This window comes from Silene latifolia, chromosome 4, assembly GCF_048544455.1.
Source record: "Silene latifolia isolate original U9 population chromosome 4, ASM4854445v1, whole genome shotgun sequence".
Lineage (NCBI taxonomy): Eukaryota > Viridiplantae > Streptophyta > Magnoliopsida > Caryophyllales > Caryophyllaceae > Silene > Silene latifolia.
Genome location: NC_133529.1, coordinates 101,081,839 through 101,226,017, shown reverse-complemented (window position 1 = coordinate 101,226,017; position 144,179 = coordinate 101,081,839). Strand labels below are relative to the sequence as shown.

Below are 144,179 nucleotides of genomic sequence, written 5' to 3'. Positions count from 1 at the left end.
CTACACACTCGAAGGTTTCACCTAAGGTATCATGTCGTATCCCATTCTAGCATGTAAGGTACTGTTAAATCTCGTGTCTAGGGTTGGTACAAAAAGGCTTGGATCTTTTGGGATGTAGAGCTTGGTAAAAATAGGTTTGAAAGGTAAACCATCATTCTGAAGGTTCGTTTTGTGGTGCTAAGGTCAAGTGCTATGGCTGCTGATGTGGTTGGAATGGGTGTCTCGGGTTTGATGAACCACGAGTGCAAATGGGTTGAAAAATGATGTGGGTTCAAATTTCCATGTCTGGACCATAAAGGCTGGTTGTAACAACACAAGCGGAATAATTCTCAAAATTCCCGACTATCCCTTTGTAACCTTCTCAGGAAGGACTTAGAGGGTAAAGAGGTTACTACTTACGCTTTTGGGCTTCGCCCATTGAACCTCAACTATGGGTACTTGACTTAAATTCTGGCTTCCGTAACTTCGACATTCAACCAAAAAGCATTCTGCAATAACTTCAACATCTTTTTTCTTTTTTCTTTTTCTTTCGTCTTTTTTTCTTTTTTCTTTTTTTTCTTTTTTTTTCATTTTTTTTCATTTTTCTTTTTTCATTTTTTTCATTTTTTCAACTTTTCTCTTTTTCTCATTTTCTCATTCTTTTTCATCTTTTTTTTTTTGAAAATGATCTTCTATTCATTCTCTTAGTCATAAATGGATACACCTTGAAAACTGGGCTTCGCCAACTAATTTGGGTAAGAACTAACAATTCCTTGTTGGAACGGGTTGATATCTTCTCTCTTCGAGATGGGATGATTTTGTTGGGGAAAAGGCTTGCCTTCCATCATCGATAGGGGAAACAAGGAGCTAGTCCGGGTTTGTCATAGAATCATCTAAAAGCTTGTCACAAACATTGGTTCAGATGGAGGTTTTCTACCGCCAGACATGGAATAGGTAAAGAAATCAAACACGGGATCCTAGTGTACCTTCCATTTTGAAACGGGTCATATTTCTACCCCAGGGATGCCTTTGAGTGTGTTGTGCATTTTATCATGTTTCGGAATGATTGAGGATTGGAAACAAGACATATTTGGAAACGAACTGCAACTTTTATTGGAATGACACATGCTTCACAGACTCGAAGGAACGATTCCTAGGACACACCCTAGGTCATCGTGGAATAAACGACTCAACTTCAAGAAAAGAAAGTCCTAGACTCGACTCGACTAAGATAAGAAAACAGATCCCGACTCATAATTTTCAAATCTGGTCTTGAGCTTTCTCTTGTTCAGCTGTCAGCTTAGATGCTCGGCTCTTGTCCTTGATCCCTTTAATGGTAGGCCTTCATCCCGAGGTAGTCGTCTTAGGATCTACGCCAGTGATGAAAGTTGGTGAATCGAATTGTCTTTTATTAAATTCGTTAACGAGAGGAGTACATTCTGGAGCAAGACTTCCGACTTGAATTTCATTCTTCGGGTTTGGCAAGAATTCAAAGCAATCCACAAATATTTTCCCGATAAACACCCCTTTCAAGTGACATGTGCGGATAAGATGGGAATAATCGACATTGTCTTCGACAGAAACAAAGTTAGTGTGATCGCCAAATGGATTGGTGATGTTATTGGGTTTAACAGTTGGGATCGGGAGTGTTCCATTCTCAATCATGTCTTGAATTTCGTGCTTCAGTCGATAGCACCTTTCAGTATTGTTTTAGCAGGATTTTCCTGGAAGGATCCGGCTTGATTATATAGTAATCAGGGTATCTAGTTCTATATGACTGGAATGATACGAGTAAATAACAAAGGAAGATTTAAGTATAAGGAATAACGTTTTTATTATCTTGATAAACCGAGTACAATATTGTATGTATATCTGAATATTCAAGAATAAAAAGAGATAAAGTGTAAATTAATTGACTAAGATTGAATGCCTTTACAATTGTTAGATTCTGCTATTTATAGTTCTACAAATGCTACCGTTGCCTTTTTCTTCAACGTCTTTCTCCATTATAGAGTCATTCTGGGATTAATAGGGCATGCTCCCTATTTACTCGCTTGACCCGTTCCAATCTCAACCAATTTATAGCCTTTCCTCTTCTTTCCGTTCACATTCATAGATTATATAGTTTTAAGTTTGGACTTGGTCTTCCTTGAGAATAGGGCACGGTTATTTGACTTATACAATTATATTTCTTGTTTTATCTTCTTAATCCAGCCTACTTCAATACTCTGCCAAGCTATTCCATACCGATCATCAGGCTCTTCTTCCAGGATTTAGTGGCCTGCTTGTTATAAGATTTCTCAACAGCTAGATAACAGTTAGATTTGTCCGGTCCTCGTCTTAATCAATCAGCCTTGTTAAGTCGGGCCAGGTTATGGTCGACAGCTAACCGGGCCTAACAATTGCCCCTTGACATTTTACCCGTGCTGGATCCGGCCAGGGGTGAGATGTCAACTTTACCGGGTTAAACAATAAGAAGAGTCATATTTATTCAGTGACTCTTAGACTCCTACTTACCGTTGAACACTGCAACGGCTAAGTGACATCATGCTGACAGTTTTGCAATTCCTAGGTTTTTCATGCCGTTATTCATCTCCTATAAATACGGTATTTAGGGCAAGGTTATTTTTCACCAAATTTCCTCCACTTTCTTTGCTGAATATTCTTCTGAAATTCTTCTGAAATTCTTCTGAAATTCTTCTGAAATTCTTCCCTTCTTCTCAGTAATCCTGTTCTGCTATTTTGTATTTTCTCGACAATTTCAATCATAATAAATCAAACACTTAGAAATATGGGAGCCAAAAAACGTCCTGCATCCCAGAGAGCTGCTGCTGCTGTTGAGCCTGAACCCACAGACATCCAAGAGGAGGAGGTAAGGGAAATTGACCCTCCCCGCTCGTCTTTGTGGCTTTCAAGTATCAGGATTCTGTTTTTACTGCTCTTCAATCTTTGGATCCTTACTTTCCTGAAGAGAACTTATTGAAAACAAATTATGACAAGATACTAAGGGAGAAGAAAATAATTCCTGAGTCGACTGAGGTATGGATTCCTGAGTCTTGTCCAGTTAGGGCTAACTGGGTGTCACCTGGTTGGTTCTGTATTTTCGAATGGGCATTCAAAGCAGGTTGTAAGTTACGTTTTACTCCCTTAATGATTGACACCATTCGTGCTATGGAGGTGTCACCTTTTCAGATTATGCCGATGGTTTGGAAACTTGTTCATTCCATAGAAAATTTATGTGCTAAACACAATCTTGTGATTACTCTTAATGATATCAAGGCAGTATATCATTTTAAAAATCCTGTTGTTGGTCGTTTTAATTTGAGAATTAAGTCAAAGATGTCTCCATTAATTACTAACCTGGACTCTGGAGATGACAAGAGTTGGGCAAAGACTTTCCTGTTTATCCGGACTGAGACTCTGGGATCAGGCTTTGATTATCTGAGATATCCTCCTTTGGAGAGTGGTAGGTTTCCTGTACTCTTAATTTGTAGTTATATTGAATGAGAGTGAGGCATATAAGTCTTACCTGTATATTTTGTTCTTGTAATGTTTGTAGCTCCTGATTGGAATCATGATCCTCTTGACGAGGAGGCTATTGCAAGGATAGATGCTTTCCTCTCTATTCCTGAGGAAGAGAGGACTTGGCCAGCTTGTTTGGGCAGGGAATTGTTGCCCCGGTATATGAAGACCAAGCTGACTGGGGTCAGAGTACCCAAAGGCAAGCCTAGTTCTACTGCTCTTTCCTGTACGTCTTCTGTATGCTTTTATGTTGGCCGTTATCTTCCTGTCGTTCTTTGCTTGATATTCACGTATATTTTTTATATATTCAGTATTTAGGTCTTCTGCTAGGCTGGCCAGCTTTTCTGCAAAGGATTTGAAGGTCTGGGGTTGCTAGGATTGCTGAACAGTCCAAGAGCCAGGAAGCTAGTGGGAGCGACAAAACGCTTGATATCCTGGTTTCGAGATTCGACCTCTTCAAGATCCTCCCGGGTAATTTCACCGGAGATTGTCCGGGCTCGAAAAGAAAGAGGGAAGATGATATCTTGGCAGAGGAGGAAGGAGAGAAACAACCTATCCCGGCTCAGCCACTCAGGAGTATAAGGCAAGTGCCTACTAGGATTGATGACATGGATGATGCCCGGCTCGGATAGATGAGTTTTACGCAAAGATGAGCGACCGCTATTGTCTGCTAGTACCCTTGAGTCGTCTACCGGGGTGGTTTCTATTTTGACTTCTCTTGTAACAAGGGTGCACGAACTTGCTTCCCAGGCTAGGGAGGTTAGTTGTAAAGGGATATTTTTAATTGTTTATGTGCTTTTTGTTTTACCTTGTATTTGGCTAATTGATTTTGTATGTATGTAGGGGTTGGATGCTGGGTCACTCGCTTGTCGGCTTAGGGACGCCTTGAGGCCAAGGTTACTAATTTGGAGGAAAAGTCGGATAGGCTAAACCGTGACTGCACACATCCGGGGGTAATGAAGTGGTACTTCAATCTCGGTTGGGGACAGCTAAGGAGGCGGTCGTGTGCTTGTAGTTTGTGAGGTAGGCTGCAAAGAATGCTTTGAGAAGGTCGTCGGGCAAGAGTTGGAAGGCGAGAAGCGTGCAATGCAGGATCAATTAAGGAAAAACGAGGAGCTTGCTTGAAAAGGAGTTGGTGGAGGCGCGGTTGGTGATGTCTTTTCGGTACTTCTTCGGGAAAGGCCGGGTTGATGCTATGAGAGATCCGAGAATCGACCGGGCTAACTGGAATCCGGACCGGGATGAGATGGCTTTGGACGCTCGGTATCCCGATTTGGCCGTATGGGTCAAGAAGAAGAAGTGGATTCTCCTCCTTCCAAGGCAAAGTCCGTGATCGAAATGGTGGATGGTTGTGAGTCGGTTCTTCGCTCAAAAATAACTTAGTTTTTCTTTTGGGTTTTGGTCTATCCAGGGGGAATGTCCCTGGAATGAATATTTAGAGTATATCAAAAAAATTTTTGGCTCATCCAGGGGGGATGTCCCTGGAATGGACCAATTATTTTGGGTGAATAAATATTTGGTCTTTGTTTTGTTTCTTTTTGTGTTTTGACAAGGTACTTTTGTGATGTTGGACATGTCTTGGATCGCCGATTATTCGACGATCGAGCGATTTTCAGCCGATCGAGCCAGGCCAGTCTTTGATCTGCGCCAGTTTAATGTGTTATGGGTGGGGTTGTTGCACATGCGGAGGGCTTATGTCCCTTGCCTGCCTGGAGGGCTTATGACCCATTTATGTCATACTGATCTAGGAATAGATTTTCCAGGTTTGTATGTTATGTTGAGCTCAATATTTAAAGGCACATTTTGCAACTGAATTTTGGATATCAGTTGAATATTTGGTGGGGGTGGCCCCCAATCTTTAAGATTTGTTTTAAATAAGATGCAATATGTAAAACAAGTGTTGAAGATTTCACTAAGTAAATATGAGAACATAGATAAGTACTTGGGCACATAATTTGAAGAAATCATATACGGCATTTATTCATATAACTGCAAGTATCATACATGTAGTTTTCAGGCAAGAAGTGTTTAAAGTAAAAAGTTATACCTGGATTGTGCGATATATTCTATATGTGAAATAATTTTAAATGTGTAATATTCCAGGCTCTTGGGATCATTTCGCCGTCCAGGGTCTGTAATCTATAAGCTCCCTGGCCGACTATTGAATCAATCAGATAGGGGCCTTCCCAGGTTGGGGCCAATTTGCCAAAGATTCTTTTCTTTTGTGTTTTGGAATACTTTCCTGAGAACAAGATCTCCTACCCTGAATACCCTGGCTTTGACAGTCTTGTTGTAGCTTCTCGCAACTCTTTGCTGGTATGCTGCTAATCTGATGCTCGCTGCATCTCTTAGCTCTTCTGTTAAGTCCAGGCTATCCTCCATTAGAGGTATATTGTTTGTTGTTGTGTTCAGGCTACATCCGGGCGATGGAATGTCTACTTCACTGGGATTATCGCTTCACATCCATAGACCAAGGAGTAGGGGTTTGGCTGTGGATGTTTTTGGCGTGGTTCACACCCAAAGGACCAGGGGGAGTTCTTCAACCCATCTGCCTTTCCTTTTTTCCAGCTTTTTCTTTATGCGGTGATTACCACCTTATTACTTTGGATTCTCTTGACCGTTGGCTTTTGGATATCCTGGTGTGGATGTTACCAGATTGATGTTCCATTGAGCACGAAAGTCAGTTCTTTTTCCCACAAATTGCGTGCCATTATCACATACTATTTCAGAGGGGATGCCATATCTACATATGATGTTGTGTTTAATGAATGCTATGACGTCCTTCTCCTTAACTTGCCTGTATGATTCAGCTTCTATCCATTTGGAGAAGTAATCAGTCATTGCTAACATGAAAACCTTTTGTCCGGGCGCTTGAGGTAGTTTTCCTACTATATCCATGCCCCACTTCATAAATGGCCATGGTGCGGATATGGAATGTAGTTCCTCAGATGGCTGATGGATATATGGTCCGTGAATCTGACAAGCTTTGCATTTAGAGCTAAAATCCAGGCAATCGGCTCTCAAGGTAGGCCAATAATAACCTGTTCTGAGTACTTTGTTTGCCAGGCTTCTTCCACCTTTGTGATTTCCACAAGTATCCTTCATGGATTTACGATAATATCTGCTCGACTTCCCGTGGTTCCAGGCATCTGAGGTAGGGCCCAGCCTGCGATTTCTTAAAAAGCACGTTGTCAATAATAGTATATGAAGCAGCTTTTATTTTTAGTGCTCTGGCATCTTGCTTATTTAAGGGAAGGATTCCCTGTTGTAGCCAGTCATAGTAGGGTTTTGTCCAAGAATTAGCAATGTAGATTGGGAAACTCTCATCTTGTTTATTTATTGCAGGTTCTAATAAATGCACGATGGGTATTTTGTCGAAGTCAAGGGGACTAAAGTTGGATCCTAGGCCGGCTAAGGCATCGGCCTGGGTATTTAAATCCCTGGGAATTTGGTCAATATTAAAATTTTTAAACTTTGATTTTAGCATTTGAACAACATCTAGATAAAGCATCATTTTGGGGTCTTTTGCAGTATATATCCCATTTACTTGGTTGGAGATGAGGAGGGAATCGATGCGTACCTTTAAGTTTTGCACACCAAGATCAATACATACCTTTAATCCGGCTATCATGGCTTCATATTCTGCCTCATTGTTGGTGGCCTCAAATGCACAGCTTATAGCCTGTACTATCTTATCCCCCTATGGCGATTTTAGTACTACTCCTAGGCATGTGCCCCTCGTGTTGGCTGCTCCATCGACAAATAGGGTCCATTCTAGGTCTGTTTGGTCGCTGGTCAGTTTATTCACTTCTTTTATTAGGTCAGGTTCTAGGGTCGGACTAAAATCAGCCACAAAGTCTGCTAGTGCTTGTGACTTAATTGTTTGTCCTTGGTTCGAATGTTATATTGTATGTGCTTAGCGGATGACCATTTGCACATTCGTCCGGACAATTCTGGTTTCCTAAGTACAGATTTGATAGGAAGATTGGTTCTGACTATTATAGGGTGACTTTCAAAATATGGTCTTAATTTTGTGCAACTCATAATTAAAGCTAAAACATATTTTTCTAGTAGGCCATACCTGATCTCTGCATCCAGTAGACTTTTACTTACATAATAGACAGTCTTTGTTGTCCGTCCGCTTCTTTGACCAGGACTGCACCGACAGAAGCTGTTGATCGATGGTATATCTTGTCGGGGTTCATCTTTGACTTGGTTTTGCCAAGAAGGGGGAGAGGATAGATATATTTTCGTGTCTTCAAAGGCGCCTGATGATCGGGGTCCATTGAAAGTCCTTGTTCTTCCTTAGCAGGTTATAAAACGATTTGCATCTTTCGATGATCTTGAAATGAATCTGTTCAGGGCTATTCTTCCAATCGGCTTTTGTATGTCTTTGACTGTTCTTGGTGGTTCTTGCTCCAGGATAGCTTTGATCTGTTCAGGGCTGGCTTCTATTCCTCTTTTTGTCACCATGTAGCCCAGGAATTTGCCTGCTGAGACTCCGAAGTGGCATTTTTGTGGGTTGAGCTTCATATTGAATTTTTCCAATATTTGAAAGGCTACTTCCAGGTCTTTGACGTGGTCTTCTGCCTTTTTTGATTTGACTACCATGTCATCTATGTAGACTTCCATGGTGTCTCCTATCTGATCTTTGAACATCATGTTGACTAGCCTTTGGTAGGTTGCACCTGCATTTTTTAATCCAAAGGGCATAGCAAAGATAACAATATATACCTCTTTCGATGAAAGTGTGCTTTCCTGGTCTGCTGGGTGCATTTTTATCTGATTGAATCCGCTGGAGGCATCCATAAATGTTAACATTTCGTGGCCTGCAGTGGCATCTACCATTGCGTCGATGTGTGGCAGGGGAAATGGATCTTTTGGGCAGGCTTTATTCAAGTCGGTGTAGTCTACACACTCTCCATTTGCCATTTTTTTTCGACGACTACTACGTTTGCAAGCCGGTCGGGGTACATTACTTCCCTGATCATTCCCATGTCTAGTAGCTTGTCAACTTCTTGGTTGATGATTTCATGCCTCTCTGCGGCCGAATTTTCTTCTCTTTTTCTGTACAGGCTTAAAGGATTTGTCAATATTTAACTTATGAGTAATAACATCGAAGATCTATACCGTCATATCAAAATGTGACCAAGCAAAACAAGACATTTTAGTTTTGAGAAAGCCGACCAGGTTTGGTCCGATTGAGTCCGGTGCATCCGACCCTACAAGTACTTTCCCCGTCGGGAATTCTGGATCTAATATGACTTCTCCTGTTTCCATTTGTGATTGTGCTACATATTCTTCCCTGACAGGTGACTTTAATTGCTATGCAAGGGACTTACCTGACTTTGAGGGTTTCAAAGCCTGAGTGTAACATTCCTGAGCCGTCCTTTGTTCTCCTCTGATGGTGGTTATCCCCCATTCTGTTGGAATTTTCACGCATTGATGGTACGTTGATGGGATTGCTTTGACATTGTGGATCCATGGTCTGCCCAGGATTACATTATATGAGGATAGGCAATCCATTACTCCAAATCTCTCATATGAAGCCACGCCTTCCACATAGGTAGGCAGGCTGATTTCTCCCAAGGTGTTCTTTGTTTCTCCACTGAATCCAACCAGGACGCTGGATTTCTTGATGATCTTCCCTTCGTCTATCTTCATAGCTTTAAGGACGTCAAGCATCACCAGGTTGATTGAACGCCTCCGTCTATCGGGATTCTTGATACCTTTCTTTGTGCCGATTCGCATGGTGATTACCAGTGTCATGATGTAGATCGATATTCCTTGCAGTCCGAGTCATCAAAGGTAATAGCGGGCAATGACTTGGGCCCGGAAGGAGGTTGAAGTCCGCTTCCCGGATATTCTTTTGGCAAATGAGCCGGTCGGACCACGATTTCGATCCTCCATTTATGAATTTGACTTCATAGATGGGGGGAGGAGGAGGAGGGTCTCTGCTGTTTCCTGGATCTCTCTTGTTTTGTTCTTCATTTTTGTTCTTTGGCTGCTGGATTAAGTCTTTCAAGTAGCCTTTCTTTAGAAGATATGCCACCTGTTTCCTGAGCTGGATGCATTCTTCTGTGGTGTGTCCGATGTCCTGATGGAAGTCACACCATCTTGTTGGATCTTTCCTGGGGTTGTCGAATTTCTTTGGCCATCTAACTTGTATCTCCCGGTTTTCCGGGCGTTTGATTAATCCTGCAGTATTAATAGAGAAGTTATATTCAGGAATAGTTGGGAGGTTAGAAAGGTTACCTTTATGTTCTTGTGCCATATTGACTTCGGATCGTTCGGGCCTGGAATAGGGTGAAGATCCGGGATTGCTTCCTTTCTCGGTAGGAACTTTTCTGTTAGTGTGTCCATAGCCTTGCTTTCCTCCCATGAGTTCGTTCTAAAGTTGAGGTCTTCTTCCAATCTGACATGCTCTAAAGCGATGGATTGAACAGTGGCAAAGGTTGGACATGCTTTCTTGGTCGATCTGCATAGATGTCACCATCAAGCGGACTCCTTGCAATGCTTCTCTGCATTTGTTTCTTCATCGCATCCGGGAATGGCCACCTTTTCTTTGACAAATCGGCCGGGAATTCTTTGAGAGATTCTTCGGGAAGTTGCTTTACCCTGAATAGGTTCTTTGGGTCTCTTGGCCATATCTCTGCTACTTGCGAATTGTTGATTGAAGGCATTGATCAATTCCGCAAAATTCTTGATACCTCCATTTGGGAGATTGATGAACCATTGTAATGCTTTGCTCCGGTCGGGGTTGTACCAAAGCCTTTGCACATGCGGACTTGCCGAGTTCACTGGGTATTGAGGCAGACCAACATTTTTGTTTGAATATGGCAACATGATTTTGTGAATCGGAGGTTCCATCATAAGTTCTCATGGATGGAACAAGAAATTTCTTGGGAAGATCAATCTTTGCAATTTCATCTCGCAAAGGGTGAATCTGCAAAGTCAACTTCTACTTGATCCACGTGGTCCGGCACTCCGGGTATATTTTCTATTTTGTTGTGGAGTTTTTGGATTTCTGAAGCATAGCCATCATTATTCTTTGCTTGATTTTGTTTGTCTCATCATTGGGAATGGTCGGAGTGCTTGATAATGTATCCTTCTCCGGGGTTCCAAAATTAGAGAAGTCTATATTTTTGATAATGGATGAGAATGGGGTTCCCGTTCAAATCGGTCCTGGAACCCGAAGCCTGATTTTCCAATTTCTTTTTCAGGCTAGACTCGATTCCTTCCTTCACTATTGATTTACTGCTGACTGAGCCTTCTCTTGGATTGTTTCCAATTCTTTGATCTTGGCCAGGGCAGCCGCTAATTGTTGTTCCGCGGTGAGTTCTACCATTTTTGTGTGTGAATATTAAATGAAAGATGATAAGGAGAATTTTATTGGTTGAAGAACTAGATGCCCCACGGTGGGCGCCAATTGTTTTAGCAGGATTTTCCTGGAAGGATCCGGCTTGATTATATAGTAATCAGGGTATCTAGTTCTATATGACTGGAATGATACGAGTAAATAACAAAGGAAGATTTAAGTATAAGGAATAACGTTTTTATTATCTTGATAAACCGAGTACAATATTGTATGTATATCTGAATATTCAAGAATAAAAAGAGATAAAGTGTAAATTAATTGACTAAGATTGAATGCCTTTACAATTGTTAGATTCTGCTATTTATAGTTCTACAAATGCTACCGTTGCCTTTTTCTTCAACGTCTTTCTCCATTATAGGAGCTGTTGCCGGATTAATAGGGCATGCTCCCTATTTACTCGCTTGACCCGTTCCAATCTCAACCAATTTATAGCCTTTTCTCTTCTTTCCGTTCACATTCATAGATTATATAGTTTTAAGTTTGGACTTGGTCTTCCTTGAGAATAGGGCACGGTTATTTGACTTATACAATTATATTTCTTGTTTTATCTTCTTAATCCACCTACTTCAATACTACGCCAAGCTATTCCATACCGACCATCGGGCTCTTCTTCCAGGATTTAGTGGCCTGCTTGTTATAATATTTCTCAACAGCTAGATAACAGTTAGATTTGTCCGGTCCTCGTCTTAATCAATCAGCCTTGTTAAGTCAGGCCAGGTTATGGTCAGACCAGGCTAAACTGGGCCTAACAAGTATCATGGCCTTTCCCTTGATGGAAGGCATAGTAGGCATTTGGTTTATACCATTTACCTTGTTGATCAGCAGGAGGGTCCGGAGTTGGACCAATAGGCTTCAGCTTTCCTTGGGCTATGAGCCTTTGGAGAGCATATGTATAAGTACATCCGATATCGGTGAATGTCCTAGGTGTTTGGCGCTGCGACTTCTTCGATTGCCCTTCTAAGAGATTGATGGCTTCATCAATATGGGTCGTTGCTGGGGCCTTGGCCTTAGACGACGAGGCCCCTTGGTATCCTTTCGGCTTTTCAGCCTCTGCCCTTATGACATCATCTTCTACCTTTATCCCGATTCTTATCAATTCTTTGAAAGAGCCAAAATTCTGGTATTTCAGAGCATTGCGGTAAATAGGTCGTAGATTCTTTACGAACTTATCTACCATTTCAACTTCATCAGGTTTCTTGGCTAGTTTCACGCTTTCAGCGCGCCATCTTGCAAGGAATTCAGTAAAGCCTTCTTTTTCTTTCTGTGTCATAACCTCCAATATTCTTATGTTGGTTTGAATCTCGACATTGTCAACATAGTGCTTACAGAACTCCACCGTAATATCTTCGAAAGTGGGGAAGTTCTTAAGGTCAAGATTATAGAACCACGCCTTCGGGTGTTCATCCAAAGATTGGGCAAAAATTTCAGAGAGCATGTCAGCAGGTACTCCCTTTAGTGCTAAGTACCCCTTATAGGCCTTAACATGGTGGACTGGATCTTCTGTGCCCTTAAACTTTGGGATGTCAGTGAGTACCATGTTCGTGGGCAACTTATCCTGCACCGGGGCATAGGCCCTAGCATTCTCATAGTGAATGTTCTTCCCCTGGGAGAGTTTCAAACGGTCTTCAATGAACTTGAACCGTTTCTCCAGATCAGTCAGAGGTGGGGTAGATGGAGGGGAATCTTCACCCAGCTTAGATTCGATTGCATCCATTCGGGTCATCATGAGGTTCACGGCCTCAGTGAGCTTGTTAACAGCATCTTCCATTGCTTGACGTCGGGTTTTTGGCGGCCTTTCTACAAGAAAACCCCGTACTGAGTCAATATTTAAAGTAAGAGCCCCTGCACACTTAAGGACACGACCCCTACTTGACTCAAACAAAGACTCGACTTGAGATTGACTAAACAAAGGTTCGACTCACGGTTGGATCTAGACCTTGGTTCATTTTAGACTCGACAAAACGACATGACTCAAACTGTCATAAATCGGTTATAAACCGGACTCGGTGTGGCCAAACCCGTGATTGGACTAACATAGCCCATAGGTTTGGGTGAAACGCCCTAAATGGCCTAGCTTGGGCGTTTTTGTGGACTATCCTAGACCAAAAGGTCGACCCACATGACTCAAGGCCCAAGAGGTGAGCTTGGGTGACCGAACAAGGTCGTGTTCTAGACTCTTAGAACGAAACACACCCGGCCTAACACGACCATGACCTGGACACGACTTGACGCATTTCATGCTTGGTTGAGGTTCGAGAGGCATTTTGGATTGGTTTTGAAAAAAAACGAAAGATTGATTCGAAAATGAGATTTGAAATGGGCAGCATGCCGGCTATAAAAGCTTGTTTTGGCCGAAATTTCTAGTCCTATTTGGGCAGCATTCCGCGTTTTGAAAATCATGCTAAGTTTGAAAGTAAGTTGTTCAAAAGTTCGGTTTTGAAAAGGACATGGGAAATTTCGAAAAGACTCGGGAAAACAATTTGCACATTGTCATTCTCATGTTATAAGGATGTATGCTCCTAGACATCTCTAAGTCTCGGCAAGTCTTCTACACGAAGGTCTATGCCCTCCATCCTTTTGCGGTCTTATAGAGCAAGGTGTCTTAAGGTAGAGTACCTAGAAGATCGTCCCCACCATCAAGAACCACGCGAGGTGAAGTGGAAGCGAGCAATGTGCAGCTTCCTAGCATAGTGGGACGTCGCCCCCCACGCATCACGAAGAAACGCTGGGACGGCCCGGGCAAGTCCTTAAGGGTTTATGCATGAATCGTAGCACTATGAGTAATGTTTTACTTTCCAACACTTTCTTTTCAAGTTTCACCTCGGAGGAAAAGACCCTAGAAACAAAGTGTAACTAGTCCTCTTTTCCCCAGCGGAGTCGCCAAAATGTGGACAAGGCCCTCGGGAACTTCGTCCGCGGGATCCACACTAGGCATAATCGACTCGAGGTTCCTTCGAATCGAATTAAGACAAATTAGAGTCGCCACCAAGTTTTTTGGGAACTTGGAACCGTTCAAGTCAACTTTACACCTTTCATCGAAAAGCATAAAGCCAATCGACTACGAGTGATTAAAGATAAAGACTTGTACCCTATATCACTCGATTTGAATGACTCTCGTAATCCAATGGTATTTAGACGGATCCACAAACCATAGATCTTGAGTAAGGGGTGAGGGTACGTGTTGGGAAGCCCATAAGGACACCCAACCCCGCCCGTCAATAACGGCCTCTACTAAGTCAAGTGTCGGAGTTCAAACAAGGTCATAGCTACTACGATATATGAAATGCAAACATTGTTTTCAAAACCCTAACATGTGAAGTTTCTATGTCGATTTAGATGCAACTAAACTAACTTTGTCAAAGTTGTAATTTAGCATGTGGGTTGATTTATCTAAGCAACATATAAACGAAAGCAAACAAGGCTTAGGGGGAATGGGGGAGCCGTTGGGATCTACCTATTACAAACCAGGCATTTCATGCCGACACAACAATAAATTAAAGATACAACTCGATCTAAATACAATTGCTATATACAAAACCACACATGACGCATCACACGGCCATTCGGCCTAGAAAAACGTGCACAAAGGGGTGGCCCACGGCTTACATGACTCACGGCCTTGGGTCACTCCTCGTGATGCGTGCTTTCACTTAATCTCATCGAATTAGACATAAGGCCACGCATCAAAGCATGCATTAGCATAAATCGGGCCATGTTGCTTTAAACAACATGCGATTTACTACGCTCTTACATGCATTGGGGCACAACCATCTAACCAAACAAGACTAAGGTTTTGAAAGAGGTTTTGACTCGATAAAAGAAAGCTAACTCGAAAATTACAACTCGATAACAAACGATAAATTACAAGCGACAAAACAAATAAAGAACGAACGATGCAAAAACAAACGAAACAAGAAAGGCCAAAGGCCACGACCAAGGCTCACGGCCTAAAGCCACGTCCAAACCTAGGTCCTAGGTCAGGTTCATTAGGTTAGATAGATGATTGCGAAATGGGATAGGAAACAAGTTAGAAAACGAATTAGAAACAACGTTGATCGATTGGAAGGATGTCGCGCAAAGGTGTATTCTACACGGCCTAAAAGGGGTTCAATTAGGTCAAGTTTGCTAATTAATTTAACTCATCGAGTGTTAATAAGAAGGTGCTAATCACGCACTCTTATACTAGCGAGAAATTAGGTGAAAGAGAGAGAGAGAGATGCATTCAATTAAGTTACAGAATTGTTAATCGGTTTTTAAAGCTATGTCGATGTACCCTAATGTGTCTAATTAGGTTATCTAAATGATCGAATGTCGTCTAAATAAGTCATATATTAACAATCAGAGGTCATACTAACATGTAAATGGTCCTAGGGTGTGTCGAATTGGTCGAAACAAACGAAGGGTCGCAAGCGAAGAACGAAGTCAAAAATTGTTTTATTAATGCCCTACCTAGAACACGAGGATATGTAAATGAGATGGGGGTGTACGACCGACTGATGTAGCGGTTTCTTTCCCATCTCAAGTCAACGCGGGTGTTCATGGTGGTACTTTAACTCATACTCGGACTAAACTAGTTTCATAGTTAATTTAAACGATAAACAAAAACGACAAACAAACAAAAACGAAACAATAAAAAAACAAACATAAAAAAACGAAATAAAAGGGAGAAAGAGGAGGATTTGATGCACCCTCAACCTACATGTATCGTTGACACCGTCTTGGGTCGTAATCGATGGTAGATTTTATCTCGAGAGGCCGTCGTCGACGAAGAAACAAAGCAAATAACACGTTTTTATTGAATCTGGACAGCAACTTTCAAACAGCGATTTCTCTCTCGTTTCACGATGAAAATTCGATTTAAAAGATGTTTTGAAAACTAGAAAGAGAGGAGAACAGAGATCTTAAAGCAACCCCTGCTAGTTTTGAGTTATTGGGCACGAAAAACGAGCACAAACAGAACTGGTCAGACAAGAAAAGCCGCGAAAACAGAGTATATAACACTCTGTTTTTCGAGGGAATTCGTGTACTCTCAAGGGCAATTTGGCTCGTAAATCTTTGTCTAATGTGTAGATGGATGTTATATGGTTAATTAGGAATAAGAAACTCGAGTTTTGATGGAGGTTTGAAGGAGGAACGAATTGTTTTTCGAAGAGGACACACAAACTGTTTCAGTTTGGATGTCGGTTTTGTGGAGGGTTTTTGAGAGGCAATTAGGGTTTTTTTCTGAGGTTTAAAGCTTGTGAGTGAAGGTAGGATGTATGGAGAACTTAGAGGAATGAATGTATGGTTAAGGGTGGGTATTTATAAGGAGTTAAAGTAGGGTAAAAGGGAGGAGAGGCAGACGGGCTCGGCTGAGCATAGCTGCTCTCCAGCAGCTTTTGGGGGGTTTTCTAGGGTTCGTATGGGGGGTTTTCTTGGTGATTAAGGTAAGGTAATATGGGTAAGATATTAGGGTATGGGTTAGGGTTAATGGGCACGGGTTTTGGTGGTATTTGGAGCGGGTTTTGGGCTCGGGATTGAGCTGCAAAACAGGGGGGCTGTTTCGTGTTTTGCGGGCTGGTTGGGGGTGATTTGGGGCATGGTTTGGGCCGTGGTTAAGGGGTTCGAACTGGGGTTGGATGGGTAGAGGCTTAGGTTGGTTAGTGTACTCGAGATTCGTGCCAATTCGTAAAGAAAACGGGCTCAAAAACCGAGCTATAATCGAGCTCTAAAACACGTGTTTAAAACGAGTTCTTTTCGATTTTTAAATCGATTTTTCAAAACAATTAACACATTAAAATAAATGATTTTTCAAATCAAATACACTCATAAAATGATTTTTCAAATCAATTATCTATTTTATTTTTAATAAAATAAACTTGAGAAAATAAATTCAAAATAAAGTAAAATGAATTCACCTTAAAAAAGCTTTAATTTAAATATCATTTAAATTAATAAAATACTCCGTCGACAACGCTCATTCTACATCGTAAAACGAACCCAAATAATGACAATGACAACTAAAGAATACATGTGTCCTATCATCATCGGGTGTTTGTCGGGTTCTCTATAAATTCCAATATCGACGGATACGGGTATCTACATTAATACAAACTTTTCCCTGTCCACATGGTTCACATTCCGAACTAGTAGTTGCAGAACTACTATCTGTATAAAAAGAATCATCTTTAAGAATTTTTAAATTATTACTGGAATTACTAGAATTGTCAGACAAAGTTTCAGTTTCACTTTGTAGATCTTGTTCATTAAGAAATAATTTTGAAATCTTATCTTTAAGATCATCAGCTATATCCAAATTATTAATTTGTTTTTGGGTCCAACAATTGTTTGCCATATGACCTTTTTTATTACATTTGAAACATCTTATTTCCTTTGGAGGTACATAACCTCTTTTTCTGTAATGTTTTTTATGAAATTTTCTCTGATTTTTCCGATGAGTTTTTTCTTCTAATTTTTCTTTAGAATATCTTTTCTTCTTATATCTAGGATAATAAGGTTTATCATTACCTTTATGTCGTTTTCTACGAGAAGTAGAAGGCATATCCATACCAAACTGTTCACAAAATTCACCTAATTGATTTCTTTCAATAATATTTTGGTGCTTGAGTTGTTGGTTTAATTTAATCTCATTACAAAGGTTTATTCCTTCTGCCGTACAGGCTTTAATAAGGTGACCATAATTATAATGTTCATAATAAATAGAAGGATTATCTCCTCGAAAAATCTTTCTGATTCTTTCTGCAAATAAATGTGGTAAACCATCAATAAATTTGGCTTTCCAATGAGAGCTATTGCATTCAGGTAAAAGCATAACTCTGCTAAGGAAGGTGTCTTTATACCACATAAAATCAGTTAAAGTTTTACATCTAAAATTTTGTAAAAGAGTTCTTGTTGAATCATAATTATTCCCATATTGACCAGTAAAATGTTCAAGTATATTAACAAGTAAAGTGTAAACCACAGTTTCTGTGATCACTTCATCTTTAATTTCTGTAGTTGTAAGAATAGCTACTTTTTGATCGTTAGTGAGATAATTATCCCACCATCCTTTAAGTTGACCTGTAAATCCTGATATTATCATTTTAGCAACATTAGAATCACTATTATTTGCATTTTTACAACATTGAGAATACATAAGCATTCTATGACAATGGTTATGAATTTGTTTTGGTGTAGGTCTTTTATTATAATACAAAGTATTAATAGGTTTTTGACCCCATTTATGTCTTGTGACAACATTTAAATCGTCTTTGAATTCTGGATATAATTCTTCATTTAAAGTATTTAAACTTAATTTTGAAATCTTTTCAGCTAACTTACTTATTAGCTGTTCATTTTTAATATCCGATAAAAAATTAAAATTTTTTATTTCAGGAGGACTTTTAATAATAGGAACCAACTCTTGTGAAGAAGAAGTATGTTCTTCCGCTTTAGTATTTTGGATGACTTGATTAAGAAGATTAATGACTTTATTAGTTTTATGATGTAAATCTGTAATATGTTCACCAAGAATTTTTAAAGATATATTAGCATAATTATTCTGCTCAATTAGAAAATTTAAATGATTAGTAGTTGTTGTAATAGTTCCATTTTCATAAATTTTTGAAAGGGGCATGAAAGAACACCCGTCTAATTTAAACTTTTTAAGGGGAGGATAAACACCTTTAACTTCATTTCCATTGAGAAGTTCAAAATTTATTTCAAGGATAGTCAAATGATTATATAAATAAGTTGAACAATACCAAGGAACAAAATAAATAATTTCATTAACGGACTTGCAGTATTCATAAAATTCATCTTGCAAAATATCTTGCTGTTCTTCATCAAAATTATGAAAAAACCAATTTCTAAATTTTTTCCAACTCGGAGATTGAAATTCATTACTAATTAATTTTCTGGTTGTTGAACCAGGAGAAAAATCTAGTAAGGCCTTATTAATCATCAGTATAACTCATTTGGGACAATGTGTCCGCTTCCTTTTTAGAATGCCGCCTTAAAATTTTATCAGAATGCATTCTTAAAACATCTTCATTTGTTTCAATAAAATCTTCATCTCTTAATTGAGAAGTTGAACACCTAGATGTACTAGGTATGTCTAAATCTTGATCAAGGGCTGAAATAAAAGTCCTATTAGAAAAAGATCTAGTCATTTTTGAAGTACTACTTCTTGGTCGAAAATGATTATTACCAAAATTTAAAGTAACAGCTCCTTCAGGAGTTTGCTGTACATCAAGTAAATTAGTCTCCATAATGGGTTGAGGAGGCATAGCCTGAGTAATTGTCCAATTTTCAGGAAAAGATATTTCTTCCCATTTAATAGCCTTTCTAGTAGTGATATTAGATCTGTTACAATTGGTTTCAATAATAATAGTCTCATTTATAGCTTTATCAGCTAATCTACAATGAGGATTTAAAGTATATAAAGGTTTATAATAGATCCTGTAGCAAATGCAAATTAATTCAGATCCTTTAGTATAATTGTAACCATGAGTTTTAACATTCAAAGTTAAAGCATCTAATATATTAGTATCTGTTAAAGATAATTATAAATTTGGATAAACGTCAAATAGACTGGGCCATGAGCCAAACTGGATTTAACAACTCCAATAATTGACTTTTGCCAATTCAAATTTCTGCCATCCCTTAAGGCTGCAATAAAACTTTCTGGTAATCCTTCCAGAGTTAAAGGTTTAAAAGCCACTTGAACTAAACCAATATGAATAAATTGATGTTTAGATTTTCTAAATGTTTCCAAGTCATTGTTATTTAAAAGTTGAAGATACATTTCTTCATTATTTAGAGAAATAGATTGCTCTGTGGTTTTAACTCTGTGTTTTAACCCAATATATTCAAAAAAATCCATAATTATAAATAGTTCTTTTGCTAACTTCTGGAATTGTCCATTTGTTTAGCAAATCCGAATTCTGAGGATATTCAACCTCTTCCGTCATACTGTTTTTTACAGTAGACTTACCCGTATTAAGAACGTGTAAACTCATAAGATGAGAAAGTTGAATTATGACTTAACTATCATAAATTATATATACTTCCATGGCTCTGATACCAAGTTAAGCGGATCTTTTTACTGTACCAACATAGTATAAGAACGAGGTCGCACACCCAAGTGCTCATTACTAGTGATTTGGATATTACCACGAAAGTGTTTAATCTGAACTGGTAACAAATCGGAGATGACAAAAAAAACGCCAAGCGCCTATCCACGGCATAACGGCAAAACGGTGCCTCTCCTTCCATGTTATCAATTCAGATTGAACAAAATGCGTACCCTCACTAAACCTTCTTATTTTATGTTGATAGGTAATAAAACCATCTTAAGATAATAACATATATATCCATGGTTTCATATATAACTTAATCAAGTGTTGTCATAATTCAACAAAGGATTTAGCCTATTTGGCTCATCCTTAGAGTCTAAAAATAAAAAACAAATATATATATATATATATATATATATATATATATATATATATATATATATATATATATATATAAATGAGATCTAATGAGTCCACCAAAATCCATTGAGTCCATAAGTCTTCTTTAGGACCCTTAAAAAGATAGGATGGATGGCTGAGATTGAAAGAGAAAAAGGAAGGATTAGTGCAAAAATTAGGGGATTAATGCTAATAAAATACTTTCCCTCACTACCTTCACTAATCAACCACTAATTTTACTATATATCATTTATTTTTCACTCACTTCTCTCTCATCTTTCACAATTATCATTCCTCTAATCTCTCTAAAAATCAAAACAACTCAATTCCTCTCAAAAATCCAACAAAAATCAAAAACCAAATAATTCAAAAAAATCAAAAAAAATTTCCCCCTCATTCTCTCTTTATCCTCATCAGTCATCACCATACACCACCCGCCACCACCACGACGCACCACCCACCACTCACACACCCGTCACCACCCACCACTCACACACCCGCCACCGACACCGCCACCCACATCCACGCCCACCACCCTCGCCACCTCCCTCCACCAAACCGACATTCTCGCCACCTCCCACAACGACCTCCACGCACACCATCACACCACACATCCGCCACCACCACGCACACCTTCACATTACCACACACGCCATCAGCCGCCACTTCCATGTGGGAAATAATCTGTATATTTCCCTTAATTTAGAAGGATTATAACGATTTAACAAAGATGATCTAAGGTCATAAAATAAAATACATAAACAAAAGTAAAAGATTCAGTAATAACCTTCGGTCCTAGCAAATATGGCCTAAGAACAATATCAAAATTGATATTCGCCTATTAGTTGCACCCAAGACGATCTGAGATATTGTAGATACCTCATTTCTGCACCTCTCGCAAACCACCCGGTGATGATTGGGCCGCATGTTTGGTACGCGGAACGATTTGTGACAGTTCGTAAGATTATCGTCAAGTGATTGCTCAAAATATTAATATCTACCTCTTAGTTGTCATCTACGTGCCGATACGGTCGTTTTGACAGTAATTAGAGTACATTTGGAGTCCCGGCCTAAAACCGTCTTCATTTTCTGATAACCGTTAAATCCCGAGTCAGAATGTTCTGGAATGTTCCGGATATTTCTATTCCATATTTCACAATCTTTATCTTTTGGCAAACAATTTCCCGTAATATTCACGTAAGATATTAAGGAAAACCGAATTATTTCCGTCCTACCATAACTCAAACACGGAAATCTTTCTTCCGCAGAAGGAAACCACTTGGGAACAGACGCAGCAGGTGCTGCGCCTCTTCCAAGAGACGCAGTGGCTGCTGCGCCTCTTCCCAGGTCCTTTTCTGCGTATTTCTCGTATCTTTTTCATATCTTTCCGAGATTCACTTCCAAAGAGTCTCTGAAACCCTAATTCCTCCACGTGATTAGTATAAATAGGAGCCTTCGCTCCTCATATTTCTCACGCGAGTGTCCGCCCTTCTCTTCTCCCTTTGCATTCTAGACTTTGTTCTTACTTTTTGGCGTCTACGTGCTTGAACATTCGACCACGTAAGCTCGGATCCTTCTGAGTACCAGCCTCGTTTGCATGACCGACCAATTTGACCAACTACACATCAATCAACTTAATTAACTTAATCGTTTTCCTCTTACCAGGGCACTTTCTTTGCATCCGCGTCGAGCATCACTAATCGATATCTTAGTCCTTCTCGTTTCGGCAACATGTAAGTCTGAGGGTGTAATCTCTCTTTTATTTATTGTATTTATTTTTTGTAATCGTCAATGTAAGGTTTATGTCGAAAATATCATTAAAACCGATTTCTAAAACCATGCTTTAAAACCTCTTTTTACGGATTTCCAGTAGATAACCGTCGAGGAAGGACGCAAAGAATCGCGCGCTCTTCGAAGGAGCGCAGTTCCTGCTGCACCTCTTCGTGAGGCTGCCGCAGTTCCTGCTTCCTTTCTTCTTCGTTCGTCCTCTGTAATTCGTCATGTCTATTTGTTTCGTTTGTTTGTTAATTCTTCATCGCAATAGCACATTAGTTTCACATGTATATTATAATCATCATCATTAATATGTTTTAATCATCACAAATCCGACTTAAATCCCTTATAATCCAATATTTGCGGGTTTTCGTCATTAAATTCAATTCCGGGTTATAGAGATTCAATTCATCAATATTGGGTTTCTAGAATTCGTCTTTGATATAGTTTTCATCTGTCCTTTGTCGTATTTATCACATATTCGTCATTAATCCATCATGTTTAACTTAATTAATTGGTTTAATTTGTTTAGTTTGTTAATATCTTTCACTCCTGTAATTAATCCATCTTATATTAATTCGTTTGCATTCGTCTCATCCATGTTTTATTGCTTTTATGACCCATCAATCATATGTAAATAACCTACTAATCACTTCCATCCGCGTGAATAATTTAATCCATCTTTAAATTTACCAACGAGTATTAACAACGCGCAATTCCGGCTTCACAGCCAGAATTCAGGTCAGGAACAGACGCAGCATCTGCTGCGCCTATTCCAAAAGACGCAGCTCTGCTGCGCCTGTTCCGGGTTGAATTCTGTCCCTGAACTCCGCTTTTGCCTTGACTTAGTTATTTAGCTTACGTATTAATTGACTATTATTCGTATTATCGCCTTCTGTTCCGTTCGTTAATTCATGCTTTTAGTCGTTTTCTCAAATTATCCGTTTTAAAGGTATTTTCGACATAAATCGCCTAATCCGTTGTAATTATTGTAATTTTCATTATTGCAATTTTCATTATTGTATTTATCATTATTTCTTGTATCATTTGTATGTTTTCACATGTAATTGAGCATTAAATCCTATTTCGACCCAATTGTTTGCTAATTACGTGTCAACCGACTTAGTATTAATTCTCACATGCTAGGATTAAAACTTGGATGTTGCATTGCATGCATACAATCGACGATATATCAAGTACGAATAACTTCCCTAATCATTAGTAGAGGCCGCTATCGAGGCGGGCGGGATTAGGTGTTCGATCAAAAGAGCTTCCTAATACGTACCCTCACCCCTTACTCCAGATATCTGTGAACACCCGTGTTCATTGGCATCCACGAGAGTCATTCTAGACATAGAATGCTAAGGGTAACGATTGCTTAGTGTTCATGTCCCTACTTTGTGTCTTGACATGACACGAGGTATTCGAACGGTTCCAATTTCCCATAAAAATTGGTGGCGACTCCATACAAAAATGCAAACGCTTGTTTCTCTTTTTCTCCCAAGTGCCCCCGTGGGCCCCCGCTGTCCACAGTTTGGCGACTCCGCTGGGGATAATACACTTACGTGTAGCAAGGTTGAAACTTGAACAAGGTTAGGGAATAGTTTGTACAAGACAATTGTCGGTTTTCATAACTTGGTCTTCCTAGACCGTTTTATTCGGCCTTCCTAGGCCCAACCCAACCCATTCGACCAATCGTCCCGTCTAAACGGTCCTAATTCTTATTTAGGCCTAAGGATGGATAGTGATTGACGTCATCCATACCATGATGCTTACTCTTGTTTGTATCAAGGGCCTTCACTACTTGAGGAAATGGACTAGAAATCGGCCTTACTCTTGTTTGGTACGAGCCTCTCCACAGACTTCGGGTTTGATGGTTCGGTATGGCAGCCCACCCTTTAAACCAAAACCCTTTTAAATGCACTCAGCATCCCGTTATAATGCTTGTATAAATGTTTGTACCTTACGTGATCACCACTTCTAAACAAAACCATGACGATTTTTCAAAAATCAAAACCCATTTTCAAACAAAATTTCGAAATAGGCTTTCAATTAGCGCAAAATCCGGTCAAAACTCTGTCCGTTTGTCGTGTCAAAATTCGGGCCACAAGCCCATTTCAAAACCTCACTTCGAGTCCACTCCTACAACTACACTATAGTTGACTAGGACACACATTTTCAAAAACCTTGTCTTTCTTCAAAGCTCACTCAACACAAGTGGCACACACCCACTTCACGAGTCAAAACATTTCTTTCTTTTAGCGAGTGTGTTAGAATGGTCGATCGTGTTTTGATTCGTCGCCGATCTCTTATCCAGTTTTCAAGATGCCTGGATCCAGCGAAACAAATCTCCACCAACTTCAGGATGGTAATGATCGAATCTTAGCCGCGCTAGCCCAAATGCAAGTCACCCAAGACCAAGTCTATGACCGCCTTGAACTCATTGAGGGCCGTATCTATGCCGTAGAGGGAAGGTTGCCTCCTCATGAAAGTGAAGTACTAGGTGACTCTGATAATGAATCCAAGGATGAAAATCCTCTCATGGGGATGATCAGTAGTGAGAAAAGACTCCAATACTTAGAGGAGCAATTGATGTACCTTAAGGGGGATGACATTTATAGGGAGAACAATCGCAAGTATGAGGCCGTCAATTCCAAATTGCCAACCAACTTCAATATGGCGGATATCCCTAAGTTCAAGGGGCATGAGAACCCTTTGAACCACATCCGTGCCTTCAAGGATTACATGCCTATCAAAGGCATCAAACCCGAGATGTTCTTAAGGATCTTTCCTTCATCTCTTGACACTATCCCAAAGCAATGGTTCTACTCCTTAGATCACAAGAAGGTCGCTACTTGGGAAGATGCCGCAATCGAGTTCTCTAAACAATATGCGGATAATGCCGAGATCCAAGTAAACATGCGTACTCTAGAGGTTCTTACCCAAAATGACAAAGAAGGATTCACCGACTTCCTAAGTAGGTGGAGGAAAACTAGCACCCAACTAGTTGAACGGCCGGATGAAGCTACCCTTGTGGAGAAGTTTGTGGATAATCTCAAACCCATCTATGCCAATCATTTGAGATACCAAAACATCAAAACTTTCAAGGACTTAACCGTACTAGGGACAAGGATTGAAGATGACATCCGTAAAGGACTTTTGTCCAAAACGGTAGGTCGAGGATATCAAGGGTCCACAAGTCGTTCATACGGCTCTACTAGCAAGACCGATGAAGTTAACCTTCTCGAGCCATCCAAGAAAAGTACCCCACCAAGGAAATTCACAAATCTTGGGGACACTTACTCCAACGCTCTAAAAAGGTTAATGAAGCAAGGTAAACTCCAACCCATCGGACCTACTCCCGAACCAGAAAGGAAGTCCAAATTCTGGGACGAGAATTCGTACTGTGAATACCATAGGGGCAAGGGGCGCGACACAGAAAAATGCTACAAGTTGAAAAACGTGCTTCAAGACATGATTGAAGATGGTCGACTACTAATACCACCGGGAGGTAAGCCCAACAACACTGAGAATCCTCTTGGAGTTCTAGTGATCACAAGTGATGAATCTACCTTAGATTGCTCACACCTCATTTCTCCATGCGAAAATGAAATTTATGCAATCGAGAATGAAGGGCTCTACTCTACTATCTCCCCTACCATTTCCGACTTCATCACATGGGCAAGGAGTGTGGATAGACAAGTTTGGGAATTAGAAAACATGGTGACAACTCTACATGATCCCAACGCAACACCCGAAGAACATGTGCCACTAATCTTCTCTCAAAATGCTACTATGCAATAAGTAATCACCGTGGTTGATAAACTAGTTGACCAAATCATACGACTAGAAGGTGATATCATGAGAATGAGAAAGCTAACTGCAATCAATGGAGTTTGGGCCGACGATGACGAGGACGAGTATCTCACTGAAAACTCCCTAGTCAAAGAAATAGTCCAAAATGGTGAAGACCAAGATGTGGACCACCTAACTCGTTCGGGTCGTCCATATCAAAGCACTACTCAAAATGGTCCAACCAATGTCATCACACCAAGTGACAACGAAGATGACTCCACTGATCATTTGCTCAAGCAATTACAGAAGACAAAGGCTGATCTTTCAGTCTGGCAATTAGTAGCAAGCTCATTCCCACATCGCCAAGCTTTACTGCAAGCTTTGGCCAAACTAAATGTAGCACATAACTCCACTCCTGAAGATGTAGTCAACTTGGTCTTCCAAGACTCACCGAAGCTAAGTAATCCTATTACTTTCTCGGACGAAGATTTACCACCTTTTGGCGCTAGTCACAACCTTGCTCTATACATCACTGTCATTTGTCTAAAGAAGAATGTGCCAATGACCTTGGTGGACGATGGCTCTGCAGTCAACGTCATACCCCTCAAAACGGCATACAAGCTAGGCATGAAAGAGTCGGATTGGACCCCTACCAATCAAGGTGTGCGTGCGTATGACGGTACACGACGAAAGGTGGTAGGACTTGTTAACCTAACCATAGCCACAGGGCCAATCGAACGAAAGGTTAACTTCCAAATAGTGGACATCGAAGCTTCCTTCAACATACTTCTGGGAAGGCCGTGGATTCACGCTTCCAAAGCGGTAACATCCACCCTTCATCAAAAGATCAAGATCCCACTAAATGGCAAAGTAGTGACGATCACTTCGTCACCCATCAAGGCAATAATCGAAAAACAGTCGAACAATCAAGTCCTTGCGGATCCCGTATACGAACTTGGGGGCTTCCAAAGTGTAAGTGTCATAGAAAGTGAGTTGGCACCCTTATACTATGATCCCTACTCCAACTTGGTGGTCAACCACATACTCAAAACCCAGGGATACTTCCCAGGAATGCCTTTAAACCCTACTCGAAGAAACACCTTCGCACCATACAAGGAAGGCAACTCAAAGAGGATACCACTTGGACTAGGGTACAAACCCACAAAAGAGGAGGTTCTCGAAATGCTTGCCCAAGTCCAAAACCGTAAGCACGTAGGAGTCCAAATGCGACCCTATCTCCCTACTTTAAATGGGTACTTTGTTCAAGAAGGAAGTCTAGAACTCTTTCACGGATTTCCCGAACCTTGGCATTATCTCGAGAGGAAGCTAGCCGGAATCGAGATCTTTCACGATTGCTACTTTATCCCTCCAGAAACGGTTCCTACCGTCAAAACCCGTCAAGCACCTTGCTTAGACGAACAAGCTGTTAGCCTATTGTTTGGAGAAGATCGATTCGTTAGGGTCGCGCAGGATGAGATCATTACCATGATACTTCAAGACGATCACTTCAACCCCACCGCGTTAATCACAGAAACCAACGCAAGACAGCAGAAAGGATGGAGAAAATCAATCAGATGAACCAACAATCAAGGAAGACTCTTCAAGCTCACCACTGGAGAAGGAGAGATGTTCAAAGGAGAACCAGAAGACGATGAGTTCGAGTCGGAGTCGGAGTCAGAGTCGGAGTCTAGAGAAGTCATTAGAGAGTCTACTCCTGTCGTCATCCCCACTCCCTTTGTTTCTCCTAGCTTAGCCTCGAGTAGTCACAGTAGTTCGGGAAATGCCCCAACCACTGTCCCTTTGCCGCCACTGACCATGGATCAGTTGGCTTCTTTGTTTCAACTTTACTCAAATTTTAATATGAATAAATCAGATTCTGCTTACTCTTTGTGTTATCTTGAGTGCAATTCTGTTTACGATGATACTGAGGATGACCAAGACCCGGACTCGATCGAAATACCTCCCTACGTAGCCAAAGAAATACTACATGAAGGGAAGGGGGACCAGTAATAGAGGACACCGAACCCATCAATGTAGGAACCGAACTAGAACCCCAAGAACTTAGGATAGGGACTACCTTGAGCTCTACCGAAAGGGCCGATTTCATAGACCTCCTAAATGAATTCAAAGACGTTTTCGCTTGGTCCTACAAAGACATGCCAGGGATCGACAGGGATATCGCCGAACATAGGATTCCGATTAAGCCAGGTTTCAAACCTGTAAAACAGAAGCTTCGACGAATGAGAACAGAATGGGCTCTAAAGATTAAGGAAGAAGTTGACAAACAATTCAAAGCCGGGTTCATCAAAGTTTCCGAGTATTCTGACTGGGTAGCTAACATAGTACCCGTACCCAAAAAGGATGGGAGAATCCGTGTTTGTGTTGACTTTAGGGACTTAAACAAAGCAAGTCCAAAAGATGACTTCCCTTTACCTCACATCGACATATTGGTGGACAATACTGCAGACCACGCGTTACTATCCTTCATGGATGGGTATGCGGGTTATAACCAAATCAAAATGGCCATGGAAGATATGCATAAGACCGCCTTTGTCACCCAATGGGGAACCTATTGCTATACGGTAATGCCGTTTGGATTAATCAACGCCGGAGCTACATATCAACGCACCGCAACTACACTCCTACATGACATGATGTACAAAGAAGTTGAGGTATACGTAGATGACATGATTGTCAAGTCCAAGGAAAGAGAGGGACATATTGCGAACCTTCGCAAGTTCTTCGCAAGTCTACGAAAATACAACATGAGGCTCAATCCTCAGAAATGCACATTCGGGGTAACATCTGGCAAACTCCTGGGATACGTTGTTAGCCAACGAGGTATAGAAATAGATCCTTCCAAAATCAAAGCTCTAATCGAAATGCCACAACCTCAAACAGAAAAAGAAGTCAGAGGATTCCTGGGAAAAGTACAGTATATAAGTCGATTCATATCGAAACTTACGATGATTTGTGAGCCTATCTTCAAGAAGCTCAAGAAAACGGACCACACCATGTGGGATGCTGATTGTCAAAAGGCATTTGACCGGATCAAGGAGATATTGGCTAAACCACCAGTGCTCATGCCATCACAACGAGATCAACCTCTTGGTTTATATCTCACAGTAACCGAAACGGCCATGGGTGCCATGCTGGCTCAAACTGTAGGAAGTGAAGAAAGAGCTATCTACTATCTTAGTAAGAAGTTCTTGGAGTACGAGTGCAAATACTCACAACTCGAAAAGACATGCCTCGCTCTTGTGTGGGCAACGAAGAAGCTACGCCATTACATGCTTAGCTACTCCGTCAAAATATACTCCAAAATGGATCCAGTCAAATACCTCTTCGAGAAACCCGTCCTCAACGGACGTCTAGCAAGATGGACCCTGATGCTCTCAGAATTCGACCTCAAATACGTGCCACTGAAAGTTATAAAAGGTCGCGCCGTCGCCGAATTTTTCGCAGAAAATCCTATCAATGACGCACAAACAATAGATACTTGGTCATTTCCAGACGAGGATATACTCCAAACTGATGTAGACTCCTGGGACCTGTACTTTGATGGAGCATCGAACTTAAGAGGATTCGGAATAGGAGTGTTGCTCATTTCTCCTGAAGGCGAGCATACACCAATTGATGTCAAACTCGACTTCGAGGTGACAAACAATGTTGCAGAATACGAAGCTTGTCTCATTGGACTACAAGCGGCAGTGAGCTTAGGCATTAAAAACCTTCGAGTACATGGGGATTCATCACTGATCATCAACCAAGTTACAGGATCTTGGAAAATCCAAAGCGAAAGCCTCGCACCTTATCAGGCTAGAATAGACCAAGTCGCTCAATTCTTTGATCACGTAACCTACCTACACCTACCTCGGGAAGAAAATCAATTTGCAGACGCTCTTGCGAAACTTGCATCTCTGATTAATATGTCGGATCACATGATGGAAATGCCTTTGTGCATCGAACGACGGTCGGAGCCGGCTTATGTCCACCAAATCACCGATGAAGAAGAGATCGCGCAGGAACCCTGGTTCCAAGCAATCATGAATTTTAAGCTTAATGGTACCTATCCACCGGATATGGACAAGAGGGGACAACGTGCTATACGCCTGCTCGCTTTCCAATACGTTCTCATGCAAGGGGAATTATACAAAAGAACACCTCTTGGTGTAGTCCTACGTTGCCTTGATCATTCACGAGCCCGAAAGGTGATGGAAGAAGTCCACGACGGAGAATGTGGTCCTCACATGAGTGGGCCCATGATGGCAAAGAAAATCACACGTCTGGGGTATTATTGGACCACAATGGAATCCGATTGCATCAAATACGTAAGACATTGCCAAATCTTCGGGAATGTACAACATGTCCCTCCTTCATTACTCTATACAATGACATCCCCTTGGCCATTTTCTACATGGGGAATTGACAGGAGGTCACTGTTTCATCCTAGTAGCAATTGACTATTTCACCAAATGGGTAGAAGCGGCTTCCTACACTAGTCTTACAGCTAAAAATGTGGCAAAGTTCATACAAAACAACATCATCTGTCGATATGGTTGCCCACATGAAATCATTAGTGATAATGGATCACACTTCCAAGCTGAGACTGAGCAATTGCTAGCCAAATACAAGATTAAGCATCACCACTCTTCGCCATATAGGCCACAGACTAACGGCGCGGTAGAGGCGGCAAACAAGAATGTTGTCACGATTCTCAAGAAAATGATTGACAACTATAGAGATTGGCCAAGCAAGATACCCTTTGCTTTGTGGGGGTATCGTACATCTGTTAGGACGCCCACTGGGGCTACTCCTTTCTATTTGACATACGGCATGGAAGCTGTACAACCAGTCGAGCTAGAAATACCATCCTTGCGTATTTTACTAGAAAGTCAAATCCCGGAAACCGATTGGAAGAGGGATAGATATGAAGAACTCATCCTCCTGGATGAACGTAGGCTACGCGCCTTGCATAATGTCCAAACATATCAAGCACGTATCAAACGAGCTTTCAACAAAAGGGTTAGGCCAAGAAACATCAAAGAAGGAGACTTAGTACTTAAATCGGTTAGAGCTCTTTACTGTTGACCCACGGGAAAATTCAAACCTAATTGGGCCGGACCATTTCTAGTCAAATCCATACTCCCAGGGGGTGCGGTTAGAATAACAGACCTAGATGGGAATGAGTTTTCAAACCCAACAAACCTTGACCAACTAAAACGGTACTATGCCTAGAATAGGAACAAAAACGCGCCTCGCGTAACCCCACGTGTCGCTCTTGTGGCACTAAATAAACGGCCCCTGGCCAAGCTGAAATAAGCTAATGTCACTGTGCTCATGCATTTTGACAAATTTGTCATCCTCGTATCTTCAAATAAACTAAATTCGCACCTTCAGAGTAAGCAAAAGCTCATCTTTATTTTCTCAGTTCATTACAAGCTCTTGCTTAGAACAATTATTCTTTTACATTTACTCGAACTACGCGCAAGGGTTTGATTTCATTTTTTAAGTGAATACGTAGGCAATCCTTCACAGGATTCAACCCATTATATCTAAAATGTAAATAGAAGGACATTTGCATTGCATTTGAAATTCGACAAGAATAATAAATAGAAAATCACAACGGTTTCATAACCATTTAACCTTTTTTTTATTTTATTCATTTTCTAATAATAATAGTAAGCTACATAATAAAAATAGAATAGGCTAGGATTCTAAAAACCCCACCTTTTTATTACAACGATAAATAATAATAATAATAATAATAATCAAATAATAAATAAAGACTCGGGCTATTCCTCCATCTTCCCCTTGCCTTTGTCGTTCTTGTCATATTTCTTGTCACGACCTCGAGCCGGACGCTCTTGCGCCACTTCAGACCTAATCACCAACGGTCTTTCTCGAGGCCTAGACTTTCCATTCTTGCCAATCACCATTTCCGCGACAGGAGTAGTCTTTGGTTTCTTCGAAGGATGAACAACTTGAAACCCGGCTTCTTCTTCTCCCTCTGTCAGGTGCTTCTCTTTCTCTTTCTCTATCTCGCGCACCTTGTAATCAACGGGCTCGCGCTTCCTCAGTCTCTCGCGCTCTTCCGGAGTAGTAGTCTTTCTCCATCTCAGATAAGAATCCGACACCCACAAGGCATTGGCAGAGAAATTCAAGAACCACATGTTTCTTTGGGCCCATTTAATGGCCCACTCTCTTCGGCTCTCTGTAGTAAGCGCCATAGCAGTCTGCGGGACGGTGTCAAGCCTCGGGATCGTCTGTTTCAGCCCAATTTGTCTCATCAGCCTTTCCGGGAAGATGCACACCATAAACTCCAATCCAGGAATTCGCACGGACCTAGTGGGATCCAAAGAAGACACTCCAGTGACGGATTTGAGGTGCCACCACGGTACGACCCACCTAATCAACGGGCCATCGTCACTCTTCGACTTGTTCTTCCAAAGTAATCACGGCACCCGAGTGAAGTCCACCATGTACAACCTCGTCCTCATCGCAATCGAGCGGGCATGATAGGAAAGCACATGAACTGGGGGCTCGATCAATCGGAGCCGTTCCATAAGCCAAACCTACCAAAAGCGGGTATTAGACATCATAAAAAAAAAAAAAAAAAAAAAAAAAAAAAAAAAAAGAGTCTTTTACCGGAATGACGGGACTCCCCAAATACGGTAGATCGCGGTTGGATTTCCTACTATCCAAGCCCAAAATAATCTCTCCTAAGCAAAAGCAAGCTCAAGGGCTCTGCGCACTCCATATGCTCAACAAGGCCCCGAGGAAGACGGGGATCACCTCTCAAGTCTTCATCAACATGCCCTTGGAAGACATACACATGCAACAAGCAAAAGCCAAATGCCCTCCGCCTAGCAACATGAGAAACGGTGGGGTCGGCTCTGTTGATGAATCGATCTATGAGGTCCAGCATCCTCACACCTTTCGAGGTAACTAGACGGTCCACCTCAAGTCTAGTCAATCCAAGCAAGTCTCTAAATTTGCTCTTGTACCCTTGCGAAGTAGAAGGAATGGCAGGCAAGTGTTCGGGATCCCACCCACCAATAGCAGCAATTTCTTCAGGAAATGGGCAAATATCACCTCCAGGGAACGCAAAAACATGCTAATTCGGGTCCCAATAGTCAAGGCAAGCATCCAAGAACGGTTTAACAACCTTGATGAGTTTTAAACTCAACAAAGACCCAAAATTATAAGCACCCATATCATGCTTCTCCATATTCGAAAATTCGTTGGTCCATTCCTTCAAGCGGATCTCCAAAGTATTCATGATGAAAATTTATTTTGAGAATTTTATGTAAGTAGACGAAGAAGAGACGGAAGAATTGTATGAATAAAAGCTCCATCGACGTCTCTATTTATACTAATTTCTGTTTCCAAAAATCCGTCAGAGCAGAACACGTTGGGAACAGGCGCAGCACCTGCTGCGCCTCTTCAAAGGGACGCAGCTCATGCTGCGCCTCTTCCTCAGCTTCACTTCTGTGATTTTCCGCGTTGGATCTTTCCTAATTCCATGACGAATAATTTCCTATTCCTACGGGTTATTATTTTGGTAAATACGAGAAGATTACCATGTTTCAGGTTTCCTAATTCCGCGGGCACACATTTCGAGGCGACATCGACATTTTGCCATTTTATCACACTTGTATATTTTCATTTTAGGAAGTAATTTTCATTTTAATTCATCATTTTAGAGAATAATTTTCATTTTAATTTTAGTTTTATATTTCTCATTTAATTCATTTATTTTACCGAATCTAAACATTTATATATTAATTTTAATTTCTTAATTTCATTTCTAACTTATAGATTTCTATTTTTTTTCTTTTTTTAGGGGGTAACCCTCCCAACCGTCCGGTCATTTCCGCCAAATTTTTTGCATTTTTTGCATTCTTTTGAGTCACTTGTTTTGCGCTAATTAAGGCCATATGTATATATAAATGTATGCTTTGCGTGTTTTCTATGTAAATTTCGGCAGCATGACGGCGTAAACCGTCATCTACCAAACCTGTTCGTAGCTAACTGCAGATACAAGCAACACAACCCAAAGCAAAGAAAGGCACTCAGGCCGTCGTATATACACCAAACAAAGGAAATGTACAACAAACTGGGGGCTCGAGCCCCAAACAAAGTCCAAAAAATGTTCAAAATCAATGTCCAAATGTACAAATGTATAAAATACGGCAAAAAGCTACGCAAAACTACTGCTGGGCACCCTCCAACTCTACAACTCTTGCTGCAAGAACGGCGATCTCGGCGTCCCGAACCTCGAGCTCCCTCAACAAGCGAGCTGTCTCCTCCCGAGACTGGGTCAACTCTCGCTCCAGCTCGCGGTCACCCTGTGAACAACAATAAATTGGCTCATGTCAATCGTCTCAAGCAAAATCGGAAAATCAAAAATCAAAAATGAAATAGGCGCCAGGTTCATACCTAACGACCTCGACCGCCGACAAGTGCCTCGACGGCAGTAGCTCGCAGCCGGTTGGCCACCCTCCACAACGCCACAAACCGAGACGGCGCAACCTACATTTCCAAAAATAAATTCTCAACAATTGAACAAACTCAATCAAATGTATTCTTACACGGAAGTTATACAAGTTAGAGGCTCACCCTCCGAATTAGATGCTGCCAGTCGTCCAGGCCAGCATCCGTCACAGCAACGTCAAAGTCACGCAACTCGGAGATCGTCGTCCTCCCGATCGCGTCAGTGTACTCGAGGGTCTTGGGGTACTCTGGGGGCTCGATGCCCGCCGCCTCAACCTCCTGCAAAGTCAAATGGTTCTCATTAATCGATGATCTTTCATCATAATTCTCAAAATCAAATCAAGAGGAAAAATAAAAGATGCTCACCACTACCGGCCAGTACGCCAACCTCCCGTAGAGGAACGCCGAGTAGTCCTCGCCAGGCAGAAGGAGGGCGTCACCACTAGCACCAGCCAAGTCCGCCTCCCTCTCAGCCTCAGAAGGCTCCCTAAACATCGTCCTGGGAGGATCGACGGGAACCGTCAACACGTCCCGAGAGCACTGACGAGCCAAGCGCGCCGCCAAGTACCACACGACCCATCGACGTCCTCAACAGCAGTCGGCTCGAGCTCCTGGGTCGAAGGACCTCAGCCACGAAAGGAGGCGCTCCAGCGTACTCCACCCAAGGTCTGGGCAGCCACTGTGATAAGACAAACAAGGATCATTCCTATGATCAATTAAAAGCAAATATAAGAAGCACAAGTGAATATAAGTAAGATGCTTATGCTGCCCAGCTGAAGAGCGTTCACGTCCCGCCGGTAGACACTGTGAGAAGAACGCTTGCTCTTCGTCCTGTACATCACCCGATCCCTCACCACGGGATAGGCCTTCTCCAGCGGCTCCGTCCTCTTGGGCGCGAGGCTCGGGAAGTAGGAGTACACCCACGCCTGTAAAGCAGAATAATCAATGACGATCTTTCGTGATTTGATAAAGAAAGGGAATTTACTTTGGTCTAAAGGAAGGTTCATACCTCCAGCAGTAGTCCAGGCCCGACAGCACCAGGAGAAGTCCCCTTCTCCATCAACTCCGGACGAACCTTGGCCCTCATGAAGCGGATGAGGACCGCAAAACCAGCAGTGACCCAGTCCCAACGCCCTAGGGAACTCAGGTTAGAAAGGAAGGGAAGAAGCTTCGTCGACAGCCTCTCGCCCTTGTCTCCGAGGTAAATCGAAGACAGAAACCACCAGAGCCACAAACGAGCCCTCTGCTCGGCTGTACAGGGAGGAGGAGCCGTCTCCCTCCCGTCAATCGTCACCAGCGTCGGGATCTTTCCCGCAAAATAGTCTCGAACGTAGGAACTGGGTATCAAACCCGGCACTGTAACAGCCTTCGGCGATAAGTTCCAGCCGATCAATCTCCTCGCCTCGGCCGGGTCCACCCTCATGGCAGTCTCCGGCCACTCCACCTCCTCGGTCCCACACGGCAGGCCAGAAATCATGCCGTAGTCCTCCAGAGTGACTCCCACCTCACCAAAAGGCATGTGGAACGTGGAAGTCATATCCCAGAATCGGTCCAAGAAAGCGCGGACCAGGCTAAGTTTAGCCCGCAGCTTCCTCTTCGCAATGTCCCTCCAGACCTGCACCAAAGGACCGAATGCTCCACGCTCGATCATGGCCCGCTCCTCCGCCGACAGCCGCTCGTAGTGCTCCATCGTTGTCGTGTAACCCGAGAACGACCTGATGTTCCCGGCCTCCTATTGTGATTTGAAACAAAAGCTATCTTTAGTTTTGAATAAAATTTGAAAGGAATTTGAACAAATGAATGAAAGAGGATGAGTAATGAGTAGTGAATTCCTATTTACCAAGCTCTTCACCGTCCCCGTAGGACAACCGACCCTCTGCCCCCACGGCGGTGCTCGCTCTCCCAAGTCTCAGCCCACGCAGGAGCTCCTCTTAGCTGACGACCTCCTCGTCTGACGTTGGCCCGTCTCGGGGCCTCCTCCTCCTCGACAGCCTCCTCCTCATGGACCTCGTCCCCAGCAGCCATCACCACGGCGGTGAAGGCCTTCTCTAAAGCCTCCTCGACAGTAGCAACATCTATCTCCACGGGAGCTCTCCCAGAAGTAGAAGCCTCATCACCTGCAACATTAAAGCAAATTTAGGCCGCGTCACGTGACGACAAGCCTTGGTTAAGGGATTTTCGAGCCTTCAAAGCCCTGAAATCGCTCTTTTCTTGCCATCCTTAGCCATATTACCACCTACCCGATCACTCATGTGGTAATTTGGGTCAAGTCAAGCCTAATCTGAAGCCTAATTCCGGGTTCGAGCCGAAATTTCGGCAGCATTTCGTTATGACAACGGTTATGCCTTAGAAAAGTGTCCTGAAAAAGCCGTCACAAACCAAAATTCCGAGATGGTAGAAAGTTTACCCATCATTCAAGGATCCCAAATATCAAGTTTCATCGCAAATGGGCAATCCTAAGGCTATTTTCGAAGCAATTTACGGTTTAGCTGTGAAACTGTCTCAAATTTCACTCAAAGGCTCAAAACTCAACGAAAATTCGAGACAAATACATGGTTATGTTCCTAATATTACCTATTATCCATTTCTAATGTCAATTTGACAAGGCAGATGCGTTTGGGGGAAAAGCCCCAAAATTTCGATCAAATGGGTCATAAACCCTAATTTTTTCGGCTCAAAATTGAGTAAATGTAGACGATTAATGCAAGAATGAGACACATACCTCGATTAATCATGATTAATGCAAGCTTTTGGATCAAACCTTGGCGGAAATGGTGAAGATTTGAGAGAGAAATTGCGTGATTTGTGTTTTGAAATGATGAACATAAACCTCTGATTATCGCGTTTTTACGCAGAAATAACACTTTGGGGAATAGACGCAGCAGGCGCCGCGCCTCTTCCAAGAGACGCAGTTCTTGCTGCGCCTCTTCCTTGTGTTCCCTCCATACGGATTTTCAAAAATTTGTTATGAATTCGTTATTTGTGGGCCCATCTTTGGTGCGCCTCTTCCCCCATGCTATTTTATTCTTTTGGTCCGTTTGACGATTTTCTTTCGTTCCGGCCCGCATTCCTCAGCCAGCAGCAGACTGTCGCACGTTATTTATTCCTTCCAAGACCATTTGCCTGTCGCAACGGGCATTTATTCCTTCACAGAATTCGACACACCTTCATTATGTCTCTAGCGAGAGTAAGCGGATACACTTTCCCTCTCATGACAAGAAGAATAATTCCCAATCATGTCTCCAGCGAGAGTAAGCGGACGTACTGTCCCTCTCAAGACATGAGGATTGACATCTACTTAAGCAGATTTCCCCTCGCCAGCTTCCCGCTTTGTGTCCAAATACTCGCAATTGTTTCTCGAAGACTACCCAAGCAGTTTTCTCTCAGCAGCTCCCGCCTATGTCCTGCTACTCATAATATTTCGTGTTTCCCCGCGGAGTTCGACAAAGGTGTCGTTCTCCAGAAGTTCCCAAACCAATAGAGTTCCTATACCCAAGCTTTAGTTACCCTTAAGTTGAACTTATATTTGGCCTCCTTCCCGTCGATGCTTTCCTTTAGGGCCCCATACCCTAGCACAATCCTTATATATCTTTTAGGTCTTAACCTTAGCTCCCATGCTTAACCTTAGCTCCTTGATGCGTGTCTTTTATATAAGGTTTTCACCTCATTTTTACACGCATTTCTGTGCTTTTTATGTAGCATCTGGCTACAAATACCCCCGAATATTCTACTTTGGTCCGTTTATTGTAATTTGCAGGAATTGACCGAGGATGAGCTAAATCGAGCCTTAATTGTCCCAATTGTACGCATTCATGGGAGATAAGGAGCCGGAGCTTAGGAATCTTACACTTGGAGGACGCATGAGCTGAGTAAAGGAAGACACTCAAGTCCTGACGTGCCTATGTAGCTCGATCGAGTGGCTTTACTGCTCGATCGAATGCTTTATACACTCAAGGCTGGTCGATCGACCAGTTTAAGGAGTCGATCGAGGAGGTTCAGTAAGCAGTGCTCGATCGATAGGTTGCCCTAGCTCGATCGAGTGATTTGGCGTTCGATCGAGTGATCTTTCTCCTCGATCGAGGGGTTTTCGTATGCTTTTGGTTTATTTCCGCCTAATCTTTTATGGGCTTTTGTAATCAGTCCATAGATTAGGTTTAAGACAATTTCTCAGTATAAGACTGAGGAGAACATCACGTTACTGACATCTCTTCACTACGTACATTTCGACCGCTACTCTTGTTACTGTTCTTTGGATTTCTATTCTCTACATTTGTCACTCGGATTCGGTATTATCAATCTAATCTATTTCTTAATCATATTTACTGCTTTTAATTCCTTTTCTCTCTTTGTTTTATAATTGTTCAATCAGTCTCTTAATAGTTTGTCATCATGCTTAGTTTTTATTATTTGGTTATTGCAATTGTCAATCCGACGATTATGAGTAGCTAATTTCCTATGCTAAGACTATAGGGGATCCATGACTTGAAGGGAGAGTAATCGATTCACTAGGTTAATACCAGTACCGTCTTTGTTGTTTAAGTGCTGCATATAATTGTAATTGCCTAATTGAGTCGACGCAATTAGACCCTTATTCTTAGTGGACCTTAACCTGGACCGAAAGGTTGGAAGAGGCAGACTAGTAGCGAACAATAGAGTATTGCAGCGAGGGCGAAAGTTAAACTGTTTACACTTTAGGGTGAATTAAGGACCGAAAGGTGACATTCGCTACCCCTTAGACCGTGCTGCATTGACCTGGGACCTAAATTACTTGACCGGATGATTATGGTGAACCGTTTGTCTTAGCTATTCTCTTTTATCTGTTAACCTCCTTGTTTTCATTTCTCTTCCCTTATTCTTTTAGTTTAGAAATCACATTTTATAAACCCCCAATTGGTTACTTAGACGAACTTGAATTTAGCCGACAGATTCCTACCTCTCTGTGGATTCGACCCGACTTCCCTAGCTTTGTATTAGTTAGAGCCGCTGGTTATTTTTTTGACAGTACGCGACAGACGTGTCAAATTTTGGCGCCGTTGCCGGGGAGGTGGCGCATATTTGTTGCTTTAATTAAGTTTGTCTCTCGTCTCAAGGAATTCATTCCTTGAGGCTGATCTCATTTTCTTTGCGAAGCTTTGATTAGTTTTGCAGGTTAGTAGCCTATTTGCCAAGATGCGTACGATTACAGATCATACAGAGCCATGTGGTAGATGCGGCGAGGAAGGGCATGACCTTTACGAATGCACGGCAGGTGTAGAGCGTGCCCTTGCATATAGGAAGTTCAAGCAGGGAGTTCCTTTCTCCCAGCTATATGACGAGATAAAGAGCGTTTCTACCCCTTCTACGCCCGTACCACGACCGGTCTCTCCCTCTGCAAGAGAAGAAATTGCCGAGTTGAAGTCCATTATGATGAGTATGTCACAAAAATCGATACGGTTATATCGGAGTTGAAAGAGCAAGTCGCGCGGCTTGACACACGCGACGGATCAAGCCAAGTTTCTCCCAATTTGCGATCCAGCCAAAGGTAATGAACTTTCAAAGTGACCCTCCTCATGAAGAAGACGAGGTTTTGGCAGCTAATGATGACTCGCACGATGATCTAGATGAGTTTTTGCGAAATACTTGTCACTTGCTGCGTGTGCGGTAACCACTCGATCGAGCAACTCATCTACTCGATCGAGCGGTTCTAATCATCCAATCACTCGATCGAGTGACAATGGCGGTCGATCGAGAAGTACGAACTCCAAGTTGGTCGATCGAGTAAATATCTTTGAAGAAAACACTCGATCGAGTGTCAAGACAGTCGATCGAATGAAATTGAAGAAGAAACTGGTCGATCGACCAGTAAAAGTATTCGACCCAGTGCTGTAAGTGGCGGGAATCCTAATTTATTATCTAATACCGCCACCGTGTCATCTTCCCCTGCTGTGGAGACGTCACGAATTGATAAGGGTAAAGGAAAGGTTGCGGGACCACTCATCGCTACCGGGTACCCTTCCCGAGTCGTCCCCAAGGACGCAAGGATCGAGCAACAAGTATGGTAAGTTTGTGGACATCGTGAAGAACCTTCAATAACTGTCCCTTTTTCCGAACTTGTTACTCAGGTACCCACTTACGCCAAGTTTATGAAAGATATCGTGACGCGTAAGAGAAATTTGAGCGAATTTGAGACGATTTCATTTATGGAAGAGTCTAGTAACCTGCTGTTAAATAAGGCCCCTCCAAAAATGAAAGACCCGGGCAGCTTTTCTATTACCTGTGTCATAGGCAACATAGTTATTGATAAGGCCCTCTCGTGATTTAGGTGCCGTGTCGGTGTCATGCCCCTTCCTGTCTGCAAGAAATTGAAGATGAGTCACTTCAAGGTGACTAACATTACCCTACGTATGGGTGATAGATCTGTTAAGAGACCTTTAGGTGTCTTGGAGGATGTGCCTGTGAAAATAGGCAAGCTTTACATCCCAGGAGATTTCATTGTTTTGGATATAGCTGAGGACACCCGGACCCAAATTATTTTAGGAAGACTGTTCCTTTGTACAGTGGGGCCGTTATTGATGTTAGACAAGGGCGTCCGACTCTTGCGTAGGGGATGACGCTATCACATTCGGTTTGCCCGGTGCTTTAGCCCACCCAATGATAGAGGACACTTGTTATTCGGTCGACATCATTGATGAGTCTATTTATGACTTCGGTCGGGTTCTTTTATGAAGGACCCACTTTGAAGCTCTCATGCTTTTTGATGAGTGTGCAGATAGCCCAGAGGACGATGACGCTGCATTGGATTTGCTTGTTGATGATTTAGATGAGCATGAGGGAGAGCAGGTGGAACAAATGATCAGCACTCTTTGCTCCATTGAGGTAAAAGTACCGGAACGTAAGCCTCTCCCACCTCATCTTAAATATGCCTTTCTAGACGATACAGAGCGATTCCGGTCATTGTTAGTGCCAAGCTTAGTGATGATCAAATGACTTCTTTGTTAGTTGTACTTAAGAAAAAAACAGAAAGCAATGGGCTATTCACTGGATGATATCACGGGATTAGTCCCGATATTTGTATGCACAGATAGAGTCGGAGGAGGATCACAAACCTTGCGGGGTCGGCGTCGGCTGAACCAGAACCGAAGATGCAGGATGTTGTGATGGCTGAGGTAATGAAGCTGCTGGATGCAGGTATTATTTATTCTGTAGGTAATTCTAGATGGGTAAGCCCAGTACAGGTAGTCCCGAAGAAAGGAGGGACAACTGTAGTTAAGAATGAGAAGAATGAATTAATACCTACCCGAGTAGTAACTGGTTGGCGGATGTGCATAGACTACAGACAGCTGAATGCCGCCACTAAGAAAGATCACTTTCCCCTTCCTTTTATTGATCAAATGGTAGAAAGGTTAGCTTCTCATAAATTTTTCTGCTATTTAGATGGGTATTCAGGGTTCTTTCAGATCCCTATCCACCCGCATTTATCGGCCAAGACTACATTTACCTGTCCTAAGGGCGTTTTTGCGTATCGCAGAATGCCTTTTGGTTTGTGCAATGCCCCTGCCACCTTCCAAAGGTGTATGATGGGGATATTTTCAGAGTATATTGAGTCTATCATGGAAGTTTTTATGGATGACTTTAGTGTATATGGAAGTGATTTTTCTAACTGTCTGTCTAACCTTGAGAAAGTGTTGCAGCGCTGTATTGAGGTTAATCTTGTGCTGAACTGGGAGAAGTGCCACTTTATGGTCAACGAGGGAGTTGTCTTAGGGCACTTAGTTTCTGATAGGGGAATAGAAGTTGACAAAGCAAAGGTGGAAGTGATTCAGCAATTACCACCTCCTGTTAATGTTAAGGGGGTGAGGAGCTTCCTTGGTCACGCCGGCTTTTATCGCCGGTTTATCAAGGATTTCTCCAAAATTGCTAAACCACTTACACAGCTGTTGCTTAAAGATGCCCCTTTTGTGTTTACTGACGCTTGTCTTTCTGCTTTTAACAGGTTAAAGCAGGCCTTAATCTCCGCGCCGATCATACAGCCCCCCAACTGGGACTTGCCGTTTGAGATCATGTGTGACGCGAGTGACTATGCACTAGGAGCGGTGCTAGGCCAGAGGAAAGACAAAGCCTTGAATGCTATTTACTATGCGAGCCGAACTCGGATGAGGCTCAAGTGAAGTACACCACCACGAGAAGGAGCCGTTAGGCGTAGTTTATGCCTTAGAGAAGTTTCGTACTTATTTAGTTGGGTCAGAAGTCACTGTTTTTACTGACCATGCAGCTTTGAGGCATCTCCTTGCTAAGAAGGAGGCTAAACCACGGCTACTGAGATGGATACTCCTTCTTCAGGAGTTTGACCTGCAGATTAAGGATAAGAAAGGAGCTGAGAACGTTGTAGCTGATCACTTGTCGCGACTGATGCGACAAGAAGGGGAAGATTCTCTACCTATTGATGATTCTTTTCCTGACGATACTTTAATTGCTGTTATATCGTCTATTGTTGACCAAGAACCTTGGTATGCAGATATAGCTAACTTCGTTGTCGGTGGCAAGTCGCCGCCCCGACCTTTCTCATCAAAGAAAAGAAGCGTTTTACGTATAACGCTAAGCGATTTCGGATGATCCTTACTTGTTTAAGGAGTGTGCGACGGTCTCTACGACGGTGTATTCCGCAGTGGGAGACTAAAATAGTCCTGGAAGGGTGTCACTCCTCTTCATATGGTGGTCACCACGGTCCATCGCGCACCGTGGCTAAGGTACTTCACTGGTTTTTACCGGCCCTCTTTTTCTTTGCCGACGCCAAGTCTTTTGTTTCAACTTGTGATGCATGCCAACGATCAGGGAATATTTCGAAGAGACATGAGATGCCACAAAACGGCATCCTAGAGGTTGAGGTTTCGATGTCCGGGGCATTGATTTCCAAGGACCGTTCCGTCCGATAAAGGTAACAGGTACATTTTAGTAGTCAGTAGACTATGTGTCAAAATGGGTTGAAGCAATTGCTTCACCTCATTGTGACGGTAAGACCGTGATAAAAATGTTCAAAAAGATCATATTCCCCCGTTTTGGTGTCCCTAGGGTCGTCATTAGTGATGGGGGATGCATTTTAAGGAAAAGAAACTCACTTCCATACTGTCTAGAGTTGGTGTCCAACACCGGCTGTGGTTTGGGGTATCATCCCCGGACTAGTGGTCGCAGAGGTCTCTAATCGTGAGTTGAAAGAGATCTTGTCTAAAGTAGTTTCTAAATCACGGAAGGACCGGAGTCTTAAGCTAGATGACACATTATGGGCTTATAGAACCGCCTTTAAGACACCAATTGGTGCATCACCTTATAGGTTAGTTTATGGGAAATCGTGTCACTTACCCGTTGAGTGAATGTAAGGCCTGGTGGGCAATTCGTGAGCTTAATTATGATCCTAAATTGTGTGGTCTGAATCGTCTTTTGCAGCTAGATGAATTAGAGGAGTTTAGGCTTAATGCCTATGACAGCTCGCGCATTTACAAGGAAAAGACGAAGAGATGGCATGACAAGAGAATCTTACCTCGGGAGTTTCATGTGGGGCAGAAGGTGTTGCTGTTCAATGCCCGTTTGAGATTATTTCCTGGCAAGCTGAAGTCCAGATGGAGTGGTCCATACACAGTGACAGCTGTTACCAAATTTGGATCCGTGGAGCTTGAAGATTCCGAGGGGCATAGATTCAAGGTGAATGGCCAATATGTGAAGCATTACCATGAGGCGAGTGAAGCGGACAACCGTGTTGAAGTCTTGCGCTTCGACGAGCTCGACGCGCCAGTTACTTGATACCAGAAAGGTCGTGCAGGACTTCTTAAACCAGCGCTCTCCGGGAGGCAGCCCGGACAGTTTTATTTGTACTTTTGTTGAACTATTTGTTTTTCTTTAGCTTTACGTTAAACATTAGACGCTGCTTTATGAACAATTTTTGTGCTTTCCTTGCTTTTATGCGTTTTTTGCAGGTTAAAGTACTCGATCGAGTGCTTTTGTGTTCGATCGAGCACTTTCTGATGCGGCTGCTCCTCGATCGAGGGAAGATGTCCTCGATCGACCAGATCCCTACCCGTGCTTACTCGAACGAGAGGGTTGTCAGTCGATCGAGCCCTTCCAATACACTGGTTCACTCGATCGAGCTGTTCCAGGCGCTCGATCGAGTAGTTATAACCTCCAGCTGCTGTTTTACGTCTACAAAGCCACTGTTTGACTTTCTTTGACCTCCCATGTTCATGGTCGGTTTGGGGAGGTCCCGCTATATGACGTTTTGTAAGTTTTCCGACTCCACTTCTCCTTTTCTTTTCAGTTTGCATTTCTTTCCCTATTTTTGGTACAATGAGGGCATTGTACGGTTTGGTTTGGGGAGGTATGCATCCATATCTGTGTCTGCATGTTTCTTGCATTTTTGCTTGCACGTTTATTTATTTCCGCACGCATTGTTGTTTTAATTAATTCCAAAAATCATATAAAAATCATAAAATTCAAAAATTTTCAAAATTTTCATGTTTAAATTGAGTCGGAACATTTGAACATTGACGCTACTTTAAATCTTTATTTGAGCCTGGCATATTCTTGACATTTACCTGGCATGATTATGTGCATAATCTACGAGTTTTGTTTCTCTCTTATTTGAACGAATAGACTTGATTCTTTATGTCGGCAAGCTACAATACATTCTGAGGTTAGAGCTTATTAAACTGGTGACATTCATGACCGGTTTCATTTAGGATGTGAGTAGTACTCTCTTTAAGACATGTAACATCAATTTGCATAAGCATGAGTCCAGTCTTCTTAATACCTGTATGCATTCGGTCTGTGGATGGTGACACGTGTTAGGAGAGGCGGTCCCCCTTATTTCATTCTACCCATGAGCCTCACATAGCCAAATTGCCTTTTTGTCCTATCAACTACTTTCTATAATACTTCCTACCCTAGCTGAGCTAGTAACGAGTAGCTCTTGGAATGTTTTATTGCAAAATGGTTATTTCATCTGATTTCAGAAGATGGTGGAAAGATTGAAGGGAAAGAAAGAAAGAAAAAATGTTGAGTTGAAAAAAATGGAACGAAAAAAAAAATGAAAAAAAAAGTGCGGAAAAGAAAAGAAAGAAAGCGAAAAAAGAGACAGAAAAATTCAAAAAGAAGAAAAAAAAAGAATGAGAATTGCACAATGTTTCACACTCCCATGCCTTATTTATATCTTATGGGGAGTTGACGGCTTTTGGTTTTGCGAGTTTAGTGCATAATTTTGCACCGTTTCATCTTGCTGTTATGAGTACGAAGTTGGGATGCAGTCTATATTTGGATCCGTTGTTGCTAGCCTAGCTATTAACCCCACATATCCAAATTCATTTTAGCCCCTTCTTACCCATTACCTCACTAACCCAAATGTAAGTCCTCTGCACGTGTCTTGGTCATTAGTATGGTTGGAATGCATATGTACGGTTGTAGAGACTTTATTCATGTTAACTGCATGCATGTTCTTATAGGTCGAGTTAGGTGAGTGTCTTTCTTCTTCCTATCTTTCACATATATACTCACCTTGTACCTGATTTTGAGTGACGAGCGACCCGTGAGAGTCCGACATCTTTGAGTCTTGCAAGGTCGACGGTTCAGTAAGCTTGAAACATTAATTTAACTCGTTTGCACTTTTCAGTTGCCACCTTGTCATTTTGTTACATTAAATTGGTTCTAGTGGATGATTTGTAGCTGATGCGTTGGTCCCGTTCTATTGTTCACCCTTAGTTGCATTCATATTTGCTTGGGGACAAGCAAAGGTTTGGTTTGGGGAGATTTTATGCGTGTCTTTTATATAAGGTTTTCACCTCATTTTTACACGCATTTCTGTGCTTTTTATGTAGCATCTGGCTACAAATACCCCCGAATATTCTACTTTGGTCCGTTTATTGTAATTTGCAGGAATTGACCGAGGAGGAGCTAAATCGAGCCTTAATTGTCCCAATTGTACGCATTCATGGGAGATAAGGAGCCGGAGCTTAGGAATCTTACACTTGGAGGACGCATGAGCTGAGTAAAGGAAGACACTCAAGTCCTGACGTGCCTATGTAGCTCGATCGAGTGGCTTTACTGCTCGATCGAATGCTTTATACACTCAAGGCTGGTCGATCGACCAGTTTAAGGAGTCGATCGAGGAGGTTCAGCAAGCAGTGCTCGATCGATAGGTTGCCCTAGCTCGATCGAGTGATTTGGCGTTCGATCGAGTGATCTTTCTCCTCGATCGAGGGGTTTTCGTATGCTTTTGGTTTATTTCCGCCTAATCTTTTATGGGCTTTTGTAATCAGTCCATAGATTAGGTTTAAGACAATTTCTCAGTATAAGACTGAGGAGAACATCACGTTACTGACATCTCTTCACTACGTACATTTCGACCGCTACTCTTGTTACTGTTCTTTGGATTTCTATTCTCTACATTTGTCACTCGGATTCGGTATTATCAATCTAATCTATTTCTTAATCATATTTACTTCTTTTAATTCCTTTTCTCTCTTTGTTTTATAATTGTTCAATCAGTCTCTTAATAGTTTGTCATCATGCTTAGTTTTTATTATTTGGTTATTGCAATTGTCAATCCGACGATTATGAGTAGCTAATTTCCTATGCTAAGACTATAGGGGATCCATGACTTGAAGGGAGAGTAATCGATTCACTAGGTTAATACCAGTACCGTCTTTGTTGTTTAAGTGCTGCATATAATTGTAATTGCCTAATTGAGTCGACGCAATTAGACCCTTATTCTTAGTGGACCTTAACCTGGACCGAAAGGTTGGAAGAGGCAGACTAGTACCGAACAATAGAGTATTGCAGCGAGGACGAAAGTTAAACTGTTTACACTTTAGGGTGAATTAAGGACCGAAAGGTGACATTCGCTACCCCTTAGACCGTGCTGCATTGACCTGGGACCTAGATTACTTGACCGGATGATTATGGTGAACCGTTTGTCTTAGCTATTCTCTTTTATCTGTTAACCTCCTTCTTTTCATTTCTCTTCCCTTATTCTTTTAGTTTAGAAATCACATTTTATAAACCCCCAATTGGTTACTTAGACGAACTTGAATTTAGCCGACAGATTCCTACCTCTCTGTGGATTCGACCCGACTTCCCTAGCTATATTAGTTAGAGCCAGTTGGTTATTTTTGACAGGTACGCGACAGACGTGTCACTCCTATGCAACCCCGGAAACATCTCGAGAAGAAGTCTCAGGTATGATCTCTTCTTATGGCTGGCGAGCTTCCTTACGTAGTCTAATGGACTTTAAACGACCCTCCCCGATAGTCGACAGACTCTAAAATGTTCCCGACGACAGGTCCTTGGCTCAGACCCCTTGAGCCGCCTCGCGTCGCCATAGTCGTCAGGTTGTAATCTTCGATTGACCTGATGGCTATACTTTGACTTTCGCCTTGTCCAAGCCTCAGTCAAAGTGGGGGCTCTGTAGATACCTCATTTCTGCACCTCTCGGAAACCACCCGGTGATGATTGGGCCGCATGTTTGGTACACGGAACGATTTGTGACAGTTCGTAAGATTATCGTCAAGTGATTGCTCAAAATATAAATATCTACCTCTTAGTTGTCATCTACGTGCCGATACGGTCATTTTGACAGTAATTAGAGTACATTTGGAGTCCGGGCCTAAAACCGTCTTCATTTTCTCGATAACCGTTAAATCCCGAGTCGAATGTTCGGAATGTTCCGGATATTTCTATTCCATATTTCACAATCTTTATCTTTTGGTAAACAATTTTCCGTAATATTCACGTAAGATATTAAGGAAAACCGAATTATTTCCGTCCTACCATAACTCAAACACGGAAATCTTTCTTCCGCAGAGGAAACCACTTGGGAACAGACGCAGCAGTGTGCTGCGCCTCTTCCAAGAGACGCAGCGATGGTCGCCGCGCCTCTTCCCAGGTCCTTTTCTGCGTATTTCTCGTATATTTTTCATATCTTTCCGAGATTCACTTCCAAAGAGTCTCCGAAACCCTAATTCCTCCACGTGATTAGTATAAATAGGAGCCTTCGCTCCTCATATTTCTCACGCGAGTGTCCGCCCTTCTCTTCTCCCTTTGCATTCTAGACTTTGTTCTTACTTTTTGGCGTCTACGTGCTTGAACATTCGACCACGTAAGCTCGGATCCTTCTGAGTACCAGCCTCGTTTGCATGACCGACCAATTTGACCAACTACACATCAATCAACTTAATTAACTTAATCGTTTTCCTCTTACGAGGGCACTTTCTTTGCATCCGCGTCGAGCATCACTAATCGATATCTTAGTCCTTCTCGTTTCGTCAACATGTAAGTCTGAGGGTGTAATCTCTCTTTTATTTATTGTATTTATTTCTTGTAATCGTCAATGTAAGGTTTATGTCGAAAATATCATTAAAACCGATTTCTAAAACCATGCTTTAAAACCTCTTTTACGGATTTCCGGTAGATAACCGTCGAGGAAGGACGCAAAGAATCGCTGCGCCTCTTGAAGGAGCGCATTCTGCTGCGCCTCTTCATCAGGCCGCCAGTTCAGCTCGCTTCCTTTCTTCTTCGTTCGTCCTCTCGTAATTCGTGTCTATTTGTTTCGTTTGTTTGTTAATTCTTCATCGCAATAGCACATTAGTTTCACATGTATATTATAATCATCATCATTAATATGTTTTAATCATCACAAATCCGACTTAAATCCCTTATAATCCAATATTTGCGGGTTTTCGTCATTAAATTCAATTCCGGGTTATAGAGATTCAATTCATCAATATTGGGTTTCTGGAATTCGTCTTTGATATAGTTTTCATCTGTCCTTTGTCGTATTTATCAAATATTCGTCATTAATCCATCATGTTTAACTTAATTAATTGGTTTAATTTGTTTAGTTTGTTAATATCTTTCACTCCTGTAATTAATCCATCTTATATTAATTCGTTTGCATTCGTCTCATCCATGTTTTATTGCTTTTATGACCCATCAATCATATGTAAATAACCTACTAATCACTTCCATCCGCGTGAATAATTTAATCCATCTTTAAATTTACCAACGAGTATTAACAACGCGCAATTCCGGCTTCACAACCAGAATTCAGGTCAGGAACAGACGCAGCATCTGCTGCGCCTATTCCAAAAGACGCAGCTTTGCTGCGCCTGTTCCGGGTTGAATTCTGTCCCTGAACTCCGCTTTTGCCTTGACTTAGTTATTTAGCTTACGTATTAATTGACTATTATTCGTATTATCGCCTTCTGTTCCGTTCGTTAATTCATGCTTTTAGTCGTTTTCTCAAATTATCCGTTTTAAAGGTATTTTCGACATAAATCGCCTAATCCGTTGTAATTATTGTAATTTTCATTATTGCAATTTTCTTTATTGTATTTATCATTATTTCTTGTATCATTTGTATGTTTTCACATGTAATTGAGCATTAAATCCTACTTCGACCCAATTGTTTGCTAATTACGTGTCAACCGACTTAGTATTAATTCTCACATGCTAGGATTAAAACTTGGATGTTGCATTGCATGCATACAATCGACGATATATCAAGTACGAATAACTTCCCTAATCATTAGTAGAGGCCGCTATCGAGGCGGGCGGGATTAGGTGTTCGATCAAAAGAGCTTCCTAATACGTACCCTCACCCCTTACTCCAGATATCTGTGAACACCCGTGTTCATTGGCATCCACGAGAGTCATTCTAGACATAGAATGCTAAGGGTAACGATTGCTTAGTGTTCATGTCTCTACTTTGTGTCTTGACATGACACGAGGTATTCGAACGGTTCCAATTTCCCATAAAAATTGGTGGCGACTCCATACAAAAATGCAAACGTTTGTTTCTCTTTTCCTCTCAAGCGCCCCCGTGGGCCCCCGCTGTCCACAGATATGCCCTTCGATTATGCTAGAATCGATCTAAAATTTTCTGTAAAATTTAGTTGTTTTTTTTTTTGTGTTCTTGTGATGAGAGAGAGGAGGCAAGGTCAAGAAAAAGCATTAGGGTAGAAATAATTCTCTACCTTTCTTTTTATACAGACCGAAACTTGGAGTCAATTAGGAAAGATAAAAATCTCCTAATATTCGGCCAAGCTGACCGAAATAAGGACTAAAATTCTCCTTATTTTGGTCTTTCCAAAAATATATAATATGAGTTGAATTGTCATCTAGTGAGGATCGAACCCATGACCTCTTGGTATGTGTACCCTCACTATTACCACTATGACACATTCAGCTTGTTGATATTAAATACAACTGATTATATTTAATTACGAATTAACAGATTAATTCGTCCAAGCTAACATTATATATATTTAATTAAATATAACTTATTATATTTAATTTACGAATTGACAGTTAATTCGTCTCAACTTAATATTATTTAATTTTCATTAAATAATTATCTCATCAACACATTGACTAACTTTTTAGTCATTTTGGGCATCAATGTAATTATATTTCTATAACCACATTTCTCAAACACGTCCTATAGGTGTGACCTTTAGGGACCAGTTGATCACCGCCATCTGTATGATAATAACGTCAAACTTTCTAGCAAGCCAACCGTTATTAGGTAAACGTTAATCAACTGATTAAATATATGAAGTATACCCTTGTGAACCTGTAAGAGATTTACAAATGTTATCACACTAATTTGTGGAGGACACAAGCTCCAACAAACTCCCACCCTCGCCACCTCCCACCGCCAACACCGACATCCTCGCCACCTCCCACAACAACCCTTTATAATTTTTTTTTCTTTAGATCTGAAAACACGACCTCGCCACCTCCCACAACTACACAACCTGCCACCACCACGACAACCTCCCACCGCACCCGACACCATCCAACACACCACCACTTATCCGTCACCCAGATCTGCAACAACAACACCACCACACATCCGCCACCACCACGCACACCTTCACACCACCACCACCCTTCTCGCCTCCTCCAACACCGTCGTCAACAACAACCAACAACAACATCCACGACCACAACCACAAGATCTGAAAATAAACCAATAAAAAATCGAGACTTGATGGCGTTTGGTGATGGCGTTTGGTGAGAAAGAGGACGGTGTTGGTGATGGCGTTTGGTTTTTTGGTTGTTTTTTGGTTTATCGTTTTCAGATTAATGGTTTTGTTAACATGATTTTGTTTTCAGATTTAACGTTTTCAATGGTTTTGTTAACATGGTTTTGTTTTCATTTTTTCGTTTTCTATGGTTTTGTTTGGTCAGTTTTTGTTTTCATATTTACGTTTTCAATGATTTATCGTTTTTGTCAGTTTTATCGTTTTCAGATTTCGTTTTCAGTTTTAAAATACGAAAAGTTTTTTAAAAATTTTTAAATCTACTTTTATTCTTAGATCTATAAAATAGATACTCGTATTTTTTTTAATGTTACACCCATATTTCTTTACATTTACACTCATATTTCTTTACATTTACACACGTATCACTTTACATTTACACTCGTATTTACTTACATTTACACTTGTATTTCCTTACATTTACACTTACATATATTTTACATTTACACTCATATTTCCTTACATTTACACTTACATATTTCTTCACATTTACACTCGTATTTCTTTACATTTACACGCATTTTTCAGATTTACACTCATATTTTTTTACAATTACACTCTTATTTCTTTACATTTACACACATATTTCTTTACATTTACACTCGTATATTTGTACATTTACACTCGTTAAATTTATATAGATTTGCACTCATATATTTTTGTGGATGAGTTGGTGGTGGAGGACGACGGTGGTGGTGTTTGTTGGTAGTCGGACTAAAGTTTTACTCGTAAAGGACCAAAGTCACACTTATAAAGGACCAAAGTCACACTCTAAAACCTTCAAATTTACACTTAAAATACTACATTTACACTCATAAAATGTTAAAATTATATAAATTCAAAATTTCCGTCACAAAAAATCAAAAAAAATCAAATTTACACTCTTAAAATGTTACATTTACACTCGTAAAACATCAAATTTACACTTGTAAAATGTTAAAATTATAAAAATTCAAAATTTCCGTCACAAAAAATCAAATTTACACTCTTAAAATGTTACATTTACACTCGTAAAACATCAAATTTACACTTGTAAAATGTTAAAATTATAAAAATTCAAAATTTCCGTCACAAAAAATCAAATTTACACTCTTAAAATGTTACATTTACACTCGTAAAACATCAAATTTACACTTGTAAAATGTTTAAATTATAAAAATTCAAAATTTCCGTCAAAAAAAATCAAATTTACACTCATAAAATGTTACATTTACACTCGTAAAACATCACATTTACACTTGTAAAATGTTAAAATTATATAAATTCTAAATTTCCGTCACAAAAAATCAAATTTAAACTCTTAAAATGTTACATTTACACTCGTAAAACATCACATTTACACTTGTAAAATGTTAAAATTATATAAATTCAAAATTTCCGTCACAAAAAATCAAATTTACACTTTTAAAATGTTACATTTACACTCGTAAAACATCACATTTACACTTGTAAAATGTTAAAATTATATAAATTCAAAATTTCCGTCACAAAAAATCAAATTTACACTCTTAAAATGTTACATTTACACTCGTAAAACATCACATTTACACTTGTAAAATGTTAAAATTATATAAATTCAAAATTTCTCACAAAAAAATCAAATTTACACTCTTAAAATGTTACATTTACACTCGTAAAACATCACATTTACACTTGTAAAACTCATACAACATTACATTTACACTTCTGAAATCTGAAACTCAAAACTGATTAATTAGGGGCTAGAGAGAGAAAGAAAAATTAATTAGTATATAGAAATTTGATTAGTGGTATTTTTTTTTGGTAATTTTCAATCTCAACCACTCATCTCAATCCAACCATCCGCATTGTTTTCCTTTTCTTTTTAATAGCCCTTAATCAAATGCATCTCAACCATTCATTGAGTCCATCCAAAGGCCCTTAGAGGGACTTATGGACTCAATTTGAGAGGAGGACTCATTAGAACTCCTCTCTCTCTCTCTCTCTCTCTCTCTCTCTCTCTCTCTCTCTCTCTATATATATATATATATATATATATATATATATATATATATATATATATATATATATATAAATGAGATCCTATAAGTCCACCTAATTTAGGTGAGTCCTTGAGTCCTCATCTTAACCTTTGGATCTAAATAATGAATGGCTGAGATTAGAGCAAAAAAGAGATCTGAGATATAAATATTACAAAACCCTAATCTCACTTCCATTCCATTGCCTCATTTCTCACTTTTCACTTCTCTCTCTTCCTCTCATATTCACACTCCCTCTCATCTCTCTACAACTCCAACACCCACCACACAACACCTCCATCTCACCTCATCGCCGCCACACCCGACGTCCCCTCCACTGCTGCCCACTCGTTGTCGTCCCTCCACTGCTGCCCACTCGCCGCCCTTGCGCCACGCGCCGTCAGATCTGACGGCTTTTTTTTTTTTTTTTTTACGGTTGTTGTTGGTTTATGGTGGGTTGTTCCCCTTCTTTCTTTCTCCTCTCATCCTCTTTTGCAGATCTGTTTATTTTTTTCTTTTTTGGCGGTTGTTGGTGTTCTTGTGGTGATGCCACTAGATTTACTCCCTCCAATCGTTTTTTTTTCAATTCTCTTTTTTTTTGGTTGACTAATGGTGGCGGCGAGGGTGGTGGTCATGGTTGTTTTTTTTTTTCGTTTCGTTTTTAAAATTTTTTTTCTTGGTGGCGGCGAGGGTGGTGGACTGGTGGTGACGGTTGTTTTTTTCAACCTATAATAAAAATTACATTTTTTTTCATATCATTTTTTTTTAATTCTGTTTTTTTTTTTTTTTTTGCGGCGGCGAGAGTGGTGGACTGGTGGTCCTGTTTGTTTTTTTTCAATTCGGACTAAAGTTACACTCGTTTCGGACTAAAGTTACGCCTATATCAGACTAAAGTTACACACGTAAAGTACTAGCGTTACACCTTTATTGAACTAAAGTTACACTCATAAATGACTGCAATTACAGAAACTTAGAATTAAAATTATATAATTCAACCTATAATAAAAATTACATAAATTAAATTTTAACGTAAAAAATGACTCTTAAAATAGTAAAGTTACACTCTTAAAATGCTAAAGTTACACTTGTAAAACAGTGAAGTTACACTCATAAAGTGTTGAAATTACATAAATCGTTAAAATTACATAATTTTAAATTTAAATATTCGAAATAATAAAAAAAAATAGCCATGAATTCAAATTTTTGTATAAAAAATAGCCATAAATTCAATATTTATATAAAAAATAGCATTAAATGATTAAAGTTACACTCGTAAAGTATTAAAGTTACACTCTTAAACTAAAGTTACACTCATAAAGTACTGAAGTTACATCCAAAAAATGAGTGGCTGAGATTAGGACTTAGGGACTCAACCAAAATTGTGGACTTATAAGAACTCCTCTCTCTCTCTCTCTCTCTCTCTCTCTCTATATATATATATATATATATATATATATATATATATATATATATATATATATAGAGAGAGAGAGAGAGAGAGAGAGAGAGATCAACTAAGGCCATTAGATATATGAAGTCCATAAGTCCTAATATAGGCGGTTGGATCAAGCAAATCAATGGCCAAGATCACGCCGTAAAACCCCACTCAACTAATATTTTTGATTTACCTCTCTCCTCTTACCCACTAACCCATGCATGATACACTGTTATGTCCATCAGTCCATCATCATTTCCCTCCTCATTTTCTAGACAATTCAAAACAACTTGCGGGTATTTTTCCCTCTACTTCCTGTCATTTCGTCTTCCTTTTCTTTCTTCACATTGCTGATAACTCCATTTTCATCACTACTAATTAACTCCATCTCAACAGACGCCATTTTCATCACTACAAATTAATTCCAACTCGCCTGCAAACTCGCCTGTCTCCATTTTTTTATAAGGTATTTTTTCCATTCCTTATTTAGTGATTTGTAGTTTGTTTTTTGTTAATTATTGCCTTTGTTAAACTATCATAAAAAGAGTTCATTTGATTTTTCAATCTTCAATTATGGGTTTGCTGATGTTGATTTGTTCAATTGTTAATTATGATTGTGCAGATCAAATTCGAGGTCATTTGATAATTAACAATGGTTTTTGCCAAGAAAAATGCCAAGAAATCTTCCAAGAAATCTGAATCAAAGGTAAAAAATCTCGTCTTGTTGGTATAACTCTTATAGAATGATGTATAACTTCAATTAAATATCTGTATAACTCTAATCTCAATTGTTTGTCATCTACAGATGGATGTTGTAGAAAGTATTGACACGGGACTTGATATCCAGGTTAAAAGTTTTGATTTTGAGTTATACGTTACTAGATGTATAACTTTAGTACTCAATATGTATAACTCTGGTTACTTAATGTAAAACTCTGGTTACTAGATGTATAACTTTAGTACGCAATATGTATAACTCTGGTTACTAGATGTATAACTCTGGGTACTAGATGTATAGCTCTTCTGATTTTGTGACCAACTCTTTTTTCATAATGTCAAACTCTAATTGTTATATGTATAACTATACTTCTAATTAGTTTCCATGCATAGAGTTATACAATATATGCCTACAGTTATACATTTTATACCTGGATTTATACAATATATAGCTAGAGTTATACAATTTATACTTTGGAGTTATACATTAGATGCCTGGAGTTATACCTAGAGTTATACCTGGAGTTATTCCTGGAGTTATACAATATACATTATACTGTATATGCTTACAGTTATACATTTTATGGCCAGAGTTATACATTCTATGGCTACAGTTATACATTATATGGCCAGAGTTATACTTTCTATTGCTAGAGTTATACATTATATGACTTTAGTTTTCGAATGTCTAACTTTTGTTATTATATGTATAACGTATTTATTATTCGTATAGCTAACTTTCCTGATTATCTCTTCTTTTGAATGGTTAAAAGTACCAAGTACTGACAAGGGTGCTTATTCCAAGGTTAAAAGTTTGACTTTTGTTATAATGCAGTCATTTGTTGTATAACTCGATTACATGTTGAATAACCTGTCATGTCATAATGTATAACCGGAGTTATACAATATTTGCCTAGAGTTGTACATTTTATTCCTGGAGTTATACAATATATGCCTAGAGTTATACAAAGATATAACTTTAGTTTCGATTGTCTCACTTTTGTTATTATATGTATAACTCGTATCGTTATTCTGTATAGCTCTCCGATTATCTCTTCTTTTGTTTGTCGCTCTGATTATATGTATATGTATAATCTGTCTCGTTAATCAATCCCTATTTGTTTGTCAGCTACAGATGGAAGATGTACCAACTACGAGAAGGGACCCGATTCCCGTGTTCAAAGTTTGACCTTTTTATAATCGTTGTCATTTGTTGTATAACTCTGATTACATTTTGAATAACTTTTGATGTCAGAATGTATAACTCTTGATATTTTCTGATTAACTCTATTATCAGAATGTATAACTTTACTTATATTTTGTATAACTCTGACTATCTATTGTATAACTTTAATTCACAGTATGTCTATTTCTTTGCTCCAAATATCTCTAATTGCAACTACAGCATGTCTAATTTTGTGTGTTGTCCTTGCTTTTCCCCAGATGGTTGAGGCCAAGCCAAGGGTTAAGAGGGTGCATGAAATCACGGTTTCGTGTCGACCTCAAAGACTTGTCTCTCTCATTGAAAAGCTGAATGAGGATCAGGTGTCCGCTGTTAAGAAAATTGGGTTTGGTGGCCTTTTGGAGCTTAAGATTAGCAGCTTCCCACTTGCACACGTGCGTCTATTCTTGGAGTCCTTCTCTGATGGGTCATATGTGTTCAGGGCTTCTCGGAAGAAGGAGTTTATGATCAGTAAGCATGACGTGCATGACTGTTTCTTGATACCTTTTGGACCCAACCGTCTCCCGTTGGTACCTACTGGTTCGCAGAAGGGGTCCAACGATCCCGAAAATAAGGAGCTGAAGGACAAATGGCGGCAAGCTTATGGGGTGGGCAAAGCAAATAGTTCAATAAGTTTAGGGAAAGTTCACAAGCAACTTATGGAGTACGAGGAGGCGGACGATCATTTTTGCCGGCTATTTGTTATGTTCTCTATGTCTTCATTCCTCGCACCCACCTCAAACAACGGGATAGATTTGAAGCTGTTAAGGGCTGTAGAGGATCCTAAAGCCATTCCCCATTTTGACTGGTGCTTTTATATATTGGAAATGATGGTGAAAGCGGGGACAGACTGTAAGAAGGGGGTTACGATGTTGGGTGGTTGTATCCCCTTCCTCATGATAAGCTACTTTCAGCGATATGATTACAAGGGTAGGCCGTGCCTCCACGATCTACCTTTGATTAAGCATTGGGATGAATCTTCGCTTGTAGATAGGGTAAAATTTGAGGTGGCTCAAGGGGGATTGGGCACTTTAACTTTGTCTAAGACCAGGTATCCGAGGTTCCTTCAAGATCCCTCTTATAGAAGGAGTTTGGACAGTATCGCCTTAGCGACCGGGTGAACCCAAACTATCACTATCGACCCCCACCCCTCTCTCCCGCTCAAATTCTGAGAAGAAGTTCATTCAGATCGAACTACCAAAGTGTCGAGGATGACCGGTGAATTGAAATCTAGGGTCACGATGTAAGTTCAAACTATTATATATTTTTGCAGATTGATTCTCGTTTCAGCTGAACGTACCCATCTATTATAATATACCTAACTTACTGTACTTCTTCAATGCAGCGGACTCACGAGCTCTATCTACAGATGCAAAGGAACGCTATTGTGTTCTATTCATGGTACGCAGATGCAACCGCAAGGATCAAAGTCAGAACTAGTGATCCGACGGGCCTAAATCCTAGTCAGGCCTCTCAAGAATTCTTTGAGGGTGAAAAGATTCAAAAGTACGTCGTCGGGCCGAACAGTTGCGAAAAGGCTGAAGGTTTCCTTTGGTAACGCTCCTGCATTTGGAGAGGTAGTTAGGGAGTCCCCCAAAAAATATGACGGAATCGATTCATCTACGCGTCAAATAAGTGAAGTTCTGTCTAGTCTCGCCAATGATGGGGGTGGCAGGGGTGGTAACCCTCATGCTGAGCCGCGAGGAGAGTCGGACAAGGTCGACGCGCCAACGTAATCAGTTGCAATTTCATGGTCAAAGATTATGGAGGAAGTGGGAGGTGATACAGTAGTTTCTAATCCGTTGTCAGATGCTAACCCAGGGTTAGAGGATCAAGGTGTGTGCACCCCCGTCCAAACTGTCAGAGAGCTGTTGTTGGAGGCGAATTACACCATGGAGGAAATTGAGCAAGCTTACGGCCGGTCAGAGGACGCTGAAACTCGGCTCGGGGCAGGTGATGAGGTGCATGAGCACGTACATGGGGAGAGATTGAAAGAAAATGTTGAAAATGTTGAAAGATTGTCAGACATTGACCATGAAAGATTATCAGACATTGTAGACCAAGTTGACGGGCCGTCGAGGAGGATCTTCGAAACTCGCCCGGGCGGGTGATGAGGTGCATGAGCAAGTTCATGGGGAGGGTGTGAAAGAAAATGTTGTAAGATTGTCAGACAATCAACCGTCAGATAAGGAGATGGAAAAATCTACGGTCCCATCATTGCCAATCGAGACACAAGAATTGATGGAGTGTATGTTTTCTACTGCTGAAATGAAGGAAGCTTTATGTGGACTTCCAGCGTACGGGAGTGGTCCTGATGGCGAGGTAAGTTTGTTAATTTTCGCTAAATACTTTTTATACATTCGTTGTTTTTGTTAAATTGGTCGTGTATAACTCTAAGTTGATAAAGTATAACTTTGTTGGAACTTATGATGAGGCCTTGTAACTGTAGTGCCACTCCAACGAACGTTTGGTACAACTCTTAACCAGTATATGACTACAGTTATACAGTATATGACTAGAGTTATACAATATATGCTTTGGAGTTATACATTAGATGGCTGGAGTTATACCTGGAGTTATACCTGGAGTTATTCCTGGAGTTATACATTATAGTGTATATGCTTACAGTTATACATTTTATGGCCAGAGTTATACATTCTATGCTTACAGTTATACATTTTATGGCCAGAGTTATACATCTAGTACAACTCTTAACCATATGTGTATAACTCTTACTCAAATATGTATAACTCTTGCCCTTCTATATATAACTGTAATTCATTGGGTCTGTAACTCTGTGACCCAATTGTCTCACTTTTAGAGTTATACCTGTAATTTTTTTGATACAAAAGCATGGTGTTTAATTTTATTATTTTTCATTCAGGCCACTGTTCAAAAGGATGTAATTGAGAATGTTGAACAACATTCTAACAATGGGGGTGTAAACGTAGATGTTGTCGAGGGTGCGGAGATCACCCCGGGGAATCCTTCAACGGAATGGAGTGGAAATCAAATCCCTCTGACTTTCATGAGCACGGCAGATGTGAATGAGGCATTTGCCGGGGTTGAGGAGCGAACGATTGGTGCTGCCAAAGAAGGTTTGGTAGTTGAAATCGCTGGTGCTAGGGTTGAGCCGGTTGCACCACTCCCACCCCCTATTTATGTGCCGCGATGTGACATGATCCACCATCCTTTCTTACTGCATTCAACTGCCCCCTTCCGTGTATGGACATTGTACCTGAGAACCTAGGTTGTTCTCAGGATTGCGGGGCACCCGAACCTGACCAGCACGTATGCTCACAGTTGTTGCGATTTAACAAGGAACGTTTCAGGACGGTGTTCGGGGTGAGGAAGGATGTAATGGATTATGTCTTTGATCAATTCCACGTCCATAATAAAGAGTAAGTAGAAGATAAGTTTTACCTATATTTCAATACGACAGTCAAACAGGCCATGAATCTTTTCCCTTGCTGCGTGTCTCATTTTTGCTAATCCTTTGTAGGGAACAATTGGTCACATATCCCTATCCAAACTGCATAACGCGTATTGATCGCCAGACGTTGATGCCCGGGTCTCAGGTTATGGCCAATGTCATCGACTGCTGGTCTGTACTACTCAATCAGCTTACGCACGCGAACACCGCAGCTGTTTCAAGTTCGCACTGTTTCTTTGGCCTAGGTCACGCTGTAAGTGTGCTCGAACTCCGCAAGTTATTTTGTGACAAACTGTACGTAACTTGTGATACAAGCTGCCAACCCCCGTCTATTGATTTTATAGGACCTAGCAATTGCAATTTGGCAAGGCAGGAAGAAAAACTTGGTTGTTGATAATTCTGAAGGCTTTTGTGCCTCGTGGGACATGTGGTAAGAGTCGTGTTCTAGTCCATTCCAACTGGACTCTGATATGGTGAGCTCAGATATCAATATAGAGACATTTACATACTGGAATTATACATTATTTGCCTAGAGTTTTACAGTATATGCTTAGAGTTGTACAATATATGCTTTGGAGTTATACATTCTAGGCTGGAGTTATACCTAGAGTAATACCTGGAGTTATACACTACACTGTATATGCTTACAGTTATATATTTTATGGCTAGAGTTATACATTTTATGGCAAGAGTTATACATTATATAACTTTAGCTTTCAGAATGACTAGAGTCATACGTTCTAGGGCTGAAGTTATACATTATTTGTCTAGAGTTATACAGTATATGCTTAGAGTTTTGATGAGTGGCTAACTTCACTCCATAACTCTAGGCATATAATGTATAACTTTAACCATAGAATGTATAACTCACTGCACATAAAGTACAACTGTAAGCATATACGAATAATGTATAACAACAGTATCCGCTTCTCGCACATAATGTACAACTGCAAGAATATACTGTATAACTCTAGAAATTGAATGTACAACTCTAGATATATAATGTATAACTCTAACCATAGAATGTATAATTCCAACTACGCACAATATGTATGCCTTTAATCTGCTAATTATGTTTTATAACTCTTAGATTTTTGGTGCATGTTTGTAGGTTTTCGTCCCGGTAAGCACTGGCGATGAAGATCATTACTCTTGCATTTGCATAAATTTCCTCTCTGAGCAGATCGAGTACCTTGGTAATCGTTCTTACGAGGACGATCTTCTGAAATTACCATACGGAGGGATTGCGCGTATTCATCGTAAGTCTTATAAAACTGGTGACTAGATTAATTACCAGCTCCATTTGTTTTGTTAATTGGTCTTCCCCTTTTAAACGCCTTGCCTAACTTCCGCCAGGCTGATGCAATGGGAAAGTATATGGCCTACAAAGGGCTCGACAAAGGCAAGAAAGTTGAAGGGTTTCCTTTTGTCAACATTAAATTCAACTGGCAGGGATCAGGACATACTGTCAATGACTGTGGTCTTTATGTCATGGTTCATATGTTGTTGTACCGTGGAGAGCCATTCGACTGTACCATAGGGACAAAGGAAAGCAATGATCTCATGCGAGCGGAAATTGCTGCAACCCTTAACCTCAGTGACATTAACTTGGACAGGGAAGCTGTGTTATCCAGGGTAACAGCTTTTAAGGAGCTTAAAGACCGTGAAATGGAGGAGATGCGTGATAAACAGAGGCTAGCCGACAACACAAGTGGAAGGAAGAGAGGTGTTGGAATCGCCGGAGAGAAAAGTTCTGCTAAACGACCTTGCTCTAAAGTCAGTTCAACCTATCAGACTCCACCTTCCAAAGTAGCCCTGGGCCGGACGCCGTCTAGTCGCCCCTCTCAACAGCATTTAATAGCCGCTCCGGGGTAAGGGCGATGGCCTTGGTTGCACCACATATTGCGGGGAACCGGACGCCGACCTTACAAAGGGGTCGCCAAGATCTTTGAAGTTGAACAAGGCATTAATTAGGGATATCCCGGTGTATCGCAAACAAGTGGCTGATTACGTTTTCCTTGATGACTACAAATTTCCAAATGAGTAAGCTGTCTAAAATCCTAATGTTTTATCATATTAAGTTTTATCAATATAGAGACATTTCCATACTGGAATTCTACATTATTTTGTGTAGAGTTTTACAGTATATGCTCAGAGTTGTACAATATATACTTTGGAGTTATACATTAGAGGCCTGGAGTTATACCTAGAGTAATACATGGAGTTATATGTTTCATCACTGAAGTTATATATATCGTTAATGGAGTTACACATTCCTAAACTGCAGTTATACGTTTCATTAGTGAAGTTATGCAGTCATTTTAATAACAGTTACCTTCCCATTTAGTATACGTTATAGCCTGATTAACACCTGCTGTCTGAACTACAGTGAACCACTTGTGAGTTATGGCCGGCACGGAATAATTAATAGGTTGCAAATGTTGTCTATACTCCCTGAGACGCCAATGGATGAAAAAGTGATTGAGTGTTGGTCCTTGTTGCTTAATCGATTGGAGGCAGAGGATTGCGCGATTTTCCGTTCGTCTTTCTTCGGTATCCGTCATATGGTATGGTCCTAATCAATCCTTTAATATGCTATAAGAGTTTCACATACCATCTTTAAAACTTTCACAGTGGAAAATAAGTCTAAAGGTATACATACCCTCCATGGAGTTAAACATTTTGTTTTGAGAAGTTATTAACAACCAGTATGAACTTAGGCATTCTTCATTATGTTATAAGAGTTACTGTGCAACTCCAATGCACAACCCCTATAACTCCTCTAGTATCCTCACACATATACTTCTACTTGAATAGGAAACAATCTTGAGCCTTGTACGAAACCCTGTCCAACAAACACCGGACACCGAAAGGTTGTACAATATATGGGACGTCTTCCGAATCGACTGTGGCAAAGATTTCAGCTTGAAGGCTGATTTAATCTTCGTACCCATTAAGATTGAAGCCCATTATGCATGTGCGTGTATCAACTTTAATTCTAGGACGATTGATCTTCTGGACAATAAGTACTATTCAAGTCCGGGCCAATCGGAGATATGCAAAGCGTGTCACGTTATTGTAAGTGGAATTAAATTGTAATTATGTTCAACTAAAAAGTGTTGTCACCGCTTTTACAATTTCACTTGTTGACGTTCTTGTCTGTACCAGGCGAGCCTCATGAGCGACTACCTGGAGTCTAGGGACGACGAGAAGGACAGAGGGAAAGACATACCGTCGTTCCTGTTCCGTCAGATCTAGTTTACCTGGCATAAGCAAACGATAAACGACACCGAGTCTGGCTTGTTCGCCATGATGCACATGTTAATGTAAGAGGGTGATAGTTTTGGTCACGTTGATCTCGAGAGGAAAGTGAACCGTCGATATTTGGTGATCCAGTTGGCAGCGACGCTTGTCCTAGCTGACATGAACATTATCGGGGAAGGAGTTCTGTCCAAGGTCAACGGTTTCATTGGCGAGAAATTACAGATCCTGAAGCAAGTAGAAGCCAGACGAAAAGCAGCGCGGAGAGTAGATAAAAAACCTGCGAAAAAATAGAATGTATTTCCTTTGATTCTGTATTCTCTTTTTTTGCAACTCTAGTATGTTGTCAAGAAACTCCTTAACAACTTTGACAACTTTTTGGAATAGATTGTTACTATATCATCTTGGTCAGTCATAATTAAAATCCAAGTTTAACAGATAAGTATTAGAGTTATACACTCTGTGAAGTAAAGTTATACAAATTATGTACAGGAGTTATACAACACATGACTGCAGTTATGAAAAAAGGCAAAATTTATTAGACAGCTAAGAGTTATACAAAAAATATCAAGAGTTATACAAACTGTGTACAAGAGTTATACAACATATGATTGCAGTTATGTAAAAGGCAAATTTTATTAGACAGTTATGAGTTTTACAAAAAATAACGAGAGTTATACAAATTGTGTACAAGAGTTATACACTCTGTGAAGTACAGTTATCCATATATGGGTAAGAGTTTTACCTAAAGCCACTGAAATTATAATTCGTTCTTAAAGCCACTTTTAAATATTGGATATTTTGCCATGAACAGAAGTCATCAAAATTGTGTAAAAGAGTTATACAACATTAGCTTGAAATTTCACACACCATATTACTGAAGTTATACAATCTGGAAGGTGCAATCCCCCTTCAAAATAGACAAAAGCTAGCTATTAAATGCCCCTTCCGTCTCACCAGATTTTTTACCTTTTAAAGAAAAAAAGATTGTAAATAATTTGTTGAGACGGAGGTATTTTTCTACTGCCTACTACTACAGCATGTTAAGTTTCTTTTTTTTTTTCCGCTTCTTTTTCTTTTTTTTTTTTTTTTTTTTTTTTTTTCTTCTTCTTCTTCTTCCTCTTCTTCTTCTTCTACTCCTTCAGATGCTGGTGAAGACGGTGGATGCTCAGAGAATGGGTTAGGACAGTTCCGTTTATCGTGGTGTGCCATTTATTTACAGTTATTACACAAGCGTTTTGGCTTACAAGCCAAGGCAATGGCTTTCGCCTTAGCGGACACCATTCTTTTACCGCTGCCTTTGTTTTTCGATTGTTTTGGTGGAAGTATTGTTACCTCGTCACTGGCGGGGCAACCAAGGATTTGCTCGAATTCCTGCTGCTTAGTTAAATCTTTCTTGTACGGTAAAAGTTTCTCCTTGAACTCTCTAATTAAGGAGGTTAAGTTCACAACTTCAGTCACACTCGTTCAACGAAGTAAACCAATGGTTGCATGAACTTCTGACCACAACTTCACCATCGCAACTTCTTTTCCATCAGCGCTACTATTAGAATCCGTTCGTTCACCATCACATTCTGATAATCTGAATTGCAATGCATCTTTTCTCCATCTTGTAGAAACGTAATCATCTGGAATTGTCTTCTTCCCGTTAGCCGACAAAATCCATACTATATGTCGGCACAGATATCCCATCCTTTCAAACATCATACAGCTGCAACGTGTAGCCAGTGTACCTGTAATAAAGTTAAATTATGCCGTTAGTAGTCTTATACATATAATAATAAGAGTTAAACATTATCAACGTAGAGTTATACATATGGCAACAAGAGTTATACATTCTGAAAGCTAAAGTTATTCAAACTCTAATCACAGTTATACTACAAATAGCTGCAGTTCAGTGAAAAATTGAATAAGTTCTAATGTTATTCTGAAAGTAGAGTTATACATATGGCAACAAGAGTTATACATTCTGAAAGCTAAAGTTATCCAAAATGTAATCAGAGTTATACTACAAATGACAACAGTTCAGTGAAAAATTGAATAACTTCTAATGTTATTCTGAAAGTAGAGTTATACATATGGCAACAAGAGTTATACATTCTGCAAGTAGAGTTATGCATATAATAAGAAGAGTTATACATTCAGAAAACTTAAGTTATTCAAAATGTTGTCAGATTTATACAGCAGATAACTGCAGTTCAGTGAACAATTGTATAACTTCTATGTTCAGACAATGTAACTTTGGCACTATATCTAGCAATTTCAGTTAACTACCACATAAAGTTTATGCCAAAATGTTGTTACCTGGGTTGTACTCTACGTTGAAACTTTTCTGTCTGATTGAATCCTTTACGACAGTCACTTCAACTCCATCGACTTCAGCATAGCCCCCGGTCTTACATGTATCGATTGAGCAAATGACCTCTACTTGGAATTCCTTGAAAATCTCACGGGTATAAACATTTGACGCATATTCCTCTATGGGTAAATGCGTCCCCGTTGCCGGTGTTGAGTGTCGGTTTTCATGGTCAAGTCTCTTCTGCGAATGCCGTTGATGGTCCATAGCGCTTTCAAAACGTATCCAAAACTACACTAACGTACCTGACTTCTGCTCGAACTTCTTAAAAAAACTATTACTGCTCTCTGATCTCTGGGTTGTCCTCATTACACCACCCATGTTCAAGTCCCTGCAATGTGCCATCACCCATTGGCTCCTTTTATAAACCACTCTTCGTTCACAAGACCATGCGCTTCCATTATTTATGACCACCTACAGTCAAAGGCGTCTGCTTCTAGGTTGTCGTCCCATATAATGTTGTTCAATTTCTCAAGGAATTCCTTATAATCCTCCCTTGTCACCCCGAACTTCGATTGCACCTTGTTCATTATATGCCACATGAAAAATCGGTGGCGTGCAGTCTTGAAGGCAAGGGGTACGGCCTTAATAATGCCCGCATCCTGATCTGTGATAATGTACTTGGGTTCCTTTCCACCCATAGCATTCAAAAACCTGTTGAAAACCCACTGGAAGGATTCATGGTCTTCATGGGCAATCAATGCCCCACAGAATGTCACTGACCGCTTATGGTGATCTATGCCAGTGAATGGCGTGAAAATCATATCGTACTTGTTTGTTGAGTATGTTGGGTCGTACGACACTGCATCTCCAAAAATGGAGTAGTTCCTTTTAGCGGTTCTGTCAGCCCATATTGCCCTTCGAAGGCTGTTATCCTTGTCAACTTCATAATCAAAATAAAACCCCTGCCTATTTTGTGCCATATTCTTGAACCGATCAATGAACAATTGACCGTCCCGTTTATGGATGAAGCACTTCACATCTCGGTGGAAGTTCTTATTAAATTCAGTCAAGGATGCACCAATGTTCTCGAACCCGTTTACGAACTCCTTACACATGTTGTATGTCCTAGTTGCTCCTATCCTCAACTCCAGTGGACAACAAATCCTGATCAGTGCTGATTAATAACCAAGAATTCCTCAACTATAACTCTTTCAGCTTTTCTTATAACTTCATGAAACATATGCATAACTCCATTGATTGATTGTGCAACTTCTTATTATTTATAACTCTTAGGTTTACATAACTCTATCATCTCGGTGTATAACTTTAGAAGTTTGCCATTCAATTAGTGGAGGTTTGATTAATAGTAAACTAACCCTTGAGTTGTACATTATAAAGTACTTGTGAAAATCTTGTATGTTCCGCGACATCTTTTGAAACTGACGATCCTCACTCGATACAAGCTCGTGATTATGCCCCATGTGGAATCGGTCAATTACTAGTACTCCATTCTTCATAAATAGCCTGACATGTGCTTTACACCCTACCCTCTTGACTGTATATTTCCTCTGGTTCGCAGTTCTTTTTCCCCATTGCATTTCTTCTTCCCTAATCCCGGTCTCATTTTTTTTAATTACTGCCTCTCCTTTTGGGACATATGTGAATCCCTCTCTATTGCAAACCAGCAACTTTGACTTGATTTCACCGTCGCGCCATTTTTTCGTCGAGTACTTCCGAACATCAAACCCGGACGCCAATGCATAAACTTTATAGAATGTCACTGCCTCGTTGATTTCAAAAAATTGTTGCCCTACACAAGGTGTAAACTCCGCTGCCAAATGCTTACAATACTCAGTTTCACGCCTTACGACCATCCGAGCGAGAATCAAACATCCATGAAATGATTAAGTAATACATAACTCTACGCATATACTGTATAACTCTATGCACAGACTGTATAACTCTGGGCACAGACTGTATAACTTTGGGTATATAATGTATAACTCTTACCATATCATGTATAACTATAGTCACACTCTGTATAACTCTAGTACTTCGATGTATAACTCTAGGCAGATACTGTATAACTCTAGTCATACAATGTATAACTCTATGCACAGACTGTATAACTCTAGACACAGTTTGTATAACTCTTGTCATACAATGTATAACTCTAGTCACAGTCTGTATAACTCTAGTCATACAATGTATAACTCTAGTCACAGTCTGTACAACTCTAGTTATACAATGTATAACTCTAGGGACAGACTGTATAACTCTAGTCATACAATGTATAACTCTATACACAGTTTGTATAACTCTAGTCATACAATGTATAACTCTAGTCACAGTCTGTATAACTCTAGTCATACAATGTATAACTCTAGTGACAGTTTGTATAACTCTAGTCATACAATATATAACTCTAGTGACAGTTTGTATAACTCTTAGCATATAATGTATAACTCTAGTCATACAATGTATAACTCTTAGCATATAATGTATAACTCTAGACACAGTCTGTATATGCTAAGAGTTATACATTATATGACTAGAGTTATACATTGTAGACTGTATTACTTTAGTTTCAGAATGTATAACTCTAGTCATACAATGTATGACCCTTACCCATGTATGGATGACTGTACTTCACAGAGTGTACAACTCTTGTACACAATTTGTATAACTCTTGTTATTTTTTGTTAAACTCATAACTGTCTAATAAATTTTGCCTTTTTCATAACTGCAGTCATGTGTTGTATAACTCTTGTACACAATTTGTATAACTCTTGATATTGTTTGTATAACTCATAGCTGCCTACTAAATTTTGCCTCTTTTCATAACTGCAGTCATGTGGTGTTTAACTCCTGTACAAAATTTGTATAACTCTGGTCAGACAATGTATAACTCTAGTCATATAATGTATAACTCTAGGCACAGACTGTATGACTCTAGGCATATAATATGCAACCCTCCACATCCTATAACTTCACTTAATGAATGTATAACTTAAGCAATTACATGAACAACTATATTAAAATTGGTTGTTTAGTAAGAGTTTTTACGCAAAAATTCCGGTTAGAATTACTCACATTACCTGAAGTCATGAGCAAATTGTCAAAGAGTTTTACAAAAAACCAGTGGAGTTATAACACGATGAATATAAGCACTGCATGAGTACACTGTATTATTGAAGTTATACATATACGTGTCACAGTTTTACATAAACCCACTGAAGTTTGCCATCATTTTTTACATGAACAAAAAGAAAAAACAAATATAATGAACAATGATGAACACAAATGAAATAACTACAAGCTACAATAATGAACATCAATCCAAAATTACATATAGCGAACATCAAGTATTCTTGAACATCAAGCTACAATAATAACGTAGACACAAATACGAAAGCAAACAACTCACCATCGACGACAACTTCAATCTGCATATGATCCATTTCACAAACACTCACCGTCATTTTGATCGTCTTTCTCTGATGAACAATGACAATATTTTGATCTTCCACAAAGCGAATGAATGTTAACGGATGAACAATGAAGTACTTTATCTGATAGCAATTTATTTATCTAATGATCAAAGAAGTAGTTTTACAGTTGGGATGAAATTTCTCTTCCTTTTTTGATGATTTATACTGGATTTTACAGGATTTAGGTGAATTTGTATGGTGATTTTTATGGTTTTTGCTTGTGTGAGAGGTTTTGAATGGTGAATGAAGAGGGAAAGCATGGAAACTGATATATTTGTGTTTGTTTAATGCTTTTGTACGTGGGATTTGTACCAAAAATAGGACAGAAAACAGTGGCAGTGGACCCTCTTTCATACAACAACCATTTCCTTTTTTTTTTTGCTCTAAAAAACGCCCCCCTCTCTCCTTATCTCATCCCTTCAATCCCTTCATCCAAGGGTTCTTATAAGGACTTAGGACCTTATATGGTATCAAGGCCTTATAAGAACCCTTCTCTCTCTCTCTCTCTCTCTCTCTCTCTCTCTCTATCTATCTATCTATATATATATATATATATATATATATATATATATATATATATATATATATATATATATAGAGAGAGAGAGAGAGAGATTGAATCATGTGAGGCACCCTTCTTAGGGTAAGGCGGCCGGACACCTTCTAAACCGTCGATCTAATAACTATAGACGCACCGATGATCTTTGCCACGTGTCCCTATTTAATCATACACTCAAAGCAAATGCCAGCCAGCTACTTCATTTACGACATTTCACTCTCTCTCTCAACTATCTCTCTCCCTGTCTCTGTCTTTCACGCATTTACTCCACTCTCAACACTCAACTACCGTTTTTCGATTAACTTCGTTCATCATCGTCTGAATCACACGCAGCTTCATCACCTGATATTTTGATCGCGATCGTCATCATCATCATCATCTCTGTTCGGTCGTCCTTTTTCGGATCTAGGTATGTGATATTCTCGTCAGATCACTATTTTTCTTCATTTTCGATCAATTATTGTAGATCTACTTTTTTCAGACGCTTTTCAATCTACTATTTTTTTCGATAATGTATTACTAAATCATTTTCATTATAATGCAGGTTTTAATCATCCTCGAAGAATCATCCGGTCAGTACGAACGCAGCAAAATCAATTTCGGAGCATTTTTGATCTACTATTTGTATGTCCTGTTCGCTCTCTTCAATACTTACTTCGTCAATTTTTGTTTATTAGGTTTTTCTCATTGTTCATTGCTTAATATGTTTCGTTTTTGTTAATATTGTGCTTTTTTGTTGTTGTTGTTGTGGTGCTCTGTTGATTCTCGCAATGTCGACATAGTTACGTGTTTGTGTATCATGAAACTTGGTCGATGTGTTGTTGTTAAACCCGAGTTAATTCAGTGAATTTTGGAGTCGTTTTTGTGAATCTGGTGGAATATTTTGTGAATCTGGTGGAATATTTTGTGAATCATTCTCATTATAATGCAGGAAGTTAAACCTGTGTTTGTGTATCATGAAACTTGGAGGTGATATTGTGAATATTGGACTGATGTGTCGTTGTTAAACCCGAGTTAATTTTGTGAATTTTGGAGTCGTTTTTGTGAATCTGGTGGAATATTTTGTGAATCTGGTGCAATATTTTGCGAATCATTCTCATTATAATGCAGGAAGTTAAACCCTGCCTCATGATTGTCATCTTTTTATGATGAGTTTATGTGAATGTTTGTCTGAAGCATAGACCTTATCTTGCGAAACCTATAGACCACTTTGTCCATAGTTGGTCATTTTTTCATCTGAATGCTTTGCCTTGTTTTGATATGGCTTTTAATCCTACTTATCTGGAATGTACTTATACGAAACATGACATTTTGTGTATGTGTATGAAATGTATTACTTATTATGTTTTAGTTATTTTCATTATTTTTTGTCTGAACTGTTTTAGTTATTTATATGCCTAGGTCAATTGCTCCTGTCTGCGTATACATTGCCAACTATGGACACTTGGTGTACGGGTCGGGTAATCGATATATTTGAAGAGGCGAGTTTGAGCTCATTAAATGGATATGCTATCTTGCTTGGACTTTTATTTGATTGTAGGGACTAGTACTGGTAATTTGAAATATAATTTAGTAGCTACATTCCCTATCACGCAAGGGTACACTTTTGAGTCTTACAAATGTGTTCTTAAGGTATTACTATGCTCAAACTCTGCCTCATCTGTACAATTCCTTGGGTTGTATTAAAACGGAACTTTAGGTTACCTTTCTTTCCATGTACTAGTAGAAAGAATATGTATCATAGATGAAGATGATAACGATGAAGATCGATCCCTACAAACAAGCCTTTCTCACGACCTATATTTTCTGCCATATCCCAACATTTGTGTTGCTCATTTAGCCCGGCCTTCTAGTTGTGACGGTTTCCTGGCTAAATGAGCAACACCAAATGGTGGGATATGGCAGAACATATATGCCATGAGAAAGACTTGTTTTGGAGGGATCGATTATCTTCATCGTCCTCATCTTCATCTTTGATATATTTGCTTTCTTGTACATCTAAAGAAAGCTTGCCTACAATGCCCTTATAATACAACACAAGGAATTGTACAAGTAGTGAATATGAGGACAGAATACCTTATGAACACAAATTGTAGGACTTAAAGTTGTACCCTTGCGTGTTAGGGATGTAGCTACTAAATTATATTTCAAATGAACCTATTATGTTTAGTTGTCGGTCGGTGTACTTAGGTCTATCACCGTTAGTATTTAATCTTACGTTTGTATACTTGCTAAGGCACCCTTGTATAAATATGTAATCAGTAGTTTTCTATTTCGGATGTTGTATCAACATAATGTATGAATACTATGTTCTATTAATCAAGTTTATTTTCCTTTTATTTTGTCAATCCTCGAGCATCTATCTTTCATAATAACTTCTAATACAACTTTCATAATAATTTAGCTGGCATGCACTTGATGAGATTCTGTTCTGTCTCTCTATGTTTGTAATGTTGATTCATAATTACGTGAATCGTATACTTGATTTTGTGAATCTTGGAGTAGTTGTTGTGAAACCTAGATCTGCCATTGTGAAACTTATTCATTTAGTTACTAACCTACTATGCGTTCCTATTATTATTTTTAGTGAATTATGGAGTCTTGGTGCAAAGGGTGTGTCGTTAATGCTTTTGAAGAAGACGAATCGTCATTTCGTGCAAACATGTCTCACAAAAAACAAAACGCAATCGGTGTGTCTTTTAAGGAAGCTGATTTGGCGAAGTTAAATTATCTTCCCTCGCTATCACTCACAACATTCTGTTTTCAATATTCAAGGAGTTATGCATAATATATTTTCTAAACTTGATGCCTTTGAAGACAAGGCAAATATGGCTATTGTGTGTCGGAATTGGTCTCAGTTATTTCTTATTCATCCCAATGCTCCCGGTGTAACCGCTGCATATTGGCTTTCTCTTGAAATCAACCATGTGGAGGGTATTCTAATTATTCATAGGGGTGCTAACCTAATATTCCAAACGTGCAAATGTTTGCTGACTGATAATATGTCAGCTAAATTCATCCTTCATTTTCACCAATATAACCATCCAAGTGCCATGAACCTTCTGAATGCTATTGATCGCGCTACAATTTATGAGAACTTACGTTCTTTACCTCCAGTGATGTCTACCGAATGAGCCACTGCAATTGCTATTGCTGTCAACTTATTACGCAATTGTATAGACGCATGTTCTATTGATTTACCTTCTATTATGGACCTATAGCCTACATTTGTATCCCTTTTCCTAAAATACTATCTTTGTAATTTTCGGCATTGAACGTTGCTATCTTGTTTGCCGTGTTCTATTGTCGATAGTTTATAAATATAATGTATGACTACTATGTTTTATTAATGAAGTTTGCTTTGTGTTCTTTGTTTTTTTGTGAATCCTTGCGTTCCCTATTGTTTCATAATAACTTCAAATGACAATTTCAATAATAACTTCAATAATAACTTCATGCCCCGTTGACATTTCCGACCCCCTACTGTTAACCCCGTCCCCCAAAAAGGGTTCACCCGCCCCCTCCTAGGGTGTCTTTTGGTATTGGCGTTGGTCGAATGACTATGTACAAGGGAAAGGGTTTAGGGTTGGGTTAGGCGGATCCGCGGTAGCGGATCCGCCTAACCCAACCCCTAAACCCTTTTTCGTCCCGTTTTAGGACACCCGCCCCCTCACTGTAACCCCGTCCCCAAAAAAGGGTTCACCCGTCCCCTCCTAGGGTGTCTTTTGGTCTTGTCGTTGGTCGAATGACTATGTACAAGGGAAAGGGTTTAGGGTTGGATTAGGCGGATCCGCGGCAGCGGATACGCCTAATCCAACCCTAAACCCTTTCCCGTCCCGTTTTAGGACACCCGGCCCCTACTGTTAACCCCGTCCTCCAAAAAAAGGGTACACCCGTCCCCTCCTAGGGTGTCTTTTGGTCTTGGCGTTGGTCGAATGACTATGTACAAGGGAAAGGGTTTAGGGTTGGATTAGGCGGATCCGCGGTGGCGATCCGCCAACCCAACCCTAAACCCTTTCCCCGTCCCGTTTTAGGACACCCGCCCCCTACGTTAACCCCGTCCCCAAAAAGGGTTCACCCGTCCCCTCCTAGGGTGTCTTTTGGTCTTGTCGTTGGTCGAATGACTATGTACAAGGGAAAGGGTTTAGGGTTGGATTAGGCGGTTCCGCGGTAGCGGTCCGCCTAATCCAACCCTAAACCCTTTCCCGTCCCGCTTTAGGACACCCGGGCCCCTATCATAACCCCGTCCCCAAAAAAGGGTTCACCCGTCCCCTCCTAGGGTGTCTTTTGGTCTTGTCGTTGGTCGAATGACTATGTACAAGGGAAAGGGTTTAGGGTTGGATTAGGCGGTTCCGCGGTGCGATCCGCCTAATCCAACCCTAAACCCTTTCCCGTCCCGTTTTAGGACACCCGGGCCCCTACTGTTAACCCCGTCCCCCAAAAAAGGGTTCACCCGTCCCCTCCTAGGGTGTCTTTTGGTCTTGGCGTTGGTCGAATGACTATGTACAAGGGAAAGGGTTTAGGGTTGGATTAGGCGGATCCGCGGTGGCGATCCGCCTAATCCAACCCTAAACCCTTTCCCCCGTCCCGTTTAGGACACCCGGCCCCTACGTAACCCCGTCCCCCAAAAAAGGGTTCACCCGTCCCCTCCTAGGGTGTCTTTTGGTCTTGGCGTTGGATCAAGAACAGTTTCAGACTATAAATCATATAGCTTATTTTTGAATCCTATAGCTTATTTTGTGAGACTGGGGGTTTATTTTGTGCATCTCAGGTCTTATCCCTGGATTCAGACTATATAAATTTTATGCCTTATTTTGTGAATCATAGAGGTTAATTTGTGAAATCGGGAGTTATTTTGTGAATATCAGGTCTTATCCTCACATTCAGACTATATAAATCTTATGTCTTATTGAAAAGAATCCTTGAGGTTATTTCGTGAAACCGGAGAGTTATTTTGTGAATCTCGGTCCTATCCCCCCCCCCCCCCCCCCCCCCCCCCCAAAATAGACTATATAAATATTAGTTCTTATTTTTGTGTATCCTTTCACTTATTTAAAGATGATTATTGTGAAACAAAGCTACAAGATGAAGCGACCATCACAAAGCGTTGTTGAGCAAGCCGCCGCTCCTCCACCAAAGAAAAAACAGAGGGTGCGTACGAGGGACTGCCTACGGTGAGGAGGACTCGAATGTCGCCAAAAGGGTTGTACAACTTTCTCAAATATAAAAATCCACCGAGTGATCAACAGATTCAAGCTATAAAAGACATGGGCTTTGGCGGTCTGTTAATGATTGAAACAGACAAGGTTCCCGGGGACCTTGCTTATTGGCTAGTGTCAAATTACAACCCAGCAAAGGGATGGTTATTTGACAAAAAACTCCCTGTATTAGAGGAGGACATCCATCTTTGCATGAGCATTCCAATGGGTTCAAGACCTGTTGAGGAAGCGTCACATGTGGATAAGTGTCCTGCTTATTTAGCTACGTTGGAAAACTTTCGAAAGCAATATCCACACAAATATATCGATGATCACCACGTCTTGACCAAATTATCCATGCAGAAAGATGGTGGAGATGACTTTAAACGAAATTTCATCGTTTACATATTCTCGTCTCTGTTGGGTGGCGTGCAAGGGAATCGCGCAAGTTTGAGGATTTTAAAAAGTTTAGGTGATACTTCACTCGATTCCGAATTCAATTGGTGCAATTTCATCAAACAGAAGTTGGCTGACCAAGTTGAGTCTTGGCAAAAGGAGGAGTGGAGAGATGTCAAACGCTTGAAAGGAGATAATTTTTTTGGTGGACCCATTATGGTGCTCGTGTACATTTACTTGGACCGTTTCGTCTACAAATCAAGATTGGTCGTAAGAAAGTTTCCAACTTGTTGTAATTGGACGAAAGAAAAAATTGCAAAAAGAATTAAACAGGAGTTGAAGGCAAAAAGGTTTCGGTCAAGGTTACGTGGAGCCTCCCCTTGTCATGAGCTACCACACACTCGCACCCGCACCTCGCCCACCGGTCACAAAGCTTGAGCATGTTCAAATCCAAATCAACCATTGAAGAAGGCATACCAGATATAGGGTCTGACATTCCACATTGCGGTGACAAGGAAACTGATGGCCTTAGTGACAGTAAGTGTGAGATTGTTCACAAACTTGCTGACGCCGCAAAGGTAGCGGCTGCATCTTTCGCTAGGTACAGATCTCTTGCTATTCAAGCTACGAACAAGCTACCTTCCTCGGTCTCTACTATGGTGGCAGCCGTTAATGGTATTGCGGACGGGTATATTTCATCCCAACAAGATGAGTTTGATGAGAATGTTGGGGATGAAGAAAATGCCGATGATGGGAATAAGGAGGAAAATATAGAGATGGGTAATAATGAGGATGCTAAGAAGGATGAGGATGGTGAATCGAATTTGGACAACGTGGTCAATAATATCGTTGGAAACACGTTATCCATTGCAGCGAATGTTGTGGAGAATGATCACGTTGTTAATGACGATGTGGACAGGATGGGTGGATGGTCCGACGCCGATTTACGTGCGGCATTGAAATTATGGATGACACTTTTGTACCGATTCGTGCACCAGATCCCAAAGTGACAAGCAAACCCATTCGGAAACGTCGTAAACCAAGATTGCCAACCCCATCGGATTGCCCACGGTGGAGGTCTGCTAGCGACGACGATCATTTTTTGTCTTCTCAAGAAGACAGTCTATTGATCCTCAGTCCCAGCCAACACCAACACCAGTTGTCGAACTAGCCGAAACCCCAATTGTTATTGATTTACCTGATACTCCAATAATTCCAGTCGTCCGTCCTCCATCTCCGAAATCGTGTGTGGAAGAATCGAGCAATTGCCTCGAAAAACCATTGGTCACTCACCTGTACATTCGTCGTCGTCATGGAAACCGTTTGTCGGTGATGAAACCACCGGTCCGTGCGAAAGCGACGAAGAGGGACCAGGTGAGGAAAGCATACAAGGTGAGGAAAGAATAGTTCGGTCGTCGAGGGAAGAGGATGAGGGAACTGATTTCCTACATTATTTGTACCATCGCTTTGATCATGTTGATGTCACTAATGTTGATGTCAATAATGTTGATGTCAATACTCCTGCTATTGTGCGTCCTAGAAGAGAGATAATTCCAGTGCGCCGCTATCGATCTCCGTATCTCCAAAGAAACATCAAGTGTTATTATCGCTTTTAATAGGGAGGAGAAAATATTGTTGGATTTCGGGCTTTGCTCAACAAAGAGAACAAAGGTATTTGACTATGACCTTGTTTTGTAAATCTCAGGTCTCATTTTGTGAATCGGACAATTTATAAATCGTAGGGCTTATATTGTGAATCCAATAGACTGCTTTTTGCCAATCTGACGGCTTGTTTTGCGAATCTGATTGTTTTGATTGTTGAGTGCAGTGATATTCTTTTTCAAAGTAACACTCAGAGATTGACAAGGAGCATGTTGAGGACTATACCTGAAGGTGATCGAGTATGTTCTCAAGTCGTAAATATTTGGTGTGAGATCCTAAACAGTAATGAAAAGTTGAAATCACCGGATTCTCCTGTTCGTTTATTTATTCCATACTCCAATGACGGTGTTAGTTCCCCCCCGGGTTGTCTGGAAAATATTGATGTTTCTTCAGTTCAATTAGTAAGTTTTGGTTTGGTGTTATTATGTTTTGTGAAACCTATTTTCATCTTTATGTTCTTCTTTTCATTTCATCTTGTCTTGTTTTCAGATTTGCACTCCAATCATGTCTACATCATGCCCACCGTTCTTCTTTTGTTTCGACCTTCGATGGAATAAATTGACAGTCATACACCCTATGAATGGAGTAGATGTTAACTATTCTGATTATGTGCAACCTACGGTGCGTCTTTTCCTCCATTTCCTGGTTATGCAAAGTCGTGGATTCACGATCAAAGTGTTTGACAAGCATGTAACACATCCACGTAATTAAGTGCTAATTTAGGTTGTGTCTGCAGCGAAAAGACAGGCTCATTAATTGGGTTTCACCAAGATTCGCATCAGTGGCTGACATGATGCCTGAGTTGTTTATCCCTCCTTCAATTTTGAAGTCTGGTGAAATGGATACCGGCGTCTATTTGTTTCACCTGTTGGAGCATTACAAAGGGAACAAAACTGACTGTCCTTTAATTATAACTTCTGTAAGATACTTTTACTTAACCTTGTGAACCTGAGAGTTATATTTGTCGGACACGGAGTTAATTTCCTGAAACACAGGGGCCGCTTCTGAACTTTGGAATAATTATAAGGACTTTTTGTTTTGCATTTATAGGTAAGTCAATCAAACGCTATGCATTGAAGTTATGCCTTCAATTATGACCTCCGGTGACAACATGTTGAAAGCTACTTGTCGAACGGTGCGTAAGAGTGGAATTGTGTGCCTATGTATGACCCATTCCCTTATTAATCATGTTTTGTGAATCTTAGATGTTATTATTGGTTTTATCTCGTTGTTCTTAATTTAATTTCTGAATCGTGGGTCTTATTATGTGAATCAAAGATCTTGATTTGTGAATCACAGATCTTAAGTCATCTTATTAATATTTGTCAGGGGCTACCGGCGTCTACCTTATTCTGAAGACGACCTTGTGAAGTTTATTTGGCACCGCAGAGGAAGAGATGTCACACAGTAAGTATTTTTTCCCCTTTACTTTTATTTTTTTGTGCTTTTCCCTTGCCCCTTTACTTTAATTTTTATTTTTATTTTGGATAATTCTAGTAATGTTTCTTAATGTGCCTTACTACAAATGAGGCTATGGTGTGTACTGAGTGGATGGAAGTCACACGAGCGGGTTTATCTACGCTTAGACCACGTCAGTGGGTTATGGATCAAGTAAGTAGACTACTATCAGCGTTCATTTCATTGTATTATCTGTAATCTTTTGTTTCATTCCTAATATTGTTTTTTTAGGTGATTGATATGTTTGGGATTAAGACGACACTTCATCGACCAGATCTTCTGTACTTGCCATCGACTGTCATCGTGGTTAGCTTTGAACTTGTTTTAATATTCAAGTATCTTGATTATCCCAAATTGATATGGTTTGTAAAATCACCTTTTGTGGTATGTAGAACTGTACAAAGAAGAAAAACCCTTGTATTTGGAATCAATACATCAGTGGGACATACAAACCAGTGAATGGTGCCACAATCCGAAAGGTCTGGTCCCTCCACAATATTTTTTTTTTTTTTTTTTTTTTGTGGCGGACATGTAGGGCTGTAAATTGGAGACTAATCTTTATTATATCAGGTTTTTATACCGCTGATCAAAGACAAACATTGGTGGGCTTGTATATGCGATATGGAGAGTAAAACGAATTACATCCTCAACTCAAGCAACAACAGACAATCGTATGATGTACATAATACAACCATAGACACGGTATTAATTATTTGCCTAAACTAACCCTTGACAGGTTGTGAATCGAGTATATAAAACATTTTTATTGTACAATCGCATTAACTCGATACATTTTCAGGTGGCCAAATTATCTCCTATTTTGGCAAGGAGTTCCCCGTCATATTATCCCATGCGGTTTCTGCACTCTCACAGGGTTATAACTCTCAAAGTTCCTCAACAATCAAATAAGTAAGTTATTCCCTAATGTGTCCGCTTTACGGAAATTAAATATTGTTTACTAAACAGTTGAACACTATACTACATTCAGTTTTGATTGTGGAGCTCACGTGTTGAGGTATTTGAGTATGTTGGACTGTGAGCTCGGTGATTGCGTAATCCGGACAATTATCGTAAGAAACAAGTTGAACAAAAGATACGTACATGAAATCAGTATTTGAAACTCGTGTTGTTCATTAATTTCAACTATAATTTCTTACAATTGCAGAGAATGCCGATTTTCGAAAGTCCGAATGATGCAACTACTTTCATGGGATGCAAATACTAGAACGGCACAGTCCCGGTTCTTTAATAACTTTTGCATATCAAATCCCCATTCATTCATAGTATGCGCGATATTTTGAATAGTAGCGAGCCATGCTTGTCCGTGTATATATTTTGAAATATTTTATGTGTTTTCTGATATAGGAGTATAAGTAGCAAGATGTGCTTGTCTATGGTGGTGATATGATGTGAAGCAGGGAGATCGTTCTTCAATGTATGCAATCAAGTCGACAAAATGAGACCCGAGATTCACAAATGTAGAATGTTATTAGTGAATATGGTATAAGCAGGGAGATTTAACTTGTGGTGGATACAATCAAGTATTAGTGAATATGGTATAAGCAGGGAAATTTAACGTGGATGATTTATAAAGCGTCTGATTCGCAAAATTAGACCTGAGATTCACAAAAGAATGTCTGAGATTCAAAAAAAAAAAGGACGATATTCACAAAAAGATGGATTCACAAAACAAGTCGATAAAATGAGACCTGAGATTTACAAAAGAATAAGAATGTCTGAGATTAAAAAAAAAAAAAAAAAAACGATATTCACAAAAGATGGATTCACAAAACAAGTCGATTCACAATATTAGACCTCGGATTTATATATTGTCATTCACACGGTAAGATTCATGAAATAATATTTAAATTGTGTCGTTCACAAAATAAGACCGTTTAGCCAGTTGACCGTTCCTTTCTAATAAGATTACGAATCTTCCTAATAATCGCGAAAATTAGACCCAGGATTCACAAATTAATACCAACAAATAAGATTTCCAGGTCTTTTGTACATATTAAGATTTAAGATTCATAAAAAAACCTCTTACATTCACAAAAGAATCTCTCAGATTCACAAAAATAAGATAAACAACGTTTCATCTGTGATTCACAAATAAAGATATGTGATTCACATAACAAGATATGTGATTCACATAACAAGATACGTGATTCACAAATAAAGATATGTGATTCACAAATAAAGATATGTGATTCACATAACAAGACCCAGGATTCACAAATTAAGACCTGGGATTAAACGAAGAATGAGTTTCAATTCTTTTTGGATTAAACCGTCATTTACATATTTCTAAACATTTCATCTGTGTTAATTATTTACCACACATACACATTTCTAGACATTTCTACACATCGTGGCAAGTGCCATGAATGTTGTTATTTACAACGTTTCACACAAAACATTCATTCATTCTCTTTATTTAAAACGTTTCACACCAAACACATTTCAACTCTATCCATTGCATCTGATGCATCTCTTTGTTTCATCAATTGGTTTGTTTCTATATAAATAGGTTTTGTTTCACATCTCTTTGTTTCATTCTCTTTAGTTACTCACATCTCTTTGTTTCACATCTATTTATTTAACCCTCCATACCCGTCTAAAACCCTCCATACCCGAAACTTCAAACTTAATCCATGGTGAATTCCCTCTAAAACCATTATGTCTTCTAATAATTCATCTGATGCATCGTATGAATCTGATGGCTATGAATCTGATGGCTATGAATCTGATGGCTATGAATCGATGCATCCTTTGATTCAAGAGAAAGTTTCGGACGCCATTCCGAAATATCGTACGTCAAACCTGTGATGTGCATTCTTTATAATTTGCCAAGCACAAGAGATGGGTTTGGAAAGGAAACTCTCTCATATGATCTTGACAGATTAGTAGAAATTATTCGGGGTGCTGGATTAAATTTAGTTCAAGCTATCCACCCGCTATTACGACAATGGGTCGTTCAAGGGACATGCAATGATCGAGTTTGGAGGGGGAGATGAGCGCAATTGCTTCCTTCAAGCGCGCAAACTGGAGCGCGCTTTTTCTAATAATGAAGCTTCGAGGTGGTGGTTTGAAAACGTTAAACCTCCGTCAGGACCATATTTATGGGTTGCTAATAGAGATGATTTGGGACTGGTCGCATATTTGTATGCGAAGGGGCCTTCCTTTGATTTCGGGACAATTCCGCTTGCATGGGAGAACGACCCGGTGGATTGGGTTGAAGGTGATAATGATGTTTTCAGTGATATTCGTTTTGAAATCCGCAACTACTTTCCGGATTATTAATTTGTCTTGTACTTTTATAATGTTGGTTATATTTTATTAACTTCAAAGATGGTGATTGGGTTGAAGGTGATAATGATCATTTTACTTTTATTCTATGTATTCATATCCTATGTATTCAATTAGAAAAAGGTCATGACGAGTTGCGGATTTCAAAACAATCCGAAAAGGTAATATGAGGCACTTACAGAATAGAAGATGTACTTAGGCATTTTCTATTTAGAGTCCCTATCTTGTTTGAAGGTAATAAATGTGATTAAAAGATTAAAATAAGATTTGAATTGAATCTAACCTTCTTGCTATAATACAATGAAATTCGTTCGTAGGAAGGGTCATCGACGAAAATATTGGTGGTAGAATAGGCGGTGGGAGTGGCGATAGACGGTGGAAGTGACGGCTAGCGGTGGTAGTGGTGGGAGGCGATCAAAGATCAGTGTTTGTGGTGGGAGGCAGGGAGGGTGTCTAATTGTTTCAGGTGGGTAAAGAAATAAGAAAGCGCGCTTGAGAATTGGTTTAATGCCAAAAATAAGATTTCCAGGTCTTTTGTACATATTAAGATTTAAGATTCATAAAAAAACCTCTTACATTCACAAAAGAATCTCTCAGATTCACAAAAATAAGATAAACAAATAAATATGTTGCCAAACTAAAAGACTGCTCCTTTCAAAATTGTCAGTGTCTTCTTCAATCATCATATCTATTTCTCAAGGAAAGAAGACTCTTTCCTTCATTCTTCATCCTCATCCCCTTCCTCTTCTACTTCTTCGTCCGCTAGCTCTCCCTACGTAAAAGACAGAGCTGGAATTAGAAAGATGTTTACAAACATTAGATGTACAATAATAAAAGTGCGGATCATGCAAAATTGGGTGACACGACGTGAATCACATTCATATAAGGCAAATCGTTGTCATTTATGTTACAAAGTGAGGAATTATATCGTTTACTACATACAATCGGTTTCATTTACGTGATTCACAAATAAAGATATGTGATTCACATAACAAGTCCCAGGATTCACAAATTAAGACCTGGGATTCACAAAGCAACCTCTGGGATTCTCAAAGTAAGATAAACAGATAAATGAAATACTTGATTAATATCAGATGTAGTTGCGTAGATGAATACAAACCCGATTCACTGGAGGAAGGTCTGCAAAATCATATGGACAATTCCTTTTGTCGTGGTTGCCCTTGCGCTTACAAATTAGCACACAACCTTTTTGCTTTTTCCGCCTTCTTGATTGCCTTATTTTTCTTGCTCACCAACCGTTTACCACAGCCTTTGTTCCTAGACACATTAGGCGGTAAGATGTTGGTTTCTTCCGGAACCTTGCAGCCCGCAGAGAAGCTCAATCTGTTGTTGTTTTGTCAACGGTTGAGTGTTTCCCTCTAGTTTTGTCCTGAATTCCTTGATTAACTTGGCAAACTCTCTCACATCCGACTCTTCTTTCCTTTTGAGCATACCAACGAATCAATCTCGAGACCACACCACGACATTCCAATTGCTTTGTACTTTGGTATTGTTGTATTTCTCTAATAGATTCCCATTCCAATCATAAACGTCACTTTTGAGTGCATTCTTGCTCCACCTTTGCAAAATATATTTATCGTGTATGTCCTTAAACTTACCCGAACAAATCCAAATGATGTGACTGCATAAAATACCTCTCCTTTCAAACAGTTTACATGTGCACCTTACATCATTCGTGCTTCTACTGCACTCAACTGCAAATTTTAGTCCTTTCTTTGCATCCTCAACTAACGACACTTCAAAGTTCGTCACGGGATCTCAAGTGAGTGTATCCAACCAAACTGCAGGTATTTATTGAAAGCTTCACCTGGTTTTGGAACTCATAGAACATCGCATGGGTATAGCTTCTCACGCTTGTGTCTCCCATTTTGACCCATACAAGAGTGTTTCGGGATTGAATTCGCATTCTCCTCTTCACGGAGCTTCAAAGCAGTGCATTTGGTGGTCAGTGGCGCTTTCATAGCGCACCAAGAACTCGGTTAATGTCCCGTATTTGTTTTCAAACCGCTTAAAGAAACTATTAGCACTCTCTGACCTTTGTGTAGTTCGTAGTAAACCGCCCATTGGCACATTTCTCAAATAAGCGGGTATCCATGTGTGTCTATCAAATAACTTCCCATTCAACCACGTATTGTCTTCCAAGGAGAAATCGTTCATGACTTTAAGCCACTTCTCTTCAAATTCCCCGGCTCCGTGTCATCGTCCCCATACAACACCATTCAGACGGGTTAAAAAGTCGGTATCTCTACAAATTTTACTCCCAACCTTGTCGGTTATTTTCTTCATGATGTGCCACATGCAAAACCGATGTTTCGCTGTTTTGAACTTAGCTGCAATGAACAAAATCAAATTGTCGACCGTCACCATCATTTTATAATAACTAAATTCACGCAGTTTCACATAACAAAGTCATACGATGCACTATTATGTAAATCTCAAGTCTTATCCTCAGATTCGGACTATACATCATATAGCTTATTTTGTGAATCCTATAGCTTATTTTGTAAATCTGGGGGTTATTTTGTGAATCTCATGTCTTAACCTCGGATTCAGACTATATAAATGTTGTGCCTTATTCGCGATATAAGTACGTGAAACATATTTTTACCCCAGTTTCACAAATTCATGATCTAGTTTCGCATAATAAGCACTACGATTCACATAAACAAAAAACCAAACAAATTATTACAACCATCATATTTTCCAGTGCCAACTAGAATCAACAAAACAAATGTAGGATTCACAATTTAATATGAAGTTTCACAAGTTAATAGGTACGATTTGCAAATTTCAGAAACATACCTGAATCGCTTTAATTATTCCTGGGTCTTCGTCAGTGATTATGTAGTTGGGCTCTTTCCCACCCATAGCTGCCAGAAACTGGTCAAATACCCACATGAATGACTCATCGTTTTCATGTTCTATAAGCGCACATGCAAATGTGATTGACCTTTTATGATGGTCAATGCCCGTGAAAGGCGTGAACGTCATGTTGTACTTGTTTGTACCATAAGTTGGGTCGTATGAAACTCCATCCCCAAACAGAGCATACGCTCTTTGCATGTCACAATTCGTCCAGAAAATCCTTGTCAATGCATTCTTGGAATCTTTTTCATAAACAAAGTGGAGCCCTTTTGTTTCAGCTAGGGTGTCTAAGCGTGATTTGAACATTTCCCCATCATGACTGTTCATTAGACACTTCATTTCCCTCTGAAAATTTTTGAATTGCTTGACTGTTGCCCCGACATTTTGAAAACCACCCAATTGTTGAGTGCATAGTTGGTGTGTTAAGCTAGGACCAACATTTGCTTTTGAATTGCTGACAATCATTTGCATATGAAATTCATTGATATTTTCAAAGAAGTTTCTCAAATTCCTTATTTTTCACAACATCAAGCGGGTGATTGTGACCCTCAATAAACACGTCAACCATGTACTTGTTCTCATGGAACTTGAACTTTATCATTGCTGGACAGCCCCACCTTCTAATCTTTGTTATTCTTGTGGTTGACCCTTTGTTGGAACTCTCCGCCTCTCCTCCGCCTTTTTTTTCACCCTACGTTTAGCAGTTGGTTTGTTCGGTTTGCTCTTTGTACTACCTATTTCTGTTATTTCGATGCAACGGATTCATCCGCCTTTTCTCGCAACACCGTTAGGGCAGGTCGTCTTTTCTTCTTATTACAGCCTTCCCGATTGCAAACCATGCACTTTGTTCTGATAATATCATCACGAAACCTTTTGCTTGAAGATTTCCTTGATTTAAACCCACAAGCAACAGCGTACGTTTCATAAAACAGCATCGCTGAGTCTAAGTCAATAAATGTTTTCCCAATCGCTGGTGTAAACTTTTCATCAATCCTATTTATCCATTGTTGGCTGCCACTCGGTGTGTAAGTTATAAGAGTAGTAGGTGTGGAAATAGTTGGTACTTTAGTAGGGCTTGTTAACACAAAGAGAGGTAGAAGCTTCACCGTAATTAACATTGGAATCAACAACCTAAAATTGTAGATTCACAAAATAAGCCAAAAGTGCAAGATAGGAGATTAACAAATAAAGTTCCACAATATTAGCATATAAGGTTCATAATCTATGCCACAAACCAAATTTCAGGATCTTATAGTCTATATTTCAATCGATAACCTACTAGATTCACAAAATAGACAATGTTAAACAATCTACGCCACAAACCAAGCTTCATAATCTTATAGTCTATATTCACTAAATAACCTATCAAATTCACATAATTTGCTCTTATATTCACAAAATAAGCTATCTGATTCACAAAGAAAGGAGAATAGCAAAACAATCTCAAAAAAATAACATCTCAAATTCATAAAAGATTGATGTTTCTTCGGTTCAATTAGTAAGTTTTGCCAAAAAGAGCAACATAGGAGATTCACAACTCAAGTTTCACAAAATTAGCATCTAAGTTCCTCTGTCACAAACCAAGTTTCGGGATATTAGTCTATATTTTTCAAAATAACCTCTCAGATGCACAAAATTAGCTCCTAGATTCGCAAATAAACTTCTCAGATTCACAAAACCAGACCAAAATAACGTCTCAAATTCATAAAATAGGGACAAAACAGAATACATTTGCACTAGCACTCTTATCAGAGTCGCCGTAGTATCGGGAGTTAGACCCGCAACATTAGCAGAACACTATAATAAGTAGGACGAAATTGATAAATTTTGCTCAAATTCAGGATATTATAGCATACATTCACGAAATAACTTATCAGATTTACAAAATTCACTCTTATATTCACAAAATAGCCTCACATATTCACAAAATCAGGATAATAGCGAAAAAAAAGGAGATTACCTGTTTCAACAGCAATATTATCACCAGTTACTGTAATGTCTGTAATCTCCATTGAAATTGAAGCTGCAACGTCAATTTGAGCCTTATTAGCTCTTATATTAACAAATACAGTTTCACGATAATAATGTTTCAAATTAACAAAATAGTAGGAACACCATAATAAGTATGAATACAAGGACAACCATAGATAAGAAAGCATGCAATATTACTGATACAAGACAATTAAAGCATTCAATGGTGCGGACTTGTGCAAACTTTTCGTAATTTGTCATCTTATTTAGTTTTAATCTTACCTGGTTGTATATATTAGTTATTTAAGTTTCACAAAATAACCTTCTAGTTTCACAAACTAGGGTCCAAGATTCACTAACTATAGGCTGAGATTCAAAAATAAGGCCCAAGATTCGAAAAATAAGGCCCAAGATTCACAAACAAGGGTCCGAGGTTCACAAACTAGGGTCCAAGATTCACAAACTAGGGTCCAAGATTCACTAACTATAAGAAATAAATAAATTGCATCAGTAACGTTTAACAACAGAGATTCAGAAAATACGGCCCAAGATTCACTAACTATATGCTGAGATTCACCAAATAAAATCCGAGATTCACTAAATAAAGTATCAGATTATTAGTTCAAATAATTAAAAAAAAAAAAAATTGGTGAAGATTATGAATTCACTTTTAAGAAAAGGTCAGGTTGTATGTATCTAGATATTTTGTTGATTTGTTAAAAACACTTCCATTCCAAAGAAAAGGACATTGAACAATCAGAAAGCATTCAATCAAAAAATTTAATATATGGGTAATGCGAATGCAAATGTTGACAATTGTGCCAAATACCAGGCCTATAAATTTCTAATTTCTAAAACATAATAGTATATCCCAATAACCACTCTTCTCTCTTCTGTAAAACATTTCAAAAATCCCTATTGCACACAATGTCTCATTTATTTGTATTTCCCTATACTTGTGTTTTGGCGAATGTTCCAAAGTTATATGAATCAAAAAGGGAAGTATGTTTGTCCCGACCTCTCTAAATTGGCAGATTGTTTAATGAGCCAAGGTTATGAGATAGAGTCTTTGGTGCCTGTTATCTGCAGGCAGACTTGTCATTTTATGGGATTAGTACTAATTCAATTTGGCACAAATGACAATGGCTGCAAACAGGCTTTTAAGTTGCAGGAGAAGTTCGAGCAATTTGGGCGTACTAGATCTGAATGGCTGGCTACCTATTCCCGAGTTCAGGGGCCCTTTCTATGGGTAGCATCAAGGCTTGATTCACAATATTTTAGCTACACTCCAGTATGTAGAAGAGTCACATATCCATTTAAACATGCAGGAAGATCACTCACGATGCGATGAACGCCGCACCTATAGCTATATCAATATTGCTCTATGTGCATTGCCTCGAACAAATAGGGGTGATTGATAAACTAAACAAATATCATATCTTGTTTAATTTTTCAGCTTTTCAGTTTATTTTATTTTTGAATGTTGTTGTTTTAAGTTTATTTTATTTTTGAATGTTGCTGCAAAATTTTATGTGATGAAAAATTACAAGATTTTTAAGTTTTCTGAATATTATATTTAGCTCTTATATTCACAAAATAAGCACTCTAATTCACAAAATAGACAATGTCAAACAATTTCTTACGATCCAAGTTTCAGGATGTTATAGATACGCAAAATTAGCTCCTAGATTCGCAAAATAACCTCTCGATTCACAAAACCGTAATGTAAGCAGTCTATATTTACAAAATAACCTCTCTGATTCACAAAATTAGCTCCTAGATTTGCAAAATAACCTCTCAGATTCACAAAACCAGAACAGTTTATATTTTCAAAATATCCTCTCGATGCACAAAATTAGCTCCTAGATTCGCAAAATAACCTCTCAGATTCACAAAACCAGAACAAAAAAAACGTCTCAAATTCATAAAATAGGGACAAAACAGAATACATTGTAATAGCACTATTATCGTGAGTCGTTGCGATGATCGAGTTAGACTGCAACATCGCAGAATACCATAATAAGTAGGGCGAAATTGATTATTTTCGATCAAATTCAGGATATTATAGCCTACATTAACGAAATAACTTCTCAGATTTACGAAATAACTTCTTAGATTCACAATATAACCTCACATATTCACAAAATCGGAGAATAGCAAAACAACTTCATAAAATAGCGAAAAAAGGAGATTACCTGTTTCAACAAAGAGATTATCACCGATTATTGTAATGTCCGTAATCTCCATTGAAATTAAAGCCGCAACGTCAATTTGAGCCTTATTAATGAATGAATTATAATCAATTAATGAATGAATTAACAAAATCAACAAATTTTACACCGCTAATTCGAAATTGCTCAATTGCTCAGTTTGATCGAATTCAAACCCTAAACTAACGAAATACTTCAGTTTTGATCCTTATAAATTTACAAAACAGTTCGATTTTGTTCAAATTTGATCATTATATCATCAATTAATGAACGAAGTTAAGAAAATCAATTTTTCATCAAATAATATGCAATTACCTGAAATTACCTCAAATCTTCTAAGAAATCGATTAATTTGATGAATTCGCCTCTTTGATTGTCAGAATTTGATTAATTTGATGAAATCGTCTCACAAATTTGATGATATTTTAGCTCTCTTTGAAATCGACGCCCAAATTGAGTGTTTTTGTATAACGTGAAAGCTCATTAGTTTTGGAAGGAAAGAATTTGGGCCTTTTGTTTAGATTAGAGAGAATAAGGTATTTGGGCTTTTGTTTAGTTTAGAGAGAGAAAGTGTTTTGGACCAAATGAAAAGTTTCTTGTTGACCCCTAATTTTCATCCTTGTTTTTTTTCAAATCAACATTACAAAATCAGCCCATCAATGTATAATGCAAATCAGGTCCAAGGTAGTCATTTGGTGAGACCGCCGCCTCGCCATAATGAGGTACCTCACCGGATCCGCCTATATATATATATATATATATATATATATATATATATATATATATATATATATATATATATATATATATATATATATATATAGTGATAAGATCATTTGAGTCCATGTCTTACACTTGAGTCCATAAGTCCTCCTTATAGCCATTGGATGAGGAAGATGGAGGGTTGAGATTGGAAGCAAAAAAAGGATGGTTAATGTCTAATTAAACACTTCCCCTCTCTACTTTACTAATCCATACTAATTAAATTTTAATCCACTATATAAGATTTATTTTTCCACCAACTTCTCTCTCATTCACACAATTCACTTCTCTACTCCCTCTCTAAAACCCAAATTAATTCAAAACCCAAATAATTCTCTCATCCAAAAAAACCCAAATAATTCAAAATCTAAAAAATAAAAAAAATTCCCTCCATTTTACCACCACCGTGACCTCACCACCAAATCCCGCCCTCTTCCTCACCAAACCTCCCACCGGCACCACCCACCCCCAGCCCACCCCCACGCCCAACCCTCCCACTCACCATCACACAAAGAACCACCACACGTACCTCCCCCACGAAAAGATTGAACCCACCAGCGGCACCCGCACCCGCACACCTACCACACGGCCACCTCTCCTCTCCACCCGACACCACCACCACACCACCCACCACAACCGTCACCAACCCTCCCACCACCACGCCTCCACTTCCACTCTTCCAGATCTGACCACCTACACCCACCGCCGCCTCCCTCCACTGTCGCCAAACCTCCACTGCCGACTCCCTCCACTGCCGCCTCCCTCCACTTCCCTCCTTTCTGCCGCCACAACACCACCATCGTACCACACCACCGCACCACACCACACCACCATCCATCTATCTCCTTCCTCCAACAACACCACCCACCACACCACCACTACCCAACCATTGCCTTTGCTCTCCCCTTTCTTCTCCTCTTTTTTCGAATTTCGATCCGTCATCTTTTTTTTTTTTTTTTTTTTTTTTTTTTAAATTTAGTGTGCTGGGTGGTGGATGTATTGTTATGTTGTTATTTTTTTGTTTTGTTTTTCTCATTCCTCTTCTTCATGTTCACGATAAGTTGGGTTTTTTTTTTTTTTTTTTTTTTTTTGTTTTGAAATTAGTGTGCTGGGTGGGGGTATTCACGAATTAAGGCTGCTGCAATTTCTCATTACTTTTCTTTGTTTTTCTTTTTATGAAATAAGAAGGGTTGGTGGGTGGTGTTCAAGATATTCATTTGTTGATTGAATAAAAGAATGTGTTTTCCTTCGTATTATTTTCAGATCTGTTTGATCTTTTTTTTTTTTTTTTTTTTTTTTAATATCGTCTATTAAAGTAACGTTTTTCTCCGTTAAAGTTACATTCTTTCTCTATTAAAATTACACTTTTTTCTGTTAAAGTTATATTTTTCTCTATTATTAAAATTACATTTTTCTTAAAGTTTTAGATCTCCTTTTTTTTTCATATGGGTGAAAGATAGACAAAAAAATATCTACTAAATTATATACATCGTCTTAGATGAGTTAGATATACATTTTTTTGTATTAAACTTATACGTATTTTTATTAAAGTTACACTTTTTTCTATTAAAATTACACCTTTTTTTGTTAGAATTACACTTTTTTTCATTAAAATTGCACTTTTTTCTAAAATTATACTTTTTGTTGTTGTTAGAATTACACTTTTTTCTGTTAAAATTACACTTTTTTCGCTAGAATAACACTTTTTTGGCTAAAATTACACTTTTTTTTCGATGAAAAAAGTGTAATTCTAGTAGAAAAAAGTGTAATTCTAACAGAAAAAAAGTATAATTCTAACAGAAAAAAGTGTAATTCTAACGGAAAAAAAGTGTAATTCTAACGAGAAAAAAAAAAAAGTGTTTACCGTTAAAATTACACTTTTTTATTTAGAATTACACTTTTTTTCGTTAGAATTACACTTTTTCTCGTTAGAATTACACTTTTTTCTCGCTAGAATTACACTTTTTTCATTAGAATTACACTTTTTTCATTAGAATTACACTTTTTTCTCGCTAGAATTACACTTTTTTTCTCGCTAGAATTACACTTTTTTCGTTAGAATTACACTTTTTCTGCTAGAATTACCCTTACTTCTATTGGACTAATGTTACACTCTCAATGGACTTGGTTATATTCTCATTGGACTTATGGACAAATGTTACACTCTCAATGGACTAAAATTACATTCTCAGTGGACTGAAATTATACTTTTCTTGACTAAAATTACACTTTTCCGACTAAAATTACATTCTCCTGGACTAAAATAACAAATTCATTGACCGAAATTACACTTATATGGACTAAAATAACACTTTTTGTTGTTAAAATAACACTCTTAAAATGCTAAAATTACAATAACTTGTGATAAAATGACAAAAATTCAAAATATTATTCGTTAAAATCACTCGGAAAAGATTGAAGTTAAACTTGTAAAACGCTAAATTCTCGAAAATATTTCTTAAAATTACACTTTTTGCCGTTAGAATTACACTCGTAAAATCCTAAAATGTCGAAAACTTGTCTCGAAAAAAAAAAAAAAAAAAAACCGAAACAGGAAAAATGTTAACAAAATTTTCATAAACTTTGAAGTATAAGACAAAATATGGTGTTAATTGTGTATGATAATGAATTAGTGAATGTATTATTAAAACTAGAGAGAGAAGTGAATTCATTAGTGTTAAGTGTGTTTTTTGCTTTCAATCTCAACCTTCCACCATGCATGATCCAAGGGTTGTGGGAAGGACTTATGGACTCAAAAAAAAAAAAAGGGGACTTAGAAGAACTTTTCTCTATATATATATATATATATATATATATATATATATATATATATATATATATATATATATATATATATATATATAAATCAGGTTGAAGCGTGGATGCGCCACGTGTCAACCTTGACCATAAATACAAGTATTAATTACAACAGAACATTAAATACAAACATAATAAATGCTGTATAAATCTCAGTAAAATATTAATTATAACTTAATACATTTTATTATAAAATTACATTAAATAATTACGGTGATTTGATTCTAAATTTATTAAAAAATATTTTGATAAAAATTCTAATATGTAAATAATTACGTTCATTGCGAAAAATGCTTCAAATAGAGTATAATTTTCATTGTATTTATTGAAATATTTTTTATTTGTAGAGATGATTAAAGTGAGTGTCTCATAATGTTTTATGTTTACGTACAACGATATTTTGAAAAAGTTATAAAACTTAGACCATTAAATATTAAGAAAAATATATTTGGAAGAGTCGTTGTATTTCCTAAAAACATAACTTAAAGAAAACTTCTAAGAGATAAGATTTAATATGATAATGAAAAAAAATATATTGCGAGAAATTGAATACGTATGAGATTTTGATAGGTTTAAATAGTGTGATAACGAGTATGTATCTACACAGTGATCGCGAGTGCATTTGAATAATCAAAACAAAAGTAATGATTGTTAAATAATATATACTGTACTATAAACAACATGAAAAAATAGAAAAAGCATTACATTTTACTTTAATATCTTCAATTAAAATATATATAAATCAAGTATAAATATTGATTATGAGTTTATGACTAGGTAAATATTACTATTAGGTAAATATTTTATATGTTATCTTTTAAATATTTTGAAGTTAAACCTCAAAATATTATTTGAAAAATTTTAATCTATTTTATTTACAGGTAAACTCTAAAACATCATTTATATATAGTTGTTTTAAAATACAAAAAATGCAATTCTTATAGAATAGATATGTTTGACACATAATACATTAATATATGCAAGATACGCTCAAAGCATTTGAATAAGTTGAGTTTGAACTCTATATGTTTGATAGATAAATATCACACGTGATACATAAAAAATTAAACATTACATAAAGTTATATTCACATCATTTTGAACAAATATTAATTGATTTGGAACATAACGAATCGTGAAATATATAATTTGAGAACTTAATGTTCATTGTTTCATTATTTAAATAAATTTTATTTTAATTAATATGATATTTGATGAGTCACAAAATAATTTATAAAACGTTGATCATGCATAATTAATTATCACTTATTAGTTTTAATTAAAGTTGTATGTATTTTATTTTAAAACATTGAAGTTAAACCTAAAAAACTTAAATTTGAGAAAAATTAATTTATTTTTATTTATGAGTAAAAATATTAAAGGTCATATATAAATTATGTTATTTTTCTTCAATTATAATAATAAAATTTTAAAACAGGCCGCGCGAAGCGCAGGATACTATCTAATTTTGATATATATTTTTGTTAAGACATGAGTTAAAATAATATCTACACATATATATAATAGCTATTAATTGTACCTCTAACTTATATTCAATGTACCTTCATTATAAAATTAATGTACATGTTGAGTTAGTTCAATGTACTTGATAAAATTAACTAAATATTTTATGTACCTATGGTAATTTTTATTTTTAATTATAATTACGTAATTATTATAAAATTTACATTCATGCAGAGTAAAAGTCAACCAAGGATTGAGTAAGATAAAACCATATCTCGTAAAAACGAAGAAAATTTGAAAACATTTTTTTAAGTAAAACCATATCCGTTTGAAATTTCAATAGTGCTCGGTTTTTATTTGATGGTACACCGTACCATATGCGCTTGAAATTACAGTATACCTACTTTCAAAACAATATTTGGTGGAGATTTAGTGACGTTTCTCACGGTTCTCAATTCTCATCATGTTGGTGGTTCTCACCGGAACCTAACCTACATTGACTATATTATATATGTACATCTTATAATAAATATTGTAATTAACTATATCAAAGTATTTACGTTTATTTGAATTATTTACCAACCACGTTTCAACGAATCACCAGGTACCTTAATTTTTTTAGGAGGTACATTAAAAAAATCTTTACGTTTATGTTTTGTATGTAAATATAAATTATTACGGAGTAATAAATAATGCATAATCTCCTAATTTATCTTATGATCTTATATTATATTTTAGTGATTCCTAATTTATAGGAATTAAACAAAACTATAGATTATATAATCACATACAAACTATGTAAAATCAAAGCTAATACAATTACATTTCCTAAAATATTACCAATCTAATCTGAACAAAGTATTAAAAAAAAAATTATCGAAATAATTTTATTTTTTGGTTGATAAAATCGGTAGAAAACATTAAAAAATAGCATTCCTTGCCAGAAAAATCGTAAAAAAATAAAAATTAAGACCAAGAATTTAAAAATTGTAGAAAAAAATAAAATTTATACCGTCTTTAACTTGAATGGTAGATTTGCAAACAATAAATTAAATGGCATATCTGTAAACTCCTGCAGAAAAAAAAAATTATAATGATATTAAAATATTAATAATCGAAATATATGCAAAAAAAACATTAAATAAAAAGTGAAAAAAATTATTAAAAACGGTTTATATTCGTTTTAATTTTAAAACTAGTCAAGTATAGTTAGAATAAAATAAAAGTAGAGTGCATATGGAATAAGGTTAGATGTGTCTTATATACACAAGTAGGATGATCCCGTTTTAATAATTAAACGATGTATCCATTTTAAGAGAGACTTACTCAAAGGATTATGTCTTTTTATTTGGTTCAGATAAATTTTATACTCATTAACTCAATTTGTGATGAGTTTGTTTTATTTGGTTGGTATTTAGCGGATACGATACTAGCATTTCGGCTGATTTAGTTACGAGGCAAGGTATTTTGCGGATACGGTACTGGCATTTGGGCTGATTATTTACGAGGCCATTAACTCGTTTTACAAATTGAGACTCCAGTTTCGTTAATTTAATCTTTTATAAAAATAATTATAGAAAAGTTAATCATAAAACAATGACATGACATTAAAATTTTATACTCCCTCCGCTTCAGTTTTTGCATTTGCTTAAAATACCCCTCACAAAGAATAAAAGAGACAAGCAAACAATTAAGACAAACGGAGTAATATACTACGCATATTATAATTAAAATTTATTATCGAAATAAGCAACAAGGAAATCTTATTTACAAATAAATATTTGAGTATTTGTAATATATTTAAACGGCTGATATTCACTATCACGAACTCTTGAATACCTATTTATTCAGTTCAACAATTGAACAATTTATCATGTGCAATTATATTTGCACAACTTTGAAACTTTAACACGATATATATCGCTTTTATTAAAAGTGTCATTCAAATTTTAATAAAAAAATTACGGCTAACTATAAAAGGATCGACTACCATAAATTCAACAACATATTTAAAAAGACAACCCGTGCATTTCGTGCACAGGATTAAAACTAGTAAATGCACAATTTGTAATAACTATAGGTATATATCATGTTCCCTACAATTATTTATTAACCTTATTTATTAACTCAAATCTTAATAAAGCTATATACCAAAAGAAATACACAAATGACAACAAGATAAATGTGTCACAGTGGCTTAACTACATATGTTAAATTACTAATCTAACCCTTAATTAACCACTAGAAATTAACTCAAATTTGCCACATGTTGCGATATTATTGGTTGTGTATGAAATTCTCATACATAATGTGTATCCGTAGCCTTTTCGTGATATTTAACCTGTTTTCTTGGTAAGACGAACCTCCGTTCTAAGGAAGATCAGCTGGAAAAAACACTATGTTTTTTTTTTGGTCTAAACCATCCGGTAATCCGAACCACATTGGGTCGACTAATCCGGATTTCGGGGCATGTCCAAGGATTACGGTATTTAAACCCCTCCCAATCGCAGTTGTGGGGGATCAATCCGCAGACCTCCCTACCAAGGACAGCCCCATGCTACCACTGCGCCAACCAACGATTGGTTCCATTAAATTCCAATTAAACACTATGTAGAAAGGTAAATTATACCATGCACCCAGGAGTATGGTGCATGGTACTCCCTTTTCTTAATTTTTTTCTTATAATAAATAAATTATAAATTTAATAAATTAGAAAATAATAAAAAAAATATTATTATTCATAATTTTTATTCCTCTACAAATTGAGATCATATTTGATATATTTTGTTATTTATTTTATTTTTTCTCACATATTCACATAACGTAATTGACATATTCATATCGTATCACATAATTTTTTTTCCTTAAATTATTTTGTATTATGCGATTTTGGTATGAAATTAAACGTTCAAGATTATTGTTCAATATATTTGAATAAATAAAGTCATATTCACTAAACTATAAATGTCATATTCACTAAAGTGAAAGTGAATATAATAGAACCATCAGATGAATATCACACCCTATAATACATATTCATCAAACTACACTGTCATATTCACTAAACTGAAAGTGAATATGATAGTGTCCAATTGTGAATATCGTACTTTAAAATACATATTCATTAAACAATATTGTCATATTCACTAAATTTAAAATGAATATAATAGTGTCATATCGTGAATGTAACATTACGTAACACTTAAACTGAATATGACCGTCGTAACTTTTCTTAAAAATGGAAGTTAATTTTTGTTTTAAAATTTTAAAAGAAAAAAAAAAGTAAAAGAAGAAAAAAGGAAAAAAAAAAAAAGGAGGAAGTTGAGGATGAGTGGAGAGTGGGAGGTTGGAGGGAGTATGTAGTATCCTACACATGGGTGTAGGATATAAGAATTGATGTAGAAAGGCAACCAACGGCTATCTATGGCATCCTTCCAACAAATTGGCTCCATTAAATTCCAATTTAATCCCACAATATCAAACACCAAAATTATCGCTGTTAACACTCTTAATTATCACTCAATTATTTTCCCCAAATTGAAACCCTCACAAAATCATTGGATTTTCAGCTAATCTCGGACAATATTACCAAATTAATTGCCACCTGTGTATACCCCAATTTTTTTTCCAATTTAACCTCTCATTCTTCCTTCATTTTTTCTTGGTTCTTCCATTTTCTTGGTAAGAATCCAGATTCCCAAAGTTATTAACTTTGTTTATACTTTCATTCTCCCACCTCAAGAATTTTGAATTGATGATTTAATTTCTTTATGCTTCACATTATTAATCATTGTGAATAATTTGGTGTGATTTAATTTTGTTTGTTGAATTGATAATTTGAAGCTTTTGATTGTATGAAGTTGTGGAGTTCTCTGGGTAGTGAAAAAGATTGAATTTTTCCCTAAATTTTGATTGATTGTTAAATACCCTTTTTTTTTTTGTGTTGTTAATAGGATAAAGATTGTATTTTTTTGTTGTAAATAATTGGAGATTAGGGTGTTTAATTTGCAGTTTTTGTTGTTTAGACAACTTTGGCCAATCTTTGATTGAGCCTTTTGAGTTTTGCCTATCCATTGATAGATTGTGGTGGTAAGGCTAGAATCTCTTAAAACTTGTAAATTATTCATCAAAGAAGAAGAAGAAAAAAAGAGGGATATAAAAAGAAAAGAACAAAAAAGAAAGAAGTTTTCGAGTTTGGTTGTGATTATAAAAGGAGGGATTTGAGGGAAAATGTCAGTTGGTGTAGCCTTGAGTCCCAGTCAGGAAAGCATGGTGCAATTCGCTGGTTATTTCGATAACCGGGTGGATTTGCACTCTGGTGAATCAATTTTGATATATTTGAGTGTTGCTGGGTCTGTAATTCCTTTTCGGATTATGGAGTCTGATTCGATTGCATCGGTGAAGCTCAGGATCCAAACATGTAAAGGGTTTGTAGTTAAGAAGCAAAAACTTGTATATGGAGGACGTGAGTTGGCGCGAAATGATTGCCTTGTTAAGGACTATGGTGTTAGTGGTGGACATACCCTGCATTTAGTTCTTAAGCTTTCTGATCTTTTAGCTATTACAGTTAGTACCACTTGTGGTAAGGAATTTGAGTTCCAAGTCGATAGGTATCGAAATGTTGGGTATCTAAAGCAAAGGATATATAAGGAGGGGCGAGGTTTTGTTGATGTTAAGCATCAGGAACTGTTCTGTGGGAGTCAGAAGCTTGAGGACCAAAGATTGATTAATGATATCTCTAAGAACAATGATGGTGTTATCCATTTGCTCATTAAGAAACACGCCAAAGTTAGGGCTATTAATGTTGAAAAAGATGTCGAGCTTTCGGTTGTGGCTTTTGATGTTACACCCAAGGGTGCAAGAGACGACACTGAGAAGAAATGTGGCGATATTCATGTCGCGTCTAGGAAGCCACCAGATAGAGACTTCTGGTTAGAACCTGTGATTGTCAATCCATATATTAGGATACCATTAGCAATATGGGATCTCATCAACTCAACATTTGATGGTTTAGATAAGGGATATCAGCCAGTCAGGTCTACAGAAGGCACTGGGGGAGCATATTTCATGCCTGATCCATCGGGTCAGAAGATTGTGGCTGTGTTCAAGCCCTCGGATGAGGAACCTATGGCTGTGAATAATCCTCAAGGCCTACCTATGTCAGAGAATGGTGAAGGGTTGAAAAAGGGGACTAGGGTTGGGGAAGGTGCATTGAGAGAAGTTGCAGCGTATATTTTGGACCATCCTAAGAATGGACCTCGCTCATTATCGGGTGAAGTGATGGGTTTTTCTGGGGTGCCTCCCACTACTATGATTAGGTGCTTGCACAAGGGTTTTTATCATCCTGAGGGTTATGAATGTGCACCAAAGAGTATGAAGATTGGATCATTGCAAATGTTTAGTAAAAATAATGGAAATTGTGAGGATATCGGTCCTCAGGCTTTCCCTGTAGACGAGGTACATAAGATCAGTGTTCTTGACATCAGATTGGCCAATGCAGATAGGCATGCCGGAAATATTCTTTTCCGAAAAGACACCAAAGATGGTAGAATGGAGCTTATTCCGATTGATCATGGCTATTGCTTGCCTGATAGTGTGAGTCTACTTTCATCTGATGGATCAACCTTGCCCTTGTTTTTATCGTGCATTTTTAAATCACCAATATTTAGTATGTAAATAATGCAATAACTTGTCCGTGACAACCTTCTTTAGCCTCAATTGACTCGTTAAGTTTATTTAAATTGCAGTTTGAGGATTGCACGTTTGATTGGTTGTACTGGCCACAGGCTCGTCAAGCCTTCTCCTCAGAAACCATTGATTACATCAGGTCACTTGACGCCGAGCAAGATCTTGCACTGTTGAAATTCCATGGTTGGGAAGTTCCCTTGGAGTGTGCTCGTACCCTACGCGTCTCCACAATGTTGTTAAAGAAGGGAGCTGAAAGTGGCTTGACCCCTTTCACCATAGGGAGCGTCATGTGCAGAGAAACCATAAACAATGAATCTGTGATCGAAGAAATTGTTCGTGAAGCTCAGGAGTCATTACTCCCGGGCATGAACGAGGAAGACTTTCTTGTAGCTGTTTCTAATATCATGGATTTCCGGCTAGCTGAGCTAAAATAAGAATGAGATGGGAATATACTTATTTTTACTTAATAAGTTAAACTTGTACTAACGTACTATACTATTTATGTATAGTCTAAAAATCTGAGCAGTCCAACATTTGATGGACAGAATGCTCCGGGTGTGAAATGTCGAGAATCTTGTATTACCTTGTAAGGTGGTCGAAGCGGTCTTTGTGTGTCATTTGTTCACTTAACGAGTTGGAGACTTTGTATAAGAGAACAGAAGAATATAAATCATGAAATAAGACATTGAAGATTTACAACATAGAAATCTCCTTATCTTTTTTTGTATAGCCCTGTGTTGATATTAGAAAGACACCAAGGTCTGTAATTCCTTTTCAGGTTGTGGAGTCCAATATACGACCGAATCTGCTTTCCCTTACTTACTACTAAGTGGTAAGAGCACTCTTACTCCATCCATGAGGTTTGGGGGTTCAATTCTTATCTGCGACATCGTGCGCTCATTTGAAAAAAAAAAAAACACAATAATTTGGCGATATTCGGAGGGCCCTGCTTATAAAATGATTTTTTTTTTTTTTTTTGATATTAAAAGCGTTTTTATGTTTTCTTTTGCATACAGGCAGGAACCCACAGACAGACCATTTGGCGTGCACAAGGTGCCTGTAATTCGTTTTCAGGTTATTGAGTCCAATTTAATTACGACAGGCTCGGCTTACCCTCACTCGCTCCACTGCTGCCGGCATTCAGTGCTTAAGCTCTCAGACCTCCTGTCGGCGTTCAGTGCTTAAATGAATGAATTTTAGACACTGACCAGAAGTCATAGAACTAGAACAGTATCATAGAACAGAAGAATATGTAAAGTCGTGTCACAGATGATTGATTACTGAAAGAAAACAGGACATTAATTCTGAGACTAAGCTACACCAGATGTTATTTCTAAGAGAGAAAGAAAACAATGATCTCCTTGTCAAAACTAGTACCTGAAAAAGCAAAGAGGAGCAGCACAGCCCGTTGTTGGTTTACTCGTCAATTTGTTGCATCTTAGCTAAGGAGCACCCTGGAATTTGTACTAGGCTTGCAATACAAAGTTGCGGTTCATAGAAATGTGGCGAGGGTTTTGGTTGGAATGGTACTCGGTTGTCAGCTTGTGGATCATACCAAATGGCATCTTCGCATAGGCGTCCTAGCAGTAAACGAGGGGGTCCGACCTTAGATAGAGCTATAGGAGAATGTAAGCATAATTCTTCTGGAAGATGAAATATCTTGCTCCATGAATCATCTTCGACTCCATGAATCCAAATATCAGAAGACAAATAAGGATTCGTACAATTACCAAGACGCATGTATACACGTCCATCCAATACTCCAAATTTTACAGTATTCGTACTTTTTACTTGAACCGGTAAACTCAAGTCATCCATCCATTTTTCTGAAGACAGATCGAAGCGTGCAACTCTGTACTCTTGTTTATTATCTCTAGATCTTTTATTGCTTGGGGGGGATTCCACAGTTGAAACAAGATAATATAGCAGATTGTTTGCAAATTTTGCGTCTTGTTGGAGTGTCCAATTTTCCTTGGAGGCACTAGAATTAGCTGACGCAGTAACACACCTCCATGAATCGGCCTTTAAGCTGTAAATACGTAAATCTCCGTAAACTCTACTACTTGTGGAAACAATCTTATAGTCATTATGTTGAGAATCGTAACCAAAACCGAGTACATTCCCACATCTTGTTGTATTTTTTTGAGGAAGGATTGATTTGAAAGTACGTGTTGAAGGGTTGCATATAAGAAAGCAACTAACCTCAATCCCTTGACGAACATTACGAGATCTTTTACTGTGAGTAACTAGGAAGCAAAACAAGCCATTGCAAGAGCCTACACAATACAGGTGCTCACTTGGTTTTACGGTATGATTAGGCCATCTTAATTTGGTAAGTTTTAAGGGGTGATAAAGATCGTCAACTATACAAAGGGAACGGGTGTAGAAAAGGGCACGATTGTGTCGTGAGTTGGGTTTGAGGGATTTGTGAAGATGGAGTTGAATGAAGCGTGGGTCGTTGATGAGATTGCACCATTCTTTGCATACACTCTTGAAACGTAGAAGTGACGTCACTGGTAGCCAAACCAGTATGTCTATGATCAAATCTTGTATTGGGATTTGATGGAGTGCCATTGTAGGAAATTAAAAACTAGTCGAATCGAGTTTGAGATTTTTATTTCGACAGCTGCTGGATAATCTCCTTATTTGCATATATATATATATATATATATAAGCAAGAATTAGCACGAGTTTAGGAATATTATTTTTTGGCTATTGCTAGGATTCCAAGCTCTGCAGTTGAGTTTCCAAATAAAATCTTCAATTATCTAAACATACTTCTTTAGGAAATTTTCTTTTAAAAGCCAAATTCTATTTATATTTTATAGCAACTAAATTCTTACAATTTTCGGTTGTCCGTGGGACTCGACAGATTAAATTATCCAATACTCCAAATCGCACATGATTAGTAACTCTTTACTTGAACCGGTAAACTCAAGTCATCCACCCACTTTTCTAAAGAGAAATCGAAGCGTGCAACTCTGAATTCGTCTGCAGCTGAACTATGATAATATAGCATATTGTTTGCATTTATTATGTACTAGATTTCATGTCCGTGCGCTGTACGGGTATGTAAAAATGTCCTATTTAAATACGAAGCTATTTATTTTAATATGTCGAGTTATTTTAGTAGCACCAAATATTCTGATTTGTAAGATTACATTTTAATTGAAATAAACAATCTTTTGATGAACATTTCATTAATTTACCTTCAGTACTATTGGAGGGAGATTGCTCAATCTTGCCGTACTCGCACCAAGATGTCATTAGTTCATTCTTGTCTAAAGTTTGACTTGATGTTTATCCGTTATCGAAGAACTAAGTCATACCACATTTTATTTTAAGAAAGCAAATATAGGAATAGGTAAATCAGTGTCAGAAAAGAGTTGCGGTAAAGATAGGATTAGGATTGTTTAATATTGTTTTAACTATACATAAAACTTTACCTATATTTGTAGTCTTGATTTATAATTATTGAAACAACTCTTTTTTAATCCATAAATTTTATCATTTTAATTTCTCTTTTATTTATTTATTTTGAAGTTTTCTGTAAAAGTGTGAATTTCATATTGTACTTATAATGACGAATTAATGTTAAAATTGTGAAATATGTGTTATAATGACGAATTAATGTCAAAATTGTGAAATATGTGTTTGGTATGTGTTAAATTTTCATTATATGCGCAAATCGATTTTTATTTTACTTTAAAAAAACGTAGTTGCTCATTCATGTACAACTTTTACTCTTTCATGAACATTTTTTCATAAAATTTCCAAACATTACCCTTCCCTCAACCAAATTGCCAAAATTTTCTCTCAATTTTCTTCCCAACCTAATCAAATTTATCCCAAACTTTTCAATTATAAATCTCAACTATCATATCAAACTAATTAATTAATTAATTCGGTTTATCTGTAAATAAATTACATTAATTTTGAATGGATTAGGCTGAATATAAGAATTTATCCTTTGAGAATCAAATTAGGAGAGAAAAAAATCAGATGCTAAAATATATCAGAAATTACGATGAAAATGGAGGATGACTATAATTTCTAGAAATAAGTGGACATTAATAGTGTCAGATGGATTGCAACTAATACGTTTTAATGCTCTTCACACATACAAAAAGCTTTTAGAAAAGGAGACGAGAGATCTGATACATGTTCTGGGCAAAAGAAGAGATTTGACTTTTAACGTTTGATATGAAGTACATTAATTTGAATAAATTATTTTCAATGTTAATAGTAAATATTTTGTGGTGGTAGTAAGGATGGTGGTTGGCGGCAAAGGTGGTGGTTGGGAGGTGGATTAGAAAGTTGAAGGAGAGAAAATTGAGAGGAGTTGAAAATTGGAAAAGAGGAGAGTTGAAATGGAAAGGGTAAAATAGTAAATTATGTACATGATTGAGTAAATTATGTACATGAAAGAGCAATACCCTAAAAAAATACTTCCTCCTATTCAGCCTAATGTTCTCCTTTTATTATAATACTTCTCACATATATTAGAGATCACAAAAACTCTGGAGAGACGGTCTCTCAATAGCGGTATTGAGAGACCTCTCACATGATGTGGTGAGGGACCTACTGAATATTTTTTTTCCTACAGTTAGTCTCGCTGAAGACGGGTCGGAGCAAGTGACGGGTAATGCCACTCACAAAACGGATAGAGGGGACAAGGTGGGGGCACCCCCATGTGCTTCCCTCTCTCCTCTATTTGGGTCATTTGTGAAAGGAAATGGTATCCGTCACTCCAAAGTGACGGATACGTGCCGTTTTCAATGAGATTTTGTGTTTTTCCTATTATGTCTTCAATTATCTAAACTTACTTCTTGAGGAAATTTTCTTTTAAAAGCCAAATTCTATTTATATTTTATAGCAACTAAATTCTTACAATTTTCGGTTGTCCGTGGGACTTTGACAGATTAAGGTGTAAATTATCGTTTGATGGTTTATACTGTATAAAATTTTACAGATTTTCGTAGAAGTCATAGAAGCTTTATTGGGTGAACATTTGAATTGTAGCCATTGTTGTCAAAATCGCGATTCGATCCAACGATTCTACGATTTTACGATCCAAAAATGCTTGACCGATCCTGGATCTTACGATTCTATCATAGTTGTGAATCTTACGATCCTATTAATATGAAAATTTCTAGAGATGGGATCATAATACGATCCTACGATTTTACGATCCTACGATCCGATTCCATAATAAAAAAAATTAATATATATTTTTATAATGACACCGTAAAACTCAAATTTCGAAAGTTGTTCATACAATAATAGTAAAATCATTAATTACCAATATTTTATGAATAAATATTAATAAATAAGTGTTTTGATTTTCAATTATATGTTTTTACCAAATAAAAATTATATTTAGTGAGTTTGTAGAATCTTGCGATTCTACGATCCGATTCTACCGATTCGATCTTATCCTCCCCATCGATCCAAAGTAGAATCCCGATCCTGACAACATTGATTGTAGCTATACGGAGTAATAAACTAACAATATATAGTCCCTGTTATTTTTATTTTTTTTGATGAAGAGGGGGTTGAATTCGCCCGGGTCCATGCATTCCCGCACCACCACATGGACCATGTAAGTCAGTAAGTCACCCTCTTCGGGGGCTGCAGTGGCCAAGAGATCATCGCCTCAACTGGTAGTCGAACCTGGGACCTCTCAACTCCTGCATTTCTGCAAGCTTGTTTAACCCGGCTACCACTAGACTAACACCACTTAGTTTATAGTCCATGTTATCAGTTCAAAGTTTTTGAGCACATTTACTTAGCGGATTTTCTAACATGTGTCCTTATGGCACATGTTAATAAGTTAAGTATAGAAAGTTTGTTGAGAATATTTCACTAATTATGGTAAATGTGAGTTTGTACATTTATTTTTCATGATTTATTCCCAACAAAGTTTTTCTCTAATTAACTTATTAACATGTGCTCTAGAAAAACCCTAAACCTTATACTAAAAAAGTATAATATTTGTTGTAAATTAGAGAAGATATAGAATGATAATATGCTTTTATTCACTTGTGTGTTTCAACGTTGAGAGTGCCTCAATATATACATAGGATTACAATGTACATAGGATTACAATGTATAAGGAAAGGATTCTAACAGCTATAAAATAAACTAAATAAAGTAAATATACATTCATTGCCATATATACAAACTAGCTGTTGGAGCAAGATATGGAGATCGTATTAATATTGCTCAAAAATTATATTTATAAATGGTAATATGCTCAGAAAAATGTGTAATCGTTTTTCTCTCCCTGTTATCTAATTATATAGCTAGAGTAAGTAGGGTGGTACCCATAATTAAGGTCATAGACCAATTGAGGTGTAAGAGTATCGAGATCAGTGGCGTGCACCAGGTCTGAATTTCTCTTCAGGCTACGGAGTCCAATTTAATTACGGCAGACTCTGCTTACCCTCAATCGCTCCATCGCTGCTGACATTCAGATTCAGTGCTTACCATAAGAACCATTGTTCTCTATATCATTAATTTTTAATTAGACACTAATTTTTCTCGGAAAACAGAAGAATATAATAAGACCGTGAAGAGTTACACAGTCAGAAATCAGGCAGCAAGCTGTAAAGTTGATTTATTATTGAAAGAAAACAGGACATTGATCTCCTTGTCAAAACTTGTACGCGAAAAACCAAAAGGGAGCAGCAGGGCTTGACTCGTCGATTTGTTCCATCTTAGCTAGGGAGCACCCCGGAATCTCAACTAGGCTTGCAATATATAGTTCAGTTTCATAGACACGTGGCGATGCTTCTGGTAGGAAAGGTACTTGATTGTCATTTTCTGGATCATACCAGATGGTATCTTTGCCCAAGCATCTTAGCAGTAAACGAGGGGGCCTGTCCATTGAATAAGCTACAGGAGAATGATAGTATAATTCTTCTGGAAGATGAAATTTCTTGCTCCATGAATTGTCGACTCCATGAATCCAAACATCAGAAGACAAATAACCAAGTCGCACGTATACACGTCCATCCAATACCCCAAATCGTACATTATTCGTACTCTTTACTTGAACCGGTAAACTCAAGTCATCCATCCACTTTTCTAAAGAGAGATCGAAACGTGCAACTCTGAATTCGTCTGCAGCTGAAGTATGATAATAGAGCATATTGTTTGCATTTATTACGTATTCTAGAGGTTTCCAATTATTACGCATATTAGCTGCATCAGCCGGAGGAGCAATGCACCTCCATGAACCGGCCTTTAGGCTGTAAATCATTGTTGTCAGAATCGCGATTCGATCCAACGATTCTACGATTTTACGATCCAAAAATGCTTGACCGATCCTGGATCCTACGATTCTATCATAGTTGTAGAATCTTACGATCCTATTAATTTGAAAATTTTTAAAGATGGGATCATAATACGATCCTACGATTTTACGATCCTACGATCCGATTCCATAATAAAAAAAATTAATATATATTTTTATATAATGACACCGTAAAACCCAAATTTCGTGTAAGTTGTTCATACAATGATACTAAAATCATTAATTACCAATATTTTATGAATAAATATTAATAAATAAGTGTTTTGATTTTCAATTATATGTTTTTACCAAATAAAAAATCATATTTAGTGAGTTTGTAGAATCTTGCGATTCTACGATCCGATTCTACCGATTCGATCCTACCCTCCCCATCGATCCAAAGTAGAATCCCGATCCTGACAACATTGCTGTAAATACATACATCTCCGTAAACTCTACTTGTCGTAACTATCTTATAGTCATCATGTTTACTATCGTAACCAAAACCATGTAGTACGACCCCCAACTTTGTATATGTCTCATCCGGTGAAGGAATGATTGATTTGAAAGTACGCGTTGAAGGGTTGCATATAAGAAAGCAACTAACCCCACTCATTTTTCGAAGATTACGACAAATAGTTTTCATCTCCATAACTAGGAAGCAAAACAATCCATTGCAAGAGCCTATACTACACACGCCCTCATCATTGCCTCTTATGGTATTATCAGGCCATTTTAATTTGGTAAGTTTCAAGGGGTGATAAAGATCATCAACTATACAAAGGGCATCCGTATAAAAAAGGCGCGATTGTGTTGTGAGTTGGGTACGAGGGATTTGCGAAGATGTAATTGAATGAAGCGAGGGTTGTTGATGAGATTGCACCACTCTTTGCATACACTCTTGAAACGTAGAAGTGTCTTCACTGGAAGCCAAACCAGTATGTCAATTATCAAATCCATTGGGATTTGATTAGGTGCCATTGTAGGAAAAACTAGTCGAATTTACGAGTTCGTTTGAGATGTTTATTTTCTTTGGTGCTGACCAAAAGTAGTATTCATACCAACAGTTGGGTAATCTCCTTAGATTTTGACAATTTTGGGTTCCAGGTATATATTATTGAGAGGCGTAGGGTTGTACTCCGTAGTTGTTAACTCGATTCGATCAGAACTAATATACTTCATTGGCCTTGACAATTGTTGTTTGGTGAATGACATTAATGTTTGATGCATATAATAAAGCAAGAATTAGCATGAGTTTAGGAATAGTATTTTTGGCTGTTGCTAGGATTCTTCGAAGGAAATTAAACTATATTATTATTGTTATTCGGAATTATTTTTTTTTAATAAAAGCCAAAAATCTGTCATTCTTCAAAGCAAATTAAGTTTTTTAAAAGTTTCTCTTTTTTAGTAGTTAAGCTTTTGTGTAATGAGTCGATGATTCCCTTGTTAAGGAAGGAGTATGAAGTCACTCAACGAGATACCATACCAGCGGCGGAACAAGGATTTGAGCTTAGAGTGGAAAAAAACATAAATTGGAAATGTTTTAGGAGAAGATTGAAAATTACAACTCTTAGGGGACGACTACTCTTGCTAGCCCTACTTGCTCTGCCAAGACCATTTGTTCTCCGAATCTGATTTTTAGAATTTATATATCAGAGCACAAAAGAATATCCGCCATAACAGAAGACCTTGAAGATTTACCTACAGGCGGAAGTAATTGTAAAGTTGTATCGCAGATGGATCACAGATGATTTCTTAGCTAATCCTAGTACATAAACAAGAAATACGGAGTTTGTTTACTCATCAATTTGTTGCATCATCTTACTTAGGCAGCTCCTTGGTATCTTAACTAGGCTTGCAATACAAAGCTCGAGTCCATAGTCCTTTTCCGAGGCTTTTAGTTGGAATGGTTCTCGACTGTCATCTTTAGGATCATACCATATGATATCATCGCCAAAGTCTCCAAGAAGTAAACGCGGGGGTCCGTCCTTGGAAGGATCATAACATATGATATTTTTGCCAACATCTCCAAGATGACACACCTTGCTCCATGAATCTTCAACTCTGCAAATCCAGATATCAGAAGCACGACAAGGACTAGAAAATTTACCAAGACGCACGTATATACGTCCATCCAACACTCCCAATAGCACCTCATGGGTGCTCTTTACTTGAAGAGGTAAATTCAAGTCACCTATCCATTTCTCTGAAGAGAGATCAAAACGAGCGATTCTAAATCCATTGTCATCGACCATTGAAACAAGATAATGGAGCATGTTGTTTGCATATACTACTCTACTTAGGGAATCCTGACTTTTCCTCGACACAATAAAGGTCGTCGTAGTGGTAGTAGGACTAATACGCCTCCATAAATCATCGTTTAAGCTGTAAATATCTACTTTTCCATAAAATCTACTCGTCCGAACTATCTTATAGTCATCATGTTCAGAGTCGTAACCAAAACCACATAATATGGCTTTGTCCCATCTACTATATTTTTTCTTCGGTGTTGGAGGGAGGATTGATTTGAAAGTACGTGTTAAAGGGTTGCATATAATAAACTGCTTCGCCTTCCAATCCAACACGCTACCAAAACTACGATATCTTGCTGGAAATCCGTAGCAAAACAAGCCATTGCAAAAGCCTACATAATACCAGCACTCACGGTCCCTTACGGTATCACTAGGCCATTTTAATTTGGTAAGTTTTAAAGGGTGATAAAGATTATCAACTAGACAAAGTGTACTGGTAAACAAAAGGGCACGGCTGTGTCGTGAGTTGGGTTCGAGGGATTTGTGAAGATGGAGTTGAATGAAGCGAGGGCTGTTGATGAGATTACACCACTCTTTGCATACGGTCTTGAAACGTAAGAGAGTGTTCACTGGTAGCCAAACCAGTATGTCAATGATCACATCTATTGGGATATGTTGGGGTGCTATTGTAGGAAAAACTAATCGAAATTTCTGGGATGGAGGATCCATTTTTTGACGTGTTGACTAGGAGTATTGCTCACCAATGGTTGAGATATTCTTCTATTCTAACAATTTAGGAACGGCTATACTAAAGGAATGTAGGGTTATAATTTGTACCTCAACTCGAACGAACTTCACCACCCTAAATCGATATAGGAGGAAAAAATTATGGTTATTATTGTCTTGGCCTCTTGGGGCGTTTGAGATTCAAGCTATACAACATCTTTGGTTATACCATGAGGGTTTGAAAAAATTATAGTAAGAATTTCCTTGAGTTTAGGGTATATTATTTATTTATTTTTTTTATTTTTTTTTTTTGGCAGTGGTAAAGAAAGTGTTTTACATTGTGATGGTACGGCTCTCGAAAAAATACCTATAAAAAACAACATAAAACAAAGTACTACTAATAGCATAACCTAAAAAGACAAAGTAATTGAATCGGTTAAAAGCAACGTGTTGATGTCGTTCGACGGAAGTCTGAACACTGCCTTCAAAATCAACTCCCCCTATAATCTTTAATGGACGAGCATCGCTGATCAAAGGAAACCACCCATCTTTGTTCGTCTTAATTGATGAAACTTCGGAAAAATACCTACAATAAGACCCCAGAGAAAGTCTCGGAGATTCATCTCCTTGGCTGTGATAAACTTCCTCAGAAAACCAACGAGCCCCCATAAACTCATATATACTCGTCTTCATCGATACAGCTTCAGAGAAATACCTACAACAAGACCCAAGAAAGCGTCTTGGAGATTCATCCCCTTGGCTATGGAACACGTCATCGGGAAACCTACGAGCCCCTTGACCCATCGAAAGAGAACAAAGTGCACTTACGCCCCAAGGACGTAGAAAGAAAAGCGGATAACAGACCACAAAAATCTGTCTCCAAAGGAGAAAACACTCCTACACTTTGGACCATAATCCCCGCTGACCCGGACCTCGTAGCTTTGAAAAACAAGTAAAAAACTGGGTAACAATGGAGAAGACCACTTGAAAATCCTCCTTACCAAAACCCTCTCTGAATACCACCGAGAGCTAGGCTCAACACAAACCGCATGCAATGTACCATTCGTCCTACATGACCCATGGATAAGGGGATAGGACTCCCCAAACCAATAGGGGCTTATTATTTGAAATAACAAAAAACATGCTAATTGTAATACCCCGTATTTTGATAATAATTTCTGTGAATAATTTATGTACATTAATAATTGATTAAAGACATTTCTAATAATAAGTATAGGTAAGACGTTAATCAAATAATAAATTAAGCATCCAAGTCGGGAATTGGGCTTAGCTTATATTTGTGCTTTGGGCCGTGTGCCATTATTATATGGACCAAAATTTATTAGTATAGTATGGGTGTGATCGGGTTTTTTATATCGGGAATTAATAATAAATAATATGGAAATAATAATAATATGGGAAAGTAATAATAATTATATTAATATCTTAATAATTAAATTAGTAAAAGAAATGTATGGTAATCCTACTTATGGTAGGATTAGTATAATAATAATAATAATAAAGAGAGAAACTTTCCTAAAATAATACTACCTTACTAGTATATAAGCAAGGCTAACCTAACCATAAATCCTTATTCCACATAAAAACTCATAATATCACATAAAAGAGAGAGAATTAAAAGAGAAAAAAAGAAGAGAAGTTCATCATCTTTTATTTTGTAAGTTCATCTTTAATCTTTCAATGTTTAGAATAAAGTTACAACAATTCAATAAATCTGTAAGTTGTCTTAAACGAACTACCAGACTATCTTAAAATCGTTGTCTTCAATAACGTAAAGAATAGACTTAGGTTATTTTCAAGTCTTGTTGATGCCTATAAAATTCCGTAGCAATTGAACGTGTAGATTTTCCAGAATAAATTCGTTATGAACATGTCGATTGAGAATCCGCGAATGCACTAGTGGTCTAAAGTTTATTTTCCAAACCTAATTTATAAATTGAGTTGAGTCTTTTGCAAACATTACAATTAGATAGTCTAGATGATGTTAGGCTTTTGTTTCACTTGAAAAAGATTTGTTAAACTTATTTTAGAGGTCAATACTTTTTATGCGACGGAATTCTTCAGTATTTATGATTCCTTCAAGAAAACCCTGATAAGTCTGGAATTTGAAGAAAGTCTATTTCACAAGAATTGTAGATATGTGTCTTAGGGTTCCAACCTCACTGGTCTTGCATCGTTTTGATTTTTGATTAATTAATTATGAATTTTATAGCGAGACCTAATGGTCAAAACGGTAGAATTAGAGATTTAGCTTTGAAGTTGTCAAAAGGATTAGGACGTGATGGGCATAGGATAAGTGCATGATTAGTTGGTTGATTATTGGTTATATAGTAATTGTACATAATTATGTTATGTAGGTTATGAATTGGTAAAGAATCAATTTTGATTGCTTGTGTGACTCGCGTGACTCGAAGATTTGCGAAAAGGTAGGATAACTACTCAACTCGTCTTGTCTTTGTTGGTTTGTGGAATTTATAACAGTATTGTGAAATTGGATGGATTAATGGATGTGGATTATATATCATTGGATTGTTTATTATTGATTATTTATATTGGAATTTCGTTTGCATTGGATACCTCAGCTCGCGTCTGAGATGGTTTTTATAACTGGCATGGTGTATAATTGGATACCTCAACTTCGGTTGGGATGGTGAATACCTCAACTTCGGTTGTGATGGTGAATACTTCAACTTCGGTTGGAATGATGGATACCCCGGGCCAGGGATTGGCGGGATGAATGGGTGTTTCGGGTGATGAGCTCAGTTGTTTGCATTATATATCATATCATTTCACTTTGACTTGTTGTTGGTTATTCCTACTCAACCTCGTGGTTGACACTGTATTCGTGAACACCTGCGGTGAACCGTTTTATGGGGAGCAGATTTGACAGGTACTAAAGATTAGCTGACTCGGGAGCATTGGGATGAGAACTCGACTTGGACCATAGTTGAAGTCTAGATCACATAGAACAGTTATATCACTTTATTTATTTCCGCTGCGAGTTGTAATTATTTTATATTAAGTTTTAGTTAGTTAAATTGTAATAAACATGTATTCACTAAAGTTTTAATTTAAAGTACTTTGGTATTGTTGTACTTTGTTATTCACTACCTCGGGAAACCGAGATGGTAACAGTCCTATTTATTTAGGAATGTCTAGCTAAAGGCTCCTGAATAAATGAGGGTGTTACACTAATACGGAAATAACCATTATTTATAGGAGGATCAACCGCATCCGACCCAACCAACGCCACAACCAGCAAACCGACTCTACACTACCCATCATGCCTCCACAACCTCACAACAACCAAAACCACACTCCAACCAAAGAACGGAAACGGACCGGACAAGCCAACCACAACGCAGTGCAGACCCAACGAACACCGAGACTCCAAATTCCGACCGACTCCCCAGGACCATCGGCTACATGCAACATAACCACCCACACAGCCCGACACAACCCAAAGAGCCAAGCTCATAAACCATCATAACTAAAGGCTAAGGACCGATTGGTGGGGGAAATGGGGGGATCACCAATCGGTCCCTAACCGACCCGAAAAGCAAAGCTTAAAGACAACTACGGCACAGCCCAAAACCAAAGGCTCGAACCGTCCTAAAACCAAAAACGCCAAAAGCGTTCCGACACCAACAAACCAGAGACGCCAAGGAAAGCAAAACACAAGGACAAGGCCGACGACCACAAGAAGAAAACAGACCATACTAGCTAGAACGGGGAAAAGGGCGAGGGAGAGGGGAAACACCTCGGGTGGCATACAAGTCCTTCGATGACAGGACAGGAGAACGGAACGACCTCAGCAACAACACAAAAATCCAAACCAGTCCACCGAAACCACGAAAAGGAATCACGATCCGTCACCGGAAAGGGAAGAGAAAGCAGGTCTAAGAGGGCCAAAAATTAGCGGAAGCGCATGCAATCGCCGGAGATAGGCTAAAGGGAGAGCCCATCTCCGGCGATCGGGTAGGGAGCGAAGGAGAGGAGGTGTGTGGAAGGGAGAGGCGGCGGCTCAATTAAACTAGGTTTTTTGTTCTGTTTTTTGGGGGAAAAGAGAGGAAAATTTAGAGAAGAGAGAGAAGCCTACCTTTTTCAATTGAGTTCAGAGTTATTTGGTAATAGGGTATACTATTATTGTTGGTTGTTTCTAGGATTCTAGGACCAAGAATTGAGTTTCCAAATAATAAATAAAAATAGAATAAATTGCGATAATTCAATACAAGTACCATCTTTATGAATGGCGCTGAAAGTTAGATTTTCTATCTTTTTTTTATTTTTGAGAAAAGATCATTATCATTAATAAAAAGTCATACGACATCTACAACATATGCCAAGCTCAATCGGATACAAATCGATTACAACCATAGGAAATAAATTCTTGTTCAAAGAATGAAATACTGCAACAGAGTCTCTATCATCGATTCGCCGCAAAAGGCTTTCATCCATAAGAGGGTCTCCGAATCTTCCTTGACGAGTATCCATTTCTTCTGACGTGATTGATTGTAGCCATGAATCGGGCAAAATATGTAAAACCATATAACGATCTATAACAACGCTGATCTTCTGTTGACTTATTAGAAAACTGCAAACGAACCAGAAAACGAAAGCTCTCAAACTGAAAGAATGACACCACCGATAGACGGGGACAGAGCCCTCAGAAAGAGAGACGAAACAAAAACGAAAGCGGAAATTAAACAAAAACATAAAGGAAACAAAGCGGAACACAGGAGAAAAAAAAACGGAATCCACCGCCTCCCTACCAACCCACAACACCGCCAGATCCAAGCACCACCCTGCCACACCACCTCAACAAACTCGTCCGATAAGACCCGAACAGCACACATACACCACGCAGACCGAGAGGAACAGGCAGACCCGTACGATCCAGAACCGGGAGTGGGTACGAAAAGGGAGGAGGGTAATCGGAAGAGAGGAGACGGGTCGCCGGAGAAAGGTCTTGAGAGACCCATCCCCGGTGACATGGTAGGGGGTTGATGGGTGGCGGTGGGAGGAAGAAGGAGAACGGCGGCCGCAAGGGGGGAGAATTTAGGGTTTTGTTTTTTTAGAGAGAAGGGGAGACAAAACTAGAGAGAGATCAAGTTTTAATCATTCTTCCATGATTAATCATAATTGATTTTCTATCTTTTTTGGAATTTATCTTATGACATTACTCGTTGGGCCTAGCTGAAATTCGCCGCTTAAAATGTCAGGCAGGGGCTGTGTTAAAAGTCAAGCAGGCTGAAGGCAGAACATGAACCGGGTCCAGTTCCCTACGAAGAGCCGTCATCACTAGACTCTCGATTGAGTGCTATATCGCCACCTTCTCAATCCACCCTATTTCTCCATCAAATTTAATCAGCAGGATGAACAAATATGAAGAGTTAAGAACGATTTAACACCTAAGAGGGGGAGGGGGTGAATTAGGTGTACCTTTTAAAAATTTTATCCTTAACTTGGTTAATTAATTAACTTAAGTAAAGAATATTGAAGTACAAGATTTGAGAAACTTAATTGAATGTAAGTTCACAAGAGGTACAGCAGTTCTATGTCACGGTATAGGTGACTGTGACACAGAACTTGATTAGGTACATGCGAGAAATAGCAAAGTGGAAGAACGTAAAAGTAAATGAACAAACAAACGACATTTTAAAAATTGGTTCAGCCTCTACTCCGAGGCCTACGTCCAACCGTTATTTTATTGCTTGTTTAGAAATTTACTCAAACTTACTAAACCCCTTACAATGAAAATAACTCGCCAACCTACTCCGGTTGCACTCAAACTTAAAGCTACTCCGCTTCAAGAGTTTATGGGTTCTATCTCAAGGTGTTACAGAATCTTGAATCTCAAGAGTTCACTTGAATGAACATGGAGATTACAATGAAGATCTAACACGAGAATCATGGAACAAACTCATCATGTCACAGTACATCGAACTGATACTTGGAGGTTTTACAGCTTTTTTCGAAAACAATTTTGAAGACTTAAAATCAGAAAAACGTTTTGCAAATACTTGAAGAACAAAGCTTTCAATGCACAAATGATTTGCAAGGTTTTTACAATAAATGCTTTGGAAGTCTTAAGAAATAAATGTGACTAAGACACTCTATTTATAGTGGATTTAGTCTTAGGTAAGTACACTTTGAAAAATTAAATCCAATATTAAAAAATAGCTTTGAGTGATGGTAAGTGTTAGACTTGTAGGCTTGGGGCTTAAGAAATCAGAAAACTTAAGATTCTACACTCAACATGTGATAATTTACCAAAATGGCAAAAAGCATTTCTTACTTTAGAAGTTTGACAAGTCTTTTTTTGCCATTTTAGTAAAAGGTGTTTGCACAAATCTAGAGGCTTAGACAAGTGGGCTTGTGACTCCAAAATTTCAGATTATTTTCAAGCTTTTGAAAATTCAAATGTTTAAGGTTTAAAGTTTACAAAGTTTTGACACTTAAAAACATTTGGTCGAAAATTCCTCCTCCGTATGATAGTATCAGAAACCACAAGATGTCAGTCTACCGTTGCATGGTTTTGCCATTACTTGACTTAAATGAGAATGTTACACTTACTCTTACATATATCGACTAAGGCTTTGGAAAGTATCATTGTCTTGACTTCCTTGATTGGCTTGATCATCTTGAATCATTGTTGAAAGTCCATTTGATTGCTTCATTCACTAATTATTTCAACTAAGAGCAAACAATCAAATAACAAGGGGACTTGGCATCATCAATCCAATGTGTTCTAACAAATTCCCCCTTTGATGATGACAAGTCCAAACATGTGTGATATTCCCCCTTAGCCCATGGTTAGTCGGTCTTTGGTCAATTTCAACATAAACATAATTAATAAACATGATCAAGGTAGTCGAAAGGTGCAACATGCTTGGCCAAAGTAAAACATCTAATCATGGAAGCTAAGACATAATTAAGGTGGACGTTAGCCTAAGAGTTAGAAGATCACACATGGCATAATTAAACTACTTCCCCCTCTTGACATCGTCAAAGGAGGAGAAAACATGTCCAAAAGGCAAGCAACACGATGAAAACACACGCAAATAGTTCAAGCAAGATAAAAACAAACAACCGAAGGTGCAAGAGAGTGTCTTAAAACAAAACAAAGAGCCAAAGTTCAAGAGGAGAGACGGGTTAAAGAGGCATGAGTTTAGGAGGCATTCTGAAGACGTTCAAGGAGATCTTCATTCATAGTGCGAAGATCACCAACTTCATCCCTCAACTTGCCCTGTTCTTTGACCAGCCGATTCACAATTCCAAGGAGTTCATCCAGCTTTGCTAACACCACACCCATTTCAACAGTAGAACCTGCTGTAGAACCGGACTGATTCTTCCTTTCCAATTTGCCATTCTTAATCTCCAAGTTCATCCGAGAAAGAAGGCCCGGTGTCATTTCATCACTCAATTTCTCAATCGCAGGGCTTCCCTTCAACACTAACCCCTCCCTCATAAAAATGATCGAGAGCCACATACCATAAGGGACCACGACATTTTTGTCAAAGTTGCCACTTTGGAACTCAGTGGACATTTCAAGAATTCGGTAAAACATAAGACGGGGAAGGCTAATGGGTTTGTGCTTGACAATGTGATGGATTAGGAGCATGTCAAGGAGTGAACATCTCCCACGGCTATTGTTGGAAGGGACAAGGTTACGAAAAACCAGGTTAAAGATGAACCGGATGGGTGCGGTTAATTCAAAGGCATATATGTTGGTAGGGCCATCATTATCATGAGGTCGAAGAACCTTCATGACCTGGGTAGAGGTAACCTCATCAACTTCCCCCCAATCACGTTTTGGGAAGGAGGTAAGCCCGACATCACAAATATCCAGATGAGCAGCAAGTTGGTCAATGGTTAGGACAAAGGGTTTCTGATTTATAAAGGCTAAGAGAGTTCCAGATTCAACATCTACCTTGACTGTTGCATAGAATTGGATGATTTCGGACAAGTACATAGGACTATATTTGTCCAACAGATTCACCCAACCCTGTGCATACATAGCCTCTTTGAAGTATTTGAAAGCAAGAGATGTGTCATACCAGGACTTCTTGTAGCGCCTTCCACTGTGAAAGCAACAAATCAGCATACCGTGACATAGCTTGAAGATCTCCTCCGGGAGATCGAGAGAATTGAGATGGTTGAGGATATCATTCTTGAATGATTCAGCATAAGGAGAAACAACAAGGTCCATGCATGTGTTGAGAGGCACCTTCTCCTCTACGATTTCATTCTCATCTATGCTCGGTAAATCCCGCTGATAACGAGCCCTTTTGGGTGCTTTGGATTTTGATCCAGGTCCCCTTTTTCTTTGAGTAGCCTTGGGTTTTGGAGGGGATGCCTCCGGGGTCACATCCTCATCATCATCACCAAATATTTCAAGCATCTTCCTCTTGGACCTGGTTCGTGATGCGGGTTTTGAAAATAATGGGTCAAGCCCATCATCAAACACCACTGTGGCATCATTACGATCCTCAACATCAACAACTTCATAATCGATTTTTTCAGCATTGGAACCGATTTCCTTTTCAACATTGGAGGCCTCCGTTGCATCAATTTCACTCCTCTTATCCTTCTCTAAAGTGTCACTCACTAAATCTTTTAAGAGCACATTATCATCATTCTTTTCAACTGCAACATCACTATCCTCTTTCCTTTCCTTTCCGTTTGAATCCCTTTCATTTTTCTCATCTAATTTTTCTTTTTCTCCTTCTGATTGCTCTTCACTTTCCTTTTCATTGTTTCCCTCTAATTTTTCTTCGCTTTCTTTTGATTGCTCTTCATCTCTCTCTGATTTTTCCTCACTTTTTGATTTTTCTTTACTATCATTTCCCTCTTTTGATTTCTCACTACCAAGTTCCCCCTCTTTAATCTCACTTGATTGTTCTTCCTTTTCATTTGTTTTGGCAACCTCATTTGATTTCTGAATTTCTTCATCATTTTTGTTTGCCTTAGAACCGGAGTCCTCTTCATCGGTGTCAATATCCACTTCAGCATCTAGTTGGAGAGAAATAGGAGGATTCCTACTTCTTCCTCCTCTGCCACGACCACCGCCCCTTTTGGCGGTTGTCTTCTTTCGTGCAACAGTTGGTTTGTCAGTGGCAGAGATGATTTCATTTGATTTTGCAGCGGTTTTGGGAGCCATCTTTTTCTTGGCAATGTATTTTGGATTGAAGGTGTTTCTGAGTTGAAGAACTTCTTTTGAAAATTTTGGAGGCATTTTAAGAGAGAGGAAGAAGGGAGGTTAATGGCGGTTTTGGGAATCCGAAAAAGGTGAGGGTTGGTTGTTTATTTAGTGGGTAATAGGAAGTATTAGTGGAAACATGGATATAAATGAGGGATTGGTGTAATTAATCTAGGTGAAGGACGGTTGAGTGTTGATAGTGTGAGGCTAGGGTGTAGGCTTTTAAGAGTGATGGGACATAAAGTAATTTGGGAAGCTCAATGCAAAAATAACTCAAGTGCACTCATACGGTTGTCAGTTACATTTGTTCGACATTTGCATGCATTCTACCATATTAACTAACATTTAATTGCATGTAAATCCTCCCTCTAATCAATCATTGGAAAACGTAATTTAATTTAGCGGTATGTCACCTAATAAACCAATTTCCGACCGAAGTCTTTCGAATTGTTCTCTTTCTAACGGTTTTGTAAGAATGTCCGCAATTTGATTTTCCGTTTTACAAAAGCTTAGACAAATATGACCTTTCTCAACTTGATCACGTAGAAAATGATGTCGTATGTCGATGTGTTTAGTTCGTGAGTGTTGTATAGGATTCTTTGATATATTAATTGCACTAGTGTTGTCGCAAAAAATAGGGGTAGTCTCGAAAGTAAGGCCATAATCATGCAATTGTTGACGTACCCAAAGAATTTGTGCACAACATAGAGCGGCACTCACATATTCGCTTTCGGCCGTGGACAATGCAACGGTGTTTTGCTTCTTAGAAGCCCATGAAATGAGACATGGTCCTAGGATAGTAGCAATGCCCGAGGTGCTTTTCCTATCCAATGTATCACCGGCATAGTCCGCATCCGAAAAACCTACAAGATCAAGTTCGTAGTGAGTTGGGTACCAAAGATATAGCCCTTGTGTTCCAATCAAATACCTAAAAATCCGTTTGACGGCTTTGAAATGAGATTCTTTAGGATTTGATTGAAAACGGGCACAAGCACACACACTAAATTGTATGTCGGGTCGACTAGCGGTTAAGTAAAGTAAGGAACCGATCATACCTCGATATACCTTTTCACTAATGCTCTTACCGTTTTTCGTCTCTTGTCAAGCTTGACTTTAGACACCATTGGTGTAGGCATAGGATTAGAATTAGTCAACCCAAACTTACTTAGCATTTCTTTTAAGTACTTTTGTTGGTGAATCATCGTTCCATTCTCACATTGTTTAATTTGAAGACCAAAGAAAAATCCAAGTTCTCCCATCATACTCATTTCAAATTCAAGTCATCAAATCGAAAAAGTACTTATAAAGAACATTGTTAGTTGCTCCAAAAATAATGTCATCGACATATACTTGCACAAGCAACAGTTCATCTCCTTGTGACTTGATAAACAACGTTTTATCCACGGACCCACGTATGAAACCATTTTCCAATAGAAACTTTGAAAGCCTATCATACCAAGCCCTAGGAGCTTGTTTTAAACCATAAAGTGCTTTATCTAGTTTAAAAACGTGGTTGGGAAACTCGTTATTTATAAAGCCCGGAGGTTGTTCAACGAACACTTCTTCATCAAGGTATCCATTTAAAAATGCGGTTTTGACATCCATTTGAAAAAGCTTTATACCTTGAAAAGATGCAAAAGCTACAAGCATTCGTATGGCTTAAAGTCTAGCTACCGGTGCAAAGGTTTCATCGTAATCAATTCCTTCTTGTTGGTTAAAACCTTGCACCACTAGTCTAGCTTTATTCCTTCCGATTTCTCCAACATCATCTAGCTTATTGCGAAAGACCCACCGTGTACCAATTACAGTACGTTGGGAGGGCCTAGGGACAAGATGCCATACCTTGTTCCTTTCGAATTGCTCCAATTCCTCTTGCATTGCAATCATCCAGCATTCATCAGTCAAGGCTACTGTGACATGGTCTGGTTCAATTTTTGAGATGAAGGCATTGTGTGCACAGAAATTTTGAAGCGATGATCTGGTTTTTATTCCAGAGGTTAGGTCACTGGTTAAGTTTGATAAAGGATGTGAGCTTTGGTGTTTCCATTTCTTGGGAATAAGTGAGTTAGAAGATTCGATTTGTTCGTCTGCAACAGTAGAGGGGACTGTTGCATGAGGATTGTTTGAAGGAGGTGATTGTGGTTCGTTTATGATTAGGTTGGGTTGTTCTTCACCATCCTTGTTCCCCCTGGATGAGGTAGCATCATCTTGTGTAGGAGGACGATTAGTTCCCCCTGAATTTTGCGCATCCTCCTCATGCAACAGTGGCTCCAACTGTTGCTCATCTTCTTCTACCACTTGATCCATTTCATGTCGTATCATACCAATCTCAAAATCATCATCATATTCATCATCCTCATCATCAACCTGTGTGTTTGACACAAAAAGACTAGATTCGTCAAATATTACATGAACGCTTTCTTCCATTTTCATAGTCCTTTTGTTATACACTTTATAGGCTTTACTATGATCGGAATAACCAAACAAAACTCCTTCATCACTACGAGCATCAAATTTGCCAAGGTTGTCTTTTCCATTATTGTGCACAAAGCATTTACTACCAAAGCATTTTAAATGTGAAAGATTAGGTTTTCTTCCTCGTAGTAGTTCATAGGGAGTTTTCTCAATGATTTTTCTAATCATGACACAGTTGTAAATATAACAAGATGTGTTTACGGCTTCGGCCCAAAAATTCTTGGGAACCTTAGAGCTAATGAGCATGGTCCTAGCCATATTTTCAAGGGTTCGATTCATTCGTTCCACAACCCCATTTTGTTGTAGGGTTCTTGCAGCCGAAAAGTTATGACTAACACCATACTCATTACAATAGGACTCAAATGACGAGTTCTCAAACTCGGTTCCATGGTCGGATCTCAATGAGACAAGTTTATAACCAAATTTGTTTTGAATCTTTTTTACCCAAATTAAGAACTCATCAAATGTTTGATCCTTAGAACTTAAGAAGAGAAGCCAAACAAATCTTGTGAAGTCATCTACAATGACACAAATAAAACGACTTCCACCTCTACTCACAACTCGCATAGGACCACATAAATCAATATGAATGAGTTCAAGAGGTAAGGAAGTGCTAACAACCTTTTTGGATTTAAAAGAGCACTTAACTTGTTTACCTTTAACACAATCATCGCAAAGTGATTTAAATTCAAATTTAATGTTAGGAATGCCGTCAACTAGATCAAGTTTCTTAAGGGTGTTAAGTGTCTTAGCATTTACATGACCAAGTCGTTTGTGCCAAAGCCAAGGGTCGTTCTTTTGAACACTCATGCATGATAGTGATTGACCCGACAATGCATACAAGTTAGTCATATAGACGTCTTTAACACGTTTACCTTCAAGTATGAGTTCTCTAGTTTTACCATTGATGATTCTACATTCACTAGCAAGAAATTCAACAATATTACCTCGATCACAAAGTTGTGAAATGCTCAAGAGATTGTGTTTCAAACCTTTGACAAGCAACACTTTGTCCACGCATAATGACTTTGACTTACCAACCTTTCCAATACCAATGATTTCACCCTTTTTGTTGTCGCCAAAAGTCACCATGCCACCATCGTAGGCTTCTAGCGAGAGGAATTGGTTTTCATCTCCCGTCATGTGACGAGAGCATCCACTGTCTAAGTACCAATTGCTGCTGCCCCTCACTAATGCCTATAAGAAATCAAACATTTAGTTTAGGAACCCAAACAAGTTTGGGCTCCTTCTTGACAACGACCTTTTGACTTCTTCTTTCTTTATCCACACTTGTTTAGCATTCTTAGTGTTTCTTTCTAAGTCACGGACTCTTTTGTCACAACCATTAAACTCATGACCTGTTTTGCCACAATAGTTACAAATGATGTACTCGGAAGACCAAAGATACTTTCTTCTTCGGAAGTCAGTTTGACTTGGATCCTGGTTTTGAGTGCAACAAAGTGTGCTCGTTGCATTTGAAACCAAGTCCAAAGATTCTTTGCAAATTTTTCATATTCTTGTGATTGTTTCAAGAGAAACTCCAAAACATTCTGACTTCCTTCCCATTTTAAGTAAAACATCTTAGCCTCATCTAGCTCTTTAGTTAATGTTTCGATTTTAGCAAGATGATTAAGATTCAATTTACCTAAATTGTCGAACGCTTGTTTTGCAAGTCTTGCTTCATCACTAAGTAACATCCCAATTTGTTCCAATTGTTTATTATCTCTTTGACATAATTTGAGGTCAGCTAGAAGAGTGTCACGTTCCTTAGTTAAAGAAGACACTAATTCCGTGAGAGTATCTATTTCTTTTCTCGAATCAGATGCCACAGTAGAAACCTCTGTGGCATGAGTCTGTTCAGCTCTCTTTAACATCTCAATTTGAGCAAGAAGGTCATCATTTAGTTTTTGAGCTCGTTCTAAGGCACTTTTGACATGACTAGACTCATCATTTAACATTTCAGCAATCTTAACAAGATCATCCTTTTCGTTGTTACGAGTAGCTAAGTCAATCAAAAGTTGGTCACGTTCTTGTGTTAGTGATGACACATTTTCTTTAGAACTGGATGCAACAGTGCAGGGATCTGTTGCACTGGTTTCATCGACTTTGTTGGCTAAAAACAAATTTTGTTTTCGAAGCTTTTTGATTTCTTTTTCAAGACTCAACATGGAACTAGGTTGATCATTCTCATTTAGACTTTCTTTTAGGACTACATTTTCCTCAGCTATGTCCTCAATTTCGATTTGCATAGCTTCCAACTTATTGGTTTGGACACGACATTTATCTATGAATTGATCTAGGAGGAGACAAACTTTGTCTTTAGAGAAAGATCGAACCTTTTTCTTGAGCTTAATTACCTCATGGTCTGAATCAGAGTCTGAATCCGCGGAGTGAGCCATAAGACACTTGATGTCTTCTTTCTTTGATGACTTGGAAGCATTCTTTGAGGAACTAGACGAGATGCTAAGTTTGGCGTCTAATTCATCCTCAAGGACATCGTCCTCTTCAGAATCAGACATGCCCCAAATAGCAGTCATTACCTTGTTTTTGTAATCACGTTTTGCAAAGTCACGTTTTTCCTTAGATTTGATATCGTTCCACTTTGGGCATTCCTTGATTTGGTGACCTTTGTCACCACATTTAAAGCAACCAATAGTGGAGTTAGATCTTCTCTTAGGAAAACGGCGTTTACTAGAGTTGTTGCTATACCTTTGAGAGTTTCGACCATTGATCATGCCAACAATGTTTTTAGTGAACATTGCAAACTCATCATCTTCATCCTCCTCATCACTTGAGAGAGCATTAAGAGCGAGTCCTTTCCCTTTAGAGCTTTCAATAGAACGCTTCATGAGAGTTAACTCATGAGCCATAAGTGAGCCCATAAGTTCATCAAGGGTGAGCAATGAAAGGTCCTTAGCTTCCTCAATAGCCGTAACCTTCGGTTGCCACTTTTCAGTTAGGCTACGAAGGATTTTACGGACTAAATCCTCGGATTGAAAACTCCTACCTAAACTCTTAAGGTCATTGACAATACTAGAAAAACGTGAAGACAAACTATTAATTGACTCATCTCGTTCCATATTGAACATCTCATATTGTTGCATGAGAAGATCAATACGGTATTTCTTGACTTGTGACGTTCCCTCATAGGCAAGGTTTAGGGTGTCCCAAATCTCTTTGGCCGAAGCACATCCAGATATACGATTAATCTCTTGGTCACCGATCCCATATTGAAGAATGGACATGGCCTTAGAGTTTTTCTCGATTTTCTTATAGTCGGCCTCAACATACTTATCCTCACTTTTCAAGGAGCTAGTGCCATCAGCATTAGTCTTTTCGATTTTGAGGGGACCCTTTTGAATGATTAACCAACATTCATAATCCGCACTTTTGACATAGTGCTCCATGCGATGTTTCCACCAGGCATAGTTTTCTCCCTTGAAAATGGGATACTTAGTGTGTTTTGAATCGTCCATAACTATAGGATCAACTCTTTGCATTTAACCAATATCAAGAGCACAAGGCTCTGATACCAATTGAAGAGTTAAGAACGATTTAACACCTAAGAGTGGGAGGGGGTGAATTAGGTGTACCTTTTAAAAATTTTATCCTTAACTTGGTTAATTAATTAACTTAAGTAAAGAATATTGAAGTACAAGATTTGAGAAACTTAATTGAATGTAAGTTCACAAGAGGTACAGCAGTTCTATGTCACGGAATAGGTGACTGTGACACAGAACTTGATTAGGTACATGCGAGAAATAGCAAAGTGGAAGAACGTAAAAGTAAATGAACAAACAAACGACATTTTAAAAATTGGTTCAAATTCTACTACCGAGGCCTACGTCCAACCGTTATTTTATTGCTTGTTTAGAAATTTACTCAAACTTACTAAACCCCTTACAATGAAAATAACTCGCCAACCTACTCCGGTTGCACTCAAACTTAAAGCTACTCCGCTTCAAGAGTTTATGGGTTCTATCTCAAGGTGTTACAGAATCTGGAATCTCAAGAGTTCACTTGAATGAACATGGAGATTACAATGAAGATCTAACACGAGAATCATGGAACAAACTCATCATGTCACAGTACATCGAACTGATACTTGGAGGTTTTACAGCTTTTTTCGAAAACAATTTTGAAGACTTAAAATCAGAAAAACGTTTTGCAAATACTTGAAGAACAAAGCTTTCAATGCACAAATGATTTGCAAGGTTGTTACAATAAATGCTTTTGAAGTCTTAAGAAATAAATGTGACTAAGACACTCTATTTATAGTGGATTTAGTCTTAGGTAAGTACACTTTGAAAAATTAAATCCAATATTAAATGATAGCTTTGAGTGATGGTAAGTGTTAGACTTGTAGGCTTGGGGCTTAAGAAATCAGAAAACTTAAGCTTCTACACTCAACATGTGATAATTTACCAAAATGGCAAAAAGCATTTCTTACTTTAGAAGTTTGACAAGTCTTTTTTTGCCATTTTAGTAAAAGGTGTTTGCACAAATCTAGAGGCTTAGACAAGTGGGCTTGTGACTCCAAAATTTCAGATTATTTTCAAGCTTTTGAAAATTCAAATGTTTAAGGTTTAAAGTTTACAAAGTTTTGACACTTAAAAACATTTGGTCGAAAATTCCTCCTCCGTATGATAGTATCGAAAACCACAAAGATCTGACGTCCGTTGCATGGTTTTGCCATTACTTGACTTAAATGAGAATGTTACACTTACTCTTACATATATCGACTAAGGCTTTGGAAAGTATCATTGTCTTGACTTCCTTGATTGGCTTGATCATCTTGAATCATTGTTGAAAGTCCATTTGATTGCTTCATTCACTAATTATTTCAACTAAGAGCAAACAATCAAATAACAAGGGGACTTGGCATCATCAATCCAATGTGTTCTAACAAAATATGCTTAGAACTATCTCACGTTCATACCAAAGGCGAGTCCGGCTGTAATGACATTGCCAACAACTCAATCCCGTCCTTCAATCTTTTACTGCAAATGGAATAACTACAACGAACACGCACCCACTGATTTGCCGCTATTTTGTAGGTTTATCAATCTAAACATGTACAAATCCTTGCTCACTATTATTATACAGACTAACTCAGATCAAAGTTCAAATCAAATTACTATGCACATGCAGGGTTTCTTCCTAGTCGGAGAGCTTCTTTAATCACAATTTTTTCTTAACACAGTTATAAATTTATCTGAAAACGGTAAATGGTGAGAGTTTTTTGCATTTCGTCATGCAGACCGCCAGATCAGATAAAGAAAAAAATCAAACTATAAGGTTGTGTATACCCCTGTGTTGATAGCGAGCAAATTCCGTCTAAAAGTTGTATATAGAGATCAGGACTTGGGAGTTATAATTGTCAAGGCCAGGGAAGTACTAGTTCTGATAGAATCGAGTTAACGTCTACAATCCTACACCCCTCAATACCTCGACTCAAAATTGTCAAAGCCAGGGAAGTAAAGTTCAAATCTAACAATGCAATGAACTAATTCAGATCAAAGTTTATAAATGTAACTCTGATAGAATCTGAAATAAGCTTTCAATACAAATCTTTAGTGCAATGTCCCTTTTATTCGAGGCTTTTAGTTGGAATGGTATTCGGTTGTCATTTTGCTAATTTTTAGATTTAGATTGTATCAGAAAACAAGACCCTGAAGAATTACATTACATAAATGTGTACCTTGATACAATCTATCCTACTCATTTCGACTTTTATGCACCATCTCTCGTCTCTTGCGTTCATAGCCAAGTACCAATTATGTCTTCCGCTTTGTACTATACAACTATTTGTACAAGTAAGTCTGAGTTTTAAAATGTAGCTCAGACTCAGGTTGCCACCACTGCAGCAACGCGTGGGCACGCTTCAAATCTCGAGCAGGAGCCGTGTTGATAGTCAAGCAGGCCGATGGCAGCACATGAACCGGATCCACTTCTCTGCCAAATGCTGTCATCACCAAACTCCCGACTGAATGCTGTGTCGCAACCTTCTCAATCCGCCCTACTCCAAGTTTCTCCATCCTTTCTCGGTGTTGAAAATAACCGATAAATTCTGAGCAAATATAATCAGCAGGATGAACAAATATGTTTGGAATCCAATTTGACAATGAAGAAAATGTCTCGACTGATCGAGTCTTCTGATCAGACTGTCTTGCGGTCATGGCAAAGGCGAGTCCTGCTGTTATGACACTGCCAACTACTCTAATCCCGTCTTTAACTCTTTCATCCTTAATTCGTTCAATAGGGGCCGAAATATAAGGTGGATTGAAGAGAAATGTTTCGAGTAAGGTTCCCATTATTGCCATTTCCTTGCCTGCAATAATTGCCATAGCAGCCCCCAAGGAATGTCCTGCCAACCATATATTATTATTTACAGAAGCACCAACCATATGCATGTCTTTTACTGCTTCAATGGCGGTTCTCATACGAGTAGTCCTATGGAGGCCATGGCGAATGATATTGATGTCTAGCTCAATGTCTCGGGTTACACTGTTTCGATTGGTTAGGGTTCCCCTGAAGGCAATCACATAGTGAGGAATTCCCTTTTGATGATTTGACTCAGAAGTTTTCAAATCATACTGAAAGATGGCACCGAAAATGGAGTTGTCGACATCATCAACAAGCTGTCTGATAAGGCGGAAATGAAAGAATTCCCACCATGGGTCAGCAAGAGCGTGCCTGGAATCACGGTTTTCTTGCCTGTCTCGCTCGAGAATGTAGACCCCTGCAACCAGGGATGCAGTAATAGATCTGCGATGATGTTCATTATCCCTGAAATTGTTTTTTAGACAGTTTGCATCATATTTTACTGTTAAGCTGAACTGAAGTGGTTTTTCGGATGCAGATCTTACCAATCAACAACTGTAAGATGCAATGGTCCTGTTTTGTAGAAATTTTCGCGGTCCATCGTGGAAGCCATTGAAGCTTCGTGTTCTACTACCCGATACCTGCAAAATTACAAAAATGCTTTACTGCAGCAAACATGCATCCGCTCATTTGCGCTATTTTGCAAGTTAACAAGGTATTTTATGTACGCAACCTTACCAAATGACTAATTCAGATTAACATTTGTATCTAATTCAGACAAATAAACAAGGTATAGGCAGCATAATATACTTATACACAATGTTTTATCCACGATCATGTCCTCTAATCACAACATCAACATAAAAACAATTAAGGTTTAGAAACTTATATGAAAAGAGAAAATTGTAAATCTGTGTACTTCGTAATGCACATCGGATGAAGAAACTCTCAGGTGAGATTTAACAAGAATAACAGGAAACAAACATTATCAACAACAACAACAACAACAACAACAACAACAATCGCGTTTTAGCATGGAAAAGTAACCTTCAATGAAGCATTAACAGCATAAATAATTATCCACACTTACGTGAAGAAATGGAAAACCTTTATCAAGCTGCGGTTTTTTCCTCCTAAAAATGATTTAAATGCCGAAAGTTTCCCTTGTTTTATTTTAACAACCGTGAACCCGAGAAAAAAAAAACATTACGTTTGATTTGGTTGCTACTTTGTTTGAAAAATATATGAATGAACTCAGGATGATAACAGATGATTAATCAACTCAATAGTTGTTACAGCAATTCTATTCATGTATTTACTATTTTAAAGAATTTCCTGTTTCCAAACTTGGAATGTCGACCACATAAGCCACATAAAACAATTATGCAGACAGGTCTAACCTTTAACTTATACCTTAAAACTGAATTAAAAACAGTTATAAATTGATAAGCATTGTACTTATCACCGTCAAATCATGCAGCTTGCTTAAAACAGAAGCTGCAAAAAAAAAAAAAAAAAAAATCAGTTTCATATTTCAAGACCCAAGTTATAACTTCTTCAGCAAAAGATAATGACCAAGACCTGTGTTTCCAAGCCCAATCGACCTCAATGAACGAGTGAAAAATGTGTTAACAACACCTAAAAACCAGGTAAGACTCCACCTTATCGCACCACCCTGTAACGGTGTGGTTGCCTGCTGCTTAATAGCCTGGATGAATTTGTCTGCCATCAACAATCCTTATCCTTGTTTTGAAACAAACAATCCTCACATGGGTATTGACGGCACTTGAGGTTGCTTGCTGGGACACTACTGATGCTTAGCCATTTATGGATGGATTCTGCTGTTCCGCACATGGGTTTCGAGAGGATTAAGTCGTTAGGAGAAAGAAGATTACATGTGAAAACATCAACATTCTTAATTGGCTAGTACAAAAAAACCTCACATTCAATTGAATTAATGAGATAATGAATAATGACAACAAAGAATCATTGTTGGCCAAATAAATTAATGAATAATCAAGAAATAAACTAATCTTCTGCCTGAATAAAACAGGAAGCAAAATCTAATTACACTACATGCCGCTAAAAATTATCAAAATCTTCCTCTTTTTCGACTACAATCCACCTCTACTGGAGTCACAAGCAAAGCAGCTTCAGCACAAGCTACGAGGCCAGCCAAATGCTTATTGCTTTCTCGGTAGTCTGAAATGATCAAGCATGGCACTTTCTGACAGACAAGACCCAAGAAATGCCCAGAGCACAAAACAGGCCAACAGCTTGGCATATTCAGCCTAAGAGAAAGCATGTGCAAAAATGATTGATCCTCCGAATATAATAACCTTTGGCCTTAAAAAATAAATGACCTATATGTATAAGATAGCTAAAAGACATCCAAAGCTCATTTACATCAAAGAATATACTATGCTTTACTATAGAGCTTCATATTCCTCCGCATTATTTCAACCTAGATTCCTAACTGTCAGGCTGGTCGGAAGTGGTACAGTGGTGGTGTAGCAGGATGTACCAGTTGATTAGATTGTATATCAAGTATAAACTGTGATTTGTGCTAACGAATCAATCATTCTTCATCATTTGCTGAGTTGTAACCATACGGATTCTTGCTAGCCCAATTCCATTGATCACGACACATTTCCTCAATTCCATACTTGGCCCTGTAAAAGCCATATCATTCAGTAAGTCACGTACAACTCCAAAATTAAAGGTTTAAAAAGGGTAACTATATCGCATGGGCGAAATTAAATTGCCTCGAATAACCCAGTTTGAAACGCCAGGGTATTTAAGTCATACCCTCATAGTCTCCCGTGGGCCGTGGCAAAATACTTTTGGCCTCAGGCATTATGGCCATTCGGTAAGAGGAAAAAAAAAAGGATGACAGCAGAATTCTCATGGAAAGTGTAGTTTACGTAACAAGTTCATAGCCAACATTATCACAGCTTATAATTACTTATACTAGTGTTGAAGAGTTTTACTCGTAAATCAAGCCATTTGAGTTTTCAGGTGAAGCACATGATCACGACCAAAATTTAAGCAGTAAAAAAATTCACTGTCGAACTTACTTCCAGTTCAGTTCCCGTTTTGCTTTCTCTGTTGAGGCATATACAACCTCCGCATCACCAGGACGTCGCCCAGCCATTACAAGCGGGATTTTCTGCAATGGTGACATACAACATCAACAAAGCATTAGTCCCAAAAATTATTCACATATTTATCACAAAATATCTTCAGTAAATAAAGACAAAATCCATGAACATGACGTTGAAAGGGGTTTAGACTTGCTATCCTGAAAGCGAAACTGCAAATAGTCACGACAGTTCATGTATCGAAGAACCAAATAACTTAGAAGTTAACTGTGTCCGGCCCGAAAACCAAAGTTTTGCAAGTGCGTAAAGAAAGGGGCAGCTCACAAGTCACAAGTCACAACACCCGACAACAGAACAGATGTCAACTACTCAAACAGATGTCAACTACTCAAATCTGGTTAAAAAAAGCATGGTAACCTAAAAGATGAAGAAAAGGGTCGGTCTATGAGTACCTTTCCAGACGCTTTCTCAAATGCAGTAACCATCTCAAGGACTGTTGTGCCTTTCCCAGTTCCCAAATTGTAAACTTCACAGCCTGCAAGTATATGTACACAATCACTAATATATGTTGCAAAGCGATCAAATCAGAGAGCGGCGGGGAGAAAGTAAGGAATGAAAACAGAACTTAAACAACAACAACAACAACAACAACAACAACATTACACCAGTGCCTCAATGGCTCCCGCAAATTGCGGGGTAAGGGGGGGTCGGATGTACGCAGCCTTACCCTTGTGTTAGCAACACAAAGAGGCTGTTTCCGAATGACCCAATATGAAAATTGCGTCGAGAACTGCATCGAAGGACCGCTACTTCATAAAAGAAAGAAGAGCAGCCACTTTAGTGAGTAAACAATAAGAAAGAAGAGCAGCCACAATAAGAGCCATTTTGATTTATTCCATTATATTCCATAACCAAAGAGTAAACAGAACTTAAACAAAGTAGAAAAAAATTAAAAAGATGACCCAGTAAATTGGAAGTGTATTCTCAGGGATATTGAGGTCTACTAACCAAGATCAGTATCAAATAGCTTATTCAACGCTGCTATGTGTCCATCTGCTAAATCAACCACATGGATGTAGTCTCTAACCTGAAAGACAACGTATTATCTCAAAAGATCAAAATTGTCACACTAACAAAAACACGCAACATACACAAAAAGTAAATCCAGCATCATTTTCAGGATGAATAACAGATTTTGACAAACCAAAAATGAAATTAAAAGCTACAAGGTAAATCTCATTGCAAAATTTTACTAGCTTCTTGTTATAGCAGTATGATTTATATCTTTATCGAGACAGATGACATACCCCAGTGCCATCTTTAGTGTTATAATCAGTTCCATACACCGTTAAGTGCGGTCTTCTTCCAACAGCCACTTGTTGTACATAAGGCATCAGATTGTTTGGAATCCCAAGTGGATCCTCACCAATATCACCACTGGGGTGGGCGCCAACTGGATTAAAATATCTCAGGAGAATAATCTTCCATTCACCATCAGAACGCTGGACATCACGGCATATCTCTTCAATAAAGTACTGAAACCCAAAAAATAAATACAAATACATATATCAGAGGGAAAATCTCAACAGATAAACAATGAGTTTCAAACAACTGTCAGCAGCCACTATAAGAGTTTTAAGCTACTATTTCTAAACAAGTAAGCGCACCTTCGTTCGCCCGTATGGATTTGCGGCTGATAAGGGGAATTCTTCTGTACACGGAACCTCTTTAGGCCACCCATAAACGGTAGCAGATGATGAGAAGACAAGCTGAAACATATTCCAGGATGAGAACTCAAGAAGTCAGCAAGTATATTAACATTAAGAGAACTCTATATATTCTAAGAAGAAGAAAATAAAAGAGAAAATATATGGTGCGTGGGCCAAGTCCAGAGCGCAGCAAGTCAAGTTGACAAGGCTAATGTAATACAATATCAAGAGCTCCGTAAAAACAGAAAGAATAGACTAACCATTTTGCATCCATGATCAGACATCACTTCAAGCAGATTAATTGTACCAGTGAGGTTGTTATTGTAATAGAGCAATGGTTTCTCTACACTCTCCCCAACAGCTTTTAATCCAGCAAAGTGAATGACAGCATCAAATCTGAAATCAATAGGAAAGCAATAGCAGAATAAGTAAAACAGAAGTTGAATACTGAGCATCCAACATATTTTTTGAACAGAAGTCTACAAAAAATACGGCAGCAGGCTAAAATTATGAATTGATACTAGCAGACTGGGTACTTGACGGAAGCAAAGTTTATCAGTGGCTGTCTAAGAATATGTAGAAGTCTAGTAACATAGGGATCTCGTAACTTAAGATGAATAGCAAGAAACCTTTTACATTAAGATGGATAGCTAAGATACTTCTCACCACTTGTGTGTTCAGATGCCTAGTTAATTTAACCCTGTTAATTACCTATCTAAACAAACAGTTTATGGAAATGAAAAGCCGTATAAAGTGGATGCCACAATAAATAAGACAAACTTATGCAATCTAAAGAAATATCTTACTTTGTTGAAGAAAATATTTTATCAAGTGCTTCTTTGTCCCGGATGTCTGCCTGCAGAAAATTAAAATTCACAATAAGAATCATTTAATAAACAGAACTCAGAAGAACCGACTTCCAAAGAAGGCCAGAAAGGCTTAGATAACAAATAATTTTAAGGAAAAATGTTATATTCACACTTTTACAGCTTGTCCAAGCTGAGTGTGCGATAAAATCCATATCCATAAAATCTAATATCATAGACCCAAAAGGAGTACCATAACTTTTACTTCAATAAGCAGGCATCATTTCAGTTGATACAAATACAACAGTCAATAAACCAAACTGCCTGAAAGTACAAGTAATTATTGAAGTAATCAAAGCATCAATAACCAATTTAGCCACGCTTTAACTAGTAAGAAATATGTAGGAAATAATTACTTCTTGGGTTCAAAAATGAATTATAATATTCAGCTTATAGATCAATTTCCATGTTTTGTAGTAAGATTTTAAAGTTGAACATTTCCAAATCAACCTCCATTTATTTAAGAACACAAGAAACAGTTAAATGAGACGGTAATTTTCTTTTAATTTTGAAAGAAAAATGATGAACGTTCAACTTTTTTTTTCTTTGAACTATAGCTACAAATCAAACCAAGTATATTATCCGCAAAATACAAACCTTTTGCGATAATCCAATCATTTTAAAATCATTGAACACAAAGTACTTTGTTATTCATACACGTCATTTTAGTATTCCACACTGCTTAAAAATTAATGTCCTAATCTTCCTGTCAACTCGACATATCGCAAGAAGTTTAGCGCATGAATAAATACATTCGGTTCTAAAGTTTCAAAACTGCTTCTTATTAACCACAAAAAAGTTGAGTGATCAAATGAGTTCCTAAACTTCAATATTGCACCAAAAACTAAGCTTAATAACATATTACTCCGTAACATGTAGCTAGCTAAAAAAATTCCTATATTCAATTCAGAGATATCATTACCGGTACAAGACAACCAAATAAAGCTACATATGCCAACTTGCGAATCTTCTAATGCAGGAAAATCAAATTAATTTACAACTCCGTCCTACTAGAACAAATCATTATCTCATGTTAACTAACAATAACCCATAAATAATCACCAAAAAAGCATAATGCTCTACCCAATTATATTATTTAGAATTTGCCGCATTTTCCAAAATTCTCAAAATAAGCATTCGCCAACAAAAGAGAATATTTCCGAATGATCCAAAAAGAAATGCTTTGAATATGAATCAAATTCTCCGAAAAGCATACTTATAAAAGAACAGTCCGTCTCATTGAAGACGGCCACTATCCGTCACAAGCTTAAGACGGATAGTGGACCTCTCACAAAATGCAAGTGGGGGGACAAGTGGGGTATTCATTTCCCCCAACTTGCACTATCCATTTGCATTTTGTGAGAGGGACACTATCCGTCTTCAGCTTGTGACGGATAATGTCTGTCTTTGATGAGAATTTATGATAAAAGAAAATGGAAAATATTACTCCCTATTATTCTCCACCATATCTGGTTTAAGATCGTCTTTAACTTAAAACTAAGACTAACTTAAAATTAAGACGATCTTAAGCAAGACCAACTGATTATTCTCAACTATATATCGTATTCCCTATTGATGATATGTCGATATCTCGACACATCCCAGCAACAAAATTTGATTCCCCAAATCTCGGTGCAACACGTTATTTAACAATATTTAAGTAACAACCACAAAAGTCAAGTAGACAACGCGGCAAAACGAGGCAAGAACGTGACAAAAACCATACTTTAACACAACATATCACATTATTCTTCTTCTCCTCAACAACCAACGGCAACACCGACATTACCCCAATGTCTCAACAGCTCCTAGCCTCCTACGGTTAGGAGATACGGGGTCGAATGTACGCAGCCTTACCCATTCCGATGACCCAGGATGAAAATTGCGTCGAGAAAACCCGGAAAGTCGGAAACCTCTAATCTAGCACGATCTACCGACTAATAACAATGAAATTAAACGTAATAAATTAATTAAAGGGTAATAATTAAGAGAAGAAAGAAATGACCTTTATGTAGGAAAGATTATTGGAGAAATCAGAAGCGAGTTGCTTGACTCGGTGAAGGGCAATTTCGGAAGAATTAACAAGATTATCCACAACGACGACGTTGTAACCTCCTTGTAATAGCTGAAGGGCGGTATGACTGCCAATGTAACCGGCACCACCGGTCACCAGAATGTTCTTCGTCATGTCAACTACCGGTTACTACCGGTTCGGTTTTTTTAATTGGAAGATCCGATAACTCAGGAATATATTTGTTTCTTTTAATACGTAATTAATAATTAATTAATTAATAAGAAGAAAATAAGAATTAGGGAGAAAATGAGGGAATAGAAGAAGGTTTGGGGAGGAGGAAGGTGTTTGAGAAGATGTATGTATGTAATTATGTAGTTTTGTACTCCGTATATTATGAGGAGGGAAAGCAATTAAGGGAACATTCTTTGGTATGGATCCCAATTTCTGTAGGCTTCAATTTTATTATAACACGTGAAGTCCTTAATGTGTGAAAAAATAAAATAAAAACTAGTTTCAAACCCGTGTAAATTGCACGGTTATGCTATTTTAGTAATTATTATTATAAAAATGTTCAAACAATTTTTTTTGATTAATATTTATATCATGTTTATATATTAAAGATTGTTAATTATACATCTCAGCTGAAAAAAAAAAAAAACACATATCTGTTATAACTTTATTCATTGTTTTTAAACAAAATTTTGTTTAGTCACAAAAAGTTCTCTACTTTTAATATGAGATATGAGATTGACACCTCAATATTGGTTGTTGTTTTTATTTAAATTTCTCAGGTATTATTGAAATATGGTCTTTCCTCTTAGTTAGAAAAGTATGAAATGCTAATTCAACCTTGTAATTGTGTATCTAAAAGAAACCACACCGATAAAATAAAATAAAAATATTATAAAAATTAACACAGATTATAGACCATTTGTGTGAATACGTATAAATCGATATGAGTAATTAACGTACCATTGCTAATGTCGAATAGTGAAAAACGAAGGTTTTATGCTGATTGAACCGCTAATTATAATGGGGTTTAAATATATTCATAATTTTTAATTTTTTATTTGTAATTATCAAATTAAAGTAATAAGTGTCATTAATTTTGTATAGATTTGTAGTTTGTTAAGTTAATTCGTTGATTTTTGGTTTAAAAAGTGAAAATGAGAGATAAAGGGGTGTTGTTGAAGTTAGGGAAAAAAGTTTAAAATTTACCAATGACGCGTGGTAATTTATCGATGATCTTTATGCATTCGATATCTCAAATGAACTAAAATATTGACCCGATGCGACCCCATTTTTTGAGGAACCAGAAATGACCTCTTGTTTTACGGTTAAAACCCGACCCGAACGGGGCGACCTGTTGGGAGAAAGATAAATCAAGAATTTTATTAAAATATTACTCCCTCCTATTCACTATAATCTTCCACATTGCTTTTTGGGTAGTTTTTAAGAGGAGTGAAATTTGTAGTGGAAAATGGAGGAAATGGAAAGTAAGAGAGAAAATGTGGGGTCACAAGTCCTAAAAATCACAAATTATCGACTAATAATGTAACACCCCCATACTCCAAGTGTCTTACTAGGACCACTCAGGTATAAGGATGCCACCATCTCGGTTCCCCGAGGCAATGATAATCATAAGACAATAACGAAACATACTTAAGAGTATATAATGTTTAAAGTGATTACATAGCAATTCCAAACTGATAAAAGAAATACAAGATTCTCATACGGTCTACTGCTAAAACTATCAAAGCTATAAAACATCGTCGACACAAAGACTTCTAATCGCCACGTGATGACTCATCCCGCTTATCCCATACGCGTCATATCATACCTGCTCAATAATCGCTCACCACCCCCGAATGGATCACCACGCTTTTAAAACATTTAAACGGGTCGGTACTAATCACACAATTCAATATATATCAACAATAAGATAAATGTAGCTTTAACCGTCACACACACAACCACACCAATTCCAACAATCTCAATCACCGATCGTCCACTGGACCCGATCCCCCGATGGGGACCGCAGCCGTACCCACCAAATCCCCGCTCCTCATAATGAGCGATAACCCCGTCCATTAATGTGCACATCCCTTCTGTGGCGGGTTCCTGCACGTATATGCGAAACTAGGGCGTGAAGCCACTCCCGCAAGTGACCTCACTCAGCCGAGGACACGCCTCGAGAACCAGAGACCATAATCACAACCGTCACAATACAATTACTATATCAAACAATCAATCTCAACACATCATCAATCATCCCATTATGGGACTAATACTGAGTAGGAAATCCTACCTGGAACAGCAACACAATCAGACGGTCTCAACAACTGTATAAAAAAGCCTCTTCTACAAATCCTTCTCCTATCATACACACACATAATCACTACCAATCATTATCTACAACAAAACCCCCAATCCCAAAATTAGGGTTTAACGAAACTTGACGAAATACTATAAAATTGGTATGTAGATCTTACCCTCGACGCAAGGATCACAAAGGTATAAAGAACGATGGAATCCGACCTCTCAAGCTCCGGGATTTGTCAACAACACGGATGAATGCGAAGAACGTAACTTGAATCTCCCTTTTAATGTTATTAGGTTTGTAAAAGTGTATTATGAAAGTGACGGAAAGATTTATATATTAATCCGTGTTATTAACAAAACCCGTCGAATTATCACCATTAGCAACCGAGCTACTCGATCGAGTAGCTAAGGTACTCGATCGAGTGCCCCCTTACTCGATCGAGTATCCTAGTTACTCGATCGAGTACCCAACAGGTCAGAAACTATTTTAAAACGCAACTCACCCTTACTCGACAGAGTAAGGCCTACTCGATAGAGTACCCAAAGACTCATAAATACGGAGTATTACAAATAAAGAAAGTGGAAGATCTTAGTGAATTTGTCATTTTAGGAAATGTGGAAGATGTTAGAGAATAGAAGGGAGTAATATTTATGATTTTTATTTGAAACAATAATCAAAAAAAATTATTATTTTAAATACTCCAAATTACAAATACAATTAAAAAACAGTTTTATATGACTTTTATAATATTTAATAATAAAAATAATTATAAAAAAATGTTATTTTTATTATTATGTTAATATAATTAATGTAAGCATTTAATATGATTAAAATATTAATTTTAAATAGGTTTTAATTTTTTTTTAAAAAAAAAATTATTAATATTTTTTTTAAAAAAGGCATTAGAAATTATTTTTTGACCGCTATTCTGATCCAAACCGGTCCGTGGCCCGTATGAACCGATCCGTACTTGACTAGACCCGTATTCGACCGGACACGTACTTTAATCCAATTCGTATGGCTTGACCCGGGACCCGGCCAGTTTGACCCGTTTGAGAGATCTAGTCCAAATATAGAGTAATACCCTAATGCAAATAGTTGGTACTTAGTCCTTACTAAACAATCGGCCCAACTAAAATAATAACCTAACTATTAGAAACCCAAAACTTGCGTTTCCACTAACCTAAACGGCCTAGGCATTTTCTGTATTCAGCAGCTTGCTTTGCGATTCCACCCTAATACAATTCACCTTGTTCACTTCTATCTCCCTTAACAACCTGAAATTCTATTTCATCCTTCTTCATTCACAAATCACAACCACTCCAAGGACCAAAAAAAAAAAAATCACAACCACTCCACTCAATCTAATATCTTTCCATATTTCACTAATTAATACTTAATATAACACAATGGGTCCGAATAATCATTCATTTCCGCTGTTTTGACTCGAAGATTGTAGATCTGCTGGCTAATTATATTTAAGTCTACCAAATTTTGTAAAAGGTGATATTAAAAATAATTATTTTTATGTCGAAATTTCCGTTTTTGAGTATATTTTCACTTTTTAAAATTTATTTTTGTTGGTGTACTCTTTAATTTCAGAGATCTAATGTTTTGAGAATTTTTTTTCCAAGCAAATATTGTCATTTTAAATTAATTTCCGTTCTAGGCATTTTTTTCACATTTTTTTTATATTAGTGAGTTATTTTTAGTAATTTTTCCAGTTTGAATACCTGTAAAGTGTAAACTACAGTATTATTTTAATTATTTCTCTTAATGATTTATGCAAGCTCTTACGGAGTACATCATTAAAGATGTAAATCTAGAAAGTCGGACTTTTTAAACGTCATTTTATCTTTTTCTGAATATTTTTTATAGTATTTTCAAATAATTTATGAATATTTTTTTTGTAGTTGTATCAATTTTTTGTAATTTGCTGTTATTTATTTTAATGTAAATTACTGTAATTTGTTGTTGTTTATTGTAATATAAATTATTCATAATTTGTTATTCGTTAATAAATAGTTAATTCGTTAAATTATTCATAAATATTTCCTTATAAATCATAAACGTAATCACTTACATACAAAACAACAACAGTGACGATTATTTTTTAATAAATTCCTTATTTTTTGGTGGGCCCCGTATTTCACGATTTAGAAAAAAAAAACAGACGTCACGAATAATTAAATCAGTACGTCCTGAACAATTTCGCAAAACACATCAAAACAGACGTTATTTTTTAATTAATTCCGTAGTTTTCTTCCGTGGGACCCGCATTTCAGGAATTTAAAAAAAAAAAACTTGTTGTGATGACGTGGACGCACATAAATCCTTTAAATGTTCTTGTTTTTATTAAGATAATTAGATAAGATGAGTATGAGTATGTGCTTTTTAAAGAAGTTATTTGGATTGATTTTAGAGTATTTTCTCAAGAAATTATCTTAATTAAAAACTTAAATTAATGGTTGGGGTTTTAAGATCGATTTTATACTCTAACACATAGGGGTGTAAACGAGCCGAGCCGAGCTCGAGCTCGGGTGGACTCGGGCTCGGCTCGAATTTTTTAGCTCGGGCTCGGCTCGAAGCTCGTCGAATCTAAAAAATTGAAGCTCGAGCTCGTCTCAGAAAATGCTCGAGCTCGGCTCGAGTTCGAATCGAACTCGTTTTGTCATTATATATTTTCACTTTTTCACCTTTTAAATTTAACAAAATATAAATATTTTTAAAAAACAAATAAAATTATAAAATACTAAAAATTATTATATTATAACATACTTATATAAATGTCTAAATAAAATATAATTTGAAATAATAATAATAATATTACAATATAAAGATTATACAAAAAATTATAAACGAGCCCATACGAGCTTTCGAGCCGAGCTCGGGCTCGGCTCGTATTTAACCGAGCACGAGCCGAGCTTTGACCGAGCCGAATCCGAGGGCTCGACGAGCCGGCTCATATCATTGACAGCCCTACTAACACGTCGCCTCACACGAAAGGTGTGGATGCAACTACAGGCCTTTGCATGCCTAGTGTTTAATATTCCACTTTAGAAATTAGGGGGCGATGAGATTTGAATCCGTGACCTTTGGTCACACTAGCTCTAATACCATGTCAAGAAATCATTTCAACCAAAAGCTTAGGTTCAGATGGTTTCTATCATGGTATCAGAGCCAGACTAACGGTCACGGGTTCAAATCCTGGCAACCTCCAATAATTCACGAAGTGGATTTTCAGCACATGGTATGGGGAAGCCTGTGCACTAACCACTCTTCGAATCCGATGGGCATCAAGCTGGTCTGAAGTTTTTGTATAAAAAAGTTAAAAAAATATGCAAAGTTCCTCTTTCAAGTCCCACTCTTATAATGTTTTTTATGATTTATTTTACTAACTTATCTCAATAAATAAAAATTAGCCCTTCATCTGAGGTGGTCATGTTAGAGGTATTTATTAGCTCTTCAATAATTATAATGTTTAATTGGGCATTTGTCACCAAATTGTATCCGTATATACGGATTACATATACACGGTTTTTCCGCGTAACCAAAAACCGTATATACGGTTAAAACCATATCAGATCCGTATAGTGATTACCGTTTTCAAAACCGTTTTCGGATATAAGGAGCAGGGTTGGTCGTCCGTGTAATACCCGTCCTTTTAGGGACCCGTTGACCATCGTTGACTAACCTTAGACATTTGTTTAGACCTTCGGAAACCTTACGAGTTAACCTTGTGACGTAGTAAGCCTTTGAGTTCTGGTAACTCGATCTAGCGGAGGATACTCGATCGAGTAGCTTAGGCACTCAATCGAGTAGAGGTCACTCGATCGAGTAAGTTGCATACTCGATCAAGTAACGGGAGTTCAGCGGGGAAATATAAGTTGTGATATCGTGAAACCCAAATCATTTCTTTTTCGTCTCCTCTAAACCTAGATGTCGTCATATCTTTATTCCTTCACCTTGAGCCACCCTTTTGGAGCATTTGAGAGTAGAGACACCATAGGGATGGGAAGCATGAGTCGAGTAGCGGTCTTGACGCCGGTTTGCTATGTATAAGTATGTTGTCATCATCATCATCATCTTCCTTGGTTTCGTTTGTGCTTGTGATAGTAGTAATAGATGGTCATACTGTTTGTTATAGGTGGTTATGGTGGTTGCTTGTCGTCTTACGGTCGTGTGCGGAATCGCTGCGGTTTGCTAGAGGTAGGTTCTCCTACTCAGTACTGTTGGTTGTCTAGTATGTCGGTTGTAGTGCTTGATTGTTTTTGGTGTTCTGATTGGTTGAGTAGATTGGTTGTGTTTGGTTGTTGTTGTTTGTCTGTGGTTCGCGAGACGTGTCCTCGGCTGAGTGGAGTCACTTGCGGAAGTGGCTTCACGCCCTTGATTCGCCCTCTGTGGAACCCGCCACAGGAGGGGATGTGCACATTAAAGAACATGGGTTATCGCTCGGAATAGATGAGTGGGGATTTGGTGGGTACGGCTGCGGTCCCCCACTGGCGGTGTGGATTACTGGTTGCGATTGGTAATCTTGCATGAGTGGACTTTCGGGCAGTCAGAGGTGTGTGGGTGACTGGAAAAGGGGGTGTGTGCATGTTTGTTGTGTCTGGTTTTATGTGTTCCTTCAGTTACTGACCTTGTGTGGTGCTGTTGTGTTTTCTTCTTGTGTTGTGTCTGCCGTGATCCACTATGGTGAGCAATCGGTTTTAGTAGTTTGATATCTGGATCATAGCTGGGTGTTTGAAGGGACGAGTCTACGACGAGTCATGGCAAAGATAGTATCACGTAGTTGGTAGTTGTCAACTTGTCACAAGTTGTATTTTTCCTTTTGGTTAATCACTTGTAAATAAACATAATTGTTCTTTTATCGACATTTGATTATTAATGTTCCTCGGGAAAAACCGAGATGGTAACGCCCTTATTTGCTGGGGAAGGTCTTGTTAAGGCTCTTTGGTAGATGGGGGTGTTACAAAGTGGTATCAGAGTGACGATTTTGGAACCTGTAACTAATGAGCCTAATGAACGTAGTGATTCTAATAAAATGAACCTGGTGTATGTATGTTGGGAGCTCCGACAGTTGCTTGATTTTGGGTGAGAAGGCGCCCTCATTTCAAAATCCTGGCCCCAATATGCTTAAGCGAGCCACTTCGTATGGGGATATTGAGTCGGGAATTGTGTGTATATAGATGTGGTATATAGAATGGATATAGTTGTGTTTGAGTCTGTGGTAATGTCCGGTGCGTGTAATTTGTAGTGATGGATCGTGTTAGTGTTGTGAATCGCTGGGAGTGTGTATATATGACAGGAATTGTGGATGAGTTGAGAGTTGCATACGAACATCTGATAATGCGATGGTGACCCTGTGTTGTGAATCTTCATATGTGCTTTAGTTAGTATTAGTTGTTAAGTAGCGCTGTGGAATTTAATGAATGAATGTTGTTGCGTACTCCTGTGAATAGGCATAGTATATGAATTATCTTGCGGTTGTCGGATTGTTGTGATATGTTGTGATATGTTAAAACTTTGAGCAAACGTGAGTAGTAAGTGGTAGCTATATTGCCAAATGGAATGCTTAATGTGTTGTAATCACATGTTTAACGATTGAATTTGAATATGCGTAGGTGAAAGTAGAGTAATGTGTTGCTATATATATATATATATATATATATATATATATATATATATATATATATATATATATATATATATATATGTTCATGTGAGTTGAAGCCAGCCATAGTTGAATTGTTTTGTATAATGTTTGATATAGAATGGAGTAATATGTGCAATGTTCGGATGAGATAGTTGTGCTACATTTGAGTTAGTACTAATGGATCGTAATTGGATGAAATAATCAGTGACGAGTTCCAAATACACTTTGGACTCGGAACGAGTTGTTGTTTTGCAGGAATTGTTAACCGAATTCGTCACTTTTGACCTCGTTCCTAATCTTATTCGACCGAGTACGAGTGCCTACACGACCGAGTAGACCTTACTCGATCTAGTAGTTGGGTTGTTAAATCGAAATCGTTGGAACTGCCAGCTCCAACTCGATCGAGCAGCTCCAACTCGATCGAGTAGAGGCCAATCGATCGAGTACCCGAGTTACTCGATCGAGTAAGTGCTACAGTACCCGTATTATAACGGGATTTCTATGTTCTCTTTGGCTCA

The 144,179-nt window shown here is 38.3% G+C and overlaps 8 protein-coding genes across 8 annotated transcripts; 2 read left to right on the top strand and 6 right to left on the bottom strand.

The window, feature by feature from the left end:
- The first annotated feature begins 3,143 nt into the window (after positions 1-3,143).
- On the top strand, positions 3,144-3,904 carry LOC141652356 (uncharacterized). The gene is made up of 3 exons (XM_074459837.1): positions 3,144-3,445; positions 3,539-3,727; positions 3,813-3,904. Exons 1-3 carry the CDS (start codon positions 3,151-3,153, stop codon positions 3,875-3,877), a joined length of 549 nt encoding a protein of 182 aa, XP_074315938.1. The 5' UTR covers positions 3,144-3,150; the 3' UTR covers positions 3,878-3,904.
- Positions 3,905-9,693: 5,789 nt separating this feature from the next.
- On the bottom strand, positions 9,694-17,960 carry LOC141651836 (uncharacterized). The gene is made up of 2 exons (XM_074459531.1): positions 16,974-17,960; positions 9,694-9,699 (listed from the first exon to the last, which is right to left on the bottom strand). Exons 1-2 carry the CDS (start codon positions 17,958-17,960, stop codon positions 9,694-9,696), a joined length of 993 nt encoding a protein of 330 aa, XP_074315632.1.
- Positions 17,961-82,616: 64,656 nt separating this feature from the next.
- Positions 82,617-85,249, bottom strand: LOC141651835 (protein FAR1-RELATED SEQUENCE 5-like). Its single transcript, XM_074459530.1, has 2 exons — positions 84,722-85,249; positions 82,617-82,670 (listed from the first exon to the last, which is right to left on the bottom strand). The coding sequence occupies exons 1-2, from the start codon at positions 85,247-85,249 to the stop codon at positions 82,617-82,619; spliced, it is 582 nt and encodes a 193-aa protein (XP_074315631.1).
- A 12,160-nt stretch (positions 85,250-97,409) lies between these two features.
- LOC141653661 (phosphatidylinositol 4-kinase gamma 4-like) lies at positions 97,410-100,402 on the top strand. Its single transcript, XM_074461489.1, has 2 exons — positions 97,410-99,602; positions 99,755-100,402. The coding sequence occupies exons 1-2, from the start codon at positions 98,238-98,240 to the stop codon at positions 100,127-100,129; spliced, it is 1,740 nt and encodes a 579-aa protein (XP_074317590.1). The 5' UTR covers positions 97,410-98,237; the 3' UTR covers positions 100,130-100,402.
- Positions 100,403-100,712: 310 nt separating this feature from the next.
- Positions 100,713-102,278, bottom strand: LOC141652355 (F-box protein CPR1-like). The gene has a single exon (XM_074459836.1). It carries the CDS (start codon positions 102,267-102,269, stop codon positions 101,112-101,114), a length of 1,158 nt encoding a protein of 385 aa, XP_074315937.1. The 5' UTR covers positions 102,270-102,278; the 3' UTR covers positions 100,713-101,111.
- A 6,510-nt stretch (positions 102,279-108,788) lies between these two features.
- On the bottom strand, positions 108,789-109,973 carry LOC141651834 (putative F-box protein At1g19160). The gene has a single exon (XM_074459529.1). It carries the CDS (start codon positions 109,971-109,973, stop codon positions 108,789-108,791), a length of 1,185 nt encoding a protein of 394 aa, XP_074315630.1.
- A 17,267-nt stretch (positions 109,974-127,240) lies between these two features.
- LOC141652354 (GDSL esterase/lipase At4g10955-like) lies at positions 127,241-129,248 on the bottom strand. The gene is made up of 3 exons (XM_074459835.1): positions 129,077-129,248; positions 128,538-128,633; positions 127,241-128,457 (listed from the first exon to the last, which is right to left on the bottom strand). Exons 2-3 carry the CDS (start codon positions 128,603-128,605, stop codon positions 127,473-127,475), a joined length of 1,053 nt encoding a protein of 350 aa, XP_074315936.1. The 5' UTR covers positions 128,606-128,633; positions 129,077-129,248; the 3' UTR covers positions 127,241-127,472.
- A 1,050-nt stretch (positions 129,249-130,298) lies between these two features.
- On the bottom strand, positions 130,299-136,047 carry LOC141653660 (UDP-glucose 4-epimerase 2-like). The gene is made up of 9 exons (XM_074461488.1): positions 135,674-136,047; positions 133,609-133,658; positions 133,063-133,198; positions 132,761-132,862; positions 132,401-132,628; positions 132,102-132,180; positions 131,546-131,628; positions 131,070-131,161; positions 130,299-130,664 (listed from the first exon to the last, which is right to left on the bottom strand). The coding sequence occupies exons 1-9, from the start codon at positions 135,854-135,856 to the stop codon at positions 130,571-130,573; spliced, it is 1,047 nt and encodes a 348-aa protein (XP_074317589.1). The 5' UTR covers positions 135,857-136,047; the 3' UTR covers positions 130,299-130,570.
- Positions 136,048-144,179: the final 8,132 nt, after the last annotated feature.

Excerpts from the sequence above, each read along its gene's own strand:
- LOC141652356 (XM_074459837.1), top strand. The coding sequence starts at position 3,151 with ATGGAGGTGTCACCTTTTCAGATTATGCCGATGGTTTGGAAACTTGTT. Across the intron at positions 3,446-3,538 it reads ATATCCTCCTTTGGAGAGTG|CTCCTGATTGGAATCATGAT; the intron begins GTAGGTTTCCTG and ends TAATGTTTGTAG. Across the intron at positions 3,728-3,812 it reads TAGTTCTACTGCTCTTTCCT|TATTTAGGTCTTCTGCTAGG; the intron begins GTACGTCTTCTG and ends TTATATATTCAG.
- LOC141651836 (XM_074459531.1), bottom strand. The coding sequence starts at position 17,960 with ATGATAATATCAGGATTTACAGGTCAACTTAAAGGATGGTGGGATAAT.
- LOC141651835 (XM_074459530.1), bottom strand. The coding sequence starts at position 85,249 with ATGATTGTCAGCAATTCAAAAGCAAATGTTGGTCCTAGCTTAACACAC. Across the intron at positions 82,671-84,721 it reads GAATAATTAAAGCGATTCAG|GGAGAGCTAGCGGACGAAGA; the intron begins GTATGTTTCTGA and ends TCTTTTACGTAG.
- LOC141653661 (XM_074461489.1), top strand. The coding sequence starts at position 98,238 with ATGTCAGTTGGTGTAGCCTTGAGTCCCAGTCAGGAAAGCATGGTGCAA. Across the intron at positions 99,603-99,754 it reads GCTATTGCTTGCCTGATAGT|TTTGAGGATTGCACGTTTGA; the intron begins GTGAGTCTACTT and ends TTTAAATTGCAG.
- LOC141652355 (XM_074459836.1), bottom strand. The coding sequence starts at position 102,269 with ATGGCACTCCATCAAATCCCAATACAAGATTTGATCATAGACATACTG.
- LOC141651834 (XM_074459529.1), bottom strand. The coding sequence starts at position 109,973 with ATGGATCCTCCATCCCAGAAATTTCGATTAGTTTTTCCTACAATAGCA.
- LOC141652354 (XM_074459835.1), bottom strand. The coding sequence starts at position 128,605 with ATGGCTTCCACGATGGACCGCGAAAATTTCTACAAAACAGGACCATTG. Across the intron at positions 128,458-128,537 it reads CATCTTACAGTTGTTGATTG|GGATAATGAACATCATCGCA; the intron begins GTAAGATCTGCA and ends AAACAATTTCAG.
- LOC141653660 (XM_074461488.1), bottom strand. The coding sequence starts at position 135,856 with ATGACGAAGAACATTCTGGTGACCGGTGGTGCCGGTTACATTGGCAGT. Across the intron at positions 132,629-132,760 it reads ATCCATACGGGCGAACGAAG|TACTTTATTGAAGAGATATG; the intron begins GTGCGCTTACTT and ends TTTGGGTTTCAG. Across the intron at positions 131,629-132,101 it reads GCTATTTGATACTGATCTTG|GCTGTGAAGTTTACAATTTG; the intron begins GTTAGTAGACCT and ends ATATACTTGCAG.